Source organism: Bradysia coprophila, assembly GCF_014529535.1.
Source record: "Bradysia coprophila strain Holo2 chromosome X unlocalized genomic scaffold, BU_Bcop_v1 contig_12, whole genome shotgun sequence".
Taxonomy (NCBI): domain Eukaryota; kingdom Metazoa; phylum Arthropoda; class Insecta; order Diptera; family Sciaridae; genus Bradysia; species Bradysia coprophila.
This window is the reverse complement of record NW_023503293.1, coordinates 5,263,778-5,407,956: the sequence shown is the minus strand read 5'-3', so window position 1 is coordinate 5,407,956 and position 144,179 is coordinate 5,263,778. Positions and strand designations below refer to the sequence as shown.

Sequence of the window (144,179 nt, the reverse complement as noted above, 5' to 3'; positions counted from 1 at the left end):
CAATTAGCATTTGATACTCTAAAAGGTAACTACTGTTTAGGTGCCTTGACTTAACATTTAGGTTGACAGAACTACATTGCTGCAACTACAGCGATTATCAATCTTTATATTTTTTTTTAAATTTTCTAAAATTTTCGGTATTTTTCGGGAAAGTTTTGGGAACCTAAAGAAAATTAAAGAACATTTTCTAAAAGGTAGATACTGACTTTAACTCCACTCAATGCCGGATTATCAAGTGAGAAAAACAATTTTTTAAAAGTAGAAAATTGCCAAATTTTCTCGCTCGCTCCGCTCGCGAATATTTATTTCCTTAATGAATTTTTTTCAATAATTTAACACCATTGAATGTTTGCAACATTTATAATGTTTCTTTTTTGTCGATGAAATACTTAACGACCTCTACGGCTGGATAATATAAACACCTAAAATATGTATGTGTCATCAACAAAGGTGATTGTAAAACCTGTTGGATAAATGGCTTCAAATTTTCTTCTAGAAAAAATCGCCTGCGCTCTTCAAATTACATTGCATAAAAAATTAACTTTTTGTATTGGGCTTGAGCCCCCTCTCAGATTTGGTCCTAGCTACGGGCCTGCCTTCAGGCGAGCTTGAAAGCAAAAGTTGACTTGTACGTCATTTTGACTTGTATGTCATTTGCACAACATGTCTAGTCTTTCAACCGGTTTGTTCCAAATAACTGTAAACCCGAACTTTCACAACCCGAACGGCAACGATTTCATCCACAGCAACATAACCTACGTGATTTTACATATACAAATGTTGATGAGGTTATGTCTCTATGGATGAAATTTGACAGTAATTTGACAATTCGTATTGCCTAGGAACAAACCTACAAACGAAGTAATAAATATTGTGCATCTGTGTCCAATTCGACAAAATAAACATTTATGCAATTCAGTTGATATTTGTAACTTACGCCGCCTGTGTGCAATGTCGTATGAACGTATTTTATCGCACTACGATAAAGGATTGGCATCAGCATCATAATAGTAATTTATGCAAAGTGCTTTATTAGGCTCTAGATGTGTAATTATGACGCGAGAAAATACATTTCAACGCTTCTAACGCTCCCTTGTATGAAAATAACGCTGCGTTAGAAAGACTGAATTTTGACCGCACTTACGGCTTGAATATACACATTGTGGGCCTAATAAAGTACTTTGCATCGAGTTGCATACTAGTTATTTATGACATCGAGTGCAAAGTAATTTATTAGGCTCTAGATGTGTAATTATGAAACAAGGCCGCAGGCTTTTTGATCGTTAAAAAATCTGTTATTGTAACTTATTCTTGTAGTGCGTAGATTAAACACAAATCGTATGCTTGTATTTTATCGCACTAGATGTCGATTGTCAACCTGATGCATAAATAACTATTTTTCTAAAGGAAAAAGACCTAAAGAAAACAAATGTGAGAATTTCACGTTTATTGAAATACTATAAATACCAGACCAGACCAGATAGACTAAAAACAGTTTAACAGCCATTATATTTCACTTACTAGTCAGCTGTCAATGTTCAATTCGCTACTCTTATATGCTATTCAACTAATGTTGACTGCGATAAATATGTCCTGTACTATTCTTCTCAGGGATCATTCATAAAGTATATGTCTCGCACGACAACTATTTGCATTTATTTCTGTCACACTTTTATCCATATCTTGCATCTCTTCCGCAAGCGTGACATACTTTATGAACGATCTCTCAGTGTTTGATCGTAAGAGTTAGAGTACGGCACAAACTATCATCAGAAACATTGGCTCAAACTCTCAGGTGTAAGGAAAATGGCATTGTTTGTTTGGATTGATTATAATTGGATTGCCAGTGCGACTAGGTTTGTCATTGTGATTAGGTGTGAAATTGTAGGAGTTTCAGTATGCTGAAAACATTTTCGTTGGGAATATCAGTATGGTTACGAGTGTCAGTGATGTTTTGAGTCTCAGCATGGTCTCAGGAGTGTCAGTGCTGTTGGTAGTGTTGGTGTGCTTGGTATGTCACTTGAATGTATTATGTCAGTGTGGTTAAGATTGTGAATATATCCCGGGCAAAGCCCGGGTTGCAGTGCTATTTTGACATAGGTTTGGCCAAGTCATTCTTCAAATCTACTTTTTACCAAATGTAAAAAATGTGGAAGACAGCATGATCTCCATTTTTGTCCTCTACTATACAAACATCATTATTTCGTACAAAAAATTTCATTTCCCTCTTATTTTTGAAAACCTTATACAATGTCGATATGGAAGATACCTACATTTTGGTAATGTCAAAAATCGACTGAGCGCGTAAAATCTAAGATATTGTGATTGTGAAACTGTCGTCGGAAATATTTGAAGAATTTCTGTAAATATTGAAGAGGAAAAAAGGACCTTGTAATCATGCCGGAATACAACATTTCCGGTACGTCCGTTAATTTTCCATTCGAGCCATATCAATTGCAACGGGATTATATGGCCAAAGTAATTGAGTGTTTAAATAATTCCACACACGGTGTACTGGAATCACCAACTGGTACCGGTAAAACGTTAAGCCTGTTATGTTCAACATTGGGATGGATTACACAGAAAAAGGCGCAGGTAATTTGTTTGGCATTTAAGCGAAAAATGGAAATGAGCCACTGTTTTCGCATGACAATTCACAAAACAATTTTCTGACCGTGAAAACACCGATTTTGACTTTATGTCAACAAAAATTCTCCGCAGGTTTCATTGGAAATTCAGTCCAAGATGACCAATGAACATTTAAATCACTTGAAAGATATGCCAATGGCGGCTGCGAGCTATGCTGACTTTATGGATATGAATTGCAAAAATCCTTCCCTAATGGTACCCAAAGTGATATACGCATCGCGAACCCATTCACAGTTAGCTCAAGCTATGCAAGAATTGAAGAGAACCAGTTACAATACTATGAAAGCGGCAATAATTGGTTCCCGAGAACAATTGTGCATTCATCCTGATGTCGTGAAGGAGACAAACAATGCCACAAAGGTGTGAGGAGTTCTGTCACAGACGACCGATGTTGAGAATTGAATCCATTCCATTCCCTCATTACAGATTCACATGTGCAAATTGAAGCTAACTACCCGAACATGTTCGTTCTATCACAAAGTTGAATCGACAAAAGATAGACCGGAGTTCCGCGAAGCAAGGGTCTTAGATATCGAAGATTTGGTTAGTGCTGGCCAGAAAAACAAGTGCTGTCCGTACTTCATGTCGAAGGAGATGATTGAGAATGCCGACATTATATTCATGCCCTACAATTATCTGATCGATCCGATGGCCCGCAAAGCGAATAAGGTGGAACTGCATAACACAATAGTGATACTGGATGAGGCGCACAACATGGAAAAAATTTGCGAAGATTCTGTTTCCATTCAAATGGCATCGTCAGAGATTGCTGTTTGTATCGATGATGTTACCCATGTTAGTATCGAGACATCATAAGCAGCGGCGCTCTATGAGTAATGGGAACGTCTAATTGTTTTAGCTCATGAAAAGTATGTCTGAAGGCTTGGAAATTGAGACGGAAGATAAAAAGGACTTTACAATCGATGACCTAGCCATTCTGAAAGAAGATCTACTAAGTCTGGAAAAGGCTGTCGATGCAATCACTTTGAAGAATACAAAAGAAGATGAAGGGGCAACGTTTGAGGGCTCATACATATTCGACTTGCTGGAACAAGCAAATGTAAACATTATCGGCGTAGTCGTTGCTGATTCCCTGACACTGATCCAATTCGGATAATTTCAGATAACACCCGGAAATGTTCATGCCAAAGTTGCACTGTTGGATAGTCTTGTTGCATTCCTCACAAATATTGCCGACAAAAATGCCTTCTTCCGTCGCGGAGCTGGCCTGCAAAAACTTCAGGATATGTTGAACATTGTCTTCTCGGGCACCACCGAAGAGTACAAGCAGAACGTGAAGAGATGTTTCAAGGTTCACGTTAACATAGAAGCGCAGAAACCGAAACCGACATCCAATGTTCGTGACGGCTGGATTCAACCGAAGGCAATGTCTCTCATGAATAAATCGGCAAAGATTGTCAGCTTCTGGTGCTTCAGTCCGAATTTCGGGTAAGTTACAGCCATCGATTTGTTTTACAAAAACGATAGTGCGAATGACCGGAGCGTTGATTTTTTATGATTTTTTAGAATGCAACAATTGCTTACACGAAATGTGCGCAGTATTATTTTGACCAGCGGAACGTTAGCTCCACTAAAGCCTCTGATAAGTGAACTTGGAATTCCGGTTTCAGTTCGACTGGAGAATCCACACATTGTGACGAGCTCACAAGTATGCGTTAAAGTGGTTTCACATGGGCCTGATAAGGAGCCCCTATTGTCGAACTTTGACAATCGGTGAGTCTGAAAACCTATTGCCCAAAACTCGGTTCAGTCCGTTACCTTTCCTCACTTCCAGCAATAATCCAAAGTACATCAGTTCATTGGGACGGACAATACTGTCCTTCTGTCCGGTCATTCCGAATGGTTTGCTGATATTTTTCACATCGTACGCACTGTTGAACAAGTGCCGAGATTCATGGCAGGCAAGTGGTATATGGGCTCAAATTCAACGGATAAAGGCGATTTTTGTGGAACCTCAAACCAAAGAAGCCTTCGTACAGACGATGAAGGATTACTACGCTAAGATCAACGATCAAACGTGCAAAGGAGCCATTTTCTTAGCAGTGTGTCGGGGAAAGGTGTCGGAAGGATTGGATTTTGCTGACATGAATGGAAGAGCGGTGATAATTACCGGATTGCCATTCCCACCGTTTAAAGATCCTCGAGTAATTTTGAAGAAAAAATACTTGCAAGAGAATCGAACGAGACAGAATGAGGTATGTGTTGGGTCACAAGTTCGCCACTGTCGGTGGAGTCGCCTCCGTCGTATCATTAATTGAAGGACTTAAATTCTCTAGATGTTGTCGGGTGATGAGTGGTATTTCCTAGAAGCAACACGCGCTGTGAACCAAGCCATTGGTCGTGTCATTCGGCACAGAAACGATTACGGTGCAATACTTCTATGTGACCAACGTTTTAATCAACCACGACAAAAGTCCCAGTTATCGTCATGGCTTCAGGGTCATTTGAATGCACCACAGCCCAGTTCTTTTGGTCCATTGATTGCAGAAGTTTCACGCTTTTTCCGAAATGCTGAACGAACTGTAAGTGTCGCCCCTATTTGGTCATTTCAAATGTGTAAATAAACCGATTACAGCTGCCAAGACCACAACTGCTGCCTCTGCTACCTTCTGATATTGATAATTCGTCGAATACCTCAAGTGCCTTCCAATCTCAATCATCGTCCTCGTTTTTTAACACACAACAAACTGTGACATACAAACAGCCAGTCAAAATTAAGAAGGAGGAACCGGACGAGGTGTCAAAAGCCAATTCAGTGTACAGTTTTGAGGCGAAAATCTACAATCAAGTCACTCCTGTAAAAGTGGAAAAAAGTGTGTCGTCCGAACCAAACCGATTCTTCAGTGGTCTAAACAACCAAGTCAAGGTGAGACTATGAAGACCAACCCGTTGCATGACCGTAAACAAATTGAAAAATTTCTCTCACCAGACAATAAACTTCAATTGCTCGAGCAATGAACCGATCCAGGGACTGGTGACCGTACACAAACGAGAGCGTACAACATCGGCGGACTACGATGCATCGCCAGAACGTTCAGGAACGTTGGCAAAAAAGCGAAAATTTAAAATTGTCGCCAACGATAGTCAGACATCAAATGAATCATCGCTGTCGGATAGTGTATCTGGCATTAAGCCTGACATTACACCAAATGTTAAAGCCGACATTGAACCGTCCGCTCCGGAAAATTTGAAAGATCTTATGAAACTGGTTCGTACACTTTGCCATTAGCGACATGGAGCGGTTCGATTGTGTCATCGACCAGCTCCAATACGCAATATTTTCGACATTACTTGAGCAGCAGGTGAAAATAAGATTTTTTTTTTAATTATAAAATCGTGATCATTACAGCTGAAATCAACACTGTCGCCATCCAAATATACGTTGCTGTGCAAAGCGTTAGCCGAATATAATAAAGAGAAATTGGCCGACAATCTGATTGCTGTGCTATTTAATGTCTTTCAAGACAAATGCTTCCATTATCTGCTCAAAGGTAAGTTAATCCGAAATTTTGTTTGGACAAAAATTTTTTGACGAATTATCACCGATCGACAGGAATGAGACGTTTTCTACTGCCATCACACAGAGATCTTTTCGACGAGAAATTGTTAAAATATTTGTGATTCAAAATGTAAAAAATATTTTTTTTTATTGTTTTCAACCAATAAACCATCACCCCATGTGCTGTAATATTCCCTGCCTAATCAATGGTTCGCATTCCACGCGCGGCAAATAGTGCTGACTGTTCTCCTTCAGTAATATTACGTCGCCATTCTCCAGCTCGTATTTCCCATAATCGGTGACACATCTCACCTCAACATACAACGATTTCGGTGGTCCCACATTGTCGGTCAAATTGATGCCGATCCCTTCGCCGATGGATCGCATATACGTGCCGAGATTCTGTGAATAAGCGTTAAACCATTGGATTTCCGGTTCGCATAGCGCAGTCTTAATTTCATTCGGAATCGCAACGCCGAACTGCCATCGCATTTCCTTGATCCGTTGCAGTCGACTGTACAAATAGGCCAGAACGCATCGTTTATTACGGTAGAGACTGGCATCGCGAAACATCAACAATGGAATTAAGGTACGGTCGCCGGTTTCATTCACTGTATTGCTGTGGGATGGACAAAACAGAATGTACGTTAGGGATGTTGAACGCATGGGACCGTTAAGCTTCACTTACGCATCTCGACGATTTTCTTCGAAAATTGCGTTGATTTCCTCCAGCACTTTTCGCACTATTTCATCCTGGAAAAGAAAAGGTTTAGGTCACTTTATCGGAACTGGATTATTCGTCCAACTGAGAACAAATGGCAGGCCCGGTCGCCGACTTTTAAGGACAAGTTAGACTTGGGCACCACTTCTCGAAGGCTGGTTGATCCTGAGCACCAGTTCTTTTACAACACGATTAATGAAACGTTTCGAGTTGACACCACTATTCATAAATACAAGTCGGCTCCACTGACAAGTAGGAACATTCGAATGAAAGACACCGTTTATGCCGGCGCCAAAAAGATAACAGTACCATTGAACACAATACGAAACGTTTTGGTCACTTTTTAAAATGAAAAATTGTGTAAAAGGTTCATACAAAGGTAAGTAATTGGAAGTCTTGGGAAGTGTCACGTAAAATCTCTATCAAAAGTCCCTAACATTCTCTTGGATACGTGCAAAAATTTAGGTAAACACATAAACATTTTAACGGGTTTCTTACGTTGAATGGAGGCAGGTTTTCCGAATTTCTTTCCAACTCTTTAATTAGTTCGAATGCTTGTTCGGCAAACATTATTCAAATGTAAATGAATTAAACTACAAGCAACGTTCCCATTCGTTTCGGCAAAAACACAAACAAAACAAAAATAAACGTTAGGTTATCTCAGCAGTGATGACATATCTACGTCTGTCTATAACTGTCAGCTGCAGTTTTCAAACCAACGGAGGTGTGAGTATAATGGCCATATAAGTAACGAACATGATATGCTGACCAAAGTATATAAACAACTGTTGTTTATCTACTTTGATGCTGACAACACAATCTAAACCAAAAATAATTGTAAGTGTGTCGAATTTTAGCTAACGACCTCCTATTGACTTTAAATAGGCATGGGCACAGCTCCTAATATTAACACTAATGTAACAAGTGTCTAAGCTGAAGGCTTTAGTTGTAAAAACTAAATACAAATTTACAAAATATTTCATCAGCCTCCCCGAATTTTCTATGTTAATGCTAGAAGCAGTGCTATGGCGCGGGACTTTATCCGAAAGTCTTTTCTAAAGACACATGACTTTAAGTTGCTAACGTTTCAGTCTCGGTTTTTAATCTCTTTTTCGTGAACCATAAATCACATGGATATAAGCTGTAGAGAGACTGTGATGGCCGATAACAGAACCTATTTTCACTAAATTTTTTTTCGACAATTCTCCGAAATTCAATTTTCGTGAATTTCGAGAATTTTCTAGAATTTTTCAAAAATCAACTTTACGAAAAACAGGTCCTGAGTATCGCCACTATTCACACCGTAAGTGTGCAACAAATTTAAATAGTTTCAACTGACAGTTGGACAAAAAAATGTCAAAAACTGAGCGTGAAAATGACCCGATATGTTTTGAAATTGAAGGTGCACTTATGGCGTGAATTTCTGGAAAAGCGACTAACACTTCTGAGTTAATCTCGACGAGTTAGCCTCTTCTTAAAATTAAGTAAAATATGTTATCACATACGCGCGGTGTTCGGATGTCAAAATTACTTAACTAGAAGTTTAATTCAAAAATTACACTTCAGGTCTATGTTGTTGTCTCGTTTTCGCTTATGTGATAAAATAGAGTACACACTTGTCACTCTCAGTCTCGGCAAGCCTCGACTTCTTCGTGACAAGTGTGTAATATATATTACATGCAGCACTTTGCGAAAATGAAATTACATTACATAATTGTTTGGAGATTTTAATTTTGTCTCTAGTGATTATAGCCCTCGCCTTCGGCTCTGGCTGCAAACCTCGCTCGAGGCAAACTAAAAATCTTCAAACAATTACGTAATGTAATATTACTCTGCTAGTGAAGTTATGACGCTTTTCCCTTACTGGTAAAAACCCTATACCTCGCGCGTAATGTAAAATAGCTTAATGTATCAGTGAATTAACTAGATTATGTATCTTGTATCAGACAGGAGAGCCGCCGAATTTCAGCCGCCGAAAAACGGCGGCTAGGCCTAAAAAGTCCCGCCGCCGCCGCCGATGTTTTTGGTCGGCTAATTGCAGCTAGCCGCCGTAAGCCGCCGTAAGCCGCCGTAAGCCGCCGCAAGCCGCCGCCAGAGGTTTAGGTCGGCTAGCTCGGCGGCTGGTGTATATTTTATCCATAAAATACAATAAGATGTTACAAATCAACAGGTCGAATAACATTCATTTTTTGGGACCGTCACTTGAGAATGTACCCGTACTTTTAATGTCCTTTGCGATGCCTATCTGTTAGATATTTTCTACATTTGCTTTTCGTAAATTTTTTTAATATTTCTTCAAAAGACATTTAAAGAAAAATTGAGAAATTTAGGAAATAGAAAATTTTCAAAAATTTGTAGAAAATGTTTCCTATGTGAAAATCGAGAAAATTCGTAAAAAGCGCGAAAACTCGTAAAAATCGAGAAAATTAGTAAAAATAGCGAAAAATCGTGATCATTGCGATCATTCGTGAAAATCGCAAAATATCGTTAAAATTGCGAAAAATCTTGTAAATTCGTAAAAATCGCGAAAATTCGTGAAAATCGCGAAAATTTGTCATCTAGCCGCCGCCAGCCGACCTTTTTGGTCGGCGGCTAGGCCCAGTCGCCGCCTGCTCTTTTTGAACGGCTAAGCCGTACTTAGCCGCCGCCGCCATCCCTTTTTTGGACGGCTAGACGCCGCCGACGTTTATTTTTCGGCTCTCCACTCTGTCTTGTATCACGACGACACAACAAAGTAATTTCAGCTGAGACTCTTTTCTAGCCTGCGTTGTGAAATGCTGGTTTTCTCAACTCATCAGAATTTTCGGATGACTTTGTTGTGAAATAGTTATTTGTTCAACGAGTGAAGAAAAATTGGAAATTACATTTCTAGGGTGTTGTTGTCTAGCGAGGGCTACAATTCACCACCTGAGAAAATACAATTTTCAACTTTTTTCTTGAGTTAAACACATCATTTTTCACAACGAAGGCCTCCGAAGTTTCAGCGGAGGTAAAAAAATGACTATTTTCTCGCCTGCGTTGTGAAATAGTTATTTATACAACCGATTGATAAATGTTTATTTTCGGCAAAAGATTGTGAAGATTGTGATAATACACATTGTGCACCTAAAATAGTTATTTGTGTATCTGTTTTGGACGATTGTTTTTAGGCAATTTCGCTTGTTGTAGCCCGAACGAAGTGAGGGCTACATGCGAAAGTGCCTAAAATCAATCGTCCAAAACAGATACTCAAAAAAAATTTCATGTAAGGGGTCGAAAACCTGAGAAAAATATCGAAACTCCCTCATTTTCGGCCCCGACACATTAAAAAGCATTTTTGTGCTTGAAGACTGAAATTCGACGGATTTCGACACGCATTCTACGATCGAAAAGTTTTTCTGTACTTCTCAGAGAGAGGTATTTGCGGCCAAGAAATTACTTTCTCGGACGTTCTCTCCGGCCAAAAATGGATTTTCATATATATTTTTCCGGCCGCGATCAAGTGTGCATGCTTTGTTGTTGAAATGGCTGTAGAGTGATTTCTATGATAATGGTGTTGTGGTTTTGTCTCATTTCAGTTTTCAAGCACAAAAATCGTCGTTTGTGAGTCGTGATGAAAGTTATTTTTTCGGTACACATCGTAAGCTTGTCCTTACGAGGCGGAGCCGACTAGTAAATTCAACTTTTCATCACTCGTAACAAAATGTACTATTATCATCGAGTTGTATACAACGTTTTTCGCAATGAAGGCAACAGAAAGTCCTACTTTTTGTCACTTCTTGTGAAAAGTTTTGTACTAAACTAATGAAATCTCAAGCTTCTTTTCCTAATTAGGTTTACAAATAACTATTGAATCCATCTGTTCATAAGCCGTTGTTGTAAAATGTAAAATTATTTCTCCGTTTTAAGATTCCCCAAAATATTTTGTTACCTTTACTTAAATTACCGAGCCATCAAATACCGCCTTTTTGCAATATGAATGCGCAAAATTCATAACACACTGCCACACAGACTGTGTTCACTTGGATAAGCGCATGACCCGCCATGACCGGACAGTGTGTGCAAGGAAAAGCAACTTGGCGAAACGAAATATCAGCATTGAAAGTGTCATATACCCGTTGCTTTCTCAGTTGTTCAGAGACTCTTGAAGCGAGTACAATATCAAAATAAGGAGTTATGCTATTCGGTGTTTGTTTCGAAAAAATAATACACATTTATCTTCAAACGCACGCTTATTAGCATATCAGTCTATGTGCATGTAGACCGTAAACGTAAAGTAGTTGTTAAAGTAGAACAGTCAATCGTGATAAATTCAGGTTAGGATGTGGTTTTTAATGAATTTCTGAATTTTTTTTTACAATCGAAATTTGACAGGACTCATTTTGTGACATCAATAAAGAAATTGAGGTGAACTCGGTGAACTTTTCTATGAATATTTTGGTTCTTGCATGTGGTAAAATTCGAATGAAAATGTACCATCTGTGGAGCCATCTATTGGACGATACGAGACTTATTTAGGGTATGTTGTTTTCATTTTATTGTTTTTGTTGTCCGTGGGATGTATAATATAATTTGTTCGTCCTTAAACTTCACGTCCATATCACGAATTTAAGTCGGTAAATCTTCCGGAAAATGTAATTTGCTTGCGTCATGTTCGTATGTACCTTACTGTTGTCCATATAAATTGCATGTCGAGATATGCACCGATAAACGTCAATCGACGTTCGACAGCCACCGTTTAATGTTACTATTTCCCTGACATATTTTCAGATCAATCGCTGCGCTGGAAAAGGAATCACCAATAATTTGCCACATCTTAACAAAAAAAACCAAATGATTGCACCATGACAATCATCTTATTTCTGGTCGACACATCGGCGTCGATGTGTCAAAAAGCCTACGTAAATGGTGTACAAAAAAGCTATCTGGATATTGCAAAGGGGGCAGTTGAAACATTTTTGAAGTATCGCCAGCGGTCGCAAGATTGCATGGGAGATCGGTACATGCTGTTAACGTTTGAAGATCCACCAGCGAATGTCAAAGCTGGCTGGAAGGAAAATCATGCAACGTTTATGAATGAATTGAAGAATCTACAGAGCACTGGTCTCACATCTATGGGTGAGGCACTGCGGAATGCATTTGATTTGCTAAATTTGAATCGCATGCAATCGGGCATTGACACGTACGGTCAGGGACGCTGTCCGTTTTATTTGGAACCGTCGGTTATTATCGTCATCACGGATGGAGGTAAATATTCGTTTAAGAATGGAGTACACCAGGAAATCAGTTTGCCGCTGAACACGCAGACAACTGGCGCAAAATTGACGAAAGAACCGTTTCGATGGGACCAGCGATTATTTTCATTGGTATTACGAATGCCTGGGAATAAGGTCGACGAACGCGTAGAAGGTGAGTTACGTTCCTATTCTTTTTCGAAGTAACCAAAATTGTTTGCCCTCTAAAATACACAGTAAGCGGGTAGAGCCGTGTCGTCGGCCGTTTCTTTTTCTTCAAACGAATCACTACGAATAATTTCATGATTTTGAGTAATTGTCGGATGCAAATCAGGGTACTGAGAACTGTTTCCAAGGAACGGGTGGTTTATGATAAATTTTATCGGATCAGCTCTTACGTAGCATTCGGAATTTACCTTAAATACTAGGGCCCCCGCCGTAAAGTTCGAGATAACAGAATACTTAAACGGTAAAGTGGGATGCAAGTGACTAGTGTGCATAGACACACTTCCGAAATCGTTGACTAGGTTACGGTTTCAGTATCTTCCTTAACAGACATTCGTCATGAATAGAATAAGACTGAATTGACACTAGACATGATTCAATTCTTGGTTCCTAGTTCAACGACTCGACCTATGGAACTATAAGCAAAGAAAGAAGTTTGTCAGTCGACTGGCATGTAATATACGACTGGTTACAGTAACTGCCGCGACATATTCAAAGAATTATAGGATTTCAATGATTTTTGTAATCAGATTATGAGCACTGCAACTTTCTAGGACTAGGATAAACACGCACATAAAACCTATGTGAATGGTGCTATTGATTCATTTGATTTTTGTGTATTAACATCACCGATGTGTATTCAAACGCCTGTAACTTGCGAGCTACAATTAAAGAATCGAATGACCTTCTACGTGTACCGCAGTAATGACGCGCTGTTATTCAGTTATGCTCAATGTAGCTTGACTAAACTACAAGACGAAAATGACCCAAAATTTGCTATCGCTCTGGCGCTCTAATATCCACACTGGTGTTAAGTGAATTTCGAACAGGTGTGTTGATAGTGACGCTTTTCTATGTTTAACAACTCTGCAGGCACTTATAAAACCATAGTTATGAGCTGACGATACGATAAAATTGTTTCCGTTCAGTGGTCTTCTTATTCCCGTGCGCCGAATTCCACTTCTGAATTCCACTATAAGTACATGAAAAACAAATTGCTTTCGGTATGCGCATTGGGTTACAATATTGGCTGAATGAACTGTAATAGTGGGGAGATTTCGAAAGTCTATTTCCGGAATATTGCTTCTAAGTTTGTCATTGACTTGTCAGTAGGCTAAAATGATTTAAGCAAACGTTTGACCATAATCACTTCAATTCAAAGGTTCAATGTCCCTTAAAAGATTCTCCGAGAGGCGACTACTACTGTAATTGCACACGGTGCGCATAACTAATGCACTTCGTTACCTGCAGTCAAAACTTGATTCAACCAATCAGATACCTGCATTTTAGGCTTAGGTATCTTATAACCCGCACAATATGATAATGTAAACGAGTCTCGAGTTCATGTAATGGCAACTAACAGACACTGTTCGTAACAACTAATTTTACTACAACGACCAATCGAGCGTTAAAGTAATTCACTAGATAAAATACAACTTTTTTTATCATGAAACCAAACAGCAAGAGCAAAACAATAGCAAAATATTTGACTCTACATTGTTTGGTTTCGCATCCTTCACCTGACATTCTTTCAAAAATAGAGATTAGATTACCAGTATCTTTAGGGGGTATGGCGTGCTCAAGTGTCATCTTCGTGAATCGATGATTCCTAGTTTCCCGCTACCGTTTTTTTTTACGTAAACATGTTTGTTTTGAAGTCGAAATTTGTTTTTTTTTTCCCATCAATATTTATATCAGCGACAATTCGTATAACATACGCAATTGTAAAAATCTCAAGTCTGAATTTAAGTATAGGTAGGAACGACACGGTTTTTACTTCCATTTAAAAAAAAAAACAATCGGTTTATTGCGTCAAGGCAAATTTTAAAATAAATGTTGCACCACATGCACCGACACTTAGGACCCGATATTATTTAACCAATGATTCAGGTGTTAGTAAACGACAAATTTTTTGTGAATAAAAATGGTTGAGTTGCGTAAATCGCATTAATCTCTCTTTTACAAAGTACGCTTTACATCGATCGTTTGTATGCACGTATGTTTTTAGACTAGCTGGTTTTACTTCACGATTCCATGATACTCCATTTTTCGTTTGAGATTGATTGGATGTGTTCACACGTCTGTACATGCAAAGTGTTGATTCCCCTAAACAGCCCAAACATTTCCAAGAATGTCGCTACGATTCTGCATGAATTGCGATCTAAAATTTGTACGTATGGTCGAATCAATATCAGTCATTTTTTAATACTCACCTCCCAGACTGTCAAAATTAGAAACAAAATAATTGGCGAAAATGTGTTATCTTATAGACACGGCTAGTCATCTGCTATCGACAACGTAGATAAGAATAGGGATGAACTCTGTCTGATGCTATCTGTTATAGCCAACTGTATGATCAAAACATTGAAGTGATAGATTCGGTATAGGATATATTTTACACAGATGAAGTACGAAATTTATTTCGTTCCGATACGCTTGCCGTTTTTTGTAGGTCAAATAAATAATGGTTCAGCTCAAAGCCATTGCATACGCTCAATGAATTGAAATTAGGTTTATAATTTCTAAAATAAAAATGAATCATCTCCCGTCATGCAAATACATGAGACGACAGATCCATAAAACAGTTCTAAACTAAAAGCCACAAATGTCAGGTACCACAGTCAAATCGGAAAAAGCTTAGCTATTCATGCTAATTTGATGTGATCGCTACTCCACTTTCTGCTTCCATGCCATTGAAATCGGTGTGGATTCAGATTTGAATGGTCTCGACCGTTTTAGTCAATTATCCATAAATTTTCTAATCAAAAAGAATTGTAATCAATCACACATTTAAGTAACACCGTCATCAATACTCTGTTTTTTCCAAATCTTTTATTTCAGGTAAAGTTCCTCATGATGATTCACCTATCGAAAAAATGTGTGAAGTAACTGGTGGCCGATCGTATCGCGTCAAATCACATTATGTATTAAATCAGTGTATCGAAAGTCTTGTACAGAAAGTTCAACCTGGCGTTGTCGTTCATTTCGATGCAGCAATGCCAAAAGATTTACGGGATGGTGACGTGCAAGACATTGTGTTAGGTTCGACGAAAAAGATGATCTACGTGCAGAAGCATCCAACGCAAAAAACATTTCCAGTTGGTTATTGGCCGATACCCGAACCGTACTGGCCCGATCAAAAGGCACCGAATTTGCCGCCACGTGATGCTCATCCAAAAATCCGTATCGTTACGCCATGCATCGATGAACCGATATTATTGCGAAATTTTCCGGTTGACAAGTACGAGGTGGAAGCGAGTCCGTTGACCTTGCAGATACTGCAGTTTCAAAAGCGAGAGCCCAGTAAATGTTGGCCGGTCATTGTACTTAACGATACGAAAACTCAACAAAACACTCCACATCAAAATCCTCCGGAAATGCCGTTCGGCTATCTGAAAGCAAATTTGAATTTGACACAAGTTCATTTAATGATCCTGCCGTACAATTATTTAAATCTACTGCCGCTGTTGAACGAATTATTTAACAAATTTATGCTGAGTCCACCGAGCGAATGGGTATACAAATTCACCACGTACGTTCGCACAATACCGCAGTACTACGCACCATTTCTGCGACGCGCTCTACTCAGTGCTCAAGTACCAGTACCTCTACTTCAGTACATTCTACCCGAAACGTTAGACAACTATCTGAGTCCAACAGTTGCAAACTACTTAAAAACGATGAAGAACACTGCCAAGCAAGAGCAGGAGAATATGTGCTTAAGAGTATTTAAGCAATTGAAAATGGCTAAGCCAGCGTATCACCAAGTGGAAGCGGCGAAGCTCAATTGTGCACTCACATTGAAACGTGACCTGGTCACACATCCGCAACTGCGCGAAACATTCAGCAAAATTCACCTGGAAATAAACACATACGATAACTACACCATAACCGTTCCAACTGGCTTTCAACAGTGTTCGGCTAAAAATTATCGAAATCCGTTTGATGTTCCTCGGCGTGATTTAATTGATGAAATTTCAAGAATGCGCGAAAATTTCCTCAGGATTCCGACAAACAAAATCAATGTTTTCACAAAAGATGCCGGTCATTGCTTACCTATCTCGGAAATGGGTAATTATCAAGAATATCTGAAGAGTAAGCAGAGTCCGTTGCGAGAAATCGAACCGACGAATGTACGCCAACATATGTTCGGCAATCCGTACAAAAAGGACAAACATATGGTCATGGTGGACGAGGCTGATCTGGGCGACGTTGCTCCGATGAAACCGAACGCATCAAATGCACCGAAAAAGACTGACCCCAATAGCCGACCGAGAAAGCGCAAAGCCGGTCCAATTAGAAAGGACTATGTGTTTAAGCGACTATCAACTGATTCGCGCGAAAGTGTCAGCACAACATCGTCGACATGCTCGTCACCACCGAGCACATTCGATTCGGATGACGATGTATCGATTTCGGACACATCTTCTACGCGAATGGATGACGAATCGGAAAATGAGCTCGTTATCGACTTCGACAATGACGAATCATCCAACGAAGACTTCAACGTTAACGGCCATGTTCAAAGCTTCATCAATGGTGATGAAGAGGCAGATGAACCACCAATAATACCACCTGCATTGAATACATTGCCACATCTTCCAACACCGTCGTTGCTGAATAGCAAACCGTTCAGTTCTACAACAACAACATCACCAATCGTACCTACACCTCCGTTACTATTATTGCCGCCACCTCTTTCAACATCAATTATCATTCAACCGTCGCCGTTGAACAATGGACCAACAATGCCCATATCACCGCAAAATGATTACGAAGCACAAGAAATTTCGAAAATACTACAACAATGCACCAACGGCATGGATCAGCAACGTTTGATCGATCACAGAGAACAAAAGGATAGAGACTTTCGCGAACACAATCGGGAAAATCGCGAGCAAAAAGATCAAAAGGAACATCACAATGAGGATCACTGCAATCGAATTGAATTGAACGAGAATTCGAACAATGGCGACGAAGCCACCAACAACGGTCATCATAACAATCATCATCAAGCGAATCTTAAGTCGGAAAAGAACTCCGCCAAAATCAAGGAACCTCCGGTCGACATCGACGATCTGGACGACGAACAAAAAGAGAATATCAAACAGAACAATATGGAAGCTAGAAATGTTATATTCAAAGACATCCGTCGTCCGGGCAGAGACTATTCGGCGCTACTGGATCATTTGAATATGGTGAAAGGGAATTTCGACACAAAATTCACATTCATTGAAATGTGTATCAATGAATCGTTACGGTTTCGACGGCGAAAAATGGCCGACACAATCCAAGAGTGGTGGTATAAACAAGTTGATAAATTGAATATTCCTACAACGTGATATACCGTGTCTAGTGTCTATTTTGAATTGGTCGCGCGTTAGTGTATAACGAGAAGAGACGTTAAGTCGTTCGCCGCGAACGAACTGATATACGTGTCCAATTACAGAAAACATTAACCGTGAGTTTTATTTCGTTTAGTGTCCTTTTATTTAATAACTTCACATCCGACGGCTTTTCTTTTAGGTATTCTATATATCAAATGTTATATTAAGTACAAAATAAAAGTCTATTTACCGATAAAAAAAACGAAAACAAAACCTACTACAGAGCTTCATATACATTCAGACTGTCCACGATAACAATATTATTCGAAAAATGTTCATCAATTTGTCCGGTTGTCCTAATGTTTCCATTTTATTTAAAGTATGACATCGTTAAGTAGTCGACCGATTCCATTCCAAAAAACTAAAAATCCTCGCCAATTTTGCTCACACATTAGTTTCCGCGTCATGCACGCTCCACTACACGTTTTGTAATATAGGATTAATAAATGGCTAGCCGTAAGAAAGTTAATTTTATCGAAACAGAAATAAATATTTTGTAGAAATTAATTCCATTTTTAATCAACGACTTTTGTGACTGTTACAGGCAGTAGAAAAGTAATATTCAATAGATTCGATAAACGGCGAGCGTATCGCGCTATCAACAGTAAATCACAAACAAAAATCTTCATTAGGTTTTAGCACATCATTTTCAGCTAATTTCAATTTGGGTGGGAGCTTGTCGTTTTTTTTTTAAGTCAGCGTTGTCGATTACAAATGACTACCCTTATACCCTTAAGTGGTTCGCTTCTCAGTTCGTCAATATTTATTTTTTAATTTTAAAATTTAAAAGCGCGCCACACGTTGATAGATATTTCGTTGCCCGACTGGTCAGTTGCAATTAATTTTTTTTGGAATATTTAACAATTAGCCGCGAGGAAAAGTAGGGACAATTCGGTCGGTCGAATTTAGTATGGAGAAAATCACGAAAAACCGTAGTTGTCTGTCCCTGGCCTAGGTCTTAGTCTTAGCTTTTTCGGTTTTATTGCTCTCTATAAACAATTTCGAAAACAAAGATTTTGTCAGAGTACTCGTAACAACATTTCAAAATTTTCAACCCTTCAAACTTGTCGCCACTTCCACTGCCTATTACCGACAGATTAAAAAAAATCTTTTACTTCACTACGATTAACACACATTTTATTATAAAAGACAAACATAGTCTGAGCTCAGCACTCAATTTTTGTCACCAGTCTATAACAGATGTCGTAAGTCTATAACAGATGTCGTAGCCGTCCGCGAAACGTTTTTGGCGAAAGGTGGCCTATAAAAGATACAATTACAATGCCAAGATATCGAGTGTTTGTGTAAAGTTGCTCTAGTACTGCGTACTAGTTAGAGTAGGTTTCGAGTCGAAACTTTCGACATAGAAAAAAATATTTCATCAACCAACCTTATAGGGAAGATTTCGTAGTTGATCGACAAAATTCTGCATTTCGTTCTCGTCTTTCTCTAGATTTCTAATCGAGAGGTATGTGCTGAACCTGCTTGGTTCAGGGCTATGGCTGAAGTATATTAGATTCTTTGGTTTACATATAGGTAGAAAAGAAGAAGTAGAAGAAGAAGAGTTTTTTGTCGCAGAGTCGGATGGTCTGGATTTACGATAACTGGAGATGCTTACATCGCAATTGAAATGAGGGTCGATTTTCATGCCAAAAAATCGTAGAAGAACGTCTCAGATTCCCATTATAGCCACACAAAAACGGCTAGAAATCTGTTATAGACAACGGCGACAAAAGCTAGCAACGAGATCCAAATAACAAACTTACATAGGTTACTAAGTGTTACAACAAATGCAGTAATAGTTCTCATAAAATCAAACACAATAGAATAGATATTTACTTTAAACAGAAGAAGAATAACGGATTGAACACGAATTTATCGCGACGCATTTGTCGTTTCTAACAGCCTAAAGAACAAATTTCATAGAAAGTTTCCATAAAATCTGCGTTTATTTTCAACTATAAGAAGCTTTACCATAAGTTCATCACTTACAATGTTCCGAAAGTCATCTTTATCAAATCAACGCCAAACGTTACAGTTTATCTTAAAGATCAAGCGAACTGATTTGTTCAACGAAAATCAGTTTGACCAGTTGATGACACAAATCTATGATGATGAATTTTTTTCAGGTGGAAGCTTCGATCGAGAATTTATTGCATCAGTGCAGTGTAAGGCTTTCGAAAGTTTATGTTAGTACATCAGAGATTTTGTCGAGTCAGCCGTTCTTTCCTGTAAAGTTAGTCGATCAATAGGTGAATTGAAAGTAAATGTACATCAGTTTTCTTCGTAGGTACCTGCATCGTAGTACACTTGGCCCATCTTAGCAAACATTAACTGAAAACCGAATGACATGAGACAATAAATTTAAAAACGTTCGACGATATAATACGTAAAATTTAAACTGAGTTCGTTAGTCGTTCAAAGCGGCAATGGGAATCTAAATTGTTGATCCAATGCATCCTAAGCTTAGATGTAATTCTACCTAGTCTATATTGATAGTACCAAGAGCAAGAACTGTTTTTGGGAAAACAGTTTCCCAGGTTTTCCTAAATTTCCCGATTTTTTCACAAATTTTATTTTTGGAAGAATTCGAGAAAATATGAAAAAATTGGGGGAAATGTTTTACCAAAAATAGTCCTCGACCAATAGAGAAAAATGAAACTATCACAGGATTTCATTAATATAATGTTCAGTTGTCTCAGAAATCTTTGCTATGAAAAGAAAAATTTTGTGGTTCGTTCTTTAGGTCAGGTAGACAATGGACGATTCTTAGGTTCCACGTAATTTGAATTTAGAAGTATTGGAAAACACAGACGGTAAACATACCGTCAGTCTGTTACGAATCTGCTACGTCCTGCGAGCTATAACAGCTTGTAAGAAAATCTCTTTCTCCAACAGTATCGGCAATAATTTTATCTTATATCTTATATCTTATCACATCAGTCAGAAATCACTGCTTATTTCTGTAGTACTGTCGACAACAGAACGAAATAATGGCACAGCAGCTCGGAATGGTTTATGAAAATCGTTAGGTCGACTCAAATTGAGCAGAGAATAAATTTTGTGCAATCCGAAGAAGGTCTGCAATGAAATTGTTTTGAGAATAAATTTCATTGTAAATTGGCGACAATAAAAACCACTCATAAAACTGCTTTACTTTTCCTTTTAGGCGTAGGCAGGCAGTACAATGACAAATTAGGCCGATTGTACTAACACCGCAAAGAGACATTTCCATTTCGGATAATTCAGACGGAACGAAATTCATGTCTCACACAAAAATACAAAAGTGTAACTTTTGTAGGTGAAATGAGACTCTCTCAGAATTTTTTTTTCGCATTTCGAATGTAAAATGTTTGTTGTTTTGACCATTTTACCTACACATTGTTCGCTTAATGGTTTGCTCTGAATCACACTATGATTTTGGTGCCAAAAGTGAATTCAACGTAAATTACTAAAAATTATTTCAATTCTGTGAATATACATCGCACACACCCAGCCACCATGCACAGGGAATAGTTTGTTTTTGTTGATCATCACACCGATATCGCTGAAACGATTATACTTCAAGGAATCTCTTCGGTATTCATTAGCATTTACCGGTTGAACGAACTTTTTTTTCGGCATAGTTGAAAGTTGATTCGATCGACTGTAATAGCAATTTGCATACACTTCTTCAAATGCAACCCATAAGCTGTTTAATGTTTGAAATTCTTAGCATATAATTCACAAGTGTTTCGAGAGATACAACAAACCAGACATTCTAATTGGTGTAATGGTTCACACTATACCACTAGTGCGAAACATGTAGGAGTATATAATGGATTAGGTCTCAGGTAAATTCGTATTTTGAAGGTGGCTATCTCACACCTATGTTAACGACAACGACGACAAAAATAGGCTTTTTATTTAAATGCTCTAGAGGTATATATCTCTTGAAAACACTGGTTCTAAGGGAGTTAAGGATTCGATAACTATATATCGGTATGTTTGGAGGTCTGCGAAAAGTTAAATAACAAAACTGTTTGCGTCACAGCCTGATACTTCATACAAAACAAAAAACCAAAGTTACCGCTAACCTGAGGATCAACCGTTTTGAGTTAACAACTCAATATGTTGTCGATAAGTAGATTTTGTGTGTTGGTACAACGGAAAAAATTGAAGAAAAAAAAAAACGTCTCTTGAAACTTGTTTTCTTCGACCCACACTTTTCATGTATTCACCCATTCATAAAAGAATTCAGTTTTGATCTCACATATTCCATAAATGTGGTTCGTTGTAATTTATTCGTACATTTTTTTCTCTTGTCGTTCAATATCTACACTACACATACCACCGCTAAGAATGTTCTCGTTGGTTGTGTCCAATAAGGAAACACTTTACGATATTATTATTACGTTGAGTCACTGTGTGCGGATATAAATTATGATTTTCAAATTGTTTCTCGTTATTTTCCATATTTCCATATTTAGATGAGTTTGAAACAACGGATTCAATTTGACTGCAATATAATTGGAAATTTATAAAGCTCAATCTTAAAATGCAACTCAGTCGCTTTTTTGTCAGTTTGGTGCTTTATTTTTGAGTGAGTTTAGATAGTCTCCATTGGACCATTTATATCAGCTAAATTTGTATGAATTCTAATTTCATAATGAATGTGACCGGCCCTCGAACCGAAACTTTTGCCTTTTCTGCCAAAAACAGTCGAATCGCACCTATCGAATTTTATCAGATTTTTAGGGAGCCAGAATCCTTTTTCACAGTTTCTATGTTGATTTTCTTTGCCCTTGAAACTGCTTCAATTTTTTTTAAGTAGACCAAATTGAACCCCGCGAATTGAATGTTTCATTGCTACAGCATAATGAAAAATCATAGCAGTGGCTTTTAAAATATAACTTACTTGTTACTGTACAATGAATATAAACAGGTTTTTCCTAAAAGAAGCAAATACCGAACTCATAACTCAACCCTGGTGATTGCTCATTGTGGTAGCAGATAGACTCTAAACTTAGAAAAACATTCACATACTGGATCATCGTTTTCTGAGCACAAATCCACTTTTAATCCTTAAAAGTCCAATTGTTTTTTAGCCCCGTACGAAGTACTGGGGGCTTATAAGATTAGTATGCCGTTTGTAACACGTCGAATTGGAAGCAGACAGTAAGGGCAAAGCATTTGGTTATGTTCATAGATGACGAATCCGCAATAAAAAAAATTTCCGTCCGTCTGTCACCCCTCACGCTTGAGTAATACACAACCTTTTTTCAAAATTCTTTTTTTTCCCGATTGGTATCGACAAAAATAAGGTCAAGTTCGAAAATGGGCATGGTTGGGTCGGCCCTTCCAGAGCTAGGGCCCTATAGGTGTAGTCTTTCGTCGATATCTACCGAAATACGCACGCAATAGCTGCTTGCGATATATCAAATGAAAGGTATTGACGAGTAGAACATTGTTTTTGGGTAAGATGCAACGCGGGCTTGTTGGAAAGGCTCAAAGGTCGTTACTCGGCCCTAAGTGTTTTTTGCACATAAATCGAGTAAATCTCATCCGATTTTGCTAGATTTAGTTTTTTATGGAAGGTAATTGAATACCGAAAATAACGTGGCGAAAAACGTTTCAAATTTGGGCCCTTGGACTAAGGCCGCTACTCGGCCCTAAGTGTTTTTTGCACATAAATCGAGTAAATCTCATTAGATTTTGCCAGTTTTTGTTTCATTTGAGAGAAAATTGAATGCCGAATAGAATGATGGCAAAAAAGTTTCAAATTTGGTCCCTTGGACTAAGGCCGCTACTCGGCCCTAAGTGTTTTTTTGCACATAAATCGAGTAAATCTCTTCCGTTTTTGCTAGTTTTTGTTTCATTTGAGAGGTAATTGAATACCCAATGGAAGGTTGGCAAAAAATTTTGGGTTTCTAAAATAATGTCGTAAATTGTTGGTTTTATTTGAGAGGTACTTCGTACGGGCTTTCGTAATTTTCGCTATGCGCAATTTTAAAAATGAACACTTTCAGTAAATTTGACCATGCCCAACTTGACTTGCATTTTGGTAACAGACGCATTAGATGGTTGTAGACGTATTAGGGTTCCGGGCGTATTACGGCTACGGACGTATTATGTTTACGGACGAAATAGGATTACGGGTCGTACGGGGCTAAGTCGCAGCAAACGCTCCGACTGTTCTGATGCCTTGTTTTTTTTTTAATCGAGCAATTGCCAGCCACGATCATTGACTAAAGCCCAGTCTTTCTTTAGTAATAGCGCACTAGTTCAGGTCATCCAACAACCACCTCCAATATCGTTTAAATCGAGATATAGAAAAATTTGATTTGTTTTTTGCTCAGTCGCACTAAGTTGAATGAAGTACTTCAAACAGTTACTGCTTACGTCTCAAAACTTAAATGAACCGAATTCCAATGGAATTGGAAGATATTAAACAAATAAACACAATGGAAAATATAGCAATTTTTATTCGAAATTTACTGTTGTAAACAAAATGTAGGTAATTATTGGTTTCTAATTTATGAGCTAACGATTGTCTAAGGATTGTGTAAGCATTGAACCAATTCATTTTCACTGATGACATGATATGAGACCCATTAACCGTTTAATAAAAACAGCTGGTCATCTGATGAGCTAGTGTTGTCTCCATCAGAAGTCACGTTAAGAGTGATATCGCGAAATCTTCGAACAACTTTGGGACAAGGGGTCACGGATATTATTGACTTATAGCTCATTCGATTCGTTGAACTTTTGCGAGTAAAACGTGGTACTACGTTTGGTGAACTTTATTTTGTTGTCGACGCTCGAGGTCATGAAGTAAGGGTCTGCCGAAAAGGGCCCAAAATCGTTTTCTCGCGATTAGTCGAATACATCGGGTACATCGAAAAATTCTTTATTTTATCTGATCTCACTCTTGTCAGCAATAAATAATGAATAGCAGCACAAAGAACCTCAAAAAAGCGAAAAACAAACGAATTAAAGGGATACAATTTCGTTGACTTGGGGCGGACTTCCGCTAAAGTCGCTCCAACCCTTTGTAGTGAAACTTATCCAAGGACGTTTTTACATGTACTACAGAGCTAGGCTCTCTCACCATACATACCATGCCTCGGACTTATGTCACTACAGCCGGTCAGGAACTTGGGAAAATCACCTATTTTTTCACCTAAAATGATTGATATCACCAACAGGTCAACATGGACCTGGTGGTGTGTATACTCTAAATGTGCGTCTCTTCAAAGCCTACAAGGCTAGCTAAACGACAGTAAGTTTCATTCGACATCAATTGATTTTCGTTGCATACATGTCTCTGCTATTGTAAAGGCTGTATGTGAGGTTAAAACTAAGATCATGTGGTTCACAGATAGTCATAACGGTAGCAACTGGTGCCGACTAGTGCTCATCCACATTGCACCCAACAACAGCCATATCAGACATCAAGACACAAATGGATTTATTTTCCATGATCTGAACTGTAAATTGACGTGGTTCTTACAGGCAAGCAGGTTGCAGTTCCTTGGGTTGATCGTTTGGATCGTATTTTAACAATCAGACTGCTGAAGATTTGAGCGATTAAAAAAGGTTTTTTGAATTTATTGATGGTGGTGGAAGAATGGAATCTTTTTACGAATTTTGTTAGTGGTCTCTTTCCACGTCGAGACGTTATTCTATGCGCGAAATTTGATCGCTCACGTGCCGTACAACATCCAGTGTGATATCGTAAATATTTACAAAAACATTTTTATAATTCAATTCATGGCATCTCTATTTAAATAAATCCTTCACCAAAATAATATTATTATTATGAATTTTTAGATTGTTATTCATGCTCATCAGTTTATATTTAGACATAAGACGAAACTCCTTCAGATTAAGATGACTAATTCAAAATTAATATTTTTGTTTTCAATTCAAAACCCTGATGTCTAACTCATCATACACAAAACGGTGAAGATGCATCAATCTTTGATTTTATATTCTATATGCGACGTAACGATAGTATATATACGTAAAGTCTTTCATCCAAAATAGAATAAACGGGCGCGAATGTTCCAAGCACAACATTTCAGTTAAAATGTTTTATTTTCAGAAGTGCCATCTATCTTACAAAATTATTATGAAATTATCAATGTTCGTATGTTCATATGTAATATCGCCGTAGATATTGTTCAAGTTGTAACAAATGTGGGCGTATAAATCAAACACACGGGAGTACCGTCTTCGTCTTCATATGAACATTTAATATAATTTCGTAAAATTCGAGAAGAAAAACGTGCTTGACTGACTAACATTTTCTCTATATTGCTTGGCTTGCATTCATTTATGCCGTGTGTACGAAACAGCCACAAATTCGTTGGTATTAGATATTATTTCGAAGACAATCATCTTAATTGTGAGAATGCGCAGTACAGTGACGGTGCGTCTACTCGGTGTGTATAATATGATTACATTTTACCATTTGGTTTTTACGTTAACCAGACAGACTGAAGTTTCGATGTATGTATGGATGTTAAGGGGAGTTCACAACGGTTCGCTTTCTTTATATCGATAGACAGTACACGATAATGAGTGAATTGGATGAAATTCTCTAAAATTGTACCCTGTTGTTAATCAGGTAGCGATTGTTTTTAAACGATATTAATTCCCAAACTCCGTTAGAGTCTTCCAAATTAAGCAATGAAGCCTATGTAATGATGTCTTATCCTGCAAAACGAATGGTAAAAAAATGAAGTGATAGATTTCAGATGTCAATCTGATAAAAAATTCTCTTTTTACCCTCTCACATACGGTTATTCATCTGTTATCGATAACGACGGCAACAATGATGACAAGCTCTGTGTGACATGGTTCTTTATATTGTAAAGTAAATGTTAAAAAATTGAAGTACTAGATTTTAAATCAGACATTAAAAGTACTTCGATCAATGGAAGTAATAGACCCGATAATAATACTGGTCTAATGCTTGCCGTCTGGAACGGGTTAAAACCAATGATAAGCCTTCTGCCTGCGGAAGGGTAATACTCTCCATTATGCCATTCGCAATTTTAATTTCATGGGATTAACTAAAATGATGACGAACCTTGATGTCGAAGTCAGTTCTTTCCGAAATTATGGTATAACAAACATGGACTATTGAGTAGAACAACAAGAGATTAAAGTTAAGAGGAAAACCAAAATTCCAATTAGATTTTTGAATGATTCCAATGGGAAAATAATGTTCCAACTAAGTTTTGTACAACCTGCCTGTATCAATGACTTTCAATGCGTATGACCATCACAATGTTGATTTCAAATGAACGAAAAAAAAATCCCATCACAGATACTTCTACAAGTTACTCATAACATTCCGTAGACAGACAAACAACACTTCGCCATAAAAATATAAGTTCAGAAGAATCGAGAATATACTTCACACATTACTCAGCCTTAACATTTACCATAAAATTGAAAACGATATATTTAAATAAAAGCGCGTTGCGCTGTTCACAGTTTCAAGTAGACATTCAGACAGTAAAGACATCGATCATAATTATAAAACAGTTTTTGTACAAACTAATTTGTGATAGAAAAAAGTAACAGAATTTAAAACCAAAGCCGACGACGAAAAGTTATTGTGAAATTTCGTGTTTTTAGGTGAATTTAAAGGAAAAAAAAATCAATTGAAATGGCTGACAGTGCAAACAAGAGAAATATTCCAATTAAATTGGGAGATTTCAGTGTAATCGATACAGAATTCTCAAGCATTCGGGAACGATTTGATAGTGAAATGCGTAAGATGGAAGAAGAAATGGCCAAATTCCGATCAGAGCTGATGAATCGTGAAGCTAACTTCTTTGAATCAACTACCAGGTAAGCAGATTCTTCTTCTCCGGTCTGTGTATTTCCTTACGTTCCTCTTATTACGTTCAGTTAGTTTCCTCTTAATTTCTTTTTTTTTTAATTCATCATTTTCGTTTATTTTTTTCGTTGAATACCGACTCATTGAACAGTCTAGCTCTCGCTAATTTGCAACTGTTCGAGAAACTATTCGATCATTTTATGTTTTAAGAAAACTCTTGGCATTGTGAGTGTTATAAAGTATGAGTATGACTCATCCGTACCATTATAATAAATTGTGGAGAGCCGGAGCGTGAACGCCAAAAAAATCATAATACCGAGAAGGCTCATTTAATTTCTCTGCCGTGTCATACACACAATATTTCTCAATGATCCCCTTTATAAATTTAGAATTGGCATTCCGCTATGCATGTACGTACATAGTTCTAGAACGAAATATATATTTGTATTTTCGTTACGTTTGAATGTTACGTTGATACTCATATCGCATCGCATATATGTGTATAAAAGAGCGGTATATGCACATTTCGAATAATCGCTTTCATACGCATCTTTGTCCAAGCGTCCAAAATTACATTAGTTCGGTTATATAGATACAGCACACATTCTAAATACTAACAGCACACATGCAGACCTTTGAAGATGATTTATGAAAACACATTTTCGTGGCTCAAGTCTTACTCGTTATTCTTTTTCTGTCTCGGCGTTTTTAAAACGTTTGGGTGGAATACAATTTTATTTTAATGTTATTCGTACATATGCCTAACATATTTTTAAAACTAAAATTTCTTGCTACAATGAAATGTTAACATTGAACGTTTCGTTTTTTCTGTTAACAATTCGCAATTGTTTTTTTTTCTCTAAGCCATTCTCAGTTTTTTTTTATTCGATTTGACGTCATCTTTTGCATACGCAAATTTATTTGATGTTAATTTTTCTCGTCTCGTGTTTTCTTCGAAAAGTGTAAGTGTTCGTAAGTCGTTCCACACTAAGAGTGTTCGATTCTTTCTTTTTGTCTCAACTTTGATGATATAACTAAATTTCTGTAAAGGTATCGAGACATAATGGTCTCAATATATATATATATTCATATCGTATATGTACGTTCCATGGAAGACGACAGAGCACAACCAGGGGCCATTAAATATTTTATTTCACCATTTCGTTGATATTTTTGGTACACACACACAATTTTCCTGAAACAAGTTATATAAACGAAGGGTGAATGTTACGGTATTCTTTCGGAAGATTTATTGTTTCCTCTCTCCCTATTATTTATTTTTAATGGCATTTCTGCGCCTCTCAAATGCATTTTTGACGGCACCATTCAACCGAATGTTTACCAAAAATACACTCATTTCGATACGAAATGTGCGCTCACATTTATTATGTACATTTTTGTACATAACACAACCGTCTAGTTGATGTCTCCTTTATGTGTAATACATAAATATATATCTACCCCAACGAAATTCTTCCCTCGTGTCTAGATATTTCACCAAATTATTTTGAAAATCGATAAAAAAGTACTCGACCTTTCCAAAGCAGATTATAATGGATTTCGGGGGATGTGACTGTTTTTTTTAATCATCGCTGCAGTTGTCTTCAGCTGGCATAGACAAGTTTAGATGCACAGGAACAGCAATCATGTGTCGACATTTAATAATAAAATCTGTTACTTCCGTTGTTCAAAGTATCTCCAAATGTTTGTAACAAAATCTTGTACTTCATTGGTTTTAACATTCAGTCATTGACTGTACGTCATCGCTATATTTATTTCGTCTTTGTCAATAACAGATGATTAGCCGTTTCTAAGTTAAATCATAATGGTTTGATTTGTTCGATCAGATCAGTTCACTTCCCTTTCACAATATAGGATACAAAAGAAGGAATGCCACTCATTTCTAATTTAAGATGGATTAAAAGAATTAAAAGAGAGACTATCACCTATTCATGGGTTACTCTTAAAGGGATTAGATTCTTCGGGGTCACACTAAATACAACGAGTGGATTTTGAGAACTTCTTCTTGCTTCGAATTCTTGGTAGATAATTGATCTTTATTTGCAATTTTAAACGAACCAACGACTTTCTTTTATTGCGTTGAGACAAGATTTTCTTACTAAATCGAAAACCGATATTTTTTACTAGCCGAAATGTTTCGATTTTCGTTGATTGTTGTCATAGGCGACAGTTAATAAAACATTCCAAACAAAAGAGTTCATGCATCACGATTTGGGTGACAAATAATGTGAATATAATTGAGGTCATCTAGGAGGTACTCGGGTAACAATCATTTCCGAACAAATTTATTTGAAATGAAATATTTTCGGTGTGGTTGTAGATTATTGCGTGGAATATTTACTGAATATATCTAGCGATCTATTCGATCGATTCTCTTTTGTTGTCAATATAATAATGACCAGTGAGATGAAATCGATTTTAGCAAATTCTAAGTCAATTTATTTAAATTAAATAAATAATTGAAAGTGGAACGATGATGCCAAATTTATCGAGTAAACGTGAAAAGAAACAAAACCGAAAAACAAAAATATAAATTCGTTTCCACACAATTTTCTGCATAATATCTCTCTCGTTGACCATGACCGAATTTCCTCTTCCCATTTTTGGTGATGTTGCTGTTACGGTCATTTGGATTCATCAACCCATACCCAATCTTCTCGTGCAAAAACATAAAAGACAAAGAATTTGCGTAAATGACATTGTAAAATTATGAGAGAGAGAGCCCATTTTAGCTGGCTGTATAAATATACCTACACGAATTGAACATTTACGAAAAGAGTAAATATATTTAGCCGTAAGGAATCGACATCGACTGAATTAACATTGTTGGCACCATATTTGGTACTCACTAATTAATTAAGTTACTTCGATTAAAAGCGAATTCCCTTCGAAATCTTTTTTTTTTTTCGTATTCTTACCACACTCAACTCACTGACAAAGGTCATAATGTAGAACACACGTTACATTATTTTGTTAATGTACACACGTCGTTCCTTTTTGGGTCAATCAATATAATCGTGAGTATAAATAGGAAAACAGAAAAAATTCATTTTCTAATCGGAATTCAGTTGAAACTGATAAATTACACGCAATTCTTTACCCAGATTCTTAGTTTGAATGTTTTTTTTCCCAAACATTCGACACATAATTTCCTGTCACTATATAGTTGATTATTGTACTGCATAACAATGTATCGATTAAGTGCTGCCGAGTTCAAATATCACACGCAACCCTTCCCACCGATATCCGAATCAGGCTATTTTGTCGAAAGAATGTTCTTTTTTCAATCGTCTTTGTAAATTGCTGAATATTGGGGACTGTATTTTATGTAGGTCTAATCTCTCAATGAATTTTTAATGGCTATAGTGGTGTCTGGTGTAAGTCAAAGCTTGACAATATTTTATCCAGACTCGCATTAGAACTTGGTCGCTATCAGGGACTATGATTATTTGTTCCTAGTTCGTTTGGCTTCAGTCTGTCCATGATGAAAAATGGTAAAATGATTTGTAAATGACAAAATGTGTGCACCGCGATTTCAATGTTTAAGTATTCGTATCGTGGTTTTCCACCTCCAGATCCATCTATTAGGTAGTTTGGTGGCATAAAAGTGAATATGAGTTAATATCAGGCCAAGTATCCATATCCCATAATAGCAATTCTATTATTGTTGGAAAATGAAAAATGGATTTTTCGGAATTTATGTCATTGTCATGGTCAATTGTGTGCTAGAACTGATGACTCACTTCTATTTCTCAAATTGAAGGAGGAAACAACTTTTATGCAATTTTTATGGCTTCCGTTGATGAATTTCCGTGTTTCTTACTGTAACGCCTGATTAATGTTTCGGTCACATCGATCGGGAGCTTAAGTGGAATACTTTTGAAAAGCTTATGGTAATGAGGTTCAACATACAACGAAACCGACTAAAGTAATTTCAAAAGTTTTACGAATGAACGTTTTCGATTTTTGGATTCAAGTAAATTCGAATGACCTCTGAGATTTTCAAACAACAACTTATCAACAAATTTACAACGTACACAACCAATACCGCTATCTTTCTAATGTCATAATAATTCCAGTAACATTATAAAAGAGAAACATTGTAACACGAAATTACTGACCTAGAACAACCAAATGGTATGGTATGGTATATAATAGCCAGCATATTATCATAATAAAGCGATACATGGGAGCATAATGTAATTATAATTTAGTTCACATTTTTTTGTGTTAATAAAACCTGAATCAAGAAATGTTGGAAAAGAAATCAATGACTCAAATGACATCATAATTTTTCTAGAAAAAAAAAACGCAAACAAACTTCACTCCTACGTATTTTACATATTATGTCGTGTATTATTGTCGATTGACCGTTTATTTCTGCTGTCTATTAAGTTTCATTCATTTAAAGTGAATTTTTATGGACCATGCCAACAAATTAACTCATTTTCGAAACGAGTAAATGTGTTTACCAACAACATATTTCAGTTCGTCGTGTCATAAAGAAAACAAACTACCTTTTGGCTTTCAAATCAAATTTTATTGCGCTATTTTAACTTCGTTTATCAAAACAAAACCTTTGTAACGCACACGGCATAATGCCATTGGCGAATCATGAACGACGCTCTGATATGATTAAAGGATTTTATACCACTCTGGGGCACAATTTTAATTCTAATTTCGGAATGAAATGCACCACGAATCATCAGTCTTTATATACTCATTTCAATACCAATTTATTGTCATTCCAAATACTTTCATTTAATTGTTGTTACGTATGCCAGGACTATACGGTTACATTAATCTAAATTGCTACTTATTTTATGTCTTATCATGGAATCAACGTGTAATAATGGCACCTATATTGTATTTTATCGTATTAAAGCATTGCATGAAACCAGAAAGGTATAGAATTTAGAAAATGAAAGACAGAGAGCTTGGTTACAATACCAGTAATATATGTAAAGCTCATGTAATTCGACACTGCTATTTGTTACCATTTTCCATAATGTTTCACTGCTCGACACTACAAGAGCCCTAAATAGCGTTGACCCATGGTATGTCTCATCTTATGAAATTCATATTAGTGTCGAAATGAACGCATTGGTATCAAATGATGAATAAAATTTAAAAAGATAAATTTTTATCAAAAGGCCTGTGATGGCATACAAATTGAAAATTCGAAAATTTGAGTTGTCTTGTACGACAAGTCTCATAATAAAATTTTATATTCAATTTTGACAACAACAATTTGGAATCTATTCTTATGCTCTTACAGTTCAAAATTAAAATCATAGGAGAAATGCTTTTCGAATCGGGCAACGCAACAATTTATCATTTACAAGCCTCCAGCCCAAACCGTCTTATTAGTGACTGATATTTTATGAAACCTCTCGTTTTGTAATAAAAACTTCCTTAGAAAAAAGAGAAGACAAAACATCCATCGCATTAATTGGATTATTATGAATAACGTAACGTAATAAAGCGCGAACGCTTATTTCCAATTTTATGAAGAATGCTTGGCATTTATATTCTTTCTTCTTTTTCTTATTTTTTTGACACAAAACATTTATTATAATTCTCGTGATGAGCAAACATTTACGCTGAGCTCTGTTGACTCCTATATACCACAATTTATCTTGCGTCGTCATTTATTTAGATTTCCCTCACCATTTCATAAATCATGATAATCTACTGCTGCAATTTTTAAAGTCAAAATTCGAGGATTTTTTGTTTTTGTTTTAATATTTGATGCATCAAACACATTCGTCCAAGAAAAATGTTATAAAACATCATCGTGTCTCGTGTTATTATCATTGAAAGGGTAATGAACTTGAGGAAAAAAATTTCGGTGTTGGTTTGTGGACCAAATTTATTTTTCTTTTATTTTTATGTTTTGTTTCCTTATGATTTTCGTTTTTATTTTCCCCCGTAGCAAAAAATATACAATTTAATGAATAAAACTAACAAAAACATTTTTTTTCTCCCCTTACGCTTCTTTAACCATCTTGAAAAAATAAAAATAAACGCATCCGTTGCATGCTTCGCAAATAAAAATTCTTCGCATCGATTGTGTATCTACGCTTTGAATTAAATTTGAATCAACTGGATGGCAACTCTAACCGAAAAAAAATTAATTAATTAACAAACCAAAAAAAAAACGCTTTACAGTTCAACAACTAAAAAAACAACGAAAACCAGGTATAAATTTACATTATGAATATGAATTATTCCTATACATATTCGCATGTAATTTTTCATCTGAATGGGCCAAACTAAATAGCATGAAGTTTTTTTTTTCGTCATTATCTCGGTCATTATAATTTTTTCTGGGCAATTAGTGTCAAAAACAAATTCACATTCAGATAGCAAAATATATTTTCTACAATTGACCACTACAATACGACACATTGTGATGTTGATTTCGATGTAAGTGGGATTTTTTAGAACAATTTCCGCTGGAGTCAAAATCTATGGCAACACCAATTATTTAATATATTTTCTGCAGCCCAAGTGTGACTCGCTCCGCTCGTAACGACATTCTTTTCCACACTTGCATCAAAACGAATGACAATTTCGTTGTTTGCGTCTAATTTTTGTTTTTAAGATTTCCAGTTATGTCTATTGTAGTTGTCAATATTGTGAAAAGTGTAGTCTGCCGTAATTTGCATAAAAACCTTACTTTTTTTAGAACAAAAGAATTTATATTGTTCTGAAAATACTTAAGTTTCTTATGCAAATTACGGCAGTAGTGTGAGCGTCGTTGCACAAGCTAATTTATATAACACTCGTTCTGTATTTCATTTTCTGTTAGTGCCATAAGAACCGACTATGTAACCATAATATGCTACTTATTTCGACTTTAACAATGTTATTGTCAATTATCAATGTCGTTATTGATAGCAAAGAGCCGACTGAACCACTACAGATTCATTAGACAATAGCAATGAAAATTTCAAAAGTCACAGTTCTTATCGGAGAGTTAGTTTTTCTTTCATGTATTGCAAAACACCAAAGACGTTGCAACCTCAAGAAAATTCCCTTGGGCCACAAGCATGTATTTGAACGCACAAATTTAGAAATCTGCATGAACTTTCACTAGAGATTCTTTAAATTCTCCTCAAATGTTGCGAAAGTTCGTCAACATTCATTAAAATTTAACTTCGTCAATGTATGAATCGACTAAATATTGGTAGTAGTGTGGAAGCGGGAAGTTGAAAATTATCGCAAACTTTTTCTATATCATTGACATGCTGTTTGATTTTTACATCAAGTATAATACAGACATGAAACCTAGTAGAACTACAGCCATACTGTTGAGAAAAAAAAAACACTTTAAAATGTACTTGATCGAAAAATCAACAAAAATGTATTAATCAATAATTGTATACGTGTTCCGTACTTCATTGAGTGAAAGGCAGAATTTTGTAGTACTGTGCTGGTAGTATCTTCAATATGGAAGTTATTGCATGTCCGAATGAACTAATTTTTCAGTTTGTTTTGGAATGAAGAGAAAAATTATTTCTGGCATTATTTCCACATAGATTTTTTCGGATTTAATTACCAGAAGTTACCCATCAATAAATGGTTTTCCGGTCAAGGTTTCGTGTTCAAAATGAATGTTTGCATTCTGCAGGATTCATGGATTCAATTCTGTAGTTGTCGTCTGTACGTACAGTACAATATTGACTCTTAATCAATAAAAAGCTAATATCTCTTTCACACACCCATTCCGACGATTCCGACAGAATCTTATAAGCGAAACGAGATTGTACACAGGTACTCCAGGTCGAATTAATTTAAAAGAAAAAGAAAGAAAAAAAAATCAAATCGAACGAAATGTTTATGTGACGGTAATAGCCGATAGATAAATCATGAAAGATAATTATTTAGATAATAAAATCCCATTGTAAATATAGCACACATTTCCAATGGTTTTGCTTTATTTCTGTTATGCTTTTCGTGTAAAGAAATGGATTTAAAAATTTCAATGAAAAATCATGTGCGTTAGACGATGGTCCGATGTATAACAATATATTTACAAAGAACTCAAGTCTGTCTTTACCTATCGTGTATACTCAATTTTTATCTAAATCAAATATTCGTGACTTTATTGACACACGATTTTATCGCTAATTTCAAATCATCGTTTTTTTTGTTGTTGTTGTTGCTGGCAAAAGTAATGCTAGCTGTTGCTGATGTCACCTTAAAAATAATTTAAATTTCAACTATAGAAAATGAAGAATAAAATTATCGGGCTGAATATAAATATATGACAAAACATATGATCGTCTAGTTAAAACGTTTACATTGATCGTACTTTATGACGAGAGAGTCTGATTAAATATATAATTTAAATAAAATCGGTTTTTATTGAAAACGCCAACAATATTTTTTTTCCTCCTTTAAATAATTAACTTCTCAATGTACAATACATACCGATGGATGGTGTTGAGATCATTCGCTATAAATAAGTCCGATTTGCCCATGGATTATTAGATAATATTTACATTGTTGATGATCGCTGCTTTTTTGTTCAGTGTTAAATCGTATTAATATTGAAAATGTTTGGATTAATCTGCTCTGCGATAGAAGTCTTTTAAATAATCATGTTTATATGCACATTTTTGTAAGCGATAGAAACACTTTGACTACTCGTTTTTTTGTTGTTGTTGTCTACTTCATCTGGTCTTAGTGGCATTTTTTTTTCTTTAAATAAATAAATTGAATTTCCATAATTTGAATTATTTGATGGTTTTGTTTAATGCACTTTAATGAAGTGACATTGTTCAGTAGATATACATGGCAGTCCGCTTGTCAAATTAATCACATTTTTCAAATATTTATACTCAGTTTGCGTTTTGAGTTGAATCGTTTCTTTTTAGACATTAACGGCTTGATCAATTTATTACTACATTTTTACTGGAATATAATATAAATGGTATTGATGCATGCGTTGTGGTCACAAGTAAAATGCACTTATATGGAAAATGTATATCTGAGAGCGTACAAAACGATTTTTGATTTCGTTTTTTTTTTTTGCTGTTAATAAAAGTTGAAAATTAAATCAGTTCGAATCAGAGATCGAAAGAGATATTATTGAACAGAAAAACTACCGAAATGGAGTTATTAGGTCTGCCTGTCCATTATTATTTTAGGAAGGCTCTGACTGGCTACCAGAAGGGCACATAACCTAAGTAAAGGAAGCAAATTCTACACTGAAGTGACATCTATATATAGGTTTTAAGTGTAAGAAGAGCACATCACGGTTGGCCCAATCAGCTCATATGGCCAACCCGAGCCTGATTTTGGGGTATTTTTAATTACAAATTTTATGCGAGCATAGAAGATTTGTGCCTTCGAGTGCCAATAAACATCGTGTGCCTAAAAATGCATTTCCCATCGAGTCATACAACCTTTTTGTTCAATAAATGTTTACTTTCCGTCAGTGAATTGCCAAAATGTGAAGTTTACAAATATTAAAAGTATTTGATGCAATTTACCTAAACACGCCGTGCTTTCGTTACAATAACTGGAATACTTAGTCGGTAAACGTTGTTCTAAGACTCAAGTCAAGTTATTCCTCTCTTCAAACTGTATCTTCACCATAATTCATCAATATACAACTGAAACTCCTTATAAAATCATAATCGATCATTCATACCTTAACATAAAGAATATGAGCAAATCGTAAATATTTGCCTACATTTTGAGACAGCAGCAATGTCGAGCGTTGACGCATGTCCGGAAATAGTACGAATGAATACTTGAGGTTGATTCCCAAGTGGTACGCCTCTCGATCGATGTAATGATACATTTACAGTCAAATCAATTATTTATTTCTATTGGAATAGAACTTGAGTTTAGTACGGTTCAGAGAGGATTTTGGAAAATTTGCTCTGTTTGAAGGGACACACTGTCACGTGTCACATTTTTTTGGGTTTTCAAGTACGACACTATAATGTAATTAATCCTTTTTGTGGATGTTATGGAAGTAGCTATTCAGAAGAATGTAGGAGATTTTCAACTATTTCGTTCATTAAACGTTTCAGAAACGCAGCGTCAACTGTTATCGACAGCGACTACAAAAATAATCGTTGAGTTCAGTTAAGTGTACTATTTTATAGAAAAACGTTTAAGCGTTCACTAATGAAGTAAAAGATTTCTTTATCAAACATTAGCCCGACCAATATAATAATATTGCAAACAATCGAAGTAGCAGATTTAATTATTATACCACGATACGCTTGTCATTACTGAATCTATTAATGCTAATTGACTGTAAAACCAGGGATTTACTATAAAAAAAATACCTTCAATGGTCGAGGGTTTCGGTATAAGCGTGGTCGAGATATAAGACTTGAACAATAACAGCAAAAAAAGATCACACTCCATTCGCATAAATTTCTTGGATGATAAACAAAACTGTTCGATGATTTTGATAGCAATTAACATTCCATAAATCACCAATGAAGCACCTGACCTAAACGGGAAATAATATTGAAAGGACGTGTCTTGTTTTTGTATTTATCGTGACTCAAAACGAGCATATTTTTACTTCCATCACCCACCTATTGAATGTCGCTATTCATATGCTTCAAATGTTATTCGAAATACAGAAGAAAAAAATTTGTTTGTTAATATCACACCTACACGATCAAGTGTAGCAATAAAAATGGGTATTCAAGTTAGGTATTTTTATGGTCATAAGCTCACAACAAACGGTCATGATCAATGTCGATGTAATATGTAAAATGAATGTTTAGTCGCTTGTTGGTTCAAGTAATACAACACACATATTGACAGCCAGACAATTATCTATACCAGAAAATAATTGATGAATTTGTAAATCGAATTATTAGCTTTTTCTGCTTAGAGCTAAAGATGCAAGAAAACTCAACATTTTGTCTCAATTGCAGTCATTTCTAAAGAGAGACTAAACATTTGTTTTTAAATTTATTTTTTAGCACAACCAACCAACACAACCAATCATCAGCATTATCGCCACATAAAGCACCCCGACAGAATTACATGTCCGATTTGAATTCACCCTTGATTCAGGTGAGGAACAACACATTTTTTTTTCTTTCAATTGAACGGAATTTCGGATTTAAGATTGGCAGAGAAAACTAACTGAAAATACAAAATTACGAAGACAAGTTCAGCATAAATAACAACACCATGAATTATACATTCGAGTTTATTTGTTAAAAAAAACGACATTCGGTTCGGACGATATACTTGCCACTATTTTAAGTTTCAAATATTTGAGTCAAAACTTCATTTTTTCCTTCTATTTATCGTTCGTCAATTGTCTAATGTTGATCATGCTGTGTTCTCGCAAAAAGTAGCCAGTAATTTCCAGTGTTCTCTATTTATACAATTAGCCACGTCTTATCCCATACATATTTCATTAATAGCTTATCCAATGCAATCACGTCAATCAGTCTAATGTTTAACATCGTTAAATGCAAAAAGAAAAAAGAAGAAAAATTGCCCGTCATTCAATCAGACACTTTCCGAGAATGCGACCGACCATGGACCCCTTGACATACTGCCAATTTTAAATATAAATTCGAAAATTTTAATGAAAGTTTGCGCTCACCAAAATATTCTTCGGCACATTAAAATAATGTGAAAAAAAGCACACATTGCAATGGTGTAATTTTACCTAAATGACTTATAAATAATCGAAAAAAAATCTATTTTATGATCACGGCTGTGTAGGAGGATGGCGACAACAAAGTATTGAAATTGCGATTCGATGTCAGCCAATACGCCCCCGAAGAAATTGTTGTAAAAACAGTGGATCAGAAGCTATTGGTTAGTTTTGTTTATTTATTTCTTTCGTTTTTTTAAATTGTTACTCGCGAAATGGAAAGAAAAAAATTGATTTTTTTTAAATATTGTTCTCGTTGTTACAATCAATAGGTTCATGCCAAGCATGAAGAGAAGTCAGACACCAAGAGCGTTTACCGAGAATACAACCGTGAATTCTTGCTACCGAAGGGAGTCAATCCAGAATCAATTAAGTCTTCACTCAGCAAAGATGGTGTACTCACCGTTGACGCTCCGTTGCCACTTCAACTGACCGCTGGCGAAACGATGATACCGATTGCACACTAAAGAAAAAGAAAAACAAGAAGATTACTAAGCCTAATGATATTGAATGGAAGAAACACTAAAACTTAACTATATTTATAACGATAAACAAACAAAAAATGAAAAGAAAAGAAAAATAAAAGCAGAAACAAAAAAAAAAAAACAAAAAAAATTCTTAGTCATGTATTGCGAAAAAATGGAACACAAATTTTAACAATTTATCATTTGAAAAGCAACACAATGATTTTTAACTTATAATACTGTGAGTCAATTCTTTGCAAAGATGTTCGAGCAGAATTTTTGAAGCAAAAAAAAAAATCTGTCTTTTGTCTATAATGTTTTTTACCATGGATGTTTCTCAAGTTTGATTTTTTTATCTGCAAAACTTTAAAAAAATTTCTAAAAAAAACATTTCGCAATATGTGTATACTAATAGTATTTTAATACTCATTATTACCACTGTGCAATAGTCACTAAATTAACTATAATTTGGAATAAATTATTGGTTTTTTTAAATAATATTTTTTAAATTATTTTATTAATTGACGTAACGTACGAGGATCGAACTCAAATAGTATAACAGAAAGAATAGAGTTACTTAAAAGGCCTGTCATTGGGATATGACAGCACAATTCCCCGAAAATGTATGAGAAATTGTATCACAAAACGTCATCGAAAAAATTCAAAGGAACTCACCTCTGATGCTTTCCATTGTATTCGTGAACAGTCTCTTAGTAGGTCGACAAGGCATATTTGAACACTAAAACTCTTTTTACTCTATTAAAAAACAAAAAGTTTTTTTTTTGTTTGACACTCCGCTATTATAAGTACTGGAATGAATGTTTGCTGTGTTCTCTTCGGCGGTGAAATATTTTTATTCAAAGTTGCGGACACTTTACAAAAATCATCAAACTCTTGACAAAGGGTAGCATATACATTTGATAATGCTCACCGTCTATTTTTCAAATATTTACGAGAGCTCAGCGGACATTCTTTCAACGATGGTAGAGTATCTATTAAAATTTTAACCTCTCGTAAGACTGCGCTGAGCGTAAATGAGTGTTCGTTCAGAATTCACACTTCAGCAAGCTAAAGAGATTTCGCTAAGTCTTATGCCACCTCTTTGAGTGAAAATATCGGCTGATTTCTAATAATTCTCCACTGAGCGTTATCAAACCTTCGCTGAGCTCTAATAATTATCCGCTAGGCTTTAGGAAGTGTCCATTAGGCTTAAGTGTAATAGTTGAAGTAAGGCTTCATAAAGGTAATCGGATACTCAATAAGCATCAGCGGATATCTAATAAGTGTTCGCTATGATTTACTAAAACTCTACTCAGCTTCGGTAGATCTACTCTGTTAATTGAGTTTTCCGATTTGTTTTATTAAGCCTTACAACAACTTTCGTAAGTCTGACGAACACTTCCTATTCCTAATTCAAATTTAAGAAAATAATAACTTAAAAATCGCAATAAAAATGCTTAAAAATCCTTTGAAATTAACGAAAAAAATCCATTGAAATCAAAGGAAAATCCTGTGAAGATTTTCCTTTAGCAAATTCTTTAGCACTCGAAATGCACGATTATTTCTGCTCCTCGGTTTATTTGGTATGTCCTTGTACGCCTCGATGCTAAGATTTCATAACCAGCGTCCAATTTATTAAACTTCATGGACGACCAGATAGATACCTTCCGTATGTATACTATGTAATTGATCATAGTTTTTTTTTTTTAAATTTTGTTAAAAATATCGAAAGTCCTAATTAATGTCTTTTCTTTTGTAAAATTCCAGACTAGCCATCTTTATGTGAAACTTTTTACGAGCGTAATCTACATTAGCATTTTAGCATGCTCTCTGTCATTTGTCCTGGCTGATCAAGGATCAGATAAGACTTTGCTGTGGTAAAATTGTGCAGCTCAGATGTGAGGCAATGTTTAAATGTTGTGCGGAAATTATGAGATTCAAGCAACAGTTGAAATTCTGGTTGTGCAGAATATTTTGGAAAAGGGGTGAAAAATCTGCAGTAAGTAAAGGTGATTGGCATATATTAAAATCGAGCAACATAGTGGGTGCGACTTAAAAAAAAAATTGACGCAAATTCTTTAGCACTCGAAATGCACGATTATTTCTGCTCCTCGGTTTATTTGGTATGTCCTTGTACGCCTCGATGCTAAGATTTCATAACCAGCGTCCAATTTATTAAACTTCATGGACGACCAGATAGATACCTTCCGTATGTATACTATGTAATTGATCATAGTTTTTTTTTTTTGAAAAGCTGAGGTCATGTGGTTACAGAGACAAAATCATTTTTTTTTTATTTGCGAAATTCTAACACTGACGGCAAATGTAAAGGCAGGGTAAATTGAAATGATCGATTATTAAGATTTTTAGCGTATTGTGATTTGAAAACGAGTATAGATCTAAATAACAAGCTTTCGGTCGATTTGCATAACATTCACAATGTTTTTTCGGTGTATTGAGCTTACGTATATACTTCGAACTCGAGCTTATGTATTGGAACTGTTTACAGATAAAAAACCTAACAAATGCACCATAAACAGTTCAAATGGACGGTATGTAAGACTATACTGGCTTTCAAATCTGTATACAATCAGAATCGATCATTTTATTTTGCTTCCACTTTATATTTAATTTCGATCCACCGAAATTAATGTGAAAAAGTCAATATCTTCTCAAACTAGTTCCTAAGAAATATTTCTAGTTTATCTTATGTAGTTCCAATTAAGCCAATGAGGTTAATGATAATCAGAAACTTATCTTACGCAGGTTTCCTGCGGTAGGAGCGATTTTTAGAAATTTCGACGAATTGGGTAAACATACTTGAGCACCGAAATACTTCTTTTACTCAAGTACAAGATACTTTATTACTGTTTTATTGATTTTATATTACCTGTGGATCCTCAAGTGAAATATATATAATATGGACATTGTCGCCTTATTCAATCAATCATTCAATATTCCGAAGGTGCAAAACTTTATTTTACCTGGAAAACATATTAATTCATAATACATATTTAATATGCAATAATCCGTCAAGTGCAAGTTTCCCGACGAGAAAGGTTCACTCGTTTTTCTTTTAAAATCGATCTTACCGAAAATAACGAAACCCAAGACAATGTATTTTGTAGTATTCGACCGATGTATTCATTATTAAGCTTAATCGTTATTAATCTAGGTCACTCGATAAGCATTTCCGATTTGAAGTGTTTATGAAGAATGGGAAATTTTGACCGTGACATGATCCTAACGAATCTTATCGAAACTAGCAACGAAAATGGTAAGTTCTTCTGTACCGAAGTGACCCAAAGTATGAAAACTCAAATATACGAAAGTAATGAGTGAATTTGCTCGAAGAATTGTACAATACATTTTCAATAGAACATAGTCGACATGAAAGCTTGAAAGTATTTCCATCTCAGGATATAATAGTAGATTACATACTTGAGACTCTTGATAGGAAAATAGTTGTTATAAAAATTGTGGAGTCACACGAGTCAAAATAACGATTTCCGCACAATTATTATAGTTTATTTTACCTCTCGCAGCACATAGGAGGTAAGGGATTTGATTTATCACAAAATATACTTATTGTTTCTCATAGTCAATAGTCATGTCTGACATTTTCGGCATCATTCTCAAGCATATCAGGGTAAGCTAAGGTATAGACTTGTTGAAAGCAAAAATCACCCGGTAAGTACAAAGGTGATCAAACCTCACTTCAACAATCTTGGCACTGTTAATCACCTTTCGAAGATAGTGGATATTTTACATTCAAAGGTATAATTGCTAAGCAACTCAGCGGATGGGTGGTCCTAAGTAATATTTCTTTAATAATGATCTTAGAATTGGCTCAAGCTGATTTTTTCTTCAGTGAAATAGGCTACTTCGTCTGTCCAAAATAACACTAGCAATAGTTACTTACATGCTGCATGCTTCGAAAACCGCACTTTTTATGTTTCAAGCACTAATTTAGAAGCCCTCAGCATGTAAAATCCAATACATAATTCGGGATATAAGTGAAAAGTTTGGTTTGGTGTGTTTATTAACCTCAATACGCCTCGGCTCAACAAAATTCACATGAAAACTCTACTTTTCATCTTTTTATCCTAGATGAAAAGTATAGTTTTCGTGTGAATTTTGTTGATCCGAGGCGTAGTTGAGGTCAATAAACACACGAAAACTAGACTTTTTTTATCCCGAGTTATGTAAAGGATTTTACATGCTGATGGCTTCGAAAGAAGTGCGTGAAACATGAAAAGTACGGCTTTCGGCGCATGTAGCATTTAAAGAACAAAAGAAACTTTTAGCAAATTACGACTTCAAGAACGTAATGTCATTATATGTGTGGCTACAGAAAGACATTCACTAGAACACTAGGTCATAAGGTAAATATTTTGACAATACAATCCTGTTATTTTTTGGTTCAAATCATACCCATCGGATCGATGTCGCATATGTTATTGTGAACGGAGTCAAATCAATAACGTTGTAATTCCAAAGGTTGGACAAGGATCGGTAAATGCATCGCACTAGTTTGTTAGTTTCTGCATTCATTCTGACCGCTAATTGACAAAATTCTTTGTGAACAACTAATTCGTGGCACCGATCTGGTGTCCCGATAACTTAGTAAATAAAAAGTTGGATTAGGAATTACCAGCATTAAAATCATCCGCTTTTCTGAGAACGTGAAATTTTATTTTTACTTTTATCAAAGTATTTAGCTAAATGGATATTTTAATACTAAAATGGAAAACTTCGTCTAAACCATTCAATTAAAATATGTGTGTTACGGAGAGCATTGCTCGCCTTGTACATTCAGTTTCATAATTTTATTGTTTTCGAATTTGATTGTGTTAAATTTTAAACAGAAAAAAATCCGACAGCTTTTCCAACGCGGCATATTTAAAGCTTAAACGCTGTACATGGTAAACAAACTTAATAGAAAGCTTTCAAATTAATTTTTTTTTTTGCTATTAATTTTATGGGACAATGGGGGCGAAAAGAAACAATAAGAAGCCCTAAGTAAAGGTAATATTTACTTTTCAGCCAATGCCTCGCATTTTTGTGGAAAGTATATGTTTCGGTATTACTATTGAAGCGTTTTTATTTGATGCGGAAATATCTCATTTCGGAAATTCGGTATAAACACAAACAAACATTCTATGAAATATATTAACGAATAAAATATGCTTTTGATTTCCATTCAATGACAAAAATAAATAAATAAACGAAAAAAGAATGGAAAGCCTTACAATAACACTAAACAAAATATTCTATAGCATCGACTGTGAGAATTTAATGGCACTTCGCAGAAATGTTCAGTTGTTTCTTTAATTCAAAAGCATGAACCATTTGGATTGGTTGAAATTTGTCACAAGATAATTTCAGCCAATAGAATTCGTTAAAGAGTTGGTACACGGAGAAGTGTGCACCATTCAAGTAAGATTTTTTCGCTTCCCAGTGTGCTAATGACCAATCATTTTGTTCTGACAAATTTCATCCAATCAGGATCTCTCATACGGAGTGGAAAATTTATTTTGTTTTTCATCGTAGCGGTTTCATGCTAAATTTTAAACAATAGAAACGACATCTAAACGAAACGCTTAAACGTTTATGTCTTCGCCTAGCTCGTCACTCGAGTTAAATATCTATTGTTTAAATTTTTCTGTCAAGACAATATTGATATGGTCAAAAACGAAAGTTACAGAGTTGCCCGTTCAAAATTGCAAACAGTCGGGGATTTCTCAACCCTAATACAAACGATGATAGATGATAGACTGGGTAAGATGATAGACTGGGTAAGGGAAGAGTTTTTAACTCTGTTAAGAGATTTGCTTTTCTGGCGAGCTTTATCTATGGCAAGCCTTATTTGATTTTATTTCAAATTTGTTAGGCAATGCAGGTATAAAATGAGAAAGAAGGAGAATCGGGTAAGCCCTCAACATTCTTCATATGAGAATGTTGAGTGAATTGAAAATGTTTAGTCTACATTGAAATACAGCCAAATATACTGTCCACTTCCCAAATTATAAGATTCCTTCATTCGCTTTCTATGTATAACACTTGCTCGTAGATATTCTAATAGTCGGTTGCCAATTCGCAACGTTAAAAATATCGAAAGTCCTAATTAATGTCTTTTCTTTTGTAAAATTCCAGAAACTTTTTACGAGCGTAATCTACATTAGCATTTTAGCATGCTCTCTGTCATTTGTCCTGGCTGATCAAGGATCAGATAAGACTTTGCTGTGGTAAAATTGTGCAGCTCAGATGTGAGGCAATGTTTAAATGTTGTGCGGAAATTATGAGATTCAAGCAACAGTTGAAATTCTGGTTGTGCAGAATATTTTGGAAAAGGGGTGAAAAATCTGCAGTGAGTAAAGGTGATTGGCATATATTAAAATCGAGCGACTTAAAAAAAAAATTGACGTAATTAATTTCGTGCTACAAAGACATCCTCGAAGCTTGTTTGAAAAAATTTCGTAGTTTGTGATGAATTGAGCTTTCTACAAAATTCCAAACATTTTCGCGTAGGATTACCTAGAAGACCCATTATTTTGTTGTGGGTGTGAAGGACGTTTTACCTAATCTAAAAAAAAACAACCATAAAATGACACGAGACGTTGAATAATAGAAATCACGTCTACTCGTGAAAAAGTTTCTTCCAGTAAACTGTAGTCAAAAATTAAATCAATGAATGTAGTTAACACGATTCACCAGACATACCAACTCGAATAGTGACAAACATTTCACCGAAACAGACACAAGGTGATTATGTAAAAGCGGAAGATGCTTTTTTTTACGAAGACTTTGAATTTGTTTACTAGAATAAACACAACGTATATTACTGTTTAGTGTATATAAATGAAAAATGACACAGGCACCAAAAATAACCTTCGCTCTAACGGAAAAAGCTTTGTGTTCTGCGCATCTTTATCCGTGAGTTTAAATAGACATTAGACATTACCAAAAGCTCGCAACTGGAGAATAAAACTCCATCCAGTCTTCACCTTAGTTTACATATTTTGGTCGATGAGAATGTTTGATTTAGTTTTACATCTGGTTTTCCATCGCATATCATATGCGTAAACAATATTTTTCGTGAACGAAATTGAATTTTTTTTTTTTCGAGGAAAAAAAACAAATTTTAAAGTGGTGCGGCAAGGCGCCTTATGTGATCGGTTAAATTAAAAAAAAAGTCTAACGAATTTCTGTGCCGGAAAAACGTATCTGGTAAGAAATCAAATTTTTTTTTTTTCTATTGGTCTTATCGTTGAGAGATTTTTTTTACAAAACTAAAATAATTCTTGATGAAGCAATTTCCATTGACTGACTGTGCCCGAGGAGGTAATAATTCTTCGGTCTGTTCGGTCAGACCTTTATTATGAAAAAAAAATCAGGACAACGACTGCAAAAACCAACGATGAAATCTGGTGTTTTCTTATAAATAGCCAAATGTATGCATCTAAAGAAGTAAATGGCTTTGTAGCCAGCACTTCTCTATATGATTAAAACGAGAGAAGAAACATATTTAGCTATTATGCCGTGTTAGGTTTGTTGTTTATAAAAGGTGTCCTTGAAGGGAAAGTAAAATTTTTGTAGCCTTTGGAAATCAAAATGAGGGGATTACGAAAGATGTCCATATTGAAGATAATAGAGGAAAAGTGAGTCACCATTACCAAGTGCTATGGAAATGCAAGTACACCAGCTCGTATTGGGCGAATATGAAGTCAGTGACAAGTTAGTGAAAAGAAGAGATTAATGGACCGCCGAAAAAAGGGGGCTGCCCACAGCCCATTCCATACTCCCTTGGCATTTTGGGCTTTAAATTAGCGGGCAATGTGTATGGTATGGGTATTTTCATGAAATGTGGACGCCCGGTAACATTATTAACTTTCGTGAAATCTGCGAAAAACTTGGTTAAGTTGTTGTTTAATCTAAAATTTTGTATATGGGCTGAATGAAGGTGTAAATAGGAATCATGTTCAACAACTACTACAATCAAACTTCTTTACATACCAGCGAGTATGCACCTATCTATGTAATGGTGTGCTAAGCACGACGATTTTTGTAAACAAAGTTGTATGCTCGGCAATGGTTTTGGGCATTTTATTCTTGGCATTGGACTGTATGTAGGTTTTTTTCTTCGCTGAGCAAACCTTGGTCTGTGGACACAAAAATGTGATGTGCTCACTCATGTGGAATAAGAAGGTAGATATACTGTTTCCGTCTTGGATAAACAACTAAAGAAGTTGTTCAAAGTTTACAAGAAATATCTCGACAATGAGAAAATGGGAAAGTACTTTGATCAAACCAAGTAACAGATTTGGCAACTACCCTGGTATTCCGGTTTCCCCGTGAAGCTCTCAAAGCTTGTTGATTTTTGTTTGCCACAGTTTACCAGGAATTATGTCAAAATTGGATGCTGTCTGCTATATCAAATCTAAATTTAAGTTGAAAAGCAGTCACCAAAATTCCTCAGCTATTATTCAAAAATGTTTTGTATTGCTTCGGTAGAAAAGAAAAGCCCCCGCTTTTGTGAATTGACTCGAAATCTGCAAGATTACGTTGCGTTTAATATAAAATTTCTTTCAATGCTCCAATTATTTCTGGATTCGAATTCGAATACCGAGGAAATAACAATATAATGACTATCCCACGGACATTGTCAACGTCTCGTAGAATTAGCTTACTTTCGTTATACCAACTTTGCTCAGCACAAACAAGTTCGATTTTCAATTAAGCTGATTAAAGTTTTCAAACAAAAATGTAGTCACATGAATGGAAAATATTAATGTAGAAAATTGAATTAAACAGTGGCGCGTTACGCATTGATATCGATGCTTATTGAGTGAAAACATCTTCACTGATATCAAATATTATGATTAATTGATCGATTTTTATTTAGCTGATATGTATACAGTACGAGCACAGCCATAGACACATAATAAATTTTGTGTGTAAACTTAATTTACTCCGTACATATGATACTTAATGTTTTATACTCACACCCAACAGTTGGCAAACAGAATTTTCAACGTAATACACCGTTTCGACGAAATGTATAACCAAATGTAACCAATATAAAATGTAACCATATAAAACCAACATAACCAAATTAAATAAAGTGCTGAAGCATTTTACACGATAATGTGGTAAAGGTGCTCATCATAAAATTGTTGGGTGATAATTCAATATACCATGTTATATACGTATACACGCAGGTTCTCTAACGATTATATTTGAAAGATATGGAAAAAAGTTATTGAAGCTTTTTTGGTTATTACCATTATAATATAGTAACATCACACCAAGCGATACAATTTACTGTGTTTTGTAATCATCGATAAATAATATCGGAATTTTTTTTCGTGTTTGATGGGTATAACGTATACGTAATATAGAACTATATATACAGATGCCGGCGTTGCTGCACTTAATTTATTTGTCTCAATTTTTGTTTTAAAGGTTTTACGTACACAAAGTTTCAGTACACATGGAGAAAACTGAACTACAATGAAACATATCCCTTCTCTCTCACAAACATAACTTTGGTTATTTATTTCTTTTTTATGAATCTCTATGAAACTATTAAGATTCATTAAATGCTTCTCTTGCAGATTAGTTCACGGAACTAACAGAATCCTTAGGGAAGCTGTTATTCTATATGTGTTGCGTCCTCGAAATGAATAAAGCGCACACATCGATGTAACATTGAACGACTTTTCTCAAATGCGCGTTCAAAGTGGAAAAAAGTCTAAAATCAACTGTAAATTAGATCAAAGAAGTGTGTAAATGGATTTTTACACATTTACGCACTAGTGCAGTAAACTTGACATTTGTAAAATGAAGATCCCACTCTTGTACAGTATAGTTTTTAGAGGATGCTGAAAAGCGATTCATTACATGAGGGAACAATTTTGTGATAAAACAACGCACTTCAAGCAAAAGTGGTACTCTAAATAGGGTACTGAAACTTGACAGTGCTCCATACAAAATTTCACACTGTAAAAAGAGTGGGGATAATATTTCATACAAAATGTACTCTATTTGGCAGCTATTCCATCTTATAATGCAGGAGACAAATTGCTACGTAATGGTACACTTTCGCATGGGGAAGCATTAAGTAAAATTTTGTCCTTAACTTGTGCCTAGTGTCCACTTAGGTACCTATTATAAAAATAGATACTCCTTAGCTAAGTATTTCTGGTGCATTTTACGAAAAATATTATTCCTGATCGACGCCAAAATGCGTTTCCATCGCAGTACTCGGATTTGGCTGGAAGTCTTATATTCGTTAAAGAAAACCTTAAATCAAACGCTAAGAAAACTACTATTATTGAATTCACACTCTTATGCTTGGAAGAAAATCTGAAAAACGTCTTACAAGCGAAGGTTTAACCGCAACACTCACCTTTCACCTAAGCATTTTAAACATCCATGAAGTATATGGCATGAAGTAGTAGATTACGTGTATTCTTAGATATTTTTTGTTGCCGGGCACTTTTCCAAGAAAAATCGGTAGACATACAAACAATGTCCAATCAAGTACGTACATCATTTTGTGTATTACAGCGATGCAGATGACTACTATTAAGTAATAGTAATCGAGTGCTTTGGATAGATTTCGAAAGCTTTTAACTTCTTTTGGATTCCATTAAAAAGTTGAGATATTTTAGTGGAATACAGAAGAAGCTGAATCTCTTGAAAGCTTTAAAGGCAAAGACACAGATACGTTGTTTTGGTGTAACATGGAAACGCAAATTTTCCATATTTATCCCGAACTATCCTCAAAGAAATTTATATGATGAGGACGTTGAAAGAAGTGAGTCAAACGTGAAACGAAAATGTAGCATGTAAATAACTACTATACATTCTGGATGAGCAACGAACCATAAATATGTCATTGCTTTCACAAAAACTTTTTTTTTCTCTTCACTTCATTCTCTGAAGTATACAATTTAGCTTTATTCAACACGGATCATATCATGCCATACAAACGAATTTTCAAATTTAATATTTTAACAATCAACCATGCCACCCAAATTTTGTATTATAATATAAAAATGGAGAAAGAATATAATATCCAGCAGGTGTGTGTATTCCTCCGTCTATTTAACAAAAAAAAATTATCACAGAAAATCACGCATATCGTAGTCGTGATACTTAAGGGTTCAAAATGGTGAAGAGTTGGAAATTTAAAGTATAAACCTAAAATCGATGGTAATTATATTCGATTGTTACACTTTTGATAAATTATGCGAAAAACTTTTCGAATGGTTGACATGTTGACATGATGATATGTAGCTGACATATTATTTTGAAATGTTTGATGAAGATAAACTCCTTTTGAATGAATGAATGGGAAGTTTATATAGAAATGTCAATTAGTCCATGTGGGAAGTCTATTTTGCAGATTATTCATTGGATATACTCAAATATGTAATTGGTATAAGGACACCAAAATTTTTAGTGCGAAACACTTTTGTTAGGTGCGACAAATTACTGTTAGATAATTTGATTCAGGGAATGGTCAGACGAGGGTTCATAATGTTCATATGTTATTCATATGTTTTTGTCTCATAGAATGGCCAGAAAAAAAACCTGGTTGAGGGGACCGTGATTGGGAGCCTACAGAAATGTAATTTCGAAGGAGCGTTGTGAAAGTAATTTTTTTACACTCTCGGTCTGTATTAAATCTACTAAACTTCTTCAATTTGATCTGTGAGATTTTCCCGAAAAGAGGTCGTATTGACTTCAATTACAGTCAAATTTTCGTTGACCAAATGATCTTCGGAAAACTAAAGTGTCCATTCCACTAAAAACGTGACGGGATGGCTCAGTGGTTACGTACTAGCCTTCCACCAAAATGACCCGGGTTCGATTCCCGTGACAGACAAAATTCCGCATGGAATTTTTCTAGCGATTATATCGCATTGGTAACGTCCTTAGTTCACTCAAGCTTCATAATTTGGGTAGTTGCGGTGTGTTTGGTGGCTGCAACGATGTACACACTGAATGAATCGTATGACGTAACCCAAATACGATGAATTTGTGTACATATGTCTAGCCTACATTAAGGCGAGATATCAATTTCGCACCTAACTTTCCTCAGAGAGTAATTACATACTTCGAGGCGTGGTTCGGAAGTCACGTAAAGCCGGTGGTCCAGACTGAACTTGTTATTGGCTGTAAAAGGCTGTTAGAACGGTCTCAAAACCAACAAATAAATAAATAAAATAAATAAAAAAAAGGTACGCCGTGAGAGAGCGAGCTGTCAAATAAACACAGATAAAATTTCAATTTTGTCTCTCACACGGAGTACTTTCTTAGTAAGAGGAAACTAAGCATAAAGATGTTCAATGAGTTCAAAAGTTTACAGGATCACCATTTTTGTTTATGTAATCCTTATCGATTAAGCGAATATCATAAAAACGTTCGTTTTTAATACGTAAAACAATATATGTTCTATATGATGTCTAATGACTAAGCAAGTGACTAAAGTGACTAACATGTTTTCCAAATAACACATTATTGAAATTCTGTTAAAGTTTTCATTTAAAAAACTTTTTTTTTTTTTAAATTTCAAGAAAGCTCTTTTAGTATTCGTAAGTTGTTATGAGGGAGAAGGAGAAGGTTAAAAAATAGGGAAAACCTTTTACGTGGAGCTAAAACAATTAAAATCGATTTATTGCCAGTCGTTTCAGATGGTTTATTTACACATAATAAGGAGTTGAAAAAGCCTGCCTCATGCTCGTGTTTCTGATAAAATTTGGAAGATTATTCTTCGGAAACATTCTGAGAATATTTTGGTCAGAGTATTAAGAGTTAGTTAAAAACTAGGTACTTATATCTGTTTAGGACGACTGACTGTAGGCCACTGACTCACAAAATTTGCTCCGCTTTTTTTTGACATAAAAGAGATTGAGAAGGACCCTTTGCACCGCATTTTCAAATTGTAATATTTTCAACACAATTTCTTAATTTCCACACGGCCACAATAAACAAAAACAATTCGAAAAATATTTCTCTCCGGAGGGATTTCACCATAAAAATCACAATGAAAATTTGGTTCAGTAATCTACTCAATACATATTGAACGTTCAGTTCATACAGGTTAGCTTACGGGACGGGTCTCATATGCTCAAGGTTGCTCCAGGGTTGCCATACAGTTGAAATTGAAGTATTTTTATATTTACTAAATTGACCAAACTAGTCAGTGGAAATGAAAAAGCTGTACTGAAAATACTCACTTTCTCGGTTGCAGAAAATAATTTTTGAAATTTATCAGCCATGACACTGTATTAAAAGTTAGACACTTCGGTAAAGGCTGTTCAATCTACCACAATATTTTCTAATCATACGAAATTGAAGGAATTAATATGGACTCACCACAACGAGAGTACTAACTTTCCCGACTAAGTTTCGTAGAACAAGCACATCATCGTGTTATTTCCCTTCTACGAGTCTTTTCAACGACTATTTCACACCTTATTATTCCAGTAACGACCGACGACGACAAAAATAGACTAGAATTCTGTTATATAGCGAGGTGTATGTTTAAGCAATTGAAGTCAAAGATGTTGCATCAACCTCTAAGCACAATAAACAATAGCAGTAACAAAATGTAATCCAACCGCCACAACGGTACGCTTCTCGTTTAATAGACAAGTTAATTGTTTGGTTGGACAGTCATTTATTTTCTAATATCAGTTTCCATTATAAACGTTTCTGAGACGTACGTACGAACATGGACGGTCAGGAATGTGTTGAGGATATTTTGTGATATAAACAAAAAAAAATCGAGCATAACAGTTTCGTAGATACTTTCTTGTGGTAATTCGATTTTTAAAAACGCAATATTTGATACGTACAAACAACATTGTATTTATATAACTCTGCAAAAACAAAAATCGAAAGAATGTTTTTTTTTCATTTCGTCATTCAACGGTACAATGATATCGAATGAAAAACATGATATGGCATTGAATCTTAATCCTAAATATGGTAGAATCGGACAATCCTGTTTGTGTGTTCGAAACAAAATAAAATATCTAAACAAACAAACAAAAACACGTTAAACAAAACAGTGAATTATATAAATAGCATGCGGTGTATGGATATGCCTACATGCGGAGACTATTTTTGTTGGACGGTTTTTTTTTTCAGTGGAAAGTTTTCATGGTTTCATGTTTCATTTTTTCATAGAAATGGAAAACTGTTGCCACCGACAAGAAGACCTATCTAATGAAGATTCTCCAACCACATACTGATGCAAAAATGTACCAAGTAGACTACATTGAAATTTCGCACTTTATGGCCCGCAATTAGTCCGTTGTTTTCCATCCCATTTTCGCAATCTGGAAAGGATATAAATACAATTTCTCAAGTATAGTTCTGAAACTGCACGTTTTGCGGGTGCGAGTTGTCCTAAAAAGCCGTTTCGCTCATATTGATTGTGAAAAGCGATTTTATTGTTTATTTTCGTAGATGCATCGACCAGTAACTCGAATCGCGATGTTGCCAAGCTGGGATCGGCCTGGTTTGGTATAGCGAGCCGACGTTGCCTAACACTTCTTTTGGCTCTATGAAATTTTGATTTTTGAAAAAAAAAAAAAAAATGAAATAATTTCGACGAAAATATTCCAAATGGTGTCTATTTTATGTTAAAAATAAAGAACATTAATTACTTAAAAAAAAGCATTTACCGGATTTTCCAGATATGCACACTTTTTTGTAATAATTGGCGCCATCTTGAATTACAGCGGCACCTGCATACTTTTTCAATCACATATATTTCTCGTATGCAAAAATGTTCAAGGAACACATGATTTTTCTCCCACTCAATTTGGATAAAAATTCAATTTTAAAGGTCCGAAAGAAGTTTTAGAGAACGGCGGCTCCCTGGCCCAAACCAGGCCGATCCCAGCTTGGCAACATTGCGATTCGAGTTCGTGGCCGACCCACCTACGATAATAAACCATGAAATCGCTTTTCACATTCAATATGAGCGAAATTTTTCGTGTAGTGGTGCAGTAGCTATTTTAGGGCAAAAAAATTCCAACTTTTGGAGAGTGTTTAAAAGAAACTACAATGATAGACTTGGACGATATGGCTGTCGTTGGGTAGGTAGTGACCTCTACTATCTATGACACCATACACCTACCGCGGCACGACCTTCGTTTTGATTGAAGTGTACTAACCCAAAAATTCTCCAGAATTCCGGAAAGTGACGAACCAGAAAATATGATTATAATATGCCAGTAAACCCTTGATACAGTGCCACACTTGCCATACTGGGAAGTCGGGAGATACCCGAGGAACGTATGAATTTTTATACGACAAAATTGAATTAGTTTGTTTTTTTTTTTAATTTTACCGGCCCTAAACGAAATTTCTCGAAGCGTAAGGTGGCAGCAACTCCTTTCATTTTATAGACAACGTTTTGAAGATTTTCAATGAAACTAACCAGAATTAAATCATCAATGAGAGATTTATTAGACCGTTCTTGTAGTTCTTCTTCTAAATTTGTTTCTGTGAGTAATTCTCAAAAGAAGCCGTTTCTATTCTTGGTTAACCCAATAACTGGAGTAATCTCAACGTATTTTCAATAACTTTTTTTTATTCGATAAAGTATCGAAATCCTCAGGTCACGTTCGAAAATGGGTGGTGTCGGTTCAACCATCTAGGAGCGGTTTTCAAAAAAAGCCTTTTCCACTCTTTGTTAAAACGATCTGGAGTATTGTTATTTGATTTTGCAAACAAAATCGAATAAACTACCAAAATTAATGAGTGTGAAGTGTGAACAATTCGCACAAGTTTAAAATTTATTGAAAACTTACGCCATTTTTTACCGGGGCATTTTATATACAACATTTCGAAGATTTTCAGGGAAACAGAATTAAATTATCAATTAGAGATTTATTGGATATTTTTCTAGTAGTTTTTCTTCTAAATGCGTTTTTGTGGCCATCAACATACAAAGTTACATTTCATTGAAATAAATCAATAAATCATTACCAATAAAAATACTATTGAGAAGCTCAGACAAACAGTCAAGGTATTTGACCCACCCAACAGGTGGGACCTAGTATAGAAGAATATTTTTATCTGTTTTCAATAGCAACGACCGAAGGCAAAAGTTCATTATTATTATGGTACTGTACTGAATGTCAAAACAAATGAAGTAAAAGATTCTATAACAAGGCTTATGTATTGAAATTTTAATTCTGAAAATTCCGAAAAATTCAGAGAAAGTTCCGAAAAGTTCCTAAATTTTTAGTATGTTTTTGGAACTTTTTGGAATTTTCAGAATTAAAATTCTCAAAAATCAGCTCTATTCTACATGGAACACTTAGGGTCACTTTGAATAATAAAAGTACCGGATTTAACGATTTCAGATCACGATACGCTTACAGTTTCGTAGAGATTAGAAATCTGTTTGGTTGGGTTCCCATCAATGACAAAATCACATATGGTGGATTTTCAGTGGTAAATACTATAATATCTGCATTGTTTTGTTGTAGTTGCTGGTGACAGTGAGTCACTGGCTACCAAAGGGCGCATAGTGCATTAAGTCTATTGGCGCTAAATCTTAGTCGAAAACACAAACATTATGTGAGATAGGCGACAATATAGCAATTCGAATGGTTAAAACCACATGACGCAATCATGCTTGCCCGATTTCAATATTTGGCCAGGGCGGACCTGGCTGGTGAATGCAATACACAGGTTCCTTATTTAATAATAAATAATAAAAATTACAAGCTAAAATGTACTCACATAAATAAAGTCAACGTGGCGGTGGGGAGCGCGTGTGTGTCTATGCATCAGATGGTGAATTCAGCTGGAACAAGAAATTGCATATTTTAACGATACAAAATGTGTATTCGTCTAACAAGCAAATTGTGTATGCAATATTTTCGAGATCTAATGCGAGAGCACCTTTGGCATACGTTGGAGCAATTTCACTGCACAATAACTGTTCGCTTATCGGTTCAATTAATTGATTTTAACAATTTCAGCACGAATTAACTCCCATTATTATACTTCCTAACATTTTGTGACATCCAATGCGACATAAATACATGTCGATTCGCATTATACCCCCCATGTTCTGTCACATATCTAATCAATCCATTAAACACAAATCATGGAACATTTAATTGAACGTTCAATGATGTCCTCCATTCAGAAAATATTGTCTGTAAAAGCCAAAATAATAATGATCTTAGTAAATATACTGCGCCATAATGTCGTTGTTCATGCAGAGAAAAGATTGAATTGAAATCTAATATATGGCTAGGGTTATGTGGTTATAAATAGAGTTCAGTACATGTACATTTGGGAGATCTATAATCAACACAAGAGACACTTTAGTAGGTATATTGAATGTAATTGGAATTCTAACCAAGATAAACATGTTACTTCTATATCTTTATTGGTTTCTTATTTCCACATCTCTAGAGCTCTGTTTTGTATACCGAGCCATACCATGTTGTGTGACATACAAATGCCGTATCCTAAACGTTTTCACAATTACGTGCTGTTATACGTACATATCAACATCAACTCTACATATATACCGCCAGACGTATCTCAAAACAGAGTTTATATGCTGGTTACACAGTATTTTATGTTGGTGTGTAGAGCTTTTTTTTACGGCTTTTCGTATGTATCTCATTTTTAAGGATGTGTTATGTGAAGTATCTCGGTATATCAGTTTACAATGTCTATTGAGAGTAAGCATTGAAAGCGTTTTGTGCGTGTTTCCCGAAGAAAAATTACAATTTATTTACGATCGACTTGTTGATTGAAAAGCTTAACGTTGCAGAACATAAGATATGTCTCGATTAAATTGTTTTCATTAGATTATTAGATGAAGTTCTTGTTAGACATAAGATGAGTTAAAGAATCGACCAAATAACTTTGAAATAAATTTTATATAAACGAGCGAATATACGGAATTGTTGGTAGATGGATGGATTTGGATTATATAGAAATCGACGGACTAAGTAAATAACCTTCGCATTCAACAATTTACTGATAAAATAAAGTCTGAACCCCTTGCAGTTTACAGACAATATATGGAATTACATTAGCAACTAGCCTTGTAATCAAGTATATTTGCAATAATACTTTCCGATTGAAATGGAAAATGCATAGAAACTGCAAGTCCTGTCATTATTTAATGCATATATCGAATATGATATGATCGTCATTGACACACACTCGGATGATTGATGAACAGTGCACCTCTATATTTACATGGTTATTTCCACTTCAGATGCTATTTTCACTCCTGTGGTTTTTCGTATTTGATTTCAACTGACCTGAATCCAGGGATTATTGTCGGAAAATTAATTTCCGACAAATTCTAAAAATTCTGAAAAAATCCAAAAAGATCTAAAAAAGGTCCCACAAAAATATCGGAGTTTGTTCGGAGTTTTTTTTTCGAAATTTTTAGAATTTTTCAGAATTAAAAACGAAGCACTGATGTAGCTCAACCATATTTAAAATTAACTAAAACAAAACATTATAGTACAAATGGTAAAGTTTAGAGAATTTAATATCCTTTCGACTTTTGATAAATATCACAAATTAATACCAGTGATGGTTAACCATTTATGGAATTGTTGATAAAAGTTTTCAATTTGTGGAATTTATTTATACAAATTTTCTGAAAAGTATCTTTCAGAATTGGTGTGTTTTTGTCTGTTGCTTTCATGCAGAAATGGGTGAATAATAAACTCCAAATTATACTTTCATAGTTGACGTTGACGAAAATATAATTTTGAGGTATTCAGTCGCCGCATAAAACTAACCAAATGGAAAAACTGTTGGGAAAACCTAACCAAAGAACTAACCTATTCTCGATGTATATACTCAGAGAGTACATAAAAAAAAATCTAAAAATGGGGGACAGAAGTTTTCAAAGACCATTTTTGATCGACGTTAAAATATAAAAAAAATTGTTCGAAAGTACCCCTCTAATCGAAAAAATTCATTTTATTTTACTAGGGAGGTAATAGGTCCATTTTTTACCTAGGGAGAACCCTTTAACTCGCTTGTGAAGCAAAATAGCATACTACACACGGGAAGTAATTTGAAATCTCGTATCACGATGAGTAAAAGTGATTGTTATTGTTATTTTGCCACGAGTAGTAAAAAATAAAAATCTCCAAAAACGAGGACGTAATGTACTGTTACCCGAAACAGACAGTAGCCAAATATTTCTAGTAGTCGATGATATTAAGCATACACATCCATATGTATAATAACGTGGATATCGAATGTGGACCTAATTGGATTATAAACGATGAATAGGTGACATCTTATTTTTCTCTGACTGTAGGCAAGAAATTTATTTTTCCTAACTAGTGTTTAAATATAGCGACTTCATCGCTTATTTTTGACTTTGTTTAGGAAAAACGTTGTTCCTAACTTACGCTAACAGGCTCGCCTTCGCCTGGAAATACAACCTTCCAACACGACTCAACAAAAAATATCCCAGTGAGACAGTACGGTCCTTTTTATTTACACGGTAATAACACATTTTCTGGCCGCAAGACAACAAAGTGCTATTATATGGCAACGACTCTTCCAACTATACAATGTTTTTTTTCCACTTTCAGTATACTTTCAATTTATCAGCTTAAAAAATTCCTAAAAGAAATATTTACAATAGCTTTCAAAAACACGTGCAATTTCAAATTCGAAGGATTCGTAATGCTCACAGCATTATTGAGATGTTTACCTACGAATATGCAAAGCTGGCTATAAATGTTAATTGGATTTTTAGGGAGAAAGATATTCATTCTTTTTGCCAAAAAAAACTTTGCATCGAAACTAATTTTTCTTTTCACAGAACAGAATAATCACCATCACCGTCGAATCGAATTACTTAGTCTGACGACGTGATTTCAACATTCGCAATGAAATCAAACAATCATTATCTGTTTCGGTTCTCCTGTCTTCTAATTGAAGTTTATTTTTTAATAACTTTTTATTTGCATCAATCGGCGTAAAGTAGAAAGTTTGCCTTCATTTTAATACAATTACATTCAATATTATACAATCTTTGTAATTTAAAACTTTGAACCAAAGGTTTCCAAATTTACAATGAATTAATTTAAGCCATACTTTGATATTGTTATTACCTTGCAAATTATCCGAACCGGATTGAAGAGTTTCCACTTGAAACCTTTTTTTTTCATACACCGTAAGAAAAGTAATGGATGTAACACAAAAGCACTTTATATCATTTAGGTTTTGAATTACCGACAATCTAAAAAAAAAGAGATGGAAAAAATGCGACGCAGGCGACACCCGTACGATGTGTACCCAATTAGATTGGTATACCCGAGTCAAAAACGTATGCAGTTAGGAATGAATCAGCTACCACTCTATGTTTCTCGACCGTTCAATTCAAACATTGGTAAACTGTAGCAGCCATTGTTCTCTTTCATAGCGGTCAATTGAAACAGTAGCACAAGCTAAGATCTTGACACTCAGATATAACTCAACTAGAACAGTCGAATTCAAGAGTATATCAGAAAAGCCAACATTTCGGAATATCGTTACAAACTTCAGTCAAGTCATGCAACTTGATATGTCAACGTCAAAATTATCTCTCAAGATCTCAGCTTGTGGTACTGTTTCAATTCACCGCCGTGAAAGAGAAAGACAGAGCCAACTCTGTCATGTTTGTCAGTTTGAAAAGAAAAATTGAATTAGGCTTCTAGAGGTGCAATGAAATCATATTATGCTCTTCGTTTCTATTAGAAAGATTTGTTTTCTTTCTGTGAGGCAAAACACAAAATACATACAATCTGAAGCGGTAGCGACAGAGACAGTGACAGCGCTCATACCACAAAAGTGTTAATGCTTGAAACACTAACGTGCTATGCTTAATGTAATTTCGAACGATCCGACGGAGGACAAATCTTTTGGCTAGTGGAAAACACATCAGCCCCGTGTACTTCGTACAGGTGTAAAAACGAAGATGAGTCAACAGGCTACAATGTCTTTCTGAGAAATTCAAATTTCCCCATTTCTTTGAGCCAATTTCTATTGTCTAACCCATCAAACTTTTGAAATCGTGACATAAATAATTCTATACATTTCTTGGGATGCTTCCATATGCTATGTAAGGACTAAGTATAATTTATTTCAGGTAGCTTCTATTTTGCCTTTTAACATTAAATTTTTGAGTTATTTTTTCCCTAAAATATTCGAAGTTTGGATTAGAGTTTCAAGATGAAATTATTCAATACTGACCTTAAGGCGATTATTTATTGCCACACTTAACAGTTGATTGGGATTTTTCTATTTCAGTTAATAGTGTCAGGTCGAGGGATGTTTTATTTTTTATGTTAATTCAACGCGATTTAACCGATAAAATCCTGAGGCGGCCGCATAATATTACGGTCATAATGTGGTCATTCACAACGCCATGTTATGTTCATAGGAAAAAGTCGAGGGTGTACAGACGTACAAATTTCGGAAAACATAGGACTTCATCAAACACTTCCAATTTATTTAGAATTGGAGGACCTAAATTTGCCAATTAACCGGCACATTAAAACAGGACATCGTTTCAAATTTCCCGCTAAACTGTGCGGATTACTAACTGCGAAACTGAGATAGACCATCTGCAGTAGAGTATTATGATGATAGAGAAAGAAATATTTTGACAAGTACCCCAAGGCAAGTTACAATCAACTGGTGAGAGATTACGGCTGCATTTCTCTATTCTCTTCTCTATTTTCTACCATCAAATCTGTGCAGCACAGAAGTTGCACAAAATGTGTATGTATTACATACTATGTAATGTGCACATAAATATTTGTGCACATTACATACACATTTTGTGCAATTTCTGTGCACAGATTTGATGGTAGAGTATAGAGAAGAGAATAGAGAAATGCAGCCGTAATCTCTCTCCTGGTCTTCTCACTTACATGATAACATGCTGAAAGAAAAGTAAATACTTTGACGACTTTGACTGGGGTACTTGAGGTACTTGAGGCAGATTATAATAAAATGGTTTTCGGTTTTCTCGCTCTGATCATATAACACTCTGTTGACAATGTTATAAGCGAAATTTGTTAACCTTTCCGTGACGTTAAGCATTTCATCAGTTTCATTATCGAGTCTATAACTTCTTTTGACTGAGGAATTTTCAACGGATAGAAACGAAATCTGCTACTTCAACAGTAGTCATAATGTTTAGACCCGATTGACTAGAGACAGAGAGTAACTGGCTGTTGTTCAATTAAGTCTACTCTATGTATCGAACACTTAAGAATCGATGCCGTTTTGTTTCGTCTGTTTCACCAATATTTTAGTTTAGCACGATGGAAATAAAAAGCAGTTTCTTACAAAAAACGTTGACGGTAATTTTCCGAAATTACCAAAACACTAACAAAATTAAAACACCTAATGGATGCATATTATTCATTTTTTTAAGGAGCGGTACAGAATACCAGTCACAGTGTTGAGGTTGAGATCCAGGTATATAGAAAATTTCAAATTCATTAAACACAAAATAAAAGGATATTAACAAGGGATATAAAATGCCACAAGAACTAAAATAGAAAACGTATCATGCATATTAATGCCAACACAATTGTCTCATGAATTATTATCCAATAAAAATAAGTTTTTAATGAACGACTGATTAGGTATGGTTTCGGTACACTACATGAAATAAGGTTGGGCAATGAAATGATGTACACATATACAAATTATATATTTATTCACATTTCGATAGACGTAAGGTTTTGTGTAACTAATGAATTGTAGTAAATTGTATTGTGTGTACTCCTGCTCCATGCTATGGTATCAGGGTTTTTTATTCTGTTTAATGAACAAAAGTTGTAATATTTTTCATGCCTCAGGTGCGGAATTAGATATTGTCGCACCACTAAAAAGCAAAAAAAAACGTATTTTCGACACATTTACGATGGCTTAGCACATCCGACGTATTTAAATATTTATCTGGCCTTTTTGCTATGAAAACTTTATACGCAACTATCGGATGGAACATATTTTATCTAACCTTGGTGAACTCATTTATTGAGTGTAAATGCAACAGCCTCGGCATAAAAGCTCAAGTACATAAAACAAGGGGGGTATGTTGGTGATTTTGTCAGTAAAATTTGAAGGTCGTTTATTTGTACCGCCTTCATGGTCTCCGACCAAATTATTTAGCTCATTTCGTAGGAAGTTGAGTGGGTTAGGATAAAATCATTTCGGTTTTGGCTTCTTTGATTGAAAACGTTACTAACAGGATCTTATGGCCAAGAACAAGTTCAGTCTGGGCAACCGGTCTACAGTGACTTCCAAACAACGCCTCGAAGTATGCATTATGCTCTATGAGATAAGTTAGGCGTAGCTGATATCTCGCCTAAATGTATACACTAACTCATAAGTTGTAAGTCATACGACTCATACTAGTCTTTGCATCGTTGCAGTCACCGCAACTATACAAAATCTGAAGTTGGGTGAAATGTAAGACATTACCAATGCGCTATACTCGCTAGAAAAATTGCGTGTGGTATTTTGTCTGACACTGGAATCCAACCTTGGATCATTTTATGTCCAATACTCGATTCAGTGTAACCAATTCATTGGCGTCAGTCATTCTAATTACTTTTTTCAGTCATTCTATAAATATATTTCGCAACGTATATACGTACAAACTTTACTCGCTATGGGACGAGAAATTGAGAGTTGCAAATTTTTCGTTTTCGTTCCCGTAGCATGTAACGGAAGTTTTTGCGTGAGACAATCGCGTGTCTTATAAGTATGTTATTAGAAATTCAACGATAAGACAGCACCGAGTCTACGCTCCCAAAATTGCTTCTATAAGAAACAAATTGCGTCTAAATTTTAGATTTTAATTTATTTCTATGGATCGAATTTAATATAAAAATGTTAATTTCGGCTCTTACATTATTTATTACCACATGTTCTCTCGGTTCTTCCCTTATTCCTTATTGTAAGCATCGACATGTACTGGATAGAGTTGTGAAATTTTCATTAATTTAACAGTTTTAAAGCTAATCCGGTTTTCGGTATGAAGCTGTAATTATGTTTGATGAAAAGCTGATTATATGTTCATAGTATGCATTTAGAGCATCGCATCGTCTGCGTCTGCTCTGATTTTGTGTATAATACCAGAACATTCATTGAATCCAGTTTGAGTCGTTCTTACGATACTCACACAATACTTATAAGGGTAATAATACTACACCATTGAAAGTCTCGATATATGCATGCAATTGATCAATTGACATGTTCCACTAGCAACAAGTACATAATCGACTAAATTAAAATGACTGGTGTCAATATGATGAACATATATCGAGTATAACGACAGAAACGAACCGATTGTAACATCTGAATAATTGAATAGTTTCGTAATTAAATATTCGATTTACGATATGCACGGTCACTGTTTGACACATCGTAGATAGTCATGTATTTTCTTATAAAAAAAACACTGTGCCGAATGCAAGGATTCTCTGGCTACAGGCTTTTTCAATATCACACCAATTCCAAGTTCACTACTCGATATATTGCATGTGTCAAGGATGATGAGAACATCATTATTTTTAGAGTGGCGTTTACATTATTTCGTATGCCACAGCATTCAGTCACGAAAATAGCCTTCGGAAATTTATTTTCCTTTTCTTTTGTCGTTCGATGTGAGAGCTCTCTAGTTGCATTTCGTTTTGGATTGGATTTCATTGACATGCCACTCGTATACGTTATTTAATGAAAATTTATTGAAATTAGTTCTATTCGAAAATAAAAATCAGTCAAAGAAGTCGAAATGATTTTCCGTTTCAATTGAAAATATATTGCTCAAAGTCGTTTTTTCACTCAAGTCGAAGGAAAATGAAGACGCATCCTTCAAAAGAAAATTAATTTGTGCAACGACGTGCACACTATCACAACGAGATAAACACAAAACATGAACAATTACTGTACAAAGAACGATTAGATTCAAAGCAAAACTTTGCACCACAGAAATCTCATTCATACCTTTTATCGAAATGAGTTTCTCCCCAGAAAAGTATCGTTACAGACGGCACAGCTCTGCTACCAGCACGAACATTGAATTGACAAGTGTCAAATTTGGAGGCTTTAGTGATGCGAGCTACTGCTTAGGATTGTTTTTATTGTAGGTTTTAACTCATACAACAAAAACAAGTCATCTATCTGTATAACTTAAACGCAGTGCCTACTGTGATTTCATCAGCCTCCGAATATTTTCTATGTTCGTGCTAGTAGCAGTGCTGTGCAGACGGTCATATGTTTAGACAGCAACGACAAAGATAAGCTAATAGATTTGAAATTGCGGTCGTTTATTGCAAAATGTTTGTTACAGCCCGAAAAAAATTGAAAAAAGTTACATATTTATCATCGTTTATAATAATCCAACTTGTTCTACATTCGATATTCATGTTACTATATACGGCAGAGTAAAATAAACCAGGCAGGAGCGTTTTATTTAACTATGAACCTAAAATTAATTCAATTTATGTCAGTCCTAATTTGAGTTCATTTTCATACATTCGTCCCTTATTGCCTGGTTTATTTTACTCTGCCGAGTTACTAAAAATAGGTATGCCTGATAACGTGGATTACGCATGTGGTACAAGTTGTATTATAAACGTTGAATGGATGATTGCAAAACAATTGAAGTAAAAGATTTTGCAAATTTCGCATCCATCACGAAATGAATAGGGAATGCATTGTTCAAGTTAAGGTCGATCAGTTAAATTTTGTGATGAATACTATTTGTAGTCGATGCTCTACCATCGCCTTAGCACACTCTAGTATCATTCTACAGTTATTGCCATGCAAGGAGTGCGTCGAATCTTGATGATGTTGCTCTAACAACTGTTGATGTAAGCAAAGAGGTCACGCAATTAAGTCAACAAATAAGTCACAAATAAAACGACACCTAATGGATTAAACCTGAACTATAAAATCGACGGCTCCTTAACTTTTGATACTCACTAGTAGAAAATCTACGTCGAAACATCTACAGTCAGAAAAACTCAACTCAACCAATCCTAGAAATGAACAATAAACATAGCTAACGCCGACCCGTACGAAACACCTATTCGTATCAAAAGCCTTTACTGTGAAACTCTTCATTTCTTTTACTTCATTCTCTACTGAAAAGCTATTCGCCCTTTAAAATCACTTACATTATCTTTCTTTGCCTTGTTAGCATATACAAAACATTGCTAACGCCGACCCGTACGAAACACCTATTCGTATCAAAAGCCTTTAATGTGAAACTCTTCATTTCTCTTACTTCATTTTCTTCTCTGCTGAAAAACTATTCTCCCTTTAAAATCACTTACATTATCCACTCTTTGCCTTGTTATCATATACAACTAAATTGCCGGAGACAATATAGACAGCCCCGTACGAAGACAAATTTCATAAATTCCTATTTAAACAGCTGTATACCGCTATATTTACCTATATTTTCCTATAAATAAACATTTCACAGATGAATATGCTATTATATAGCTCTATATGCCTGTATATAGCTCAATATAGCTGTATATAGGTATATATAGATGTCCGTATATGGAATCCCTGAAACCCCACACACATAACAAATTATTTCCATGTTAACAGAAACTCTCTAAGTATCATTTTTCCCAAGATATTTCTATTTTACTAAAATCCAATATGGCCGCCGGCAGCCATTTTGTTAGGAGACCGGAAATAGTACCGACGCTTTACATTCGTTAATACCTTTCAAACAAAAAAAAATTCATGAAATTCGGTCAAAATTTACTCGAGATATTGTTAAAATACACCACGTTCACTGTACTTCCGAGTAGCCAGATAAGAGCTCACTCCAAGAGACCTAGCTCACGCTCCGGAGAACATAATTTCATCAATTTTTTTTCCCTGATTGGTACGGTCAATACCTATCTAATAAAGCTAAAACAGACGAAATATGTTGAAATGTGGCCGACCTACAAGCAAAAACTGCTTGCCGCCCTGTGCCTGTTTCACACCAAGGGGTCTAACTCACGAGTCGGTCATCCGATTTCCATAAACTTTTTTTTTGTCGATCGGTATTGTAAATATCTTTTATTTGACGTATCAGTTACAAGTGTAACGCTTGAATGTCCGGAGATATCTTCGAAAAACCGTAAAGCACTTATTGGGCCACAGCTCGGGAAGGGTCGATCCAAAATCACTCATCTTCGAACTTAGCCTGTCTTTTAACATTACTAAACGGGAAAAAAAAGAATTTTCAAAATCGGATGCGTTTTACTCAAGTTATCGTGCAGACGGACAGACGGACAGACGGACATTTTTTTTTCCACTGATTTGGCATCTCTAGACAACCACAATAGGTTTCCCCTTACTCAGGGAGTCCAATTCGACGTGTTACGGTCGTATGCGTAAACGCATAAGACCCCAGTACTTCGTACGGGTCTAAAAATCTGAAAATTGACCATCAAGTGATGGTAATGTTGTATGTTGACGGTTAAAGCTCGTCTAGTAAGTAGACCGGTGAATTTATTTAGCGTTTGGAAAGAAGCACTTGACTGGTCTCGCTATATATAGACGAAATTCGTGTCTGCACCATTTCTAATTTTTGCTTTTCTTACATTTTATTTGTTTGCCTTCGAAACCAGCTATCATTTTTATGGTTTAGTCATCATTTTTCCAATCGTTGAAAAGCCTCCTTTTATAGCCTAAGAGAACTGACACAAGTTTTTGATTAACGTTACCAATGTAAAATTAAAGTGCGGAATAAAATTGTAAAAAAGATATAAAAGCATTTCCATAAGCGTCTTTCTACGATTAATATCGTTTCGTTGGACTCTTTTAAACCAAAGTATTCATAAAAGGTAGTGGAAAGTTTTTAATTTTGCTGCTCATTCATATAAATATCTGCGAGGCCATCGAAAAAAGAAGGAAACAAAGAAAAAGAAAATGTTTATGATCGTCAGAGTTCTACTTTATCTGTTTCCATGGTGTGTATACACAATGGATCGTAGTATGGCCTCACACATTTTGTTTTTATATTTTATTTTCCGAATAAAACTTCGAATATGTTCTAAGAATTACCAGATGAATATAATCGCCCTTCAACAGTAGCAGTTATTTATTGGCATTAAGAATCCGGTAGTATTAGCAACATTCTGATATTTGGGGAAATCAGTGCTCAGATATAATCGTCGATTTAATTGAAAAGTTTTTGAGAATTACGTTTTGAATTCGCCTTTTGGATCTTTTGCTGAATTGCTATTATGATTCGAGCTTATCTTCGATAGAATTGATATATAATTTTGTTTCCCATTGGTAACATTTTAAGATCCTGTAAGTGAAACTGGAGATAATCGCCAATTTTTCAGGAGGTTTCTGTCGTCAAAATTGTATATTTCTTCAGCGTCCTTCAGTGTTTTAAATGTTTACACTACCCAATATAGAAAGCATTTGATCTTCGACTTTTATAAGAGTTCCATAACGAGGAATCGTTATATAGTTTATTGTGTGCCGTGCCATGCCAGAAAATATTTTATTTGTTAGCCAAGGGGAAAAGTTACATGAGAACACGGCTAAGTTTAAAATCGGAAGAGGTGTAAGACAAGGAGACACAATCTCACCGAAATTGTTTACATAGTTATAGAAAGTGTTTTTAAAAAATTGGATTGGAGTCGGATGGGAATAAACATCCGCGGAAAATACTTGAGAAATCTACAATTCGCAGATGATATTGTTTTGATAGCAACGGATCTGGACCAAGCACAGGTCGTGTTACAAGAGCTGAATGAAAAATCGAGCAAAGTCGGTCTCAAAATGAACTTATCGAAGACAAAAATCATGACAAACATTGATGATGATAACATCAAAATTGGAGACACATTCATCGAAAGAGTCGACAACTATGTGTATCTTGGCCACAAGTCAAAACTAGGCCTAGATAATCAGACAGCAGAGGTCAAAAGAAGGATTGGCCTTGGATGGGCAGCGTTCGGAAAACTAAGGATGATTTTTAAAAGCAAAATGAACAACAGTCTGAAAACAAAAGTGTTTGATTCGTGTGTCCAACCGGTCCTGACCTGGATCCTGACGTATGGAGCAGAAACGTTACCACTAACGAAAGCATCAGCTCAGAGTAGCACAAAGAGCAATGGAACGAAGTATGCTTGGGATTTCACTTAGAGATAAAATGACGAATTAATGGAAGACTTCCAGCAGTGGATATCAACGGGCTGATTAAGAAGTAGAAGAAGAGGAAAAGACTTGGAAAATTTACTTCGAGGGTGACAAGAGCGTAGCGAGAGCTACAAGTCACCCGATAAAATGAAATTTTCTACTTTTACCCAAGGTTATTTTGTAATTTTTCATAACTAAGGCATCCAAAGTTTCATCTGAGTTGTACCTGGCTTGTAAAAATTAAGTTTTTAAAATTTCTATATCTGTCCTGCACGAAAGGCAATTTTTTTTTATTTCATTCGTCATTTCGAATGTATCTGTTATTAGATTTAGTTCAAAATCCGAGTTTTTTGTTGGACTGCACATAGCCACGGTCAAAATAATATTTTGACAGCGAAATTGTCTCTTTTTAGTCGGTCCTTTGTGTCAATCCTTTCGCTTTACGTTTTTCGAGCTGTTCCGGAACCATTTTTTTTTTTGACACAAGGGCCTGTACTAATTAGTGATATAGGAAACCGAAAATTCGGCGTGATATGACCGTCTGAATATGAAATTATTTATGTAACATTAACACGTGATCTTCAGTTTTTTTTTTCGCCATAGTGACATAAATATTACACCAATCCGAGTATTCAAGGATTTTGTGCTATCGTTATCGAATGCTCTCATTATTTCGTCGTTTTTAAACACCGTTCGCACCAACTTTGCTTGGCATAATTACGGCAGACCTTCATTAAATTCAAATAATTACCGATTGAACTTTGTCAGCGATTTACCCATTTTAAGTTTGAGCTAGACAATGCACAAAAATGTGTGACACTAATGAAATAGCAGCGCATTCAGTGAACAACATTTTAAATTGATCTGATCACATCATCACGTTCAATTATAATTTACTTGAATTGCACACTTAACAGGATATTGCATAACCACCTGTTAAGTTTCTGGTTGTTTTAATAATGTTTATGTTAAAAACGTGTTTCTCCTATTAAGTACACATTCATTCCGTTCGCTGGAGCATCAAAGTTCTAATCAGTGCGCATGATCCGGTGGAGGGAAATTTTGTGTGATTTCCACAGAATGCTTTTTCACCAGCGAAGCTTTCAAAGCTAACTTTTATCATTGCAATTTCAGAAGTATTACACGTTCAAAAGTTTCGGTGTTCAGTTCTTCGTCGACTACGTTGTTGAATGTACGAACTGGGGAGAGCATTAAACAGAATTATTGTGCTTATTATCAATATGATTGCTAACTGAACGTAAATTTAAATGAAAATTTGCAATGTAAATAAATAATTTTGAATAAAATATCGTGTACTAAACTTTCAATTGAACATATTACCATAATAAAGTGAAATATCACAACCGTACGTACAATTCGTAACAAATGAATTTGGTGTTTTATGAAAGTATGTGCGGCAACAGAAACTAATATTCAAATCGTTCTGTGTTACCCACAAAAATAAACAAATGAACAAACCAGTTTAATCGAGTTTCCAAATTTAAACAGGAATCGCGGCACAATCACATCATAAAATCGGGGAGCAAACTTTGCCGGAATACCGCTTTACCTTGTGTAAGGATTTATTCATTGTTGGTTTGCTTATGTTTTCATTGCAACCGAGAATTTTTAATTATTTTTTAGGGGGTTTTTCGTTCGGTTTTGTAGCGGAAAATTTGGGATTTGAAAAAAAAAAGTTCGTTATCCTCCTCCCCGCCATTAAATTTAGTTAAATTCAAAATTGGTGGTGCATTAAACGATTTTTAATAGACTGCAGACTTTCAAACAAAATTGTAGATGTTGCAATTGGCGGTAAGTCCGCCAAAGTCTTTTTATGATTACCTCAATTTACCTGTGCTTTTAAGCTTATCTATAATAATCAGAATTTCAGAAAGCTGCTGCATTTCGCTGCTTCGTTCCTTATTTTGTTGAAATAAATGGTAGAGAGAATATATTTTAATACGCCTCCACCACCGATTAAATCGAAAGTCTGTAGGAAGGACTTAAACATCGTTTCATTGTTGGTGCTATTTGTACAAAAAGCATTTACTGAATATAAGCACAATTAACGCTTGAATTGTACTGGTTGTTATTAATGTATAAGCCACAAGGAAGAAAGTGCGTTTCAATTTATAAAATAATTTCCGAAAATTTACAAATTCTACTATTAAAACCTGTTAATGACCTAACCTGCTTTCAAGTTCATTAGATTTTGTGAAAATTTGTAACGATTTCAAGTTCAAACATATAACTCATTTAGTGAACTGCATTGTGTCATTCCCGAGTGATACGCTACCCTTAACAATCGTGCCACAATGTCCGGGAAATTCCTATCGAAAATCACAGCGATATTAAAATCATTGTTCCCAGTTTTATAGAAAATCAAGAAATCCGGTCACACCTGTGTTCAAAGCAATTTCCCTCTCGTAATTTCCGGTCGATGAATTTTCTCCCATTTCGCAAGTATCAAACGATGTTTCAGAAGAAGAATAAAAAAAGTTTTGTGAGAACCAAACCACATTTGCGGTAGGTTTCAGAGGAAAAATAATTTCCACCTTTCATCAAAGCTTTGAGATTGAAGTTTGAAGGCTTCGAAGACCATTTTTCGTAAACAATTTATCACGAAAAAATATTTCCTATTCATTGGAACAAACTCAGAATAAACCATTACTGATTGATCTCTGCGAACAACATTGTTCTTCTAAGCAAATTTTTTTCTAAAATAAAGCCAATCAGCCAAAGTCAATATGTTCTTTTCTATATAGGTTTTTATGTAAGAAAATGTATGCTGAAACAAACGAGATAAAATATTTTGTATCAAATTACGAGATGTTACTTTAATCACATGAAGTAACAGATTTATATTTTACAACCAAGTTTTACGCAGTTTTCGACCAACATTGCCCAATTTAAACTGCAAAGAGTAACTGAAAAGCAACTCGCTGTTCCACCCTTTCCATTTTTGTAAGTAAAACATGGGACATGTCTTTTCTTATGTACCTAATGTAGCTTCACAAAGAGAACCTAATGCAAACTTAAGTAATTCTGTGTTGTGATGTTCTGGTGTCTGTCTGTTTCTAATGTATTTTATCAATAAACTTGTGTCCTCCATTCTGTTGATAACTGAAGAATCAGAACAAATTGTATACTAGTTTTTGCAACGTCATTATTCCATAAGGCATGTTACCGGTCACGCAATAGAATGTGGTATAGTGCTATCTTTGACAACTTGTACATTGAATGTTAAAATAAAGCTTATGGCTAAACTTTTCCCATTGCTAATATTAAATAATTAGAAAGAGAATTTACCAGTGACGGTCTTTTATATCATCCGAGCGAATAAAGGTCAAACGATACGCAGTTTTTCCATTAAAAATTTATAATATTTTCTTGCATATCATGTAGCTATTGATGATGATGCTGATGATGGTATTGGATTCGATCTGTTATTGATCTAATGTATCAATTAATTCACACAAAAACAGTAGGAAAGGTTCTAAATTGAATATTAACGTTAACCTTTATTGAATGGTTAGTGCGAGGTGGATAATGGCTTCAATATCCATTTTAATATAATTTATCTCAACCTTTTAGCGCGGTATCGTCGCGATATAATGTTTACATCTGTTTCTTCTATTCTTTAAAGCAATGCCTTTGATTTAAAAAACTGTTTTACTTCTTTGGTTTAAACGTATACATTTTGCTATGCAAGAACATTACAGCAAGGCCTCATCGTTTAATTTTGTCATTGTCGCCGATAACTGATGATTAGCCGCTTCTGAAAGGATAGAATGCCTCGTTGTTGGATGTGACATTAAAACTTTTTGTATACAGACAGAACATAAGTGTTGTGACTAAAGTTTGTTACACCAATAGAAAAGTGAAATCTGACATGCTCTCTGATGTGTGTTTTGGGTTTCGATTTTATGTAGTCTACATATTTCGTTTAGCAACTGAACGCCTGTGATGTTTGTGTTTATGTTTGGTGATTTCGTACAATGTTGTGCATATTAGACAAATGAAACCGCTAGAGTTAATAATCGCCTTTGTTGGGTGGCAAATCCCTGTACCAATAACTCTTGCATTTTATATCTGGCACTGTGCTAACCGTCAGTACATGAAAAGCTTTACCCATAAATATTTTTGTATCTAATCTCATTTTCCACGTGTTCCACATTATTATTTATAATCGCAAATCAACATAGAAATCGAAAATTATGTTTACCCCTCAGCTCAACATTCGGCAGTTGGATTATCTAATTTTTGGCTCGTTTCATTTGTATTTACGTGCACGAATGTGGGCTCTCAAATTGAATTATTGTTTCATCATTTGTGTATTTAAATTACAAAATTTGGATAGTAGTGTCCACTGTCCACTTCTGACGAAACTGAAATTACAGAAAGATATCCTTTAAATTTAAATTAGATTTCTTGTACGCAGTTACATGCATGATGTGTATCAGAAAAGTTGAATTCGACTTGAGTACTAAATACTACATTTAATATTGCGTATCGCGTAAAAACATCCTTGTTTAGCAAAGCGGGTTTTTGCACATACGTATACGTAGACAAATGAAAGTTTTTTTAAATCTTCATAAGTCCCAAATATGCATATGCGACTTGGGTTTTGATTTTTGGAGTGCAATATATCTACATTTGCTATGTTCGCTTTATGGTAGCTTCACCATAGAACTGGCCACGAGTAAGGAAGTTTGGTGTTGAGTTGAAATTACATTTCAACTATAATTCGCTAGACTTTTTCGTGAGCAAATCTGTATAGTGTTCGATAGAGCACTGTATCGAGTACCACTGTCGCCATGGCCTGATGAGAAATGGTATTTTTGAACTACATATTAATGCAAAACGTTGAAAGACGTGTCAAATTTTCTCGCAGATCGAGACAGTGGTCGAAACGTCTTATCATCCTTGTTTAGTATAAACTAAATAGGCTATTTAGTATAAACTATACTTTCCCTAATTTGGATAAGTTTACCCATTTTTTTTATTTTTATTTAATTAGTAAAAAAGACGACTAAAGATAATTTTAACATACCCAAAAAGCATTCCGTGTGAGAGAAAAAATTGAATTTTTTCAGTTTTTGCTTTTTTTAGTTGACAGATCGTTCTCTCACCATACTTTAAGTTCTGTTAAAATGTCAATATAGTTATTTATCTACCAAGGTAGGTATGAAGGTATTTTTTCGCACTAGATGTCGATTGTCGACCCGAGGCGAAGCCGAGGTCGACAAGACGTCGTGTGCGAAAAAATACCGGCATACCTACCGTGGTAGATACAACGTTTTTCGCAATTTCGGGCCATAATCACCTTTCCAATACAAAACATGTCCTACATTTTGTTCCAAAATTCTTGTGTATACAGAAATTCATTTGAACGATCAAGAAGGCTGCATTATAATACACATTGCAATGTGATGTAAAGAGAGGCGTTGAATGAAATCGAGTAGTCAATGCTTAGTATATACGCTTCAACAATACGTTCGGTATAATTGTGTGACTCTATAGCCGAATGGCTAAAGTCGCTGCTTTGTGCTCAAAAACCTTTTGGTGTCGGGGGTTCGATTTCTGGTCAATGCAAGATTTTTATTTATAAAAATTTAGCCTTCGTTGAAGGTAATAGGTTCTTTAGCGTGCGAAAAAAAAGTTGATATCGCACTGCGTGCGAAAAAAAAGTTGATAACGCACTGCGTGCGAAAAAAAGTTCATATTGCGCTGTGTCCGGGAATACAGTGAAATAAATACCTTCAAAACGACATTAAATGGATGCATGGAAAGGTGATGATTATGGACCGGAATTGCGAAAATTTATTAAAACAACCTAACGAACTTTTCAAAATTGTAGCAGTGAAACTTAGCGAAATTCCATATAAATAGTTTCACTAGGTTTTTCTAAATTTCACCAGTTTGTCTGAAATAGGCTCGTAGAAATGGTAATAGTTTATGTTGAAAATTGTACAAAACGAAGCTATGATTGATGGGAATCGATTTATTTCGTCTTGGAACTGGTGCAGACTTACTGTCAATGCAACTATATCACTGCGAATATAGTTTTTATATTTGCCATTAGTCATTAGTCATTACACAATACTAGACTACAATTGTCCGGAATCATACCTTTTCAGTTGACAATTACTTACATACGAAAATCACGAGACACAATTTCTCCACCGTGAAGTAATGAAACTTTTTACTTCGTGCTGTAGTAATAATGTATGCGTTAAACTTCTCTGTGAAGATAAACGAGCGAGTAATTAATCACTTTCCACTTTATCCACTCTCACTTGTATTTACTTCTGTAATAATAATGAGCGATAAAAGGGTGAATGAGCAAACACTTGACAGTACAAACTGACCTATTGCTGTCTAGCCATCGTACATATTCTACTCTTTTGTGATATTATGGCGCTTGCCATCTGTATATACTTTCCATATCTCGTTAAGACGACGAATTTTCTAAGAAGATCGTACTTGTACGATTTTGTGATGTCAATCAAGCCTTCACTTATCATTTTAATTGAAGACCGTTCCAAAAGAGTGAATGCGTCGTGTCTTATAATGAAGTGTTTCAAATGATTAAGCTATCAATGCATTATGGGCTTTCTACATTGAAAGCATCCGTTGTGTCATTATGTTTCAATAAAATTATACTCTGGCTGCCGTTACAGAGAAACATTTATCCCGAATTGTTTTCACTGTTTTACATAGGTTTTATGGCATGGTGAAATGGTAAGGTAATGGGTGTTATTCTAATTTAAATGAAAGGTTTTTCATTTATTCTTTTGTTTGTAAGGGACACGGTATTACAATGTGTTCTGTATAAAGAAACTCAATTTTCAATTTAAATTTATTTAAAATAAAAATGGTAATGTGAACAGTCGAAAGAGAGAGAAAAAAAAGCAGAACCAGAGAAAACAAGACCCAGATCAGTTAAGACAGTTTTTCAATCTAAATTTTGTGTGAAAAGATGAAATAGAGTACGGTAAATAGATGGGGGAGGGGAGGGTTGGTTTATGTGTTTCTTTAATGTTTAATGTGCGGTGTATTTCTGTTAGCAACAATACAAAACACACAGACAAGAAGAAAATGTCTCGATGTTTGAAAATACATATCTGTTCCTAATCTAGACACATCACAACAAAAGTTCTCGTAAACGTAATATTTGCTGTGAGAGAATATAAGCAGAATTGACATGTCAGTATTAAGAATCAAACATTTCAAACAACGGCTGCTATTAAAGATAACGAAATGATTTTAAAGCAAAATCATTTCGATAAAGGAAGCATATTCGGTCGTTGAGAAAAATTCCAAGAAATTCGATTTATAGGGCAGCACTACCTCACACAGCATTATCTCACAGCGAACCTCTTTGCATATTAATGTGTTTCTTATTCGTCTTTTTTTAAAGTTATTAATAAATCATATATTTCATGGGAATGGTAGCTTGCGGAACTTGCGCTCAAAAACCTGTGTGTATAACCTGACGCGGATAAGAAAGAACCAGAAAACAAATCGTTGAAAACCCCCCCGGCAATGCAAACTTATCTTACAACATGTGTCTATCAATTCAGTATTTAAAACGAACATTGTTTTCGGTTTGATTTTCGCTTGAGATTTGGAATTTTCAATAAAAATTTATTTTTGCGTTCGGAAGATAAACGATGATGCTAGCTGTTTCTATCATTGATTACGTTATGGTTCAATGATTGTTGGCGAAAGTATCAAACAAAAAATAAAACCAAGAAAAAAATGTTACATTAGCGAGGCAAGATGTTTTTTCCTTCATCAATATTCATCACTAGGTATCGATTTAATGTTATGTTACTATTCTCTGACTTTATATGTGTGTTTTCTTGCCTCCCATTCGGAATTCGTAAATGTGTTACATTTTAGGACTGTAAATATTTTCCTTCGATGAAACGTATTCTATGTATTTCGAAAATGCTCCAACGTATCGTTTTCGTTTAAATGCTTTCACAATTTGAATTTCGAAATTATACACGAAAAAGTACTCCGGCTATGTGGAGCCCGTGCAAATGTTTCTGCATAGAAAAAACGGAGAAAACTGGGTTATTTTATTCAATAGACCATGTGAAACAATCCCTCCTGTTCGGACTTCTTCAATACCTACAGTATGGTTTTTCGTACGATTGAATTGTCCTATGGTTATTCATCTATAGAAACCATATGGCCAAAGTGAAGTTCAACATTAATCGAAACAAAAATCGTTTTCAAGATATTTAGCTGTCTACAGTAGACATCAATGAAATTTAAACATGAATTTGCTTCAGCTGTTTTCCAGCTGATCCGCTCAAACGAACAACGATTTTCAGCTGGTCCACTCATTCAAAGAACAGAGCTCAAATACTTGTTTATATGGGGAAAATAGCTGCACACACGCGATTGGTAAATGTATGAGAACAGCTGAAGCAAATTTATGTCTTGATTTCACAGGCATGAGGAAAAACACGATAAAAAGCTTGCAAAGTATGTGAAAACTCCGGATTCAGAACGTATTGGCAATGTTAAATATACAAATGGTATAATAGATCCAATAGTCAACTGTACTTTGCACGAGGCTTAATATAACGGAAATGTTTGAATTGTAGTGAGATATCTTCTTCTTTTACATTAACAACCAAAGAAAAATTACGATTACGAATTCCGTTACGAAAGTACAAAAGATTGTTGGTTGAAATGAAAAAAAAAATGTAATCGAAAACGTACAGTCAATCTGTGCGATTTTTTAGCACTTGATATGCTTACCAAGCATTGCTTAGATGAAGAAAAAAATTTGATTAAGTAAATAATTACTTCAGATATTTCCGTATAACATTTAGCAGGAGCAATCATTTCCAAATGCTGATACGTTGGCGACACGCACATGGTATATATTTAGCAGAAATCGAAATAATATAATGATCACGAATTTGTTCACAAATCCATTGTGATATGCGATAATAATAATAATTTATGCAAAAACATGCGGTAAAGTTAACTTTACTGAACGGATCCAAAACTTTAACCCAAGCTTTTGAATAAAATACCTTACTTGCCAATGGGGCAAATGATGGAAATGGTACTTACGCCTCGATCGGCAAATTTCACACAAGAAGTACCATTTCCATTTCCAACATTTGCCCCATTAGTAAGTAATGTACTATGAACGTCACTATACTATAGCAGTGAAACGACTAAACTTTAAGGAAATATATTGATCGGTAAAAAACAAAATTTCTCACACAATTTCGATTTGCCATAATTTGGTCCATCTGGTTCCGTATACGGTGCTCTCCATAAATAACTTTCTTTCGCACACTTACTTCTTAAATAATTCATAAAAAATATAGAAGAGTCCTGAATAGGCGAATCTAAATTCATTTTATATTTTTATGTGCTGTTGTTGTTCGGAGGTTTTGGTGTGTACGCGTAATACATACATGAGTGGAAAAAAAATTAATTTAATTTTTACTTTGCCTATATATCCCGTTAACACTACACACATATCCCATGTTATATTATTATATCCTTGCTGGGCAAGCGAAATTTATGTGAAAATATTAATACTTTGGCACATTCCCTCTCAAATAAAAATGATTTTTTTCCTCGTCTTCTCGTTCGACGAAAATATCATTTTTATTATAAACGACTGTAATAATAAAGTGATTTACAGGAATACGTTCATACAATAAATAATGAAGGACGTGAGTTTATTCAATGAAATATAATGTCAAGTGTATTTGTCTCTGTGCATGTATGTATGCATATATATTCAAATGGGATATGTATAAATATTTTACAAAATGTTAGCGTTTATTTTGAGTTAAAAATAGATTTTCGAATCGATTGATTTGACTGATTGATTAACATGAAAAACTTAACATATGGTGGTACAACATTACATGCAATAAATCAAGATGGGGACTGAATGTTTTCCTTGAATGAAAACATAAAGAAATTCTTGGAATTAAAATTTTGACGATCGTTGATTTTGTGGCAGATTCTTTCTTTTTTCGTTCTTCAATTAATTGTAGCTCGGTGTAGGTATTATTGACTTATGTGGGTATGATTTAGAAGCGTATCTCAAGCTTTTAACTCAATCATTACATTTTCCGGCACTTTTATTGGTTTATGCTGTCGTTAAGAAAATAGGGAGCACAGTGTTTTATATGTAAACTCTACAACATTATTGGTTCCATTTAAGAAAAAACGTTTCCTATAATGTTCGTCCTTAACCCACATTGCTTTTATCAAAGAAAAATTGTTCCAACAAAAAAAAAATGAATGTCGGCTCGGCTTACAATTACGAATTTTATATTTCAGTTCTAATATTTAGCTGCTTTCGCCAGACTATTGGTATTTCTAGGAAGCACACGTACGAGGTGTAGGCTCTAGTTATTTTTTTTGAAACGCATTTTTAAAGCCTTTAAGGAATTATAGGCTTCTAGCACGTGCCAGGTAGCCGGGTTGAAATACGAGATGAAGTGCATCCACTGAAATACAAACCAGATGATGGCAAAAATTATCAGTTAGCTCTAACTCTTATATAGAACATTCCATATTTTGGAGATTACTCTTTTACCAATGGACTGTTAGACTACCATTAGAGCAGGGGCTATTTAGTCGAATTAATTTGCCGAAATTCGCCAAAATTCGCCGAAATTCGTCGAAATTCGCCAAAATTCTCCCAGATTAAAAAATTCAAATTTTGAAAATTTTCTTCCAAATTTATGTTTTTTGGAATATTTTGCTAGATTTGTGATATAGCATAACAAAAATATGCAAGAATCTACCAAATTCACAAATATATGTAAAATTCACAAAATTAGGACATTTTTCATCGTTTGGCCAAAAAAAAACCTTCATGGCTTCCCGGTTAAAAATAGATTTTTAGAATGTCTTGGCCAAAAATATGTAACTAAGTTCTACGATTCTTTGAAATTTCTTAAAATCATGTATAAATTCACAAAAATTCGCAAAAATTCGTCAAAGTTCGTCAAAATTCGTCAAAATTCGCCAAAATTCGTCAAATTCGCCAAAATTCGCTAATAATTCAACTAAATAGCCCCTGCATTAGAGTGTAAATGTGGACAAATAATTTGATCGTAAGTAGGACTGGAACCCACGATCGTCACCTTACCATTTCAAATAAATATCGTTCTACGTAGTAGATACGAGGCGATGCTTGAACCATATTATAACTTATATAGAGAGTCGAGATATACCTCGTTGAACTTGTAATGTAGCAAGGTTTCCATGGGTACCATACTCTTCAAAAATCCGGATACGTTGAATTTATCATCCATACAAATTGTTCGAAGAATTTGCGATTTCACATTTTCAAGTCCGTAAATTCGATTTTTTTTGTAAACGGAGAGCTTAGCGGCGTAATGCTTGATTTCCTCTTACCAAAAAAGTACTCTGTATGAGAAACAAAATTGATTTTTTTTTTCAATTTTGCTTTGTTTATTTGACAGCATGCTCTTTCACGGCTATCACATGGAGGACCTTTTGTTAAGTGGAAACCATACTTAAGTGTGATTACAGCTTAAATGTTGAAGTGTGCTAGTGGACATATTTGAATATTTGAAAAATTGTCACACGACAACTTATTTGAGTGACAGTACACACTTTTCAATTGACGTAAAATTTGAAAATTATAGCTATAAGTTTATATAAGACAGATTGCAATCCACGCCATTAGTCGTATAAATTTATACGTCAGAGAGAGCTTTTTTCTAATTTGTTTTAATCTGTCAGTTTTTATATTTTGCGATTTAATATGGAAATGAAAACTAAAATTGAGATATCTTTGCTGTTTTAAGTTGTTTTTCATATTTTTTTGGACCAAAATGTTTTAAAATGTGTTTGGAATCTTAGACGAATTATTACTAGACTGGTATTTCTTACGATAAAATGTGTCCCCAACATCAATTTGTATCAGATGCATATTTCGTACCATTTTACGTAGAATGTTACACCAATACATGTAGGCGTTGACATTTTTCATAGTTGTCAATTTCGCATTTAGGAAATGTGAAAATCCTTTATCGCGAATATAAAGTTTTGTTTTTATTCGGGACAAATAATCTTTAATTTATATTAAAGATTTTGTGCAGATGCTTTAGAGGCTGCATTAGCACAAAAAAAGGAGTCTGAATTTTTAAGTGTTTTTCTTAGATTAACTATGTCAAAAGTGAGTGTCTTCCAAAATATTATTTTCACGATAACTGGTTGTGTATCTACTGTATAGATCTCTTCGTTTGGTGAAACTGATGACGGAAACGTGAGGAATGGTGGGGAAAAAGCGTGCAAACTAATCAAAACCAACTTCACAATTTTACATAGTAATGAATAAGTGAGTGCGTCCAATTCTTTGAAATGAATGCAAATGAACTAAATACGGGGAATTCCCATAGAAGCAGAGTTGGTTGTCATTAGTTCGCACACAAAACCGAACCGTCGATCGTCACGCCAGCGGTCATTTTAGTGATCTATTGGAATAAATAAACTCTTTTCGAGTAACACTTCCGGTCTCTGAAAGTTTCCAGAAAGTTGTTGTGTGGTAAACAAATTCAAATTCTTCGCGCTAATTTGCCCACCAATTCTCACACTATCAAACATTTCGTATTTCATGTTGGGGACACATTATTTACGTAATTTTGTTCGTAATTTCCAGTCTATATAGATCTCTTCGTTTGGTGAAACTGATGACGGAAAGGTGAGGAATGGTGGGGAAAAGTGTGCAAACTAATTGAAACCAACTTCACAATTTCACATAGTAATGAATAAGTGAGTGCATCCAATTCTTTGAAATGAATGTAAATGAACTAAATACGGGGAATTCCCTTAGAAGCAAAGTTGGTTGTCATTAGTTTGCACACAAAACTGAACCGTCGATCGTCACGCCAGCGGTCATTTTAGTGATCTATATAGTTCGTCTAAGTTTGGAATCGATTAGCATTAACAGATTGTGTGAAAATATTTTTTATATTTTATTATTTTGTTAATGCCAATCGATTCCAAACACATTTTAAAACATTTTGGTCCACAAAAATATGAATAAAAACTTAAAACAGCAAAGATATCTCAATTTTAGTTCTAAAACTAAAGAAGTGGAAACATGTATATTGTCGAGTCAATTTCAGTGTTCATTTTTGGGAATTTTATTTCTGAAAAATTCTAAAAGCTCGAAAAATTCCGGAACGTTTCGGAATCTTTTCCAATTCCAAAAAGCACTGATCAATTTTGATAGGGCAATAGATATCCGAGTAGAATATAGATCGAGATAGAATCACTGTGTGAAAGTGTCCCTGGAAACTTACCTGAATTTTAATTTCCCGATCGTGTTCGCGTGGTAAGAGGAATTCAAGTGAGTCAACCTCAACGCGAATCACATGCAAATTCGATCAAAACGAGTGTTTGAATCTTTTGTTTCAAAGTCATAAATTTGCTCTGTATCAATTTTGTGAATGTGCAATAGCTCAGTTCATTATTTTGAACTGAGAGTTAAACCAAAAAATGAAATACATTACAAAAACATCAAAAGATATAAGCAAGCGCTAACCTTTTATGAAATAAATCAAATTGCTACCATTTCGCTATACTGATAACGGTAGAATATAGATACCGAAAAGCTGTTCATACAGCAACTGCTGCAATATTTGTTGTGTCAAATTCAGAAACTATTTTAATAAGGTTGCATCTCTTCTAACCGAGTAAATGGGCTTTAAACGTTGTAACAAAGATAATGTATTGTTGGCAACATCCCATAAATAAGTTAAATAAAAAGACACACAAATTCAACTCTATATGAGAATGGCTGTGCACGATGCAACTGTAAATAAAATAAATTCAACTCATGTTGAACAGCAAGGAAAACATTATTCTTTTGTTATAATTTAATAACGCCAATGTTCGTAACGAAATCATATTCGAATGCAATGGACGGCGATTTATAATGTCTAAAAAGAAACAAACAAGAAGAATGTGGAAATTCGGTGGAAAATAGTAAATTACGTAGAACGAAACAAATGTTAGAGGTTGAGAATATGGAATTGATCGATTCGATGGGAGAGTAGAGGAACCATGACCTACATCATTGCATACATGTATGATAATTTAAAACCGAAACAATTCAATATTTCATTCTGCGATTGGAGTTTCTGCTCATTTTGATCTTGCATTCTAGGAAATAACAACTCGTCAACATCGTGATAACAGAATTTTTCAATGTTTTAAGCTTAGGTTCTCAAGTGAACTGTAATACATAGTGCAATGTTGTTAGCAAATTGCTGTTTTGTATGTTAATTTCGAAATATCCATTAAAGTCGAGAATGTCACTTTGAAACTCTAATGTAGAGATAGAGAACCTACTGTAAACAAATCATTTACATGCACTACCAATTCAAAATGCTTTGCCAAACAAAGAGAACGTTGATTGTCACAATAATACGGTGGATTCATTTTAATTACAATGTTGCAGCGTATGTTTACCATTATTCTACGCTATGATATTATTAAGGGACGGAGATCAAACAACATCATGCGACGTTGATATTATGCCATTAAAGCGCTTAAATGCTTATAAAATGTAAAGGTCCCGAAGGTGCAATTGTCTAAATGTTCAATTTCGGAATTGAGAAGTTTTGACATCTTCGCTGCATCAAAACGACCCTTCAATACACATTTACTTTGAACGATTTCATTGAAGCAAGCTGATTGCAAACAATGCTTCAAGTGAAATTTGTAGAAATTTGTGGTTATTTAGGGAAATATATTCCACAAAACTATGAGGAGTACACCTACCCACTTAGTTCAATTTAAAACTGACTGATATGAATTTGGAACTCGGCAAATATTTGAATTTCAATATTTTACAGGCAAATGTTCATTCAGAAGATTTCAGGTATTCGAACATTTTCGTTAGTTTCCATTTGACGTAATTAATCAAAATATATAAATGATAATAGATACAGTCAAATATGATGTTTGAAGTTAACGTATCAATGTAATTCGTAGAAAAAAAATGTGAGATGGTTGTGTGGTCTGTACACTTTGTGGATTGCATATTTCCTTTGAACTAAAAAGAAATGAGATTTTTCATGAACGCAGCCGGTACGTTGAGTCATTAATGAGTTCCTCCAATTTGTTTTCGACTGAGAATTTTCGGGAATCATAACGAGCTTTTTCAAGCTCTTGAAATTAGCCCGACGAATCTTTGGGTACTCTTGGAAATGACATGGCGAATCGTTTTATGGTTTTACCGAGGTCTTAATTTGACGAGAACGGAAAATTTGTCATTCCTTGTGACGTTTTGATATATAAAACTGTCGGAGCGGTGTGTAATTATTGTTAATTTGCAATGTAAAAAACCCTGCACTGGAATAGGCACGGATAAATGAACGTATTCTTGTTTACCAAATTATTGAAATTTACCAAAGTTTGTCTAGATCTATACTGGAAATTTAATAACATTTTAGATGAAAGTGAACATAAAAAGTTCTCGGTTATCTCGGTTAATTTTGGTATCCTTAACATGTGCAATATCTCATCCCTCCATCGATGTCTATTCAAAGACTTCAAAAGTTTATCTATTAATCTAGCGGCTAGTTTCGAATAGAAATATAATCTTTCTATAGGGAGACACCGACCGCATTTGAAGCACAAAATCTTAAACCTCGAACATTTTGATATTTTAAAAGTTTGCACAAAGTTTTTGCAACATGATAACCGAACAGTCAAACATCTTTCCACATTAATATCTTCCATATCGTTTTCACAGTTTTCAAAACTGGCAATTCGCCATATAATCGTCATGATAGCATTTTCATCCCTTCTATTTGATTTAAAAAAGTATAAAAATAAATGAAAGCCAAATAGGAATAAAGCGAGTAGCGAAAGCAAGGATATTGAATTAGAGTCAATATTCATATGTAAAGTGCACCAAGAACATCGGAGAAGCGTCTGAAGGCTTTACGATATTCCACACATCTAATTCAATCGAGCATAAGTTTTACAAGTAATCCATTTCTCAACTAGAACCTAACACAACCTGCCAGCGATGTCGTGAATTGCAAATGCATAGTAAATATTCAATCGCACAAGATAATCTAATTTATATTGTACCCATAGAACATGAACTGAACGCTCCGCTTTATATATATTATAGCATAATATCTCGTAGCTCTACATTCTCAATGTTACACAACACTGACTACACTGAGGTATGAGGTATACAGATTCGAAATTCATTTGAAACCGCACGTCCTGATCAAGTGCAATTTTTCTTGTAACATTTTTGTATGAGAATGCATTTCCTGTAAAACGGGTTTCGGTGGGTTGAATTTAGGCAATAAATTTTCGTACAACATTATTAAAAGTCTAGCAAAAAGTTACCCTTTTTACATCCAACAATTTATCACAAACGAATGAAATGTATTCTTGTAAGTTTAGTTCGAGGCTTTTTATACTTATTATATATGTACCAGCGGATGTTAGATTAATTTTGAAAACCGGAAAATGAAAATGTTTTTTTTTTGTTTCGGCGTTCTCTTTTTAATTAAATATTGATTGTGGGTGCCGGTTCGTGCATGTGTCTGTGTTTACATGCGAACCGTAATTTTTGGCCACACACAAGTGAAAATGCTCTTTGTATAAGATTTGATGAAAATAGAGAAAAGTTTTAATCTCCGAAGTAAATACAATTTTCGTCACTGCATTTAATTACGAAAATTTACGAATTTCACAATCCCATCCATCGTAATCCTTTCCATTACTTTCTCAAATTTTCAAATTATTTATTTAGTGTCGTTTGAACGCACAGACCACAAACCACCGAACAAATCTACTTTTTTCCCGATAAAATTCTGTTTTAGCTCTCGGTGCAGAAGTCCCATAAAATTTTATAACGTGGAATATCGTGTTTTATTAAACCGTTTTCAGCGAACGACTTCGATAATTCCGCAAAATCATTTCGACAGTATAAATGTAACGAAGTGACTATTCGCAGTCAACTGCCAATAGTCAATATTGATGCTATTCGCAGTTACTTATTTGAAAAATTATTAATAACTAAAAAAATCTTCTAAAATAAAAGTAGAGCAAGAAAATTCGTTCAGTCAAAAATTAGAATTGTTCGATAATTTGTAAAGTATATATATTGCAAAATGCAACGAAAGAAACTGGTTTTCCATTATATAAGCTTTGGAGACTATTGGTCACATGTACAAACTGTAAAACTAGGTATTGATCATCCCTTTTACCAACTGTATCATTACGGATTGTTGATCCCTTTGACAAACTGTGACATTACAAAGTGCTGCTTCCTATAACAAACTGTAACATTACAGATTGTCGCTCCCTTTTACAAACTGTAACGTTATAGACTGACGCTCCACTTTATGAACTGTAACATAGAGTGTTGATTAGGCCAGCTCAGACCCTTTTACAAACTGTGACATAACAGAGTTTTAGTTTAGTTTGCGTTGATCCCTATAAGAAACGGTAGCATTACAGAGTGTATATCCCTTTTACAAACTGTGAAATTACAGACTGTTGTGTTGATCCATTTTACAAACTGAAATTACAGAGTCTTGACCCCTTTCGCAAGTTGTGACATTACAAAGTGTTGCTCCCTATAACAAACGGTAACATTACATAGTATATTTTACAAACTTTGACATTACAAACTGTTACTACCTTTTACAAACTGTGATACTCCCTTTTGTAAACTGTAATATTACAGACTGTCGCTCCCTTTCACAAACTGTAACATTACAGACCTTTTACAAACTTTGACATAACAGAGGCTCCTATCTACAAACTGTAACATTGCAAGCTGTTGATCCCCTTTACAAACTGTGACAGTACAGACTGTCACTCCCTTTTATGAACTGTATTATTACAGAGTGTTGATCCATTTTACAAACTGTAACATTACACACTGTTGATCCCTTTTACAAACTGTGACATTACAGACTATTTCTCCCTTACTGTGACATTACAGATTGTTGCTGCCTATTACAAACTGCGATGGTACAGACTCTCCTTTACAAAACTTTAATCACAAATTCTAAAAACAGTCAACGCTGTGCAAAATCATTTCTCATCAATGTGAAGGCGCAATTAGTCTGAGAATAGCATTAATATTGACTATTCGCAGTTGATTTCGAATAGTATCAATATTGACTATTCGCAGTTGACTGCGAATAGTATCAATTTCGACTATTGGCAGTTGACTGCGAATAACATTTGCCTAAATGTAGACGTTTGAGTATTATGTTTTTACATCCACTGAATTGTCGCGAGAGACATTTTAGAACTTGCTGGCAACATTCTTTCGTTTTAAGGAATAGTAATTGTAAAATATTCAGTGACTCAGGTATCAGAGGTATATCTACACTCACGGAATTGCGAAAACCGACACATTTTTTGTAATTGTTTTTTAATTGAGTTTTTGGATTTCTTTATACATGCAAAATTCACAAAAAGACCAGTATACCACAAAACAGAAAATGTGTCGGTTTTCACAATTCCGTGAGTGTATGATGATTAGTAATGAATTATGATGACAATTTATTTTACAATTTTTCGCAGCTATTCCTTAAAACTCCCAAGAATTCACAAAAGTTTTTAAAATTTTAATTTAAAATTAATTGGCCTGTTTCAAAGGTAAACACAACAAAGGCTTCCGAAGTCTCATCGACATGAACGTTAAGGCTGCGAGCGCACTTACGCCGTTTAGCACTCCGTTTACGAGTGAACAATGGAAGCTCCTCCCACTTTCCATTGTTAAAACGTAAACGGAGAGCTAAACGGTGTAAGTGCGCTCGCAGCTTAAAACTCATTTCCTGGGGGCTAGCGAGTGGTTCACTTGGCCACACTTGGCAAAACAGAAAGCTCCAAACAAAGACGTTATCTAGTATTTTAATTTATGTGTGTCCTAATAGTCGAAACTCGAAACAGATAATTTTTAATAAGATGATAACTGTGGTTGAATTTTCGCAACGCCTGTGACAAACTCAACAAGAATGGCAGCAAACTTTTAGTGTCGTTGCATTCTTGTATTTTCGCAAATGGGACGGTACACTCAATTTTGCACCTTAACTAACATCGAATCGTACACAGTACACATAATCCGACTGTTCGAATTGATATAGCAAGCAATAAAAGTAATTAATTTTATTTTTGTTGCGGTGAGCCAATAATAAAAATATTTTCACCAATTTTTTTTCATTTAGATTTTCATTAATCCTACCGAAAGAAAACCGATAAAATAAATTCACCCTGAAAGTGTGATGCGTTCAGCTATTGAATATGCTATAACCCGAACAGATAACACAAAGTAGCAATGATTTTATGCTGGTGAATATTACGTGAAATATTGTTACCTCTTAGGTGTACGGGACGTACAAATTCGATATTCAAATTTCGAACATCGTCATCGCAGGCTGGGAACAATAAGAGGATAAGAGATAAAGGTTTGCAGAAGTTTATGTTTCATCATTACGCAATGGATACATCTTATATTTAATGTAATAATACGCATAGCGATAAATATATGGGAAGGATTGAAATGGGATTAACCACAATATTTATGTTGAATATGTTTTCCTCCAAAGTCTTAATTTATGGCATTTTCCAGGCGGAAAAGGAAATGTGATGAAGATTACAATTCTGGTTAAAATACATAACTATACTTACTCAGTCACTTGGTCTCATTAACGTTTCTAGGCAACAACGTCAGTTGATGATATAGGTGCTCGTGGTGGTGTAATTAAAATTGAGACAAAATTAAACCGTTTGATGATGAGGTTGTTTGTTGTCTTTTGTTACAGTGAGTAGTTGTTTTGAGTTTGTTTCGTAGCGAGGGCAGAGTCAATATGTTTGTTGTGCTTTTACTCAAACGCTAGCAAACTTAGTTGCAAAATTCAATTAGATTTTTCAACAAACAGAACGGCAGAGCACGTAATAAGTTTCCAGACACAAAACTTAGTTTTCGCAAGATAAGACTTTTCTAGTTGGTAATGGAAAAACTAGGTGCGATGCAATACGTGTCGGACGTTTTACATTGCTAGGTAAAGGACATGGTTACCGTTACTCGTTAGAGGATAGAGTCTGGAGGTACATGCTTTCGTTTGTGCGATGTATAATCATTTACTAGCGACTTCGACACACTTTTTCACAATCGTCACTAATCACGCGACACAATTGTCACAACTGTTTAAAATCATCACTATAAGCATCGGGATTTGATATTGAATTCGGAAGAAATGGTGATCTTGACACAATTATCTGATGTTACCAATATAATCACAAGAAAATTGTTTAAGATCTTGGCAGAGTCAGTGAAAATGCTGAAAAAAATTCTTCAAGCTCAACACCGGGATTTCGTGATGATGTATGTCATACTTGGTGCCGATCTCGGCATAATTTTACCATAGTCGGCGCCTCTGAAATAAGTTATTCGTTTCGTTTCAGCTGGTTAACTCATACGAACAAAAGTCCTTATACTTAGTTACACGGCTGAAATGATTACACGTGATAGTAGTGAAACCGTGTAAAGAAGTCTTGTTTTCATGAGTGGACTAGCTAGGTTTGCGTGTAAGGCTAATCGCCGTAATTGGCTCCACAGTGTCTTTTTTTGTTGTTGTTGTGAAGAATGCAGTGATGCTAGGGTTTTTGAACCAAGTTTACGGTTCACATAACTAGTCAGACATGTATATACGTTGCTCGACACACATCTCATTGATTTATTGTCCAAGCTATGTCGATTAGTGTCAGTTGTTTAAAAAAAAGTATATTTTAATTTCATGAAAATTGTCACCACATTTTATTTCTGACTTGCCATCGGTTTTGTTAGAACTTGACTACCCATTTCCAATACATTCCGAATAAAAGGACGAGCAGCTTACATCTTGTATAGAAATTATATATAGCTATGATTATGCTATGATACGTTTCATAAAAACGTTAGAAAATTTTATTTGATTTTTTCAAGCGTATAAGGATAAAAAGAAAGAAAAAAATAAGAAAATTTGTTGGTATTGATGTTTTTTTTGTAAAAAGAAAGTTTTTATTTCTATCCACATACAGTCCTAAGGTTTTCTGATGGGGTCCGACGACTTACCAAATATATCTTCTTTCGTTCTATATTTAGAATTTCTCAATTGTATGTCATTAATTCCAATGTATACCCAATTAAATGTTACATTCATTTTTAAGTTTTAATTACCCATTCAAAAAAATCAGACTAAGACGACATTTCGCATAAACAGTAGATGATTATAGTGCTCAGAAAATCAGCTCATTACCAGCCAGACGAAAACTGGAAATATCCTTTTTCTTGGTTTGTTTATATGGAGGGTCTGGGTGGGCAGACAATGGCGTAAGTCGTGCATAAACAATCCAAAATTTGTAAAAATAATCGGAAAAAAAGTTTGTCAATCGTTTGATATGTACACATATTTGACGAAAATGCTATTCACACTAAAGCGCAATTAGTCTTTATTTCGCCATTAGCACTTTGTGCGATTAGTATTTATTGGACTAATTGCACTTTTTGCGAGTAGTACCTACCAATTTTTGGTCAATCGAATGCAGTTATATCAATCGAATATGCTATTGGCACCGGGTGCCAATAATCTCTCTAAATACTGTGGCTAATGGCACCAGGTGCCAATAGTGTCTTTATTATTATACTGTGGCTAATGGCACCGGGTGCCAATAGTGTCTTTATTATTATACTGTCAATAGTCTTTGGTATTTCACTCCAAAAATTTGAGGTTCGATTTACCTCACAGTTTTGAGTAAGACATCATTCAATAACTTGAAAAAAAAGCGCAATATCCTTGAAGTAGGAACTCTATTCGCCCATTTAGGGGTATAGAACATCATATCCGGAGCGATAGCGGAGGACTTGATGCAGTCTAACCACCAAAAAAATAACGAAGAGATTTTTTTGACACGCGTCAACAATGTATGTGCGAACACTCTACTCTCTACCCTTTGGTCAATATTTCATCATGTTCTCGCTTTAAATACGAGCAAAACGAGCTATCACTCGACTATGTAGGTTTAAAATTACTGGAGAAACATCGTTTTGAATTTGGTCACTTTTCATACGAAATGCACCAAATTGACTTTTTCCAAACAATCAAAATCTTTCAACTTACTCTGTGTATGTTTCTATCTATCTCGAAAAGTAGTCAATCTCCATGAAATTTCGCAGGAATCTCAGGTTAGGCATAAAAATGAAAATGTGATACACCCCAGGAAAAAACCGAATTTTGTTTTATTGGCATCGAAGTGGCTTCTGAGTGTGGGTTTTGAGCGTCGGGAATGCATTTTCGGCTGTAGCTCAGCTGTATTGAAACCTACAGAGGCGTGTGACCCATAAATGAAAGGCATTCGCCACACGAATCGAACAAAAAAATAATTATAAATATTGGTGCAGATCCGGTTGAGGTAGAGTGGTCAGTGTGACCAAATTTTGAGCTACTCGATCGTAGGATGAAAGGACTAACATCTTTTGGGTTATGAGAGATAGAGAGTCACTTTGTTCGGCAATGTCTCAGAGTTTTACGAGTGTAACTTCGTGGCATATGTGAAAAGTGTCAAAAGTGCGTCACATGTGGCAGATAATGTAGGCCACTTTGCGACGCAGATTTTTTTGGTAAAATTTTTGTTCAGTCAAATTTCCTTTGGTAAATTGGGCAGATGATGAGGAACACTAAGTAACCTTGTTTGATTGGGTTTAAAATTTAACTTTTACGTAACAAAGCTGAAAGCGTCATCTCTAGCGATATCATTCATTTTAGAAATTGTACTTCAAAGACTGCATCACACTTTTCTCGTAGAGATTTTTGTTGGGATTGTTTTAACTTCGCATGCTACGTATTTCTTGAGTTATTGACAGCACTGAAAAAGCGTTACGTAATTTATTATTGATCCCTAAAATATATTGCCATTCCATTATGGTCAGACTCTTACGAGTATTACATAAAATTGCCATGATTGCAGGAAAGTTTATGTTTTTTTTAGATTTCGAATATGGATCATATCAGATCTATTTCAAAACTTCATAACAACTTTCAACAGGTTAGGTTCACCTACTATATGTAGATTTTGTAAATTTTTAAACTTTATTATGGATGTAGTACACCTCGTATAGTTCTGGCTACTTCTGGTTTTCCTTTTCTAATATCATTTATGATTTCATTCGATTTAATGTAGGTATATGAAATCATAAAACGTCCGTTGTGTGATGTGATGCCCTGTTGATGCGAAGTAAATATCTCTGGAAATGATGTTAGGTTTCAGATATAAAAAACCATCTCCTTACCTATGTAAATCCGGTCGAATTTTATGTTTATATTTTTCACACAAAAAAGTTTAATTTTTTCTCTTTCAAACATTTTTTTTTTCGTAAAAAAGGTTCTTTCTTTCAACGAAAATTCGTCTCTAAGTTTGATGTGAAATTTCCGGTCTGTAATAAATTGAAATTTATTTACAAATTAAATTTGTATTTAAATTACAAAAACCTGAAATAATTTTGTGATTAATTGGAGATTTTAAAGTTTGAAACAGATTTCAGCCATATTTTTGAATATTATATGTACTACATCAAAAAGTAATGGTTTATGGTTAACGGTTGAATAATTAAATTATATATCGCTCTTGAACGTTGGATCGCAATTTAGGTATAATTAAAGTCAAGTCGCTGATGCCTAATACACTTCACAAGTGTATTGGCACATTGGCACATTCGTTCTTCAAATTAAAATTATGTTTGTGAGAATCATAACAATAGATTACGTCCGTGTGTCCAAATTTTTATTTTGACGAGTTGGGACGTTAAAGCCCAACCCGAAGGGGATGGCGGTATGCCCACTTGTCAAAATAAAAATTTGGACCCACGTATGTACTGTGCTTTACGTGAATAGGCAACGTAAATGCATATTTCATATGAGCGAAGCGCTAACTACTTTACCGTATCACGTAAAGTTGTATTTACTTTTCATTTACATGCTTATGCACGGTAACGTGCACTTTACACCACTGCTTGTGACAAGAAAAATGTATTTACCGTCCACAAACATGTAAAATGTGTTACGTCACTGCTTGTAAATGCTTGTTTAGGCACGTGTGATTACTCCACTCACTTACTAAGGAACCGAGTTAAACCATGTGTTCAAAGAAATGATGAAAGCGCGACGATCTGCCATCAAATAAAGAAAAAGTGATTCATTGTCGTCAAGCGTATCGCCACATTACGCGTAAATCTGTTACTTCTTTTGTTTAAAGTATCATTACATCTTTTACTACGTTAGTTTGACTATACGTTTTGCTATAATAAGTCTGCCAAAACGCATTTCGTCTACTTTTCGTCGTTGCCTAAACATTTTTTTTGTTTGCAATGAAATATTTTTCTTTCCTTCCAATTCCAGATTACAAGCAATGTTCTGAGAAAAACTTCACATAAAGCAAAGACCATCACGATTCGTATGTAATGGACAAAATGTCCCATCAACAATTAGAATCGGCGGTGCGGGAAGTGCCAGATCATCTCATGACCATGATAATGCATTATGTTACTGGCTTTCATAACATATCCGCAGAGGAAATCAGCGAACCGATTGTAAGGCCAGCCATATACTCAACATTTGAATAGGCGGCGTTCATTTGTTATAAAATATTCTACTCTTGCAGGTAAAACAATCATTGCGGCAATTTTACATTGTTTTCATCATACAGTATGCAATTTTGGTTGTTGGTGGCGTTGTGGCAAATGTTTATGTCATTTACTACATTATTCGATACAAATTGTAGGTAACCGACGGACAGTCGTTTGATGTGTTAATTGAATATGAATCAAATTTTATAGGTACACGGATGTAACGCATGCTTTTATGATGAATTTAAGCATTTGTCACTGCATCGAGAGTATGTTCGTATTGCCAATGACCTTAATGGTGATCATCATCCAAAACTGGATTTATGGACAATTTATGTGCTTCTTTTTGCCCCTGTTACAGGTGAGTCGAACAAAAGTTTGTAGAATTAATTAATTATGATGACAATACTGAGTCGACTATTGCATGTAAACTTCCGATGCCCGTGGTGTTGTGGGTATTCTTGACTTACATGTAATCTGATATCTATCCAAAATCGTACAAAAGCTTTATCAGCTGCAGTCATTCCCTTAAGTTTATTTTACAACAATGGAAAGTGGGAACCTCCAACTGAGAGACGTTTTCATTGTTTAATTGTAAATGGAGAGCTAAACGGTTACAATTATGAATTGCAATTGTAAACGAATTCTATTGCCTTACGATGGCTAACATAATGAGACATCCAGTGGGCGATTTTGTTACGGTCGGTCGACGTTATTATAGTCAACTCAAATAGATGTGAACATAAGTTTTACGTTTTACGCTAATCGCAAGATGTGAAAGAACATTCCCATCAAGGCATATTTTTAGGAATTTAATTCTTAAAAATTTGATAAAATGTGAATTTACAAATTAAGGAATTTTTTAAAGGATTTTCTGGAATTTTTAAAAGAGTTAAATTCCTAAAAATATGCCATGGCCTATGATTATGAAAATCCAAAAAATTGTCGGTGTTGTAATAGATAAAGGCTAGTCACACTGTTGAAAAAAAACGAGCCATCAGAACAGTCGGAGCGTTTGCTGCGACTGAGCCCCGTACAAACCCGTATATCTATTGCGTACGTGACCCTATTGCGTCTGTCACCCTACTTTGACCGTAAACCTATTGCGCCGGTTAATGTAGTTAAAGTAAAATTATTATGGAATGTGTACATCTTAGAAATTGCGCATAGCGCAATTACGAAGCCCCGTACGACGTTCCTTTCAAATGAAACAAAAATTTCAAATAGCCCTAAAATTTTAATTTATTGAGTATAAATACACATAGGGCCCTAGTACCGGCCTTAGTCCGAGGACCCAAATTTATTTTTTTCAACTACATTCTATTCGGCCTTCGATTACCTTCTAAATTAAACAAAAATTACGACAAACGGATGAAATTTACGCGAGTTGCATGTAAAATACACATAGGGCCCTAATACCAGCCTTAGTCCGAGGACCAAATTTATTTTTTTTTCAACTACATTCTATTCGGCCTTTGATTACCCTCCAAATAAAACAAAAAATACGGAAAACGGATGAAATTTGCTCGAGTTCTATGTAAAATACACATAGGGCCCTAGTAGCGGCCTTAGTCCGAGGACCCAAATTTAATTTTTTTTTCAACAACATTCTATTCGGCCTTTGATTACCTTCCAAATGAAACAAAAATTACGAAAAACGGATGAAATTTGCTCGAGTTATATGTAAAATACGCATAGGGCCCTAGTAGCAGCCTTAGTCCGAGGACCCAAATTTATTTTTTTTTTCAACAACATTCTATTCGGCCTTTGATTACCTTCCAAATGACACAAAAATTACGAAAAACGAATGAAATTTACTCGAGTTCAATGTAAAATACACATAGGGCCCTAGTAGTGGCCTTAGTCCAAGGACCCAAATTTAATTTTTTTTCAACAACATTCTATTCGGTCTTTGATTACCTTCCAAATGAAACAAAAATTACGAAAAACGGATGAAATTTGCTCGAGTTATATGTAAAATACACATAGGGCCATAGTAGCGGCCTTAGTCCAAGGACCCAATTTTTTTTTTCAACAACATTCTATTCGGTGTTCGATTATCTTTCAAATGAAACAAAAATTACGAAAAACGGATGAAATTTACTCGAGTTGTATGTAAAATACGCATAGGGCCCTAGTAGCGGCCTTAGTCCGAGGACCCAAATTTAATTTTTTTTCAACAACATTCTATTCGGCTTTTGATTACCTTCCAAATGACACAAAAATTACGAAAAACGAATGAAATTTACTTGAGTTCTATGTAAAATACACATAGGGCCCTAGTAGCTTTTCACTTCTAAGGCCCTAACTCACGGTCCACTCACCCGATTTTAAAAAACTTTTTTTTCCTGGATTGGTATTGACAATACCTATCATTTGCCGTGTCATTTACATTTCCATCGTTTATTTTGCCATAAATATCACCAAAAGACCTTAAATCACTTAGGTGGCCCTAACTCACGAAGGGCCGACCCGAATATGCCCATCTTCGAACTTAGCCTCACTATTTTGACTATCTTTCAGGGAAAAAAAAAATTTTTGAAATCGGATTTGATTTACTCAAGATATCGACGTGACGGACAGACGGACAGACGGACAGACGGACAGACGGACAGACGGACAGACGGACAGACGGACAGACGGACAGACGGACAGACGGACAGACGGACAGACGGACAGACGGACAGACGGACAGACGGACAGACGGACAGAAGGACAGACGGACAGACGGACAGACGGCCCAAATTTTTATTGCGGATTCGTCATCTATGAACATAGGCAAACACTTTGCCCTTACCGTCTGCTTCGAATTCCATCAATTACACACGGCATCGTAATCCTATAAGCCCCTTCGTACTTCGTACGGGGCTAAAAACCGAAGCTGCTTATAATACTTTCCAATCCATACAAAAAATGTCCCGAGTGGAGCGGATCGAGCGAAGTTGCCTAAAGTCAATCGCTGCGCTGCTAAGAATTTTTTTTATTTGAAAGACTTTTATGACGAAAGTATAAAAGAATATTTCTCGTTTCAATTTCTTTTAATGTTACAGAAGTGAATTACCGCCGACGAAATAGCTATTTCTCCTATTTTGCTCTAATTATAATATTTACAATAGACAAATAGCTAACACAGAAGTAAAGTTAAAAGTTGCGTGTTTTCTCGAGCGAAACCGTCGATAAGCAAGTTTCAACTTTGGTTTCCCATTTACCTATTGTAATCTATCAAATCCTCGGCTGTATAAGCTTGACGGTAAATAAATGAATTGAATTGAACGGAAAGCAAATATTTTCCTTTCATTTTGTGCAGAAGTTTCAGAACGGAAAAATTATTCGACAAAAGGTTTGAGTAAAATTAAAATATTCAAACAAAAGTTTCCTCTAAAAACATTCGATGAAATAGGGTCGCAATATTTCTACCGTGAATGCAACAAAACTTGCTTTCTCGATTTTTTTTTATTTAGCTTGTGTTTATCAGTTGTAGCAACTTTTCCTTTTCTGTCCATTTTTCTTGTGTAATATTCACCCAATATAGATTCTGATGGCACAGTTTACACTTTGCCCAAAAGATAACAAAAAAGGGTGCTCATAATTACGTTCCGATTCGGATTTGACGGACACAATGTCACGAAAGATTTTCCACATATTTATGAGGGTGACCGAAGGTTAATACCATTTCGATCATCTTAAATAAAAAAAATATCTTTGCCTTTTAAAGGAACATTTGAATAGGCAAATTTTTGAAAATCAATATGCCAAGTGTGTATCATTGGTAGCATAGAATTCTATCTTATTGGTTGTGGGTATGATTTATAGGAGAAATTTTGTATTTCTATTTATATGCAATCAAATTTATACACATCTATCACCAAAACCCTTCAGCCCATATCTTATCTCGATGGAGTTTTTGTTTTGCAAAAGATTTCGTTTCAACCTCACATTAGACTTCATCTTATTTTCCTTTGTTATTGGACGTGTGGGTATACAAATAAGGTGTTCGGAAAGTATATTATTGGTTCAATAGCTAAATATTGGAATAAATTTATTACAATTTTCTGGTTTTGGTGGTTCCTCAGATCAGCCGTTGAAAATGCGAGGGATAACGTTTGTATTTCCAAATATTGTCCTTGTTAAAGAAACTTAGTATTGTACAACTCACTTAACAGTCATCCTTTAAAACGTCCACATATTCGACATTATCGACCACTCTCCGTTCAACTACATTTATAAAAAAAATATCTGTAACAAAACGTTTTACATTTGACAAGACAACTCCTCTGTTTCGAGTGGACGTTCTTGTAGGATAACATATTACTTTACCATTGTGGACTTATATAATGGCACTAAAAGAACTAACAGTACTTTGATAAAATGTGGGCAACATTTGGACGTTGAATGGATATCTTTGTAATTCGGCTACGAAAACCGTTAAAATTGTATGACTTTGTAGAAGACACAATGGTATTTTCACATTGAATGCATACCACCACATATATCTTGGGCGGCCGTTGTCAGGCCGTCCGTGACGCAGGTCCGATTATAACATTAGGAAAAAGATTTTTCGTAGACTGCGGCACTAGATCTAGAGAAGGATAAACCCTCATTTTGCGTGCAAATGAATTTTCTATGTGCAAAAGTTGACATTGCGATGTAAGGCACCTTAACTTGACCCTAATTGTTTTTGACTGATTTCCCTTCCAGGGTACACAAAATCTTCATTCACAAAATTTAATTTTTTTAATTAAATTTATTCATTCCAATGGTGGTCTTGGTGGCCGATTAAAGCGAGAAATTTTTTTCAAATAAAAACAACAAATTTCAATCACAAACGACATAAAAGATATAGCCCATCCGTACATTATTACGACGACAATATTGAATGGTTTGTCAGAATTGTTCTCACATACATCAAACTGTTTGAAGTATCCGACTTTCATCAAATTTGGATACGTATCCCGGTCCCATTTATCGTAAAGACCCGCACTGAACGATTGAACAATTAATTGGTCCACCCTATCTTTGAACGGTGCTCGCGAATTGATATAATATGCAGTTAGTCTTAGGGTGAAATATTCGTCCACTTTGTGAAAGCCATGTATATCCCAATTAACTTGTGACGACAAATATGCGTTCTTTGTATTGTAGGTGGTCACTAGATACATGTATGTGTTATAGATATTTACCTCTGTTACCCCACCTTCCCAGGTGAGTCCTTGTAATGCGGTTATTTCTAGAAAAGACGGAACTAGTGTACCTGGCATTACAATGTTCATAGATGTTTTCTTAAATTGATCGAAAGTATCGATTTCGGACTGCATTACCGGTCGCGCTAAATAATTGATAAATACAGACAAAATATGATTCGTAAAAAATAGTCCGCCGAAAGACAGCGACAATATAATCAGTCGTTCAGAATTGTCTGTAAAATGTTTTCTACCAGCTACATTTTGTGTACATAAGAGACTGATCACATCCACACCACATTGTAACAGCTTATTCTTCGCACTTTTAAACACTCGGAAGATCCAAAATACTACAATTATTGCACCGATCGGCAAGACAATGGAAACAAACGAATTGTCAACAGTAAAGTGTTTTAAGAAACTTCGGAATTGATCGAACGGTTTAGCAGCTGGCACCAATAGAATGGCTTTGTCGAATTTTATAGGATATGTGACTACTCGTTCTTCAGGCGTTGAAATATTGTCTAACGTAAATCAACTTGGTGCAAAGTCTACACTTCCATTAGAAATGAGTTTCTTATGCAAACCAAATGTCACATTTTGCTCAATTGAAACATTAACTTCATTTGATTGGTATCGATTGTGTGTGTAAACATGATCCCGATCATCACCTGTGTGCACAAATATGTTAACGATCGAATGATTCCAACTCCAATCAAATATTTTTCTCAGATATTCCAAACGTCTTTTGTCTCTCAGGTGAAACATTTCAGAAATGATAAATCCAATTTTCATTTTTACATTCCAATACGAAAGCTTCAGCGTAACCGATGCAAGCTGTGACTTAATGAATGATGATTCGTCCATTATTGATGAACTTGCATTCGTGAAAGCCAACAGCAGACAATTATTTCCACCAGCCAATGCAAAGCTCTGATAAGGTATCCGGTTAGAGCTATCACCGCCGTTCAAATTTAAAATGGTGCTGGGTGTATTTGGATCATAAATTCTATCAATTAATATATGAATGGTATCATTGAATAAGAAAATATTGTAATCAAACTTATAGAACTCATTTAGCTTCGGCACAAAACTACCGTTGCTCAACACAGTATTTAGGTTTAAAAACACTACCGCGACTAACATCATTTTCCTCGATGATATGAATGGTACTACTGTTGGTTGTATAAAATAACGTTGTATATACCAACTAACATTCCAATCAATTTAAATTTGTTTACCCTCAATCACTGGCCGACTGGTCATTATTGTTATTAATTATGATTATTTTTTCGAAGTTCGTGCGTCGTCGAGATAAATCGAAAGTTCAAAATAGGGTCAGGCTCTGAGTGCGGTAGTCGGTAAGATATGGATGACTTACACCGTACATTAGGTACCAAGAAAGTTCCAAAACATCACAGTAAAAAACCTCGTTCTACCTCCTCGGACTTCAGGCTTCACGATTTTTCTAAGTACACATTTTTGATGTTATATGATCGTAGCTCTTAGTTTTACAAACAATTCATATTATAAAAACATTTCCGGAAGTTTTTGGTGTACAATTCTATGCAGGTACTTGAACACTATATTCCGCGACGAGATTTTATAATTCAGTTTTTTGAAACGCGAATCTCACTAGAATGTGATTGGATTTAATAAAAAAATTTATGACATCATCAACCCGGCAAGTTGAAGGGCGTGAATTCGTGTCGATACCAAAATGTTTATTTAAATCCAATCCGACTCTAGTGTATTTTGTTGTTCGAATGTTTTACTTGATATTCCTACTATTTGTTAATGATAATTAGGGTTATTGTCGAAACGAATGGGTGTAATTAATATTAATCACAATTGTTCAATTTACATGTTTCGACGAATCAATAATTGTTTTTTTTTTTCGATGACGAGAAATTCGAGTGTCCGGTCCGTACATTATTGCGACGTTTATATGTTATTTTTGATCAATCATATTTATCGTATAAATCAGCAGTGAAATCAAAGGATTCATCCCATACACATAGAAAATCCCTTTGCACTCAACAGAAAATTCTTTGTTTAAAATCCAAAAAAAAAATCCTGTTAATTTTAAGAAAATCCTTGAAAATCAATGAAAATGGCTCTAAAAATCGTGTGAACATGCTTGAAAATCCATTCGCATCGTAGAACGTCCTCAGAAAATCATTGAAAATCCTTTGAGGATTTACTTTGAGAAAATCCTATTGCATTAAAAATACAAAATTATCTGCCACTCCATTCTTTGGGTTTCGGGGTCACTCATATCGAAATCTTAATTGAAATTAAATATTTTTAAATAGATTTTACATGCTCACAGGTCGAAAATCGTTCATTTCGTTGAATTTCATGGACTTTCACACGCCCACAGCATATAATAGATATATTTAATATCCTCTCTAGCAACCTAACTACATTCATTAAGGTGGTAAAAGTGCGTCGTGGCCTTTTCATTTTACACGTAAAATTAAAAATTAGTCAACAGCGCATGATTCTACAAACAAAGAAATAATGATATTGTGACAGTCAAAACGAACTTTGTTTGCTAGATAGAGTATTGATATAATTCGCACTGAAATGAGTCCTAAAACTGGTAGATAAATCACTATTTTTTAAGGACTTTTTCAAGATAAAATTTTCAAATATTCTGACGTCTTAGTAACAGAACTTGAATCGATAAAACATGTAAACCAATCGTCTGTGTCACTGGTGCCATTTTCAGCTAGACCCTATGGGAGTTTTGATATTTATTTTTTTGGTAGGAATCCTGTGAATGTTGTTTATTGGAAATGCAGATTTGTGAAAAAATCAGAAAACCCTTCTCACTAGTTGGGTATGATTCCTTATTTGAGTCGGCTGTAAATAAACAAAAAAAATGGACCGCAAATCTCTCCAATATTTCACATAAGATATTAGTTATAAACTGCTACTAATGATATTCAAGAGATTGTTCAATTAAGGAACAATTTTAACACATTTTTTAAGCCGTTTTCACCAATATGCGTTCAAGCTTAAGGAATTGCTCTGAGATTCCGTACAACGTTAGTTGATTGTCAAAGTTGGGGAAAAACTTTGAATGTTACGTATATATCTTAACCGTAATGACTATTGGTTTCGGTTGGCGATCATCGTTAGGTTCAAAATGTTATTTGGGACATTAGCTTTGAGTGAATAGGAAAATTGAAGTTCATAGTACATGCTGCTGCGTATACTGGTAATGTGCTTTTAGTTAAATCTTATTATGTAGATTCTGTTCATGGCTAAGCCCCATCATATATGGGAAGCTTTCGTAGATTGAATTAAAATGTGTGGTTTTGTCGATCGTTGTCTGAAAATGGTTACTTTTCCATAATATTTTGAATCGTGAATTTATTTTATGGTGGACTTAAGTGTGTTGAAGTCCTTAACTATAAAAACACATGATATATTGTTTCGAATGATTGCCCGAGGGTTTATGGTCAATCAAAATGTTTTTATAGAGCAGGCATAAAAGCATATTTAGAAAAGAAATAAAGTTTTTTTATGGTCATATTACGGATGATACACATATGGTGGGTTTTCGTTACAGTAAATACGTTGTTTTTAGTCAGTTCGTGTACGGTACTACGGTACATATGTATTAATAAATATTATTGATATGTGATTTACTTGTGGTTCTGCAAAAAGTGTATTTGCTCATTAGGCTTAATTTTATCGTTGATCATTATAGGCTGATTGTGTACAATTTAACGTTTTATATGTTACATTTTTCTGACTTATTTCACGTATATTGATGAACGTGATTCATGAGAAAGCAGGTAGCTGTTGCTGGCTGTATGTTTTGTGTTTTGACATTCTTTGTGTAAATTAGAGCAAGGTGGGAAATCTGTACCAAGGATTTTCACAAATTTGAAATAATCAGAAGCATTGCAAGCAATTATTTTACCATCAAACTCCAAGATGGTGGTATGTCTTCAGTTGTGAAAGCTACGATAGTGCCACATGAAAAATGAAGACTAGTTCTATGTTGAACCGTATGAAAATGAACAGATGTTGCCACTTTAGAAATGATGTGAAGACTTGTCATATTGTGATTATGCTTCTCTCCAAAAAGCCTCGAATCTTAAGTGACAGATGTAAAGATGGTCCCTGATTCCAAAAGGTCCATTTTTATGGAACCTTCCCAATTGTAATATCTTTGATCTTCTTCTTCTTCTTCTCCGGCGCTACAGCCACTTGTGGGCCTTGGCCTGATCGAAAATCCGGTTCCAGCGAACCCTGTCCCCTGCTACACTTCGCCAACTTCTTATTCCCAGCGTCCGTAGATCTGATTCGACGCCATCTATCCATCTCATCTTTGGACGACCTTTTCCTAGTCGCCCTTCTGGATCGTTTCGGAATAACATCGAGGGGGCTCTGTTCATATCCATGCGTGCTAGATGCCCCGCCCACCTCAACCGTTGGACTTTCACCACTGCCACAATATCCGGTTCACCAAAATCACGTTTCAGTTCAAAGTTGTACCGTCGCCGCCACCTTTCACCTTCGCGCATTGGTACGGAGGACTTTACGCTCGAACGTTAGAAGCAACTGTTCATCGCTTTTCTTCACCGTCCAAGACTCGCATCCGTAGATTAGAACCGGGCGAATAAGCGCTTTGTAAACTTGGCACTTCGTTTTCTTTGATAGCAACTTTGATCGTAAATGTTTCATTAGCCCGTAATAGCACCTGCTTGCCGCCATGATTCGCCTTTGTATCTCCGGCGTGTTGTCGCCATCAGATCGAATCAGCGCACCAAGATAGACGAATTCGTCGACTACCTCGAGGTTCAACTCATCAATGCTCATATCACGTCTCCTTGTTGATTGGCTACCGAATCGGGCTCGGCCTTCATGTACTTTGTTTTTGATTCGTTTATCATCAAACCCATTCTCTCCGCTTGGATTTTCAGATTTGTGAAAGTGTCCACTGCTGCTGCATGTGTGCGGCTGGCGATGTCCAAGTCATCTGCAAAGCACAGGATTTGGACTGTTCCATTCGCCAGTGTTTTGTTGGTTTGGATACCAGCACGCCTCATGGCAATTTCCAAAGCCAAATTGAAGAGCAGGCATGACAGTGCGTCGCCCTGCTTTAGCCCTTCCATAACAGCAAAAACATCGGACAAGTCATTTTGCGTAATATCTTTGATGCCTAGCCGAAACTGCATACTTTCTGTTAAAACTTTAAGTTCTATCAATTTCAGTCTAATGCTTTCTAGTAATTCCACAAGTGATATCAGACAATATAAACACTACACAAGCGCACTTACTTTAACATTAACCTCTCATCTGAAATGATTTGGATTAAATTCTGTTGTCATGAGAACTGCTTTTCTTTGTAAAAAAAGACTTAAATTTTTTTGTTGTCAAATGTTTACAACCAGTACCGAAATGGGCTCGAAAAAGCCCATCGGGGGCTCCATGCAACTCAATTTAAAAAGGCCCACAAATTAAAAATTCTCATACAAAAATCCAAAAGGCGCATCGGGAATCCCCCGAATTCACCGTATGGCCAGTCCGGTCCTGTTTACAACGCAAAGAAAGAAATCTTCAAACTACGAGATAAAACAGGAACGATTCAGATGGATCGAAATGCGATATTAAATATCGCAAAGGAATTTTACGAAGATTTATTCTCATTAGTTCGACCAGATCCGACGAATACCACTCAATACCACTGAAGGCAGACCAATAATAAGAAACGTAGGATCGGAAGATCTGCCTGCCATTAAACTAGGTGGCGACTCATTATTGGGTGCAATAACGACTTTGTATAATCAATGTCTCCAATGGGAAGAAGTTCCAGAAGCATGGGAAAATGCAGTGATTACATTGCTGCATAAAAAAGGAGATATAACAAAGTTGGAAAACTATCGGCCCATAAGTTGCTTATCAACACTGTACAAGTTGTTCATGAAAATCGTTACGAAGAGGAATACCAAGAAGCTCGACTTCTACCAATCTGTTGAACAAGCTGCATCAGGATTCAGCACAAACGACCAATTACATGTGATGAGAACGCTAATCGAAAAATGCGATGAATACAAGATTGCTGTGGTCTTGATATTCATAGACTTTGAAAAAGCTTTTGATTCAGTGGAAATATGGTCGATATTGGACTCATTAGACGAGTGCAGAGTAGACTCAAGGTCTACTCCAACACAATTAGATACGTCTATAAAAACGCTACGTCGTGTATAAAACTTCATAAAAGCACGGAAAAATTCAGAATTGGCACAGGTGTACGACAGCGTGACACCATATCACCTAAGTTATTCACATCGATTCTGGAGAGTATTTTTACAAAATTAGACTGGAGTGAAATGGATATCAACCTGAGTAATCTCCGTTTCGCACATGACATCTCCCTGATGACAGCTGATCTAGATCAGGCGCAAATTATGTTAAAACAGTTGAATGAGGAGTCAAACAAAGACGGTCTCAAGATGAATTTGTCGAAAACGAAAATCATGACAAACATTGACGATGACAGAGACATTAAAATTGGTGATACTGTCCTTGAATGAGTCGACAGTTACGTGTACCTAGGTCACAAATTGAAGTTGGGTCTGGACAACCAAACTGCAGAAATAAAACGTAGAATTGGTCTTGCATGGGCAGCGTTCGGAAAACTCAGGTTAATTTTCAAAAGCAAAATGAACAATAGTCTGAAACGTAAAGTGTTCCTGTGCTCACATATGGAGAGGAAACGTTAACGTTAACAAAAGCTTCCGAAAATAAACTAAGAGTGGCACAAAGAGCCATGGAACGGAGTATGCTTGGAATTACGCTCAGAGATAGAATGACAAATCAATGGATTCGACAACAAACAAAAGTCGTTGATGTCATGGAAAGAATAGCATCTTTAAAGTGGAGCTGGGTGGGACATATTGCAAGAAGGACAGATGAACGTTGGACCAAAAAGATCAAAAACTGGAGACCACCTGAAACAAGACTTAGAGGTAGACCACCAGAGAGATGGAATAATAGTATAAAGCGAATTGCAGGCGAAAATTGGCAACAAGTGGCAGAGGATCGTTCGGAATGGAAGAGAATCCGGGAGGCCTGCGTCCAGCAGTGGATAGAAACAGGCTGAAAAAGAAAAGAAGAAGAAGAAAAATTTACAACAAAATTCAAAATTTTCGGATACATTTTAAATACATTTTGATGTGGCCAAGTCGGAGATGTCAGCTTGAATTAACCGAATGTACATTGCGTACAATGAATATTCTGGAAAATTGCATTAAAATGCTGAATTCTGCTTTCAGACTATCGAAAAACAAAACGACAAAAAATGGATGAGTCAACTACCGAAGGAGGAATCTAGAGGTGCCCGCTAAAACGTTGATAATAGCCACAAAGGATCGGATTTGCAACTTTAAATATTTAATTTGTTACATTCTTCTGGTATTAGAAAAAAAATGTGGACACCGATTGAAGCTTATAATTTCACATGAGTAGTGGGAAAAAGTTAATGATTGCAGAAACAATATCAAATTCCTCTCCCGAAATTTACCAATTCGTAGAACAAAAGAAAAGTGAAAACAAATCGAACTTGTGTCTACAACTGCCGCCTCAGACAGAGCGATTTAATTCGATTCAATATATTTTCATCGACAACAACAACAACAGCAAAAAAAAAACTTTACAAAATTATCAAATTTCTATGCTTTCAATATTTCGCATATGCTTAAGTTCACAACCATTTTGTGTGCATATTTTATTCCCCGTCGCCAATGCCATATTTTCTTTCAACAAAGAAATATACTTGATTCAATGTGGCTTTTACGAGTATTTTCTTTATTATTTTTATTGCATTACCCTTGGATAGAAGACAATAGCAGCATTTGTGAGGAATTGAAAATTGTTGGTTTTTTTTAAGCAGCACTCACAATGCAGCCAGTGTTCGTCTCGACTGGAAAATTTTCTCTAAACAACTCAGAGAATCAAATACGGTCGTAATCCATTTCATCACAAATATAAAATAATAAATTTATTTTACTTTTATACGACACACTGTTATAAAGGTGATTTGTACATATATAATATATAATATGGATACCGTAGCTAAGCTGTTTTCTTCAGTTAGTTGTCATCCATAAATTTTTTTATGGCAGCTGTGGGTATTTTTAGGTATAAAAAAAAGTCTTGTCCGAAGGTAGATGAAATGAAAAAAACGTATTTTCGTTTTCGATTTGATTGAACTACACAGATTGAATATATATTAGCCAGATGAAAGAAGTATACAAAGAAAAACTGCCGAAGATTTTGATTTTTTTCCTCTTTTTATTTAAAAAACGGATTGTTGTCGTTAACCCACAGAGGTCATGATAATTTTTACGAAATTTCCTGCGTATCAAAATTTGTAATTGGCTTTATTCAGGAAGTGCATGATTAAAATATTGTAACGCAAACCAGGAATCGAATCATAGCGTTTGTGGTCGTTCAGTGGAACTAATTTTTGGGAACATGAATCTAGAATATTAGTATATTATGATACCGGGGAACAAAATTATACGATGTACATGCCGTTCCTTCGGCAGAGTCGGTTTCGGCTTTAAGCAAAATTCAACGCTATCAAAAGTGTGCCACTCTCAGACGAGGCATTTTTTGGAAGAAATTGCTTCTCCAGTCAGTCTCGTTACCAAAGGTTTTTTGTCCTAATTTTCAGGATGGTCGATTAGTGACCACTGGCTGATCCAGTTAACGACTGGTCAGAGTGATTGTAGAAGTAATGACAGACAAAAATCTTACGCAATTGTTAATTTTAGTAGCTGACGTTCGGTGTTTATATTATCCGGTTTTGTGAAGACTATAAAAGCGGGAATGTTGAAGACATTCTCCTTCCATTATGATGAAAGTGTTTCGTTAATTGCATTCCAGGGAAGGTAGCTCACGACCATGGTTATTGCCTTCTATATACCAATCAATATTTTCGATTATCAACTATCCTTTATGCACTTGCACTAGTAAGGCACTTCAGCTGCAAGACAAAAGTAAAAATTAATTAAATGAACAATCGCAAGGAAATTGATTTCTAATTCCGCTTTTAATTTATTTATTAGATGGTTGTTGATCATCATCGAGGCAATTAATGCGAAAAAAAGTGAAAAACTTGAACCACGTACATGAGCGAGATTATATCAATTTAATGAGTGGAATGAGTCTGTGTTGAAATAATTTTTAGCTGTGCAATTGAAGACGTTCCGAGGTATGTCTGGCAAGCTTTCTTCTGGAAATCAATGTCGTGTCGACGGTGTGTTGAATCGATAAACCCTACCCGTAATTATCGCTTTATAAATGCCGGTATGTATGTATGTATGCTGGTTTGAGAGAATATACGTCACTTCGATTATAGTTAGCGACGAAGATTTTTTTTTTTGTGAAATCAGTGATGGGTGTAATTAGAGTCTTTTCAAAGAGAAATTTTAAAATGGGAAAAATTAGAAGAAGAATTTACGTTGCGATAGAAGTTTATTTCTGCTATTGATAAAAAGAGTTGGCTCGAACATTTTCAATGCAGTAATTATATGGCTTGACAATTGGTCTAAAAAATACTTTTCAAAGAGTCAAACATAAAAGATCAAGCACGCATCACACTACCATGTACCATTGATGATTTCGCCGCACAAGGATCATTATGCCTAATTGACGACCTTGTATGTGCTCTAACATAACATGGTACTTTCATTTCGGTGACGACCTCATCCGTAATTTTTAGTTTTCCTCATATTTATGAAGTTAATCGCCATAGGGTAGACGATGTTAAATGGATTTTCCGATTAGATCATTGTTATTATTTCGGCCAATTGAATTATTTTGATATTAAAAGCGAATCAGAAACAATCTGAAAACGTTAATTGGTTATATAGGTCGTGTTTATCAAGTTGATTGATAATAAAGGATTTTCATCAGAACAAATTGAAACTTTGGTCCAAATTTTGGCTTAATTACATTTTCACTTTGTTTTTGTGCCTTGTTTTATTTAGCAGGAGATTTAATTTTCGATTTTGTTATGGATTAATTATAAACATTGACTCTACGCGAAAATTATTTTTTAATTAAAAATTCGACCTCTTGGGTGAAGAGCCACAATTAATTGAGAGAAATTTCGTAACATCTATGATATTGTGCATTTTGCACTAATTTTCTGTTTAGTACGTTTGCGGCCGGTTAACAAAAAAGATATCAATCTGGCGAGGGAGAAAATACTGGGACAGGTGCTGTTTTTGGTGACTAATAGAAGGAAATAGTGTACCATTGGAAAGAAATAGTGTGCCGATAGATGCGCCAATGGAAGTAGGTGGGACAACGTTTGCTCGCGTATGGAATTTGGAATGTTTTGAAGAAACGGATTAAATCGTACGGAGGCGAGTGGTAAAACACCTTATCGTATTTGTGACTTTGCTTTTAGCTTTCGAGAGCTTTAAGCTTCTTTTGTATTCCACTGAAGTAATCCAATTTCAATTTAATCGCAAAAGAAGCGCAAAGATTTCAAACGCTCGCACACACAATACGGGGATTCGGCTTAACACTGCAGATGTTAGGTTAAGCAATACATTATACTCGGTCGACAGGTTACAAATTTTAATTTATCTGGTCATCAGGGAGGGTTAAGACCGCCTTACATTAACACCTTACGTTGTTCAAATTTCTTTTTCGCTCTATTGCAAAGTTGATCATTTCAGTAACCTTTAATCTAAAATCCAATTTTTGCGTGTACTTTCCGGACCATGTATGCTTGAACGTCTCGAAGCAAATTTTCAGGAAATAATCGTTTTTCCTCAATAACCTCAATACAAACAACAATCTCTTCTCGGATCGAGTTTTTACATGTAAATGTACACGTACAGTACACGTTACAGGTCTCCATGTATTTCAAGTCTTCAAAAATAGTACATGTGGCCAGTGCCCTCAATTACGAATAACTGACCGTCGACCTTTACTCACGAATATAAACTATTGAGGAGGAGCATTTATATTAAACCCACAACCGGTTGAAATGTGACACTTACAATCAGGTGAATAAAACCGTATTCCTATGTCGAACTTCTTAGCAAGTAATAACAAGGGAACAAAACGAAAAACAGACTGCTAATTGCATGATAAAGGGATCTAAGAACACAGTGGAACCCCAAGTAATCGTAATAAAATCGTCCATCATCAACATGGCAGAACGCATATATATTCGACTTTACGAGTCATAAAACGCCATGACATGTTCATGTAAACTAATCTGTTCAGTGGCTTTGGCTTTTTCCTCCATTCAACTTTTAAATGATTTTTTTTTTCGGTATTAATTTTCAGCCACAAGACACCCCAAAGAATTCTGTATAACGTACATCTGTGATTTCCACCTAACGTTGTTTGCTATTTATACCCAAACCGTACATATAGTTACTTAAGACTCTTTGTGGATTTTATGCTTTACATTAGATCTTCCGTTATATTAAATCGCAACAATTTTTTTTCTTACTGGAAATTATATATTTGCACAGGAAAATCGGAGAGAATGTTATATAATATCAACATCAATGATTGTTTTGCTCGACCAAGTTACTTACGTTATTAAAAAAGTTGTTTTATGTGAAAAGCATGGCTGAAATAGGGAATCGGTGTACACGGTTGGAGCTGTTATTCCGAAGACGCTTACTCATCGCTTATATAGAGGGGTGATGTCCGATAAAAAGCATTTAGATTAAGTTGCTAATTAGAAATGTATGTAAAATTAGCGTCAACAAAAGACGCGTGGGGTGAAAAAAATAATTGAAATAGAAAACCATGGGAAACTTTCCGAGCCATTTTAAACATCTCTTCTATTTATCTTTTAAATCTCAATTATCGTCTAATTCGAAGCGTTCAAATCTAATTTTTACTTTTATTTCTTTTTACCCGAAATCGTTGAGGTGGATTTTCTAATTTAGTGTATGTATGTGGTTTTGCACTGTGGTTTTACCGTCATATTGCAATTTAGGGATCTTAAAATGTGAGACAATATATGGTTCACAGTTCAGTGAAGAAAAGTAAAACTTGCTAGTCTTTAAAGGAAGGAGGCTATAAGGAATGGACGGCAATGTTATAATCATTCCAAAATGTCTTGCATGATAGGCTCTGTTTGCATTTTTTTTTTGTAGAGTTTCAAGCAATTAATTTTAGCGAGCAGAAGTGCCCCGTAACACCTAATGTGTCCAAAGTTGATAATATTTTCATTTCAATATGGAGTGTTTGGTCTCATCGTAAAGCTGAGATCTGCAGCTTTATGATGATGTTAATTATTTTCTGCTAGACCTGAGTGCGAGAGATACAGTTTTGGTCAAAGTTTATAAGGGGTAACAAATTGGCATAATAAACACAAATGAGCTACCATAACCCTGTCCCTAAATTGGAAAACCAACCAACTATTTTACTATTTTTCAGTCATTTATAGTAGTTTTAACAAGTAATCTGCTTAAAAAACGACCAAAAGTTTTTTTGTTAAAAAAAAATCTCATTAAAAATAGCTCAAATTTAACACAAAAATGGTACCTCGCCGCTACGTTTGGAAAAATCCAAAAGAGGTTTCTTCGAAAAAGTAGTGGCAAATTGAATACTAAACAATAATCAAAAAAGGAATTTTCACTTTCAAAACGAAGTTTTGAAGATATTTAAATTTAACTTGCAAATTCATATCTACACCGGAAGAAAAATTGGAAAATGTGTGGAAAATCGGAAAATTTTAGGATCCTGAAAAAAAAAGTTGAACCTTCTTCTTTCATTTAAGCTATATATCACTACGATAGGTGAAGAATTCAGTTCACAATAATTCATTCAAGTTGCCTATACACTGAAAACTTTGAATAGGGGTGGATGGGTTAAGGGTGGGTTTCCTAAAGGCTAGTAATCGTTTTTAAAATCTACATATCTATAATAATCACTTGTCCAAAGCACACCATTCTACTATAGTTTATAGTTACTATATCGGGGATTTTGACTCTCTGTCTCTGATATATCATTCAAAAACCCTTAAAAGAGTAAAAGTGACGCAAGTCCCTGTGCATACTTCCAAAACAACTGATATCGCTGAAGGTTACGCATTCTGCGCATGTACGCAAAAATTGTAAAAGCAAAAGTTTGACCGAAAAAAATTCTAGAAAAAAAAGGTTGCTAAAAGGTAGTAAACGCAAAAGCGGTCTACTTTTTCTACTAACGCATCACCGAAAGAACTAAACTTCATCTTTTGTGAAATGTATTGTGTGCAATACATTGCCGTAGGCATTCAGAAAACATTATCATCGAGCTGCATAGAACTACCCAATAAATACAACGAAAGTTTTACTTTTCGTCAGTGAGAAATTGAAAAATTCGTTTGGAAATTCGATTTTAAAAATATAAAGCGACAAAGCGGGTACTGAAGCTGAAACAAAATTTGTTGTGAACATGTAACGTAAATAGGGAAGCGAAGATACTCTATGAGGCACAGAAAATCAAAGATATTGATTATATTAGATGGAGTATCAGATGGGAAAACATATAAAAATCAGATCAATGGACCGATTTTTACGAGCCACCGAGTGAACGAAATATTTTTTGGGTCTTCTCACAGGATGTCGAGTTTACGTGAAACAAGTCAAACTGTGATATGGGAGATGGCTCTGTGACGGTACAGAAACCATTTTCTTTATACAAATGAAAAATCTCGTACCAAAATCAATCCTTCAAAATTGATTATTTCAAAAATTTGACCCATGTCACTCTACCATTTTGGCTGTGTATTTTAATCGATTTCACACTGAAATGGAGGGATTCTCTTGAAAAATAGCATACCGAAATCGAACGCATTTTTCAAAAGGGACTCGAAAGTTATTGAGCCATAGAAACCAAAACCACTTTCAAAAAAATCCTTGACAAGAGGAGGTGAACAAAACCAAAAACATGCGGTTTTCTAATGGACATTTCTTCAGCTACATTAGACGTATAAGGTCGTCTGAAAGGCACATGTACTTCGGAGCAAATAGGGTATTTTTCACTTCATTTATTAGTTAGATCAATTCGAAAGAGCTACAAAATTGGGTGTAAAATTACTACACCATTTGACCATTTCGGTGAACTGCAAGCGGTAGTTCTATATCCGAAAACGTAAGCTTGCATAAAAAATTTTTTTGATCAGATCTTCGGCGTGCACGGAATTATTCGAGTTGAGGAATTGAGTCTCAAATTTACAATTCATCGTGACACTACCCTTGCAGATTTGTCATTACAAAGATGAGACCAATAGCGATCATGGAAAACAGTTCTTTGATGTTATCGTTGCGTTTCGGATGCAGATGAATCGCTAGACGTTTACCGAAATGGTCAAATTAACACTCACTTTTCAACTGATCATGTATCAATGTGGATGATGCTTAAACCAAAAAAGGACATACTTGCTCCGAAAGTACGTGCAATTAACTTTCTAATGATACACCACACGACATTTTACATTTCAATTACCTGGAGAAATTTCCATCAGAAAAATTCACGTTGTTGGTTTTCGATCACCTTTCACTAGCCACACAAGCGTCAAGGCATTTTTTTTTTTTGAAAAGTCCACTTGTAAAATGCTACCGATTTTGGTGGGCTGTTCTTCAAAAGAATCCCTCCATGACAATTTTAATCATCTGAATATATAACTATAGATGCTAGCTAGACAGAAAAACACATGTTTTATGTTTTAAATATACAAATTTATCATATACCCCCACTAACCATGTCTAACCCTATTATTCGCAATAAATTCTCTCTTATAAAAGTGTCACCGTTAATGTTGTTCACTTTTATGGCTCTATATACTATATACGATGTATATATACATAACATTGCATACTGAACAGTTTGGCATAAAAAATCGCAAATTAAACGAATAAAATAAATAATTTTGATTCGGAAAACAACTGAAAAATACGAATAACAATTTCATTGTTGCAGGACATACCTCTACATGTTGTTCTGATTACTCATTTATTAATTGCTTGGGATCGAATGAGATGGTTGGGTGATCCATTAAAATCTCGATTACCGTCGTTCGTGTGTAGCTGTGCAACATGGCTTACCGGAATGGTTATAAGTTTGCCGTATCCCATATATACAACATACTTGGATTTGGGGGTAAGTTGATATAAGATTTTGATAAAGAACTTATTACATTCGGTCTATGGAGATTGGAGATGGAGACGCTGTTGTATGCATAGTATAATAGTATATACAGTGTGTGTGTTGTATATATACACAGGGTAAACTATGTTTTTGTATTTTTTCGGCAAAGACATTGATGTATTAGAAAGGTTTTTTTTTGTTGTATTTCTACAACAAATGACAATTATGTTCGTGCCTTATCTTTGAATCGGGTCTAACGACTTAAATTACTGGCGTGTAAGTGATTTGAATTTGCCTTAATAATAATTTATAAGACAAATAGGTTTCGTCCGGCCGTGAGTTTGCTGATTCGAAAGTCATAGTTAGCTTTCATGTGGATCTGTACAATTTAGATAGTGAAAGACCCATAGAACTTATTGACATATTATTGGGCGAGACAATCTTTAACTCATTTTTTGTACCATAAAGCCGTGATAGCTTGTTTTTGTGCAAATGTAAAAAAAAGTTAGAAGACAACATGATCTAAATTTTTGGACATTGGCAATTTGTATCTCACCCTTAGAGTAATTATACACGGAAAACTCATATATGCACCCCAGACGAAGAAATCGGGAACAGCTTCACGATTATAGAACATTAGTTGTGTGCTGCATATTGATCTGAGGATCATACAATGCCCGCCTAATGAATATTGTTGTTGTGTGCTGGATATTATTTTTCAGCGTGCAGGTCTTAGCTGTATTTTAAATTTTTTTCAATTCAATAAACAACCTAATTTATCGTTTAATAGAAGAAATTGATTTAATTATCTTTATCAATTTTATTTGCAAAAAAAAAAACAAAAAAACGTTTAAAAAAAATTTAATTTTTTAAATTTTCAATTTTATTATTATTATTTGTTATTAGCCGTAGATTTATATTTAAATTCATCATATTAAATTGCTAACAGAATTTTTTTTTTGCTTACGTTTTTTCCGGTCACCCACCCAAGTACGGACCGCGACCATCGATGCTTAACCTCAGTTTCTGACTGCCAACGACTTTACCACTGCTGCTATACTGCTTGCATATAGTGGCAGTCTTATTTCGAACCGTTGTTACTTTGCTTTATGCAGCACACAGGCATATTTATACCTACATGCTGAATATTGACTAAATGAATAAAGTCGTCCGTATTTAGAATGGGTTATGCAACAACATTTAATTGAATTTATTTTCTATGAAATGTAGTACTTCTCCCCACTAAGCAATGTCATCGGATATTATTATTTTAATTCTGAGCCTGGTTCTGAATTAGAGGTTTTTTCAATCGTTCTACAAAAAAACTGTTCACATTAATGGTGAGCATCTATTACGCGAATTAATAAATTAAGATTGGCTCACCTAGTTTGTGTATATTACGTAGGTGGAAGCACGGGGTTTCAGGGGGTTTCGAACATTTAGTTTTTTCATGTTGCAGATATTGCAGTGTCAAATTCTGTCCAAGATGTGACATATTTGCAAGGTATTGGCCTTTTCCACAAAGTATAATCAGCGTAACCTTCGTAAAAAGAATCTTGAATCTGACAAGAGCACGTGTGCCAACGTGTAAAAAACAAATGTTCAAAACCCCCTGCTGAACCGTGGCGATCCTCTTGTCAGACGGACAGTACATAAACAAATTCCATCATTTATTGCTGAATACCACCAACTATTTCTGTTAAAATTTAAAAGCCTTTAACACCGAAAATGGATTTAAAAGTTCGTTCGTCAAAATTTCTATTGAAATACATAAATGTAACATTATCATTGCATATTAATTCGGTAAAAATAGAAATAACTTTAAATGAAGGAATAAAATTAGATTTGATAATCAGCTTTATGCGTATGTTCTTGAGATCTTCCTTTTATTTCATTAAAACAATAAATTTATTGTTGCATAGTCCATTCTAAATACAGACGACTTTATTCATTTAGTCAATATTCAGCATGCAGGTATAGTTCGATAGTACCATTTAGTCAATATTCGGCATGCAGGTAAAGTTAAGTAATACATCCCACAACTAATTTGAAGATATAATTCAGCACACAGCAAATATATACCTGGGAACATCACAATATTCCTACGAGCTGAATAATAATGTTGCCGGAACTATATTTTGAAAATATTCATATTACATGTTTATTGTAATACAACACACGGGAACATTATTCAGTCTGCAGCAAATATATGCAGCACACAACAAATGTCGAATTTGCCGAATTTTCCGTGTAACTAGAGAGGAAATTTGTACGACGAAATGTGGTCCCAACATCAGCTTGTATAAGATACACATTTCGTATACTTTTACACCAATACATGTATACGCTGACGCTATTTCGCTTTTGATAGTTCAAAAGAGGGCAAACACACATACCAATAAACATTTCGTGTTTCATGTTGGGACCACGTATTTTAAGTAACTTTGTTCGAAATTTCCTCTCTAGGTACACGGAAAACTCATATATGCACCCCAGACGAAGAAATCAGGAACAGCTTCACGATTATAGAACATTAGTTGTGTGCTGCATATTGCATATCTGAGGATCATACAATGCCCGCCTAATGAATATTGTTGTTGTGTGCTGGATATTATTTTTCAGCGTGCAGGTCTTAGCTGTATGCCTGTTTTATAATATAAAATGACGCCATTTTTTTCAATTCAATAAACAACCTAATTTATCGTTTAATAGAAGAAATTGATTTAATTAACTTTATCAATATTATTTGCGTTAGCAAAAAAAACGAAAAAAAATTTTCAAATTTTTTTTTTTTATTATTTTCAATTTTATTATTATTTTTTGTTATTAGCGGTAGATTTATATTTAAATTCATCATATTAAATTGCTAACAGAATTTTTTTTTGCTTACGTTTTTTCCGGTCACCCACCCAAGTACGGACCGCGACCATCGATGCTTAACCTCAGTTTCTGACTGCCAACGACTTTACCACTGCTGCTATACTGCTTGCATATAGTGGCAGTCTTATTTCGAACCGTTGTTACTTTGCTTTATGCAGCACACAGGCATATTTATACCTGCATGCTGGATATTGACTAAATGAATAAAGTCGTCCGTATTTAGAATGGGTTATGCAACAACATTTAATTGAATTTATTTTCTATGAAATGTAGTACTCCTCCCCACTAAGCAATGTAATCGGATATTATTATTTTGATTCTGAGCCTGGTTCTGAATTAGAGGTTTTTTCAATCGTTCTACAAAAAAACTGTTCACATTAATAGTGAGCATCTATTACGCGAATTAATAAATTAAGATTGGCTCACCTAGTTTGTGTATATTACGTAGGTGGAAGCACGGGGTTTCAGGGGGTTTCGAACATTTAGTTTTTTCATGTTGCAGATATTGCAGTGTCAAATTCTGTCCAAGATATGACACATTTGCAAGGTATTGGCCTTTTTCACAAATTATAATCAGCGTAACCTTCGTAAAAAGAATCTTGAATCTGACAAGAGTACGTGTGCCAACGTGTAAAAAACAAATGTTCAAAACCCCCTGCTGAACCGTGGCGATCCTCTTGTCAAACGGACAGTACATAAACAAATTCCATCATTTATTGCTGAATACCACCAACTATTTCTGTTAACATTTCAAAAGCCTTTAACACCGAAAATGGATTTAAAAGTTCGTTCGTCAAAATTTCTATTGAAATACATAAATGTAACATTATCATTGCATATTAATTCGGTAAAAATAGAAATAACTTTAAATGAAGGAATAAAATTAGATTTGATAATCATCTTTATGCGTATGTTCTTGAGATCTTCCTTTTATTTCATTAAAACAATAAATTTATTGTTGCATAGTCCATTCTAAATTCAGACGACTTTATTCATTTAGTCAATATTCAGCATGCAGGTATAGTTCGATAGTACCATTTAGTCAATATTCGGCATGCAGGTAAAGTTAAGTAATACATCCCACAACTAATTTGAAGATATAATTCAGCACACAGCAAATATATACCTGGGAACCTCACAATATTCCTACGAGCTGAATAATATTGTTGCCGGAACTATATTTTGAAAATATTCATATTACATGTTTATTGTAATACAACACACGGGAACATTATTCAGTCTGCAGCAAATATATGCAGCACACCACAAATGTCGAATTTGCCGAATTTTCCGTGTATAATTACTCTTAGATTTCACCATAATCTTATCCTACATCCTACACTGACAAAAAAATTTCGAAAAACTCAGCTGTTGCAGGTAACGTTGTCTCCAGGTAACCTACAATAGCTGCCACAGCTGTAGCGCCCCATACAAAAAATACAGCTGCGTCAGATAATGTAGACCTGGAGACAAAATTAACTGCAACAGCTGAGTTTTTCCAAACTTTTTTGTCAGTATACATATTCTTTGAGTTGACACAAATTAGGTTCGAGAATTTATATCAAACACTAGACAATAATTTAAACAACTGAACGTAATAGTATATTACTATTCAAGGGAAGGAATTTGGTATTTCGTATCCAAATGAGTAAAAGTGTCCGAGGGCTTTAGCTTTTACTTTTACTTATCGTGATACGAAATATGAAATTCGTTCCCGACTGTAGTATGAGTTTAGTAGTAGTTTTCCTTTACGAAGGAGGGAAAGACTTTCCAATTTTCCTTCCCTTGTAAAGGAAAATTTATTTAATAGCAGATATACAGTCCCTAACAACAGTTAGGTCTGAGGATTTCAGAGGTAAGTCTGTAATAAAGCAGTGAGTTGAGAAGGAACGACATAATTAAAACCATTGAATTTACACTAAAAGGTTACTGATCCATCCGATTCGCATAAAGTATATCTCTCGCAATTACAAACCGCATTCGATTAAAATGAGAGTATAAAATGTTGCCTTTCGTTTGATATATTTTTTTTTCTAAATCATTGAAAAGGGAGATAAATAAGCAAGGTGATGTATCAGATTAGCAAAGGTATAATTTTCTATACATACCCGATAGAATTTAAATCGGCTTATACTCATATACTTTTCAAATCCAATAAAATACGTGTCTACGTCTGACTGTCACCGGTCTGTATTTTTTTTAGGGCAAATATATTTTTTGGTTTGAAAATTTTCTTGTCAACTTCGAATCTGTTTTATTTACTCACAAATTTCAGTTCGAATTGTTCGTTAAAGCTGAACTTGAAAAACGTTCACGAAAACGTTTTTTTCTCTTTAATTTTGTTTCAGAAGTAATTTGTCACTTCCACCGAGCACACCGAATCCTTTTCATTAGATTTTTTTTAAATTTCATTTATCAATTAATATGAACTGTTTCCGTTGGTCTAAACCATTTCTCAATTGGCTAACTTGCTTTATATTAGACATCTGGTAACAAGTTCTTTCCTTCAGTTTTAGAAATTTGAATCGAAAATAATTCAATCCCAAAATGCCCACGAAGTCTTCAGGGACCGTTCATAAGGGACATCACCGCTAATTAAGTGGACGTCCCTAATGAAAAATTGATTAATTTTACACATCCCAAATATTTGTCGAGGCGAAACAGATAGTCTGTAAGTAATCACATGAAGTGAAACACTAATATTTTGTCCGAACTTAAAGGAAGCATAGGATAGCGTTAAGATTGAGCTGAGATTGGGGGTTAGGAGTCGTAATGTTGGTGGCTTTTTATTTCGAAGGTGAGTAAGAGAGTGAAAAATATATCCGGATCTACACTATACGAATCGAGAGTATAGAGGTTGGTCGCAAAAGAAAGTTAACCTTGCAGAAGCGGCTAATCATCTGTAATGCCGGCGACGACGAACCAAAAGTATGATCTCTATCCACTACCACTTATACAACAAAATGTATGTTTAGACAGATGAAGTAAAAGATGTTTTTATTAAACACTAGGCAAATACTTGAAACAAAAGGAAAGACAGATTTAACAATTATATCGTGATAAGCCTGCCATTTTCAAAAGGTTTTCAATGTAATATATGTGTAGAGCTTTTCACATTTTCTTATAGCTCAGCATATCAAATCCAAACCAATCCAATGACATTGTAAATATTTAGACGAGTCCATATTTTCGCAAATGAAAGGAAAATATTTGAGAAGGGATAACACAAAACTATTCTACCTAACAAAATTAACTAGAGTGTGTAAAAAAACGTTCTCATCGAAGGACCTTCTGTATAAAATATGTCGTAGATACTTGTTAAGGCACATACAAAGCATTGCCAAGATGTTTCTGCTTCAGAGGAAAAGTTTCTGAATTCAGAAACTATGTCGCATGGTCACCTAAAACAATATCGGGTTAACATTGTTAAAACATTTCGGTTTTTTTTTGCCACAGACACGTGGCAAGCCCCCGTATAAATAATAGACTACCCGAAACACACGAATTTATAATATTCCATTTACAAATGGTTCTTTCTCAGATTTTTCTCTATTGTAACGCAACACCCAGTCTCTATAAATTCGATGATGTTGATGAATATTTATCGTACCAATTTCGGTGTGAGCGCTTTATAAAATTGTTGTACGATTTTCTGCAGACTTACATACCAAAATTTCGAGGAGTTGGAATATGTGTCGTGAACCTGGTCGATGACATGCAGGAGTACATGCGAGGCCTGTTTGTTATGATGTAAGTTTTACGTTTTCTTCGTTTTTTTTTTTTGTTTGGTGGGTATATAAGAAACGAGTGGTTCCAGTGAAAATATCTGGGTTGAACATTTGAATATATTCCACCCTTGCCACACATCAACCAACAACAATTTTTTATTAAAATTTACTGTCACCATTTTTTCTTTTCCCTTTTTTCAATTTTGTTTACTTTCGTCCTTATCTTTCGTTTTACCTACTCCGTATTTGTTTTGATATGTAAAGTACATATCACAGTTTTTTTGTTGTTGCTGTTGTTGTGCCATGCCAAGAGTTTGTGAGTTTCGGAGAAGAAAAAAATTCAAATATCGCATTTATCAAAATTACAGGTACTGTGCTCCAGCAACTGTACTGGCTTATCTATACATACGTACGTCGAGAGAACTGCGACCACCGGAGGGCCCGTTGGGTGTGATGATGTTTGAACATCGAGCGGATGTGCGGAATAGGCAAAGGTATGTATTCGATATGTGTGGCGTACACAATATGAGAAGTAATTTGTATAAATCTAAGATATGGGTGAACCGACAAAAAAAAAAAATATATTGCCTACCTGTAACCGAACCGGATCAGATATGGTTTCGGGGATAAAACATTTTTTTCTTTCGGTTATGAGAACATATTTACATTTTCGGGTCTGGTTAGCACAATTAATTGATATTTTCGCAGACTTTATACATTGAATTTCCGAATTGAACGACATTGCCCTTCAGGGGGTACTAAGAAGGTAAGGATGCAATTTACATTTAGAAAATCCTCTCAGAGTCTGTTCACCAAAGACGTTCTGACCTTTTTCAGGTTTTCTAGCAACCCGTAACATAGTCTAGGGCTTTCCTTAATCCTTAAACATGTATTGTCTGAATTTGGTTACCTCTTTCTCTCCATACGACGCCCTTCATGAAGTCCAATGTGGAGTTTGTTTATTTGCTGTGGAAATTTAATTTGCTTGGTTTTTGGTTTTGGACGCAAATTTGATAAAGTTTCGCTAGATTCAGTAATAATTTCGTGATGGAAAACAAACGAAATGCACTGGTCAAATCAATAACGCGGATGAAATATCATCCGAAACAATTAATTAACACAGCGATGATTTGAATAGCAAAAACATTCTCACTGTACTGTACCCGTATCAGTGAAAATGAATTTGTGCAGAGTGAAATTATGTTCCGACAAAATTTCAGTCCTAATATAAATAATTGATTTCCTACCTGATGGTACACGTACTTTGAAGTATCAATATCAATTATTATTTTCCCTAAATCAAATAGTTTCTTCCGTTTTTATTGGGGGTAGGTAGAGATAATTGACTTTTTCGGATGAAAGATTTTACGGTTTTCGGATAGAACCCAGGTCGTAATGAATATTGAAAGGTCTGCCTCTACGATTATTTGGATGTAATTAATTTTTGATTTTAATATATTTTATGAGTAATATTTGGAAAGGTTTCGCTTGACGACCTATGTTGGCAATATCATGTAAGATAGGTAAAAGTCAACAAAATTCTCGTAATTAGACCGGTTTTGCAGAATGGATTTTCGTTTTTGCTTTTTTTCATATTATATCTAACGTAGAACATTTTTTTCTTCGCTTCAAATAAATGGGATGAGTTTGCCTATAGCCTAACTTACGTTTTTAATTTTTTTTTGAGTGTATAAAGGAATTCAGAAGATGAAAAAATAGAATTATTATTAAGAAAAAATATAAAATTAAAAACCTTCTTAGAACGCGCTAATTGTTTTAAGCCGAAAGTTTCTCTTTGAAGAAACTTTTAGGAGACAAAACAACATCACAAACTACGAACGTTATTTTAATTGTCAAAAACAGATGTGCTTCGTACAACTACAATATTATAATCTCATTATATTTCTTTGTCTGATTTATGTAGAATAAAATGTACGGACTTCCTAACACAATGTTGTGTCCATTTGTTCAAAGTTGTTAAATCACTTACAGCGACTTTATTTTATGGAATGTTCTTTAAGAAGTATCTAACTACATAATTAAAACGTCAACTGCTTTCGATATTATATCGATCGAGCATAAACTGCTGTACATGTAGCCAATATTTATTTTATGAACAACAAGAACATGGTGCATAGGAAATGGTTGACAAGCTACAAAAATAATGTTCAAACTATATTTGCAAGTGTACTACAAACGTCAGGTGTATTGTCACTAAATCTGTTACTTCTTTTGATTAAGCCTGGTGTGAGATGGAAAATAGGAGAATGATGTTTAGAAACTAAGAATAAATGTAAAAGAGTTGCTGTCAGTGCTGTCAGTGCGCTTATTTTCATGTGAACCAACTTCATATGGTGGTATTTGTTCTGTAATGACAAATGTGAAGTTGGTTCACATGAAAATAAGCCGCAGAGAATGAAGTACTATGAAAAAAATGTGGCGCCCACTTGTCCCATGTATTTCGATTGGATGGAAGATAATACAGCTGAATAGACGTTTCTTCAAGCGTGCACTGTAGTGAACCGACACTCGCATACTATACATTCGCAGGTGTCACAGAAACATTATTATCTTTTATGATAGTGAGCTGGAACCATTATCTGTAGAAGGAGAAGATGTCCTATTATGTAACACTAACGTACGCAAAAAATGACACATCAGAGAGGTGCGAGGCCATATAACACGTCGATTTATTCCCTTGACTGTTAAGTCAAGGGTCATATATCATAAAATACGCTCGCTATGATCGATTTTGTAAAATGTATGAAATGTTTCAATCGACGAGGAATTAAATTCCTGAGGTAAAGTTCGTAAATGGTCAATATCGACCTACTGATCTGGTAGTTATTTCCGAAAGAGTTTTTTTTCCGGTTTCTTGATAGCACGATAACTTGAGTAAATCTACACCGATTTTGGAAATTTTGGTTTTAATCGACGAGTAATAAAATTCCTCAGGTCAAGTTCGTAGGTGGTCGATGTTGGACGGATTTCACGATATCTCGAGAAATCCGGAACCAATTTTGAAACCTTTGGTTTTATTCGATGACAAACAACATTTTTGTGCTCAATTTCGAATACGGTCAATGTTGGACTCATGCTTTCTAAGTAATTCCCAAGATCATTTTTGTCTGGCTTTCGGATTTCAAGATAACTCGAGAATTCCTAAACCAAATTTGGAAGTTTTGGCTGTATTCGACGAAGAAAAAAGTTTTTGGGTTCAAGTTCATAGATGGTCAGCTTAGTACTCATGATCTTGAAGTAATTCCCAAAAGCAATTTTATCTGGTTTTTGATTGCGAAAAACCCTGAACCAGATATGGAAAATCTGAACGCCTTTCAAAAACTAATAAAATAATAAAATTTATGTCGTGCACTGCTTAATATGAAATGATGGACTAATAATTTCTAACAATATTCAATTTTTGTATAACTTTTAACGTTTGTGAAGTAACAAAAAACCACGCATTCCAATAGCTTTTCATTGACACAATTCTTTTCTTTCAATTTAAAAAATTCGAAAGATGCTTTTCATTTCAATAATTTTTAATGAAATGGTTGATTCCAGTATTGAAACAAAAATATTATCCGGGCGAAACCTATAACATCGGTGCTAAAGTGAGCATTGTAAATGTAAGAGTGTACTAGTCTGTGCTAAAGTCCATTGTAAAAGTAACCATTCTGTGGGCTTAGTCGGTGCTACAGTTAGCATTGTACAAGTAAGAATCCAGTGCGTTTATCACTGGTCATTGCTAACTTTCTTCATTTTAATAAAAAAAATCAATTTACTTTAATTTCCCTAAATTTAAAAAGACATTCAAGGGACCCGACCCACAAACAGTGGGGCCTAGTTTATTTTTTCGCTGATATATCCATCCAATGATTTTCTCCAACATTTCCTATTAAATTATTGAACTATTCAATGCGTTTTGATTGAATATTCCCATTCACCATATACATAACGATATAAAATTCAATTCGATTAATTTACATAAATTCGTAAATACCAAAAAAAAACTTTTTTCATTTTCACTGAAATGACGACATGGAAAAATATCTTAGCATTTTTGAAATCAACTCATTTAATATTTCGGTCGCATAGCATAATATCTGTTGAAAATTAAACGATTTTAAATTCGCCATGTGGCTTCTGAATGAATAATAAATCAAATAAATTGTCATAGGACATCATCAACGTCGACGCCAAGTGCAACACGTACAGCAGCTCGCTCGAATAATTCCCGTTCATACGATTTATACGATGCTGAAGTTGATGTAAATCGAGAAAAGCGTAAGTATTACCAATAATTAAGATTCATGGAATGGAATGCAAGTGGTTAAATTGTTGTAATCCGTTCCTTAGGCACTCAGAACCATTTAGGGGCAATGGCTGCTGTTCAAGTCATTTGTATGTGTCCACTGATGATTTTGCGGTAAGACTTGGTGCTTTGATTGAAGTTTTTTTTTTTGTTAAACATCATAAGAGGAAATGTTCAACACGGAACGTGACCTACAATATCATTTGTTTTAATATTTTAACTGAAATAGAAGTCCACACGAAAGGAAGGGTGGGATGTTGTCAAGTGTGACACATCACGTTATAGATATATAACAGGTGTAAACAATGGGGAGGTGGTGGAAAATGCCACCTTACGTCTACACATGTCGAATTTACTTTGAGATGTCGTCGCAACTCATGGCATATAATACGAAACGCAGTTTCAAGTTTCAACATCATTAAACATACGAAAAAGTCAGACATGCAACATAACATATTTATATTGAATTTGTGTCTCTAAGAAGCTATTGCCACCTTGAATGGAACGATTGAATGGAAATAGAGCCTGTCCCACCATTTCCTTCATCTTTCTCTCCCTCGATACTTCACACAGAACACACTCGTAAAAGAATTATCCGCTGGGGAACGAAGAAACTAATTTACAAAAATTCCCAAAAAAACAAATGAAACGCTCCATTTAAGGCGTTGTTTCGCTGTTACGTTATTCTTCCATACACATTATTTTACACAGTTGCTAACATACCAATTCAATTTATCATTTTTTTTAATTCCCTTTTTATGAACTGTCAGCACCACATTTTTTGCGTCTACTGATTAAATTATGTTTAAATATAATAATCAAATAAAAATTAAATTTCCTTTGCCATTTCCATGTAGAATCGCTCGAATGGTATTGGAAGAGACGTACGAAAATACATCACATTTTGACATCACATTTTTGATGTTCGTTTGGATGGGATTTCTGCCGACAGTTATCAATCCTTGCATCTATGGATCGTGGATGCTATCAAGGTGAAATTTGTTACCTTTTTATGTTTAGTTTGAGTTTGGCGTTTTTTGTGTGCTGTAATCTAATGAAAAAACTTTTCCATTTTACATAAGATTTTCTCATTAAACTTTTGGTTTAAGTTGCGCTTCATAATGGAAAGTTTTTTTTAGAGATTCATTCGTTTCGCTAAAGGGAATTAATTCACTGTCAAACAAAAATTATAAGGAATGAATCAAAAGAGCTGCGAAAGGTTTATGGGATAATTTTAACGACTTTTATAAAGAACATCTAAGTGCTAAACTGTGCTAGTTCGATACCAACTATCTCGGAGACGAACGAATCAACGGTTTAGTTAAAAATATGAGGGATCTTATATGCTCTATCGCTTACTTTTCCTCTTCAACTTGAGATATTAATACGTTATTTTTGGGTGTTTTTTAGCAAACAATTTTTATGCAAAGTTGTTACTTTCTGTCTGCATAGGGTATCCAGACAATAAAAAAAAGAAATCAGAGGCTCTAACCCCAAATAAAATATTATTTTGACTTAGAACACTAAATAAGTTTTTTGCAAAATTATTCGAGAGCCTCATTTTGTCGCCACGTCACTCTGATCGGCTTTTCCATCAACCTGTAGTGTTGCCATATTCACACCTTTCGAATTTCAACATTCTGAGCAGGGTAATTTTACGCTAGTTCGTTTGACAAATTTCCAGGTACGGAATTTACAACGACAAGTACTATTTTTATTAGATCTTGCGTGGGATTACGGCCTCTCATTTCGATTTTTTTTTTTGACTACCCTGGTCTGCAGATAATCTACAATCAAATCGATCAACAGAGTGTACTAATTAATCCATTTTGAGGGAAAACGAAATTTCGGTGGTGCAGCGAGTAAAATATTTTGTTCAAATCGATTTGTCGAAAAATGTTAAATTATTGCACATAAATGGGAAAAATGATGGAATGACTGCTATTTAAGCGAACTAGGTTTGAGGATAAATGCAAGCTATTTTCCATAATTAATTTTTTTTGTTCCACTAAAATATGAGGCACTCAAAAATGGGAAATGTTTTATCACAAGTGTACCAAAACGGACATGTAGTGCAATAAATTTTCTGGTTCGGAATGAATTTGCTGACTGAGGAAATTAGTTCTGTTGAGGAAATTAATAAATTTTCTGAAAAAATGCCAACAAAATTGCTGGTAGAAATACCGAAGTTTCTGTTAAGAATGAATTTGCTTTTTGGAGATTAATTTTGCTGACCAACAAATACATGACCAAGTTACTGTACCAAATATTTATTGAAAATTTCCCGACCATAGACCACCGGAAATAATAATCAACACAGTGTGAATTCCACACAGGATACATTAAATAGAACTTTTCAGTTAGATTTTATAATAAAAACCAAATTGGCTTTTGAATACTAAATTAACTATTTGCTGTGAAGGTTCTTTGCTTATGCCACTAATTCCCAACATGCAGAATTTGGTTTAAAAAAATCCTAACATTTTTGTTGCAATAACACTAGTTACCTTCTGCAAACATTTCATCAGAGCACTGAAACATTGATGCTGTGAAATGTCGAATAAATAGTGTGCAACAGGGAGTTGTATGTAATTATAGAACCAATTCGTACAGACATTATGCCACCACAGACCGTTCACTTGTACGTACATATATATATATACCATATACAATACATTCTGTTTTCGTTCATTCGTAAATTCGTTCACGGTCTCGTTTCAATAATTGATTGAATCTCTTACGATATGGATGCGTGAAAGTACCACGGAGAATACCCGTGTGTATGCTTGAATGGTTAAAGTAAATGTTTTGAAATAATTTAGCATTACCGGATTTTGTGGAGCTGAATTGGAAGGGGAAGATAATCAACTGTGACAATCAATCTCTCTGTACTTTCGTTATCAGTAAAGCTTTCGTCTAAAAAAAAATTGTTCAGATTAACAAATCAGCTCAAACTCTTTTAGAATGTCAAAAGTCTGGGCAATTTTATACACATTGTTTTGATATAATGAACAAAATTTCAATTTCAGTCAATTTAACACCATTGCGTTCAATTAAAGCCGCTATCATTGTTGCCCGAATGATTAATTGCAGTAGCTTCTTTAAAGTACACTGAATTTAAAGTTGAATATTGAAATATGCCAATCAATCTTACCATTCATGAACAGTGCCAGGTGTTTTCGTTGTAACGTTTAAACTGGTAAAGATTTCCTCAAATTTGCTGGTGGCACGTGTCACACTCAATGACGGAATTATCCTTTACGCTATTAACATATTTTTTATGGAAAATTCGTTCTCTTCCACTAAAGCGAATATTTCGGTATACGCTCAGAGTCTACGCAAAAGATTATAATTTATTGCTGCGTTATCATAACCACTAAATTTAACGAATGTAATGCCGATTTATTAAAACCTTTTAGGATTTGGGTTTAGGAAAATTTAAATTAATTTTTCACAAAACGGATTAATTTACTTCCGCTGATATCAGACATTTCACGTGCCTGGCAATCTTGACTGCAAACAGGTCCGAACTTCAATCTCTTTAATTGAGATTTTGAACGAATTTTCCGATTTGTTTCTCATTCTTGTTTACAATACAATACAACACAAATACAAATACAATTGTTTCTCATTCTGTCACTTGATATAAGCAATAAAATTTTGGACGACTTTAGTTACACGACCTGATGAGTATTCTGAGTATACTGGTCCGACCCTGATCTAAAATTAATTTGTTTCACAAATTGTGTAGAATATTTGAATGTTCTATTGCAAAGTGCAGGTCTGTCAGCTAGGAGTATCGAACTAATGAGTAAAATTATTGCGACGAAATGTTGTTAAATAAAACTTGAACTATGAACAAAGTTATGCGGAAATTGTACGTATAGGGCTGGTTATACGTATACCTTTCATTATAGCGCGATTTTAATTAAACGATGGAATGATGTCAACATTGAGTACACATAATAAGCACGAAAACTTTACAAACTTTTAGCATTGAACTATTTTACTTCTAAAAGTACGTGCGTATAGCAAATCAAATATGTGAAACGACGGGAAGTCCATCAAGTTCATTCGATTGTTTCGCGAAATTGTGATTAGCGAAAAACATTTTGAGAAACTTTCGATATCCAAAAAGGCATCAATTGGATAGCGACTAATGAATAAAAATTGTTTCATTCTCGTTACAGAACCGCCAAGGAACGTCTGCGTGGATATTTTCGCCTGTCATCTCGACGTGTCACCAAGCTTCAAAACAATGAATGCTCAACCGAAAATTCGGTTACACAAGAAATAACCAATGAAACCTGCGATGAACCGAAAGCCATGCTAACGGAAGTGGTAGCAGTCAACAATCAAAATATGTCGAAAATAAATGTGATTAGTGACCATCGAACACTAGTTAAACCCAAAAAAGCTGATGGACTAAGCACTTCGTCGAAAGGTCGCATTGTTCTAGCCGCGGCGGTGGATAAAGAACTGGTGAATAATTCTTGTTCTAATATAACATCAAGCACCTACTGCAATGACCACTCATATTATGATAAGAGTCCATTATTCGACCGGGACAGTTTGTACAGTGTGAGTGATCGTAAGTCGCTCAGTCGTCCCAGTTTACAGCGTAGTCAAGACAACATTCTGTCCGAATCGGACATAATGTCACGCCGAGAATCGTCAAGTACTTACGAACGGGATATGGAAATCATTGACCTATTGGAACGTGAACGTAGCATGGACATACAAGACATGATTGAGCAAGAACGTAAAGGTGAGAAAATTCGCAGTATCACCCGACACAACTCGTCATTCGAACGACATCACCGCAAGCTGCCAGATATTAGCAAGTTAGCTCCAATTAGTCCGAAAAAACTGGATCATTCGGTCAATTTTCCGAATTTAGTATTTACGCATCAAAGTGACTTCGGTGATGTGAATGGTGTTAGTGCTCGCGTTTCGAATAGTCGAAAAAGTTCACAGGGCTCGTATTCGAACCGTGATAGTATTACGGGTCGGCAAGACATTCCCGGTGATCATATGGGCGTCGGCAATGTTGGTCGAAATTCCAGAACTAGAAGCAACCACTCATCGACAAGGAGCTCCATCAAATCGAGAGATCGACGAATTAGTGCGGAATATTATAATCCGTAAATTGAATTTGGATTTTTTTGGCACAGCGAACGGTTTGAAGTGTAGCTCTGGATAATAAAAATCTAAAATTGTTTTTAAGAAGTCAGGTAAGTTTTTAACGGTTAAATGTAAGGTCTTACGTGATAAGCAGATAAGAATCGGATGGAGGACAATGTGAAAATGTTCCTTTGTTTAAAAAAAAAAAACAAATTAGCGGGCGCGTGGCTACGAACAAATGAAGATGAAATTTTAATTCGGAAAATAGTGTAGTCTCTTTTGTGCACAAAACAAATATTTAAACAAAACGAAAAATGGATTCAATTTGCGATAGACCACGAAATGTTTGGGTTGCATTCGCTTCATTTATTCCTTTTTTTTTGTTTGCTTTAATTTACTTGTCGTAATCACTAGTTTTTTATCGCGTTTCCTAAATTTTCCAAAAAAAAAAATGTCACGAAAATGTGGGACATTTTTTCCGGGAAAATAGTCCCTGGCTTCCGGTCTATCCATTTATCTCGGATGTTAGAATTAAATTTAAGTGAATGGAAGACATGCCAGACCCAACTATAGATATATTCATGTCAATGTAACATTTTCCATTTTTATGGGAGCCAGAAAAAAAGGAAAACAAAGAAAATCACGTTATTCCACTGATGTAATGTCGTATAATGCTTGTACATTTATTGCTTAACCTAATAAGTCAAGCAAAACAGTTAGTGGATTTATATTATGACACGATAAATTACAGCATAAAACCCAGTTTCATACGAAAGTCAACTGTTAAGGTTCACAACATAACATATCCAGCGATTGTACACAAAAATACAAGTAGTTTTTCATTACGATGAGACATTCATAAATTATACAACCCTTGAGAATTTCAATCCCTTTTTTGTATCCCTCTTAATGACCAAAACGAGTGTAACAACGACAACAAAAAAAGGTTTGGCTGTCTTCCTCCCAACAATGTAGTAAAGGAATTCGTCTTGTAATATTTTTGCTCTCTGATTGTGACTGGATAACCGTATGTTATGAGAGAATTGTCCTTATGTGATACGATGCTGATGATTTATTAATCAGTCTGCGACGCATTATGCAGACTACCGACGAACATATAGCATTTTGATGAAGTACATTCAATTCAAAATAAAAAAAACAATTCAGAGACTGAAATCCCAAACGTTGTTCATTGTTTCTTTCACCGATTTTTTGTTGTTGTTGTCGTAATTGAACCGTATATCAGAAATTCGTTTTTCGTTCTTTTTATTTCAAAATATTAATCACATTCCCCCCGGTTATCGATGTCGCTGTTAAATAACTCCATATTATCGCTGCAAAATGCATTACATGAGTGGAAGATAATTATTTATGAAATACCTAATTATGGTTACAACGTTCCATTGTGGCTTTATAACAACGTTACGGCCGCCAATTTATTTTCACCATCCGATTAACGTTATTTTATACACATTAGATGGTTCTATCGACAATTTATGTTCCAATTTAAATTAATGCGCTAGAATTGTTCAGCGATTGCTACTAACGCCGGATCGATGGAGAAATTTGGAGTTTAAAATGGCATTGACCACATTTCATTGAAATTTAATGAATCTATTTCGATTTATTGTGGTCAGATATTACTTTTATGGTATAGTGATTGACAAGTGAACTGGAGAAATGGATTTATTTTCAAGCAGACATTTCTGAAAATAATATTTTTAAAAGGGAAAGCATATACTACCGTACCCGCGGGAAATGAGTCATTGACATGAGCGTTTATTTCCCGGTGGTGTCGTGAGTAAAATAAATTACGTAATTGTTTGGAACTTTGTATTTTGCCTTGTGTAGTTGCATATCTTGTCTTCGGCTCGAGCTGCAATAATGCCACACTCGGCAAAATAAAAAATTCCACACAATGACCTAATCTACTATTACTTCGCCTCTGTATAGTGGGTCATAGTATTTTACACAAAATCTTTTACTTCATTCATTTTAACATATATTTTTGCTATATATAAGGCCACGCTAAACTTTAACTCATCTTTAGTTTACTTTTGTCGTTTCTGTCGAAGGAAAATGTGGAAAATTCAAGAAAATCTGGAAATATGTTTTCCCCAATATAGTCTCTTCACTGTCCAAACCTGACAATTTTGGTCTCATGCTTACCTGAAATTTGCATACAATTTTTAAACCTGGCTCCGGATTCGGTTAATATTTACAGTGAGGCAAGTTTTTTTTTCAGAACTCCACCTAACGAAAGTCAATGTTAGAAATCTGCTTTGGCAGCTACATTTTGTAGCACTTAACGATAAAATTCAGTGTCACTAAACGGAAGAAGTGCTGGGTATCAAACCCTACTCACTATCTTAAGCAAAAGAAGTGACAGATTTAGTCATAACGTACAGTAATCGTACACATGTATAACTCTGTCGCTTTTTAAACAATTTAAACGATACCGTATTTAAATCAAACAAAAACGAAACAAAATCTCTCATTTTATGAACCTATTAATTCGTCGTAAAATCTTCCATCTGAGATTTTGTGTATGGCTCAACTTTAAATCGATTTTCAAGCTTACATCTCAACTTTGTGAGAAAATAAATAATAAAATCGTACGATTATATCTGCGAAATGAGCAGAACATTATATATGTCCCAACAGAACCGACCTTATAGTGTACACATCAATAAGTTCATTTAACTCCGTGAAAAGCTTAACCCGTTCACAGATTTATTATTCATTTCCACATTCAACCCGTTTAAATGTGTACTGATGTACACACCTGAATTCTTGTGCATATAAAATCAAACCCGCTCTCAAATATTATGATTTAATTTCGCTTCGACAAAGTCTGGAAAAACTTCGTACACTTCGTCAATTATACACATCTGTTTGCTGAAAATGAATTTGAGAAAATGAGAGTTGAATTTCACAGCTAAAAGAATTTCGTGGTACACTCGAAGAAAAGTGAATTGTATCACGTTGTTGTGGCTACATATTTTTCATCAAATATGGTCGTAGCGCATTTGGCGTGCTATTTAACAAAAGGGAAGAAAAGATACACTTCGGGAAAAGTGAAAATCGACACAATTTCTGTTATGGTATTGTGAGTAATTTAGCCGAATGAATAAAAAAAAATCCGTTGTGAATCTATTTTGGATTCTCGTTTGTGACTCGGTACGGAATGTTAAAACTCAAAAATCTAGTTCCTCATTTGTTGATTAATCCATAACTCACAAAATAGAGAATAGTTGCGGTTATCACATTTCCATGAGTGAAGTTCGTTTTTTTTGTGTGAAACGAATTTTGTGGATTACAAACCACAACAACTCTCAAATCTGAAAACATGACGCAATTCACTATTCTTCGAGTGTAAAATATATCCATTTTATTCATTCAATTTATTATTTTAGTGCTACCGTCCAAATCCAACAAAAAAAGACGAGACAAAATGTTTTCGCATTTTGAAATGCAACAACAAAAATGCAAAGTTATTGCAAAGTCATTTTGTTTGTTATTTGTTTTGTGTGCATAAAGTAGGCATTACCATAGTGTAATTATGAAAATTTGTATCGTATACAATCTGTGTTAATGCCGCGACAAAAAACAAATTTGTATCTTTACTCGGTGGGGTAAAATATATATTCGTTCCACGTTGCTTCGATTCGAAAATGAAATTCGTAAAGTGTAACAATTGTATTTTTGGGTATAGTGAAAGAGTATTTTTAATAATAGAAAAAATATAAATTTATGAGAGTATGCAGAGAACAATTTTAGATAAGTTAAATTGAAATTGTGCCAAATAATTATTTGTAAAATAATATAAGAAGGAAAAAAAAACAATTTTGAAACCGATTTCTACTGGTCGAGTTTCACGTACAGTTTCCGTTATGTACAAAGAATAGATGGAAAACGTTTTCGTTGCTATGCACTCTAAATAACATTTCATACGTAATTGATTAAACGTACGTAGAATACATATAATAATTCTGTATAAGACATTTATGGCATGCAAGTGTTTTCTAAAGATTAATCGACAGTTGAAACTTCATCATATTTTATCACTCAGGAAAATGTAAAACTCTCATAAAGTCCTTACATTTCTTTTTTTTATCCACAAAATTAGCTTCAGTGACTATTAGACTAAGAGCTTGTGTGCAATACATAACGACACTGTTCGAAACCTATTTATTCTACGAAATTTATTGTTAAGAGTCTGTCGTCACGACAGTGCCTTGTCATAAGCAGATTGTGGGAAATCCTCTCATTTCAGAAAAAAATGGACTCTCCGGAAAATGTGTCATTGACATGAGCGCTAAGACTCATTTTCCGGTGCTTAGCGGGCGAGTAAAGTAACTTACATAATTCTTTGGAATTTTATAATTTATCTTCGGCTCAAGCTACAATAGTCAAGTTTTGCAAAATAAAAAGTGCCAAACCCGAAAGTAATCCAAGCTTCTAGGTGATAGTGGTCAACTAGCGCTCGTAAAACAAATGTCTTTCGTGGTATGACATGGTATATAGGTTTCAAACTTCAAACCGTGTAACTGATATACACACAGGGTCTTGACCTGTAACACACAAAAATTCGTAAATAGAAAACATAGCTTTTCGTTACTGTTGGATCGTACAACGATTATCGTACTGACTAAAAATGTCAAGAAATATGGGAAGTACTGTAATTTCTAGGAGGTCATGCGGAAGTTAATGTTTAAGCGACACAAGGTTTACAAAGTAAAAACTTCGCGATTTCCTACATATTTGCATTTACTGAACTTTTTATTCTAATAAAACGGTAACTCACGTGATCTCCTAAAGTTTGTAGCCCCCAGGAGTTCGAAGAAATTTCTTTTGTTATCGAAACTTACCTACCCGCTCTTTCCTGTGTGTGTTTTTTTTTTAATAATTTGTTGTTCATCCCGAAAGACAGCCAAAAGTGAAGATCTTGTCGAGCTGCTTGCATGTTAAACATTCAATTTGGCTTCTAAATTGTTTGCCCGAAACTCATATGCAAATACTTACTTACGAAAACATTTAAAAAGTTCTACGAATTTAATTTTATTATTTCAGCTTTTTAAATTTTAAATGAATGAAAATTTCTCTCACAAAATCCATATCTTCTGCTATCACACACTCTCGAATATGCGAACAAGCACTTTATATTTGATTCCAACGACAAATAAATAATTCGCCAAGTTTCAGCGGCTCATTAATCATAATTTTCTGCATGAGAAGGCTAATTAAAATATTGTTATAATTCGTACAACATTGTTCTGCAGTCAGCATAATGAATCATGTTTCTTTCGTGCGATTTGTTGCCGTTTTTCTTTTGTTTAATTTTAGTCTAATAAAGTTCTGCGTTTTCCACTCGGTATTTGTTACCATATTAAAATGATTGTGTGAGGACACCATTTGATTTGTCTACCACTACCACGACCGATTACAAGAGTTTTCTACAAACCACAAAAGATTTATGTTTCTCACGTTTTTACAATGTTTTCATAATTTTATTTTATTGTCCAGTTTTCCATTGTACTTTTTAGATGCTACTTTGAAAGTATCTAATAGACCGAAAGCTCACGAGATTTCTGCTGCTCATCGATCGATGAGAATTGAGAATTTTGATGTAATATTTGTAGAACGACTTATTATTGAGCGATAGTAGAGCCTTCACGAAGCTATTACTTAGTTTCGCATAAAAATCAAAAGTGGTATCAAGTGGTATGAATTGGAAAAAAAATTCGTTGAAATGTCTGTTGTGCTTAACAAGTTAAGCTTGTCAGATCCGCTAGAGCTTCCAACAGTTTTGTTTTTTAAATTTCGTTTTTACATTGCAATGACTGAAAAGCAAATGGGATTCTTGGGCTGCTATACGTTCTACATTTAGATGTGTATAACGCTGAGTTGTTTTGTTAGGGATTTCTTTTAAGTATGCTCGAGTGATTTTTTTTTACTCTTTGACTGTTTTTTTCAAATAAAACTTTTCGAATGAAAATCTTCGTAAAAATAGAATTCCTATGCAGCAGAGTTCTTGCATTTTTTTTTCAATACCTACTGTACGAAGCAACATAAAAAATATTATCAAAAATATAAATGAATAGACCAACCAACCATATTTTTATAAGATAACATTTTACGAAATGCATACTATAAACCTTTAGTCATTCTGCATTTTTAACGAATTCAAATATTAATGCAAACTAAATTTGATTAGTTATACATGTTTTTCCATAGATTTTTTATCAAACGAATTGTATTCCTTTGATGTTTCAAAGAGTCTAGAACAAGTAGTTTCTTACGATAGGCTCTAAAATGCACAACGAAATTATGTTAAAAGTTAAAATGATTTCATGAATTGAATAGCTTCATTCCTGTCTAGAGTTTATCGCACTGATAATTTTAACGCTTCGATGGCTGTAAAACAAAACAAAGCCTTGAGGCAACAGATTTTATTTATGAGATTGAGTGGTAAATTTAACCCAGTGCTGATAAACTCTGTAGGGAGTTGAGCAAAATGAAACAAATTGAATAAATCTAAAAATTAATTAATTAACTACACGAAATTAGCGAAACAGGAATTGTGGTGTTTTGATACTAAGTGATATGAAGATTTTTGGTACATTTGTGACGTTATTGGTTCCGATTTTGTGAACCTGATGTCCCATAATAATAATTCAGACAGTAATTCATTACATACATTATATCCGTCACATGAGGTGACAATTTTATGATAAAAGTAGACTCACCATTGCAACAGACTTCGGTAACTGTCTTTTTGACAAGTGCAACTATATTTGTCGAAAAACAGTTACCGAAGCAGGTTACTCAAATTACACACGGTTGGAGTTTGCGAACATATGAACTATGCATCAGCATTGAATGTGTCCTGGCTTATTACCTATCCCACGTGAAAGTTGAAAGTTGATCCGACACTTTACTTTGTTTAACCTGTCAGAGACGGCAAGCATATTGACAGTTTTACTATCTGATCTATTACTTCATTTGATCGAATATTATCAAAGATTGATTTCAGAAATCTTTACTTCATTTGTTTAGAGAACGCTTTTTGCTATATAAGACCTCATTAGTCGGAGCTTGTCGTTTATTATTGTTGTTGTTACAGCATGACAGGTAAATGGATCGTTTTTGGATAGGGCAAACTGCTATGGAATGGTCAACTTTCGCAAAGGGGTAAGCAATAATACTTACTAATTCAGAAGTACTCCAGCTGGTTGGTTCATATTGCATCAATCGGGTATTTATGGATAACGATAACATAAATCAATGCAATCTTGATCACATAGACTGGATCTGACAGCTGTACTGGTATTTAGTATTTTTAAATGTACAGAAAAGCTTAAAATCAGAATAATAATTGAGAAGAATTAATTATGGATGGATACAGTTATTCATTCGGACATTTGTTTAAGGTATGGTTGATTTTGTGGGGAACATTAAGATGAGTTTTGAAAGCATATTTTTTCACACGAACTAAAAAAAACGGAACTAAAAGAATTGCTAGCTGAAAAATACAACATGCTGTAAGCCTTCTAGCCGAATTGTAAATTTATTTATTTTTTTCTCTTGTCTGTTTATCAAGCCATAACAGAAAATGTAAACATTTTATTGGGAAAATCATATTTATTTCATGAAGATATTGAGTACAATTCGATAAAGTGGCGTCGCATCGTAACCCCATAATGTACACAGCTCGATGTTTTATGCACATATAAAATGGTAAATATCGTAATAATTCTGTGGTTCGACGTACACTTTGATAGTGAACAGCAAAACAATATCGTATCAAAGACTTCTCTCTGTGTGCGATTCTTAAATTCTTTTTGTCAGAAATTTCCATTTCATGTGGAAAGAATTTCGAATTTTACATGATTCAACAAATTTTGTTATAGTGGTGAACGATGAGTTGGAAAATATTTCGTTGGCCGCTAGAAAGTTCCGTAAAACAAACAACCGAAACCAAAACTCGGATGAACATTTCAACAAAAAAAATGAAAGGAATTCAATGAATGTATCCATTTGTCTTCATTCAATATTCTATAAATGGTACATATGACAACACATTCCTGACGTATAGTGAACACACATATTAGATTGATACATAATCCCTAGATTGTAAAATGTTTAAAACTTAAATGTGATATTGAAAGAAATAACAAAACAAAAGAAAAAAAAATCTGTAAAACCAAATGAAAGACCAACAAAAAAAAATATTTAGAATTAATCAAAAATTACAAATTATGTGTTGCTCCACTGGAACATGTTACCTTTGAACTGTCTCAATACAGCTGATATAAATGTAAAAAAAATTATCGATTTTTTTGTCCATAAAAAACGTTTGACTGATGCGTAAGAGGGTAATTAGCAAGCAGTGCACTCTAAAACACACAGTTAAAAGCAGTGCGGGCCTGAGACGCATCAAAAAATTCTTTGGACGTTTTCAATAAAATTTTTCTGAAATTACGCAGATTCAATACTTTGTAGAAACAATTTTAATTTTGGCCGAGCGAATGAACTAATGAAGCGTAAAATCCGCATTTCCTTATACCAGACTATTATTAATCGCTGTGAATTAACGCTGCGTTTTTTTAGACCCTTTTCACTTTCCATTTTGAATTTTCGGCGCACTACCGCGTGACCAATAAAACAAAGATTACAAAAGATACTATACATTTCCAATGCAAGAATTCGACATTTTTTATGGACAGATTGAATTTGATTGAAAAAAAAATTCTAATTATGTGAATTTAGTACATTAAGTATGAATAAATGATAAGTATGATTTGGAAGAGCTGGATGAACTAGTTGAAATCGATGAGTAAACAATAAACTGAGTAATACAAAATTTATTAAAAAGCGACCACCGGTAACCGTTGGTATATATAGATCTTTAATCCGAGGGCACTGGGAATGTTTACATTAGGTACTCTTTTGGCGTAAAAAGATTTTGTCTCGGCCAGAAATGTAGGCTTTCGCCTATGATGAACATGAATCTTGATATTCCCAGCAATATCTGCACGATATTAGTGCGAAAACTAGTGGGACCTTCGATTTTCCCTTCAAAAACAGTAGCAGAATCTATTATCATTCTTAATAACCAACAGAAACTTATCGAAAACTTTAGTTCTATGAGATGAATATGGATATGTTCTGGTTACATTAAATAGTTTGCACTAAATTAAATCAATTCTTTCGGGATTTTGCTCAATAAAGGTAGAGAGAGTTTAGTGTATACGTATACATATACATGTGATTTTACATGTTAAGTCTTTTGGAAGAATAATTTGGAGATTGGAGTGTAGTACTCATCGTGATGATGAAAAGTATTCAACTACATTTTTTTGCGGATAGTGTGTCAAGTTAAGGAGAAAAAATAATTTTAAATGTTACATGTTTAATGTTAAATGTTTATCAAAGTAGAAAAGTTACCTGTAAATTATTCAAAAATTTATATTTTAACAAGATATATTTATTATAACAAACAAAGAATTAAATCTAGGTATAATAGTGTTACGTTATTCCAGAAATTCATAATTAAGGAGAAAAAGAAATTGATTCATAAAAAGAAATGTAAATTTTATTAAAAACCAAAGTCAAATGTATGCACTATTATTAAATATTAACTATATTGATGAGGACAATGAGTATGAGGACGAGAAATGTTTATATTTAATAGAGAAGTAAATGTTATATTTAACAATAAAGTTTTGTAATGTTGGATTTTGTGTTTTGTGTTTCAAATTATTGGGCTATATCCGGGACTATTTTTGGTAAAAAAATTCTAGAAATTTCTATTCCAGAAATATCTTGCTTTTAAGTAAAATATGAGAAAATCTGGGAAACTGTAGAAAAATTCAAGAAAATATAGAAAAAAAAAATATCTCAAAAATAGTCCCTGGCTCATCAAGATTGGGTGATCCACAATTTTCGGTTTTATTGTCGAATTGGTGTTACTCAGTGGTGTGTTAACTGTGTGTAACAGTCCACTCTACACTTTCCATTCAACAGCAACGATTCCTCGAGCTAGAACAAAACTGTTTTTCAATGATTTAACCAACATTTATTTATGCCAGAGAAGGAACAACAGACAAAAACTGAGCGAAAGTCTTACAAAAAACAACTTTCCCACTTCAGTGAAAGAAAGACAAAAAATAACTATTTTGAAAGTTCACCATATCTATACTATACAGATGGTCAAACGTTAAAAGGGACTAGGTGAAAATCTATATTTGTGTCAAGGACGTCAGATCTTCTCTCGCCAATAAAAATTGAAATGTGACTGTCACACTAAAACGTTAAGGTAACACACACAGATCGTTAATACGTTTTCATTTGAAGTGCAGCTACTATGTGTAACATGCAAATATGGTCATGATCGTAGTTAATTTATTTAATACAGATACCAAATGTCATGTGGAATGCGTGGAACGCGAGTGCTTGGAGAAACAGCGACTGCTACGCAATTGACATCTGATTGTTTTTTTGTTGATTTGTTGGTTTTGTCGAGTGCTTTTCAATTTTAACATTTTCTTTCGCTTTGGTGTAACAAGGACTGAAACAGCTTCTAGTTTTGTGTTAAAATTGTTTCAAAGTCTTCTAAATTTTATAGGTTTCAGATGTGTTCGTATATAATAAGCCCTAATTAGGCCGTTAAATCGTGAATTTTGCTTTGTGTTTGAGTGATTTGTTTCCGTACAGAACTCATTCTGTTCTTTTCTTTTTTAAAAGAAAAATTCAATTAATTTGATAATACAGTAGGCAAAGTATCTAAATTAATAATTTTCCATTAATTCGTCACAACTTTTAATTCATAATTCAATCCTGAAAATTCGTCAATCTAAAAATACACTGCTTGTTCGCATTCACATCCGCAATCAACAAACGTCAAACGGTTTTCATTGTCTTGTGGTAACTCGTCAACACTCGCCAACACTCGACAACATATCAATTCATCACAGTATGCCAATCAAATGATTCCAGACATAGTAGACATTGTATCCCCTATATATACGGTGTATTTGTTAGATTAAGATTCATTCAAATATATGGATTCAAACTGAAAGCATCTTGCCTTTTCGTTCCCCATATAATTGGTGACCCCGACTCTGAATACAAAGTCAATATCAAGCTATACGCTTCGATATATTAATTGCTAACAAGCAACTGTTTAAAATAAATTGTTAGCAATAACAAAAATAAATTCGATTGAGTTCTACCGTCCAAATAATTAAATTTATTTGTGAGAACAAAATCAATAAACGCAAAGTTTCCTTTGTCTCATCTAAAAAATATTTTGCAAAATAAAATTTTTTGCATAATCTACGATGAGTGATACAGAAGAAATTATAGTTGAACAACCCGCCAATGAAACAGACGGCGCAAGAAATGTTGTTCATGCCAATAATAACGACGGCACAATTCGATCTGTCCAGTTAAAATTACCACCTTTCTGGAAAGCAAAACCAGAAATATGGTTTATGCAGATCGAAGCTCAATTTGCGACAAATGCTATAAGAGCCGACACATCCAAATACAATCATCTGGTTGGAAAATTAGACACCGATATCCTTGACAAAGTCAGTGATATTGTAATGAACCCACCAGACAATGATAAGTATTTAACTCTTAAAAATCGGTTGATCAAAGAATTTTCAGTCTCTGACCGTAAAAAACTAAAACATCTTTTCGACAATAATTCAATTAATGAAGCGTGCAAACCTTCAGAATTATTACGAAAAATGAAAGACAACACTTGTAACAAAGTCTCCGATGACTTATTACAAGAATTATGGTTTAACCGACTACCACAAAACATTCAAAACATTTTGTCGTATAGTTCCGAACCATTGGAACAACTAAGTCTCATGGCCGACAAAATTTACGAAACCATGGATTTAGATAAAATACAGACTTTTACCAAACAACAACCAGTCAATGACTGCGATCTAGCACAACAGTTCTGCAAACAGGAAGACAAAATTGATTCTTTACAAAAAGAAATCAATAAGTCTAACTCCCGCATCAGATCTGATTCGCGAAATCGTAATAAGTCTAAATCTCCTAACCGAGATAAACAATCTCCTAGCGGATTTTGTAAAAGTCATTTAGACTACGGTAAACGGTCGTGGCGTTGTACACCACCTTGTTCTTATCCAGACAAGAGCAATATAAAAAAACGCAACCCAAAAAACTAAACAGCCAGTCAAACCAAGCGCAATTTGACGAAGGCAAAGACATAAGTCGCTTATACATTCAAGAAAAGAATACTGGAAATACTTTCTTAATTGACACTGGTGCCGACATATCAGTCATTCCACCAAGTTATAAAGAAAGAAGCCATGCTCCATGTCAATTCCAACTTCATGCAGCTAATGGTACTCCTATTAAGACTTATGGGAGCAAATCGGTCACTATTAATTTAGGCCTAAAAAGAAATATAAGATGGATTTTTATAATTGCAGACGTGCAACAACCCATCATTGGAGCTGACCTACTCCAAAAATTCGACTTACTCGTCGATATTAAAAACAACAGACTAATTGACAGTAAAACTTCAATTTCTTCTATCGGAACAACCGTTGGTACACGAAAAAATAAAAATTCGATTAAAACCATATCGAACATTTCAGTTTACTATCAATTAGTCAACGAATTTCCAGATATTCTTGACTTGACAAAATTTAAATCAAAAGTAAAAAAGCACAATGTTAAACATCACATCGTTACCAAATGTGCCCCACTTTTTGCAAAAGCTCGAAGATTACATCCCTCTAAGCTTCCAATAGCTAAAAAAGAAATCGACGATATGCTTAAACTCGGTATATGTCGCCCTCAGACAGCCCCTGGGCAACACCATTACTGATAAAAGAAAAACCATCAGGTGGTTTTAGACCATGTGGCGATTACCGACGTTTAAATGCTGCAACGCAACCAGATCGATATCCAGTTCCAAACATCCAAGAATTTAACTATTTCTTGCATGGAAAAAAGATCTTCAGCGTTGTCGATTTAGTCAGAGCTTATAACCAAATACCCGTTCACGAAGACGACATACAAAAGACGGCAATCATAACACCGTTTGGTTTATTTGAATTTCCATTCATGACTTTCGGTCTATGCAACGCCGGTCAGACGTTCCAACGTTTTATGAACGAAGTCCTCAAAGAATTAGACTTCTGTTTCGTCTACCTTGACGATATTCTAATTGCTTCCGAAAATGAAGAAGAACACAAAAAACATCTCAAAATACTTTTTGCTCGCCTCAACGACTACGGCGTAGTTATTAACTTGCAAAAATGTGTTTTCGGACAAAAAGAAGTCAAATTCCTCGGATTTCTAATAAATGAACACGGAACAAAACCTCTCGACAACCGAGTTAAATCAATATTAGACTTTCCCTTACCGGATACAGTCACCAAGCTCAAACGATTTCTCGGTATGATCAATTTTTTCCGTCGCTTCATGCCACACGCCGCAGAAACACAACTACCATTGTTTTCTTGCATGAAAGGCAACATAAAGAACGATAAAACACCTATCACCTGGACTGTGACCATGATAGAAGCTTTCAACAAATGTAAATCAGATTTAGCAAACGCAACTTTGCTAGCGCACCCTAAAACTGACGCACCTATCGGTTTACATGTCGATGCTTCCGATTATGCACTTGGAGGTGTAGTTGTTCAGTTTGTCAATAATAAATGGCAACCTTTATCATTTTATTCACAAAAATTAAATACTGCACAGCTTAAGTATTCAACTTATGATAAAGAACTCTTAGCCATCTATGAAGGAATTAAACATTTCCGACAAATTTTAGAAGGAATGGAATTTACGATCTTCACAGATCATAAACCATTAGTTCATGCCCTTCACTCAAAAAGCTGACAAAGCAACCCCTCGTCAAATACGACAACTAAACTACATATCTCAGTTTTCAACTGATATTCGACATCTACCTGGAAAGAAAAATGTTGTTGCTGATGCAATGTCTCGAATAGAAACATTGAACATAGTACATTCAATATCACTTGATAGCTCAATTGATTATAAATTTACTAGCCGAAGCCCAAACCAGAGATATGACGGTAATCGACAAAGTAAAAAAAGACACCGAGTCTTTAAAGTTATTAAAACGGACTATCATGGTACAGACATATTTTGTGATATATCAACTGAAACTTGAGACCGA

At 34.8% G+C, this 144,179-nt stretch overlaps 5 protein-coding genes across 7 annotated transcripts; 4 read left to right on the top strand and 1 right to left on the bottom strand.

Annotated features, from left to right (window-relative positions):
* The first annotated feature begins 2,294 nt into the window (after positions 1–2,294).
* LOC119067291 (regulator of telomere elongation helicase 1 homolog) lies at positions 2,295–6,360 on the top strand. The gene is made up of 12 exons (XM_037170181.1): positions 2,295–2,595; positions 2,722–3,009; positions 3,076–3,444; positions 3,509–3,709; positions 3,773–4,098; positions 4,177–4,383; positions 4,445–4,865; positions 4,947–5,192; positions 5,246–5,536; positions 5,600–5,878; positions 6,020–6,161; positions 6,224–6,360. The coding sequence occupies exons 1-12, from the start codon at positions 2,398–2,400 to the stop codon at positions 6,289–6,291; spliced, it is 3,036 nt and encodes a 1,011-aa protein (XP_037026076.1). The 5' UTR covers positions 2,295–2,397; the 3' UTR covers positions 6,292–6,360.
* LOC119067315 (DNA replication complex GINS protein PSF1-like) lies at positions 6,317–7,601 on the bottom strand. Its single transcript, XM_037170225.1, has 3 exons — positions 7,389–7,601; positions 6,858–6,922; positions 6,317–6,788 (listed from the first exon to the last, which is right to left on the bottom strand). Exons 1-3 carry the CDS (start codon positions 7,458–7,460, stop codon positions 6,341–6,343), a joined length of 585 nt encoding a protein of 194 aa, XP_037026120.1. The 5' UTR covers positions 7,461–7,601; the 3' UTR covers positions 6,317–6,340.
* Positions 7,602–10,995: 3,394 nt separating this feature from the next.
* LOC119067290 (integrator complex subunit 6) lies at positions 10,996–18,070 on the top strand. The gene is made up of 4 exons (XM_037170180.1): positions 10,996–11,185; positions 11,244–11,388; positions 11,640–12,278; positions 15,170–18,070. The coding sequence occupies exons 3-4, from the start codon at positions 11,714–11,716 to the stop codon at positions 17,668–17,670; spliced, it is 3,066 nt and encodes a 1,021-aa protein (XP_037026075.1). The 5' UTR covers positions 10,996–11,185; positions 11,244–11,388; positions 11,640–11,713; the 3' UTR covers positions 17,671–18,070.
* A 9,102-nt stretch (positions 18,071–27,172) lies between these two features.
* LOC119067313 (heat shock protein beta-1) lies at positions 27,173–39,809 on the top strand. 3 transcript variants are annotated; one of them, XM_037170223.1, is made up of 6 exons: positions 27,173–27,284; positions 27,346–27,561; positions 33,743–33,772; positions 38,539–38,632; positions 39,299–39,394; positions 39,503–39,809. In XM_037170223.1, the coding sequence occupies exons 2-6, from the start codon at positions 27,377–27,379 to the stop codon at positions 39,695–39,697; spliced, it is 600 nt and encodes a 199-aa protein (XP_037026118.1). In that variant the 5' UTR covers positions 27,173–27,284; positions 27,346–27,376; the 3' UTR covers positions 39,698–39,809. The 3 variants fall into 3 exon arrangements, with proteins under 3 accessions (XP_037026118.1, XP_037026117.1, XP_037026119.1); XM_037170222.1 differs by having other exon boundaries at positions 27,185–27,561; positions 39,503–39,789; XM_037170224.1 differs by lacking the exon at positions 33,743–33,772 and having other exon boundaries at positions 27,187–27,561; positions 39,503–39,793.
* A 30,292-nt stretch (positions 39,810–70,101) lies between these two features.
* LOC119067294 (alpha-1A adrenergic receptor) lies at positions 70,102–130,300 on the top strand. The gene is made up of 11 exons (XM_037170185.1): positions 70,102–70,483; positions 93,373–93,563; positions 93,635–93,750; positions 93,810–93,960; positions 113,753–113,932; positions 120,459–120,550; positions 120,897–121,022; positions 124,709–124,815; positions 124,888–124,957; positions 125,701–125,835; positions 129,034–130,300. The coding sequence occupies exons 2-11, from the start codon at positions 93,435–93,437 to the stop codon at positions 129,989–129,991; spliced, it is 2,064 nt and encodes a 687-aa protein (XP_037026080.1). The 5' UTR covers positions 70,102–70,483; positions 93,373–93,434; the 3' UTR covers positions 129,992–130,300.
* Positions 130,301–144,179: the final 13,879 nt, after the last annotated feature.

Excerpts from the sequence above, each read along its gene's own strand:
- LOC119067291 (XM_037170181.1), top strand. The coding sequence starts at position 2,398 with ATGCCGGAATACAACATTTCCGGTACGTCCGTTAATTTTCCATTCGAG. Across the intron at positions 3,010-3,075 it reads AGACAAACAATGCCACAAAG|ATTCACATGTGCAAATTGAA; the intron begins GTGTGAGGAGTT and ends CCCTCATTACAG. Across the intron at positions 5,879-6,019 it reads TGAAAGATCTTATGAAACTG|CTGAAATCAACACTGTCGCC; the intron begins GTTCGTACACTT and ends TGATCATTACAG.
- LOC119067315 (XM_037170225.1), bottom strand. The coding sequence starts at position 7,460 with ATGTTTGCCGAACAAGCATTCGAACTAATTAAAGAGTTGGAAAGAAAT. Across the intron at positions 6,923-7,388 it reads AAAACCTGCCTCCATTCAAC|GATGAAATAGTGCGAAAAGT; the intron begins GTAAGAAACCCG and ends TTTCTTTTCCAG. Across the intron at positions 6,789-6,857 it reads GAAGAAAATCGTCGAGATGC|CAATACAGTGAATGAAACCG; the intron begins GTAAGTGAAGCT and ends TCCATCCCACAG.
- LOC119067290 (XM_037170180.1), top strand. The coding sequence starts at position 11,714 with ATGACAATCATCTTATTTCTGGTCGACACATCGGCGTCGATGTGTCAA. Across the intron at positions 12,279-15,169 it reads GGTCGACGAACGCGTAGAAG|GTAAAGTTCCTCATGATGAT; the intron begins GTGAGTTACGTT and ends CTTTTATTTCAG.
- LOC119067313 (XM_037170223.1), top strand. The coding sequence starts at position 27,377 with ATGGCTGACAGTGCAAACAAGAGAAATATTCCAATTAAATTGGGAGAT. Across the intron at positions 27,562-33,742 it reads TTCTTTGAATCAACTACCAG|TTCAACAACTAAAAAAACAA; the intron begins GTAAGCAGATTC and ends AACGCTTTACAG. Across the intron at positions 33,773-38,538 it reads AAAAAAACAACGAAAACCAG|CACAACCAACCAACACAACC; the intron begins GTATAAATTTAC and ends TTTATTTTTTAG.
- LOC119067294 (XM_037170185.1), top strand. The coding sequence starts at position 93,435 with ATGGACAAAATGTCCCATCAACAATTAGAATCGGCGGTGCGGGAAGTG. Across the intron at positions 93,751-93,809 it reads TACATTATTCGATACAAATT|GTACACGGATGTAACGCATG; the intron begins GTAGGTAACCGA and ends CAAATTTTATAG. Across the intron at positions 113,933-120,458 it reads CAACATACTTGGATTTGGGG|ACTTACATACCAAAATTTCG; the intron begins GTAAGTTGATAT and ends GATTTTCTGCAG.